This window comes from Delphinapterus leucas, chromosome 1 (genome assembly GCF_059928025.1).
Source record: "Delphinapterus leucas isolate spDelLeu-1000000601 "Yukka" chromosome 1, BTC_Dleu_Yukka2, whole genome shotgun sequence".
In the NCBI taxonomy this organism is placed as follows: Eukaryota; Metazoa; Chordata; class Mammalia; order Artiodactyla; family Monodontidae; genus Delphinapterus; species Delphinapterus leucas.
In genome coordinates, this window is record NC_143129.1 from 116,547,943 (window position 1) to 116,663,525 (window position 115,583).

Genomic DNA, 115,583 nt, shown 5'->3' on the forward strand with positions numbered 1-115,583 from the left:
CATTAGCCCCATCAAAGAACCCAGGTAGGCTCCAGTGTTGGGTCGCCTCAGGCCAAACAACCAACAGGGAGGGAACGCAGCCCCACCCATCAGCAGTCAAGTGGATTAAAGTTTTACTGAGCTCTGCCCACCAGAGCAACAGCCAGCTCTACCCAGCACCAGTCCCTCCCATCAGGAAACTTGCACAAGCCTCTTAGATAGCCTCATCCACCAGAGGGCAGACAGCAGAAGCAAGAAGAATTACAGTCCGGCAGCCTGTGGAACAAAAACCACATTCACAGAAAGATAGACAGGGTGAAAAGGCAGAGGGCTATGTAACAGATGAAGGAACAAGGTAAAACTCCAGAGAAACAACTAAATAAAGTGGAGATAGGCAACCTTCCAGAAAAATAATTCAGAATAATGATAGTGAAGATGACCAGGACCTCGGAAAAAGAATGGAGGCAAGAAATGAAGATGCAAGAAATGTTCAACAAAGACCTAGAAGAATTAAAGAACAAACAAACAGAGATGAACAATACAATAACTGAAATGAAAAATACACTAGAAGGAATCAACAGCAGAATAACTGAGGCAGAAGAACGGATAAGTGACTGGGAGACAGAATGGTGGAATTCACTGCTGTGGAACAGAATAAAGAAAAAAGAATGAAAAGAAATGAAGACAGCCTAAGGGATCTCTGGGACAACATTAACTGCAAAAATATTCGCATTATAGGGGTCCCAGAAGGAGAAGAGAGAGAGAAAGGACCCGAGAAAATATTTGAAGAGATTATAGTCAAAAACTTCCCTAATATGGGAAAGGAAATAGCCACCCAAGTCCAGGAATCACAGAGAGTCCCATACAGGATAAACCCAAGGAGAAACACGCCAAGACACATAGTAATGAAAATAGACAAAATTAAAGACAAAGAAAAAATATTGAAAGCAGCAAGGGAAAATTGGCAAATAACATACAAGGGAACTCCCATAAAGTTAACAGCTGATCTCTCAGCAGAATCTCTACAAGCCAAAAGGGAGTGGCATGATATACTTAAACTGATGAAAGGGAAGAACCTACAACCAAGATTACTCTACCCAGCAAGGATCTCATTCAGATTCGTGGAGAAACCAAAAGCTTTCCAGACAAGCAAAAGCTAAGAGAATTCAGCACCAACAAACCAGCTCTACAACAAATGGTAAAGGAACTTCTCTAAGTGGGAAACACAAGAGAAGAAAAGGACCTACAAAAACAAACACAAAACAGTTAAGAAAATGGTAATAGGAAGATACATATTGATAATTACCTGAAATGTAAATGGATTAAATGCTCCAACCAAAAGACACAGACTTGCTGAATGGATACAAAAACAAGACCCATATATATGCTGTCTACAAGAAACCCACTTCAGACCTATGGACACATTCCGACTGAAAGTGAGGGGATGGAAAAATATATTCCATGCAAATGGAAATCAAAAGAAAGCTGGAGTAGCAATACTCATATCACACAAAATAGACTTTAAAATAGAGAATGTTACAAGAGACAAGGAAGGACACTACATAATGATCAAGGGATCAATCCAAGAAGAAGATATAACAATTATAAATATATATGCACCCAACATAGGACACCTCAATACATAAGGCAACTGCTAACACCTATAAAAGAGGAAATCGACAGTAACACAATAATAGTGGGGGACATTAACACCTCACTTGCACCAATCGACAGATCATCCAAACAGAAAATTAATTAGGAAACACAAGCTTTAAATGACACAATAGACCAGATAGGTTTAATTGATATTTATAGGACATTCCATCCGAAAACAGTAGATAATACTTTCTTCTCAAGTGAGCACAGAACATTCTCCAGGATAGATCACATCTTGGGTCACAAATCAAGCCTCAGTAAATTTGAGAATATTGAAATCATATCAAGCATCTTTTCTGACCACAACGCTATGAGGTTAGAAATGAATTACAGGGAAAAAAACGTAAAAAACACAAACACATGGAGGCTGAACAATGCTTTACTAAATAACCAAGAGATCACTGAAGAAATCAAAAAGGAAATCAAGAAATACCTAGAGACAAATGACAATGAAAACATGACGATCCAAAACCTATGGGATGCAGCAAAAGCAATTCTAAGAGGTAAGTTTATAGCTATACAAGGCTACTTCAAGAAACAAGGAAAATTTCAAATAAACAATCTAACCTTACACCTAAAGGGACTGGAGAAAAAAGAATAAACAAAACCCAAAGTTAGTACAAGGAAAGAAATCATAAAGATCAGAGCAGTAATAAATAAAATAGAAACAAAGAAGACAATAGCACAGACAAATAAAACTAAAAGCTGGTTGTTTGAGAGGACAAACAAAATTGATAAACCATTAGCCAGACTCATCAAGAAAAAGAGGGAGAGGACTCAATTCAATAAAATTAGAAATGAAAAAGGAGAAGTTAAAACAGACACTGCAGAAATACAAAGCATCCTAAGAGACTACTACAAGCAAATCTATGCCAATAAAATGGAAAACCTGGAAGAAATGGACAAGTTCTTAGAAAGGTATAACCTTCCAAGACTGAACCAGGAAGATAGAAAATATGAACAGACCAATCACAAGTAATGAAATTGAAACTGTGATTAAAAATCTTCCAACAAACAAAAGTCCAGGACCAGATGGCTTCACAGGTGAATTCTATCAAACATTTAGAGAAGAGCTGACACCCATCCTTCTCAAACTCTTCCAAAAATTGCAGAGGAAGGAACACTCCCAAACACATTCTATGAGGCCACCATCACCCTGATACCAAAATGAGACAAAGATACTACAAAAAAAGAAAATTAGAGACCAATATCACTGATGAATATAGATGCAAAAATCCTCAACAAAATACTAGCAAACAGCATCCAACTACATATTAAAAGGATCGTACACCATGATCAAGTGGGATTTATCCTAGGGAATGCAAGAATTCTTCAATATACGCAAATCAATCAATGTGATACACCATATTAACTAATTGAAGGATAAAAACGATATGATCATCTCAATAGATGCAGAAAAAGCTTTTGACAAAATGCAACACCCATTTATGATAAAAAGCTCTCCAGAAAGTGGGCATAGAGGGAACCTCCCTCAACATAATAAAGGCCATATACAACAAACCCACAGCGAACAGCATTCTCAAGTGAAAAACTGAAAGCATTTCCTCTAAGATCAGGAAGAAGACAAGGATGTCCTCTCTCACCACTATTATTCAACATAGTTTTGGAAGTCCCAGCCCTGGCCATCAGAGAAGAAAAAGAAATAAAAGGAATACAGATTGGAAAAGAAGAAGTAAAACTGTCACTGTTTGCAGATGACATGATACTATACATAGAGAATCCTAAAGATGCCACCAGAAAACTACTATAGCTAATCAATGAATTTGGTAAAGTTGCAGGATACAAAATTAAGGCACAGAAATCTCTTGCATTCCTATACACTAATGATGAAACATCTGAAAGAGAAATTAAGGAACACTCCCATTTAGCATTGCAACAAAACAAATAAAATACCTAGGAATACACCTACCTAGGGAGACAAAAGACCTGTAGCAGAAAACTATAAGACACTGATGAAAGAAATTAAAGATGATACCAACAGATGGAGAGATATACCATGTTCTTGGATTGGAAGAATCAATATTGTGAAAATGACTATACTACCCAAAGCAATCTACAGATTCAGTGCAATCCCTGTCAAGTTACTAATGGCATTTTTTACACAACTAGAACTAAAAATTTGTATGGAGACACAAAAGACCCCGAATAGCCAAAGCAGTCTTTAGGGAAAAAAGCAGAGTTGGAGGAATCAGACTCCCTGACTTCAGACTATACTACAAAGCTACAGTCATCAAGACAATATGGTCCTGGCACAAAAACAGAAATATAGATCAATGGAACAAGATAGAAAGCCCAGAGATAAACCCACACACCTATGGTTAACTAGTCTATGACAAAGGAGGCAAGGATTTACAATGGAGAAAAGACAGTCTCTTCAGTAAATGCTGTTGGGCAAACTGGACACCTACATGTAAAAGAATGAAATTAGAACACTCCCTAACACCATACACAAAAATAAACTCAAAATGGATTAGAGATCTAAATGTAAGACTGGACACTATAAAAATCTTAGAGGAAAACATAGGAAGAACACTCTTTGACATAAATCACAGCAAGATCTTTTTTGATCCACCTCCTAGAGTAATGTAAATAAAAACAAAATAAACAAATGGTACCTAAAGAAACTTAAAAGCTTTTGCACAGCAAAGGAAACCATAAACAAAACGAAAAAACAAACCTCAGAATGGGAAAAAAATTTTGCAGACGAATCAATGGACAAAGGATTGATCTCCAAAATAAATAAACAGCTCATGCAGTGCAATATTAAAAAAACAACTTAATCCAAAAATGGCAGAAGACCTAAATAGACATTTCTCCAAAGAAGACATACAGATGACCAAGAAGTACATGAAAAGCTTCTCAACATTACTAATTATTAGAGAAATGCAAATCAAAACTACAATGAGGTATCACCTCACACTGTTAGAATGGGCATCATCAGAAAATCTACAAACAGCAAATGCTGCAGAGGGTGTGGAGAAAAGGGAACCCTCTTGCACTGTTGGTGGGAATGTAAACTGACACAGCCACTATAGAGGTTCCTTAAAAACTAAAAATAGAACTGCCATACAACCCAGCAATCCCACTACTGGGTATATACCCATAGAAAACCGTAATTCAAAAAGACACATGCACCCCAATGTTCATTGCAGCGCTATTTACAATAGCCAGGTCATGGAAGCAACCTAAATGCCCATCGACAGATGAATGGATAAAGAAGATGTGGTACATATATACAATGGAGTATTACTCAGCCATAAGAAGGAGCGATATTGGGTCACTTGTAGAGACGTGGATGGATCTAGAGACTGTCATACAGAGTGAAGTAAGTCAGAAAGAAAAAAACAAATATCGTATATTAACGCATATATGTGGAACCTAGAAAAATGGTACAGATGAACCGGTTTGCAGGGTAGAAGTAAAGACACAGATGTAGAGAACAAACATATGGGCACAAAGTGGGGAAAGTGGCAATGGGGGTGGTGGTGGTGTGATGAATTGGGCGATTGGGATTGACATGTATACACTGATGTGTATAAAATGGATGACTAATAAGAACCTGCTGTATAAAAAAATAAATAAAATTTAAAATTCCAAAAAAAACCAAACAAACAAGGATCATGTGGTGGAATAGAATCCAAGAGAAGAGAATGTTTCATAGAGGAGAGAGTCATCAACGTGTTGAATGCTCCTGAGAGATCAGGTACACTGAGGACTAAAATGTCCATTGGATTTAACAACCTAGAGAACATTGGTGACCTTAGTGACTGTCATTTCAGGGGAGTGAAAATGGAAGTTAGGTCATAGAAGTTTAAAAAAGAGTGTGTAGTGACAAAAGGAAGACAGAGAGTAGACAAATCTTTTATCAGTCTGTGGGGGGCAGGACAGTGATAGGGTGGTATAGAGTAGAGGAGGTGGGATTGAGGGAGGATTTTTTAGAGGTAAAGAGACTGAGTGTATTTGAAAGCTGATGGAAAAGATCAAGTACACAGGGGCATTAGGAAATGAACATACAAGAGAAAAGGCATTTCAGGTGGGATCCAGAGCGCAGGAAGAGCAATGGCCTTAGGAAAAAAGAAAGTAAGAAAGGATTGGTATAATTTTATGTAGATGTGTAGGCTTCAGTTTGGGAAAATTGAGGGAGTTTTTGACCCTTTTGAGTAGTAGAAGTAAGGTCATAGGGGGAGATTTTAGCTAAACTGAAAACAAGAGTATTCATTATTATTGCTTTACCATCATCTGTAGAAGCCGTTAGGTTCCAAATTCCATTTGACTTAAGACATTTTTCGAGGTAACATATCTCTCTCACCTGCCAAGGCATCCTCACATATTGTTCCAAACATGCTGAAACAGCACAGTTATTTTTCCCTAGCCAGTAATCTGATTTTACTCATTAATACACATCCCATCAAAAGCTAAACCATAAGAGATTAGGGAGGAGGAAAGGTAATATTTTAGGATTTCAGTAGTCTTAAGGCTTGATTATCATTAAAATCAATAGGCTTTGACCCTGGACTTTAGGGCCAATGCTTATTTTCATAACTACCAAAATATACAATGTCCTTAGTCAACTTGTAATAAGCACAAACTACAGAAATAAGTTTGGATTTCCAAGCATCTTCCCATATAAACAGTGACAATTTGGAAACTCCTGAACGAACTTACAGCGTATTTTATTATATAACTTTTACTGAGTGACCAAAATGCTTAGAAAACCAGGAAAGCCAGTTTTATATGGCACCAACTTCATTTCAACTGTTCTTACAGTGAGTGGATAAGTTATTTAAATTTCCTTTAACAAAAGTCAGCTTCAGAGTAAATGAGTTGGGCTTCTCTGATACATGACTACAGGTTAGTAAACTTTGTAGCTCTGATCTAGGAAACAAGACTGACTGAAAATATAAATACTGACTCATGAAGTAAGTAGATTCATTAATTAGTTCTAGTTCCCTATGCTAAATTGGGCAAAATTGTTTTTCACAAAGTTCAAGATTTTTTAAACTCCTGCCTTTTTCCCAAACTAAAAGGCAATGCCCTTCCTCTCTCAGCCACTTCAAATTAAATAACCTCATTGGACTCATTTGGTTATTTCCCAGTCACTAAGCTCTTGCGTGAGAAAGTATGTTCAAGTGTCCCTGGGTGGATTTGGATTTGTGTTTACCCTATTTCCCCCATTCATTTATCAGTTCCTTAAGGGTCATTCTGTGTTGCAGTGGTTTTCAATTGTTTCTTATGTCCTGATGATTACTTCACCAAAGAATCTGAATCCTACTATCATAGAAACAAACTCATGTTTTCATGCACTTTTTATTATACTTCTCATTTACTGTATTATTTTAATGGCCCAAAAAATTGTGGTTATATGTTAGGGTGTACATTTTATTGCAATAAGAATGGTGGCTAATTGCGTAGCACAGGGAGATCAGCTCGCTGGTTTGTGACCACCTAGAGGATTGGGATAGGGAGGGTGGGAGGGAGATGCAAGAGGGAGGAGATATGGGGACATATGTATATGTATAACTGATTCACTTTGTTATAAAGCAGAAACTAACACACCATTGTAAAGCAATTATACTCCAATAAAGATGTTAAAAAAAAAAGAATGGTAGCTAACATTTATTTAGCACTTTTTACGTGCTAAGCAGTGATCTAAGTACTTTACATCTGTGACCCATTTGTCCTCTCAACTATTCAATGTGTCGGGTACTATTATGGACCTCACTTGTATAGATTAGGTGTCTGAGGCACAGAGAAGTTAAAATATTCTTGCCCAGAGTCACCTGACCAGGACCAGGATCCACACCCAGGCAATCTGGCTCCTGTACCCACATTCTTAGGGACAATGCTATAAAATGATCCACCATATAAAACCAATGTTTCACTAGTAATTAAAAATATATAAATAATTTGAACTCTGAACTTTACCACTACAGAAATGAAATGAAGACAAATAAAATTTGCAGAAGTAATATCAGCAAGTAAAGTAGGCAGAAAATGGTGCATTGTGCTTGCAAGTGGATATGGGGATTAAGGAAGAGTGAATATTCAGAGATTCTAGTGAAAACCTGTGTCCTACCTAGAACATTTTTCCTTCCCCACTGGTAGTCTGCATACCCCTAATGGAGAATTAATGTGGTAGTAAACATTCTGTGTGACTCCCTACTACACCTCCCGTATATGACTACAAACAGAGTGGGCCCTGGGTGAATTTTGGTGTCTGATTGGGAAGTTCATTAGTTCATTCAATGACCATTTATTCAGAATCTACCCCCGCCAAAAGCTCGTGTATCTGTAGGGGAGTCAAACATATAAACAAATAATTACAACAGTAAAATAAAGTTATCTGGGGATACCAAGATGAAGAAGAGAAGTGGTGGGGAAAGGATGATAGGGAGAAGAAGGTATCCCTGAAGAGGAAGTTTTCAAATTGGGTGAATGGGCTCTGCAGACAGACAAGGGATAGGGAAGGCCTTTCCAAACACAGGGAGTGGCACGTTTAAAGACTCGTGGATATGAATAAGATAACGTATTCAAGGAACTGCAAGTTCCTTGCAGTGTTATGGGAATGTATGGTGCCCTGAAGGAAAGGAATTGAAGTTGGAGGGATAAGCAAGGACTAGAGAAATATAAAGGAATTTAGAGCTTTATTGGAGAGAATGAAGAGTCAATGAATAGTTGTAAGCAGGGGAGTGACACGATGAAGTTAGTACTCAGACAAATTGAACTTCAACTTCTTCCAGCTGATTGTCACACGTGAACAATGTCTTAAAAAGTAATCATGTATATGAGATTTATATATATATATATATAAAGTGGTCATCCGTAGTTGGCAAATATTGTTTATACCTGCCCAGCATCCATTCTTTCTTTCTGTCATTTTCTGTAATAGCATTTGATTCTCCTTTCAGCGGTTAACCCTTCCAGTGCCTACCACTGCCTGCAATTATCAGACAAGTTATTCTACCTTCCTTAGCTGAAAGTTGAGCAAGGGATCTGAGTAAGTTTCCTCCAACTCCTGCAGGAATTTAAATTTTGTGAGGAGTGACTCAAGGATGGGAAAAGATTGTAGCTGTTGTACTTGGTGTCAGCACCCTGAAGGAAGCCCGTACTTCCTGTTAGGTGATCAAAATCACTGCAATCTTCCCCTTTCTGAAGCTAGATCTTCCCAGATTGCTTTTGGTTCCTTAAACTTCCCTATAACCTTCCAGTAAATTCCACTTTTGAGATAATACATTCTTTTCTTGCTCAAACCAGGTGCAGTTGGCTTCCAAGCTAAAAACCTTAGTTTATACATCACCTGCAGGGATGATCTGCTTTACCTTTACCTGCTGACGTTAGCTGGAAATTTTGTACTTAGGTTGTTGTGCTCTTCCCAGCCTAGACACAGCAGGCAGCCCTTTTCTCCCTGGGTCTCGCTGCTGCATTAGTGTGCTGGCAGGACGTGGGCTCAGGTTTGCTTTGCTCTCAGTACCTGCAGACCTCCCTCTCTCTCTCTTCTCCTCTCAGCCACCAACCTAGAACAGAGGGAATCTCTGTCTATGACAGTCTTCTTCCCTTTTTATTTCTGGCCAAGACACTTTTTCTATGTTTAGCACAGAAACATTCATCCCCTTCACAAAGCCATTGTGCTCTCTTAAGATCCTGAAAGAATAATGAAAAAGATTTGCAGACCTCTTCTGCTTTCCATCTTGTCCCAAAGCTACTAGGAGGCAATAAATGCATCATTTTCTACGTGCCTGAATTGGGAAGCAGGTTGAAGGTAAAAGAAAAATGAAAAGACACAAAGGAGGAAAAGAAAAGAAAGGAGGAAAAGAAAAGAAATTAACACTTTGAAATATCCCAGTAGTTTCACAATAAAAATAATGGTACCTTTCAAGATAGCTTCATTATTCTTTATTGTTTTTTCTGTTTGTGTATTTCGCTTCATTTTATATTTTATTCATGGATGGAGATTGTAGATTTATTACTAGGTGTATCGGGTTGTTTTCCTGGGTACATAGTGACTGTTTTTAGTCACTGTACTGCCAGCAATGATTATGTCTGTGTCACAAGATGAACAATATTCATGCATTTTGCAAGTCATCAGAAAGAGCTCTGGGAAGCCACACTTCCTGTCAGAATGTATGGGGCCCAGCCTGTCCATCTTAAATATTGGCTTTTGGCAAGGTGTTGTTCTTAGTCATATCCTTCATGCACACCTTCTGACATTCAAAGCTTCCTGTATGCTTTTCTGTAATATCAAATCCAGATGGTGGAACATACGGAGGTGCAACAAATGACTGTGAGTGTTGTAACATTTTTCATGACTGGTCTTTATAATGGTGGACTTTCTTTCCTAAGTCTCTATCTCTGCCACATTCTGTGATCTTTTTTACCAGGTTTTATAGACATTCTTATAGAAGCAAGGCTCCAGGGCGCTAAATGGTTCAGCCTCTAATCCTGGTGACACTCTCAGTCTCTCTTCTCATATCATTCCTCTCTTAGCCACAGAAACTTGCAGCTTTGCAATATGTAGAAGATGGAGACAAAGTAGAAGGAAAAGGCACCAAAAGGAAAAGAAAAACAATAAAGAAAGCTGGAGAGAAGAATGAAAACTTGAAAGAGAAGAAGAAGAGAACCAATACTCAAAATATTTTGAAAGTTTTAAAAAGCAAAAGATTAGAGTTCGTCAACAAAAAATTTTACCAGTGTCACTTATGCCTCCTCTCCTCCTTTTACATCTGCCCTCCTTCCCCATCTTTCTCCCCCTCCCCAAGCCTTTCTGATACAGTACATTTTAGTGGACACAGAACCTTTCACAAAAGTAATGATGGTTTTGTACATGTTCTTTAAATATATATATTAGATCTATTGCTCATCAGTACTTGGGATCCTCTAATTAAACAAGAACTGCTTCTAGCTGCTATATCATTACTGGTAGTGAAGTTATACTTCTTGCGAGGGACTGCCTGAGAGGATGACCCAAGGAGGGAGTCAGGATTTGAACCCACCTCTTACTACTCTCCTCAGGATGGAGGTAGCTTGTACTCTGGACCTCATAAAGTCATTTTCTAGTCTTGTTCATGTTTATATTTTGTTTTATTAGGATTTTTTTTACCTGCATCTCCTTGGTATTATTTGAAAACTTTTGTTTGGCTTTAGCTCTTTTCTTGGATATGAATGTAGCCAATAGTAATATAAATGGTATTTTGTTCAAGAGTGATGGCAAAGAAAGCCTAGTTCATTCCTTTTACTATAGGTTTGCCTTCTAAGGAGAGGCTACCATGAGATGAAGGTAGCATTATTTATGCTAGCAAATGTTATGTGCTTTGGTGTTCCTTAGTTCTTTTTTTATATATATATTTTATCTTAGGTTTATATAGCTCACAGCCCATCTTTATACTGTAATTCATCTAATTCTCACAGGTTATCCCCAATACTATTTATCATTCATTTATTCAACAAACATCTATCAAATTGGGCACTTTGAAAATAAAGTGGGAGAGATTTCAACCAGAATATAAGCTCCATGACTGCAGGATTTTAGTCTATTTCGTTCACTGCTATATCCCTAGCACCCAAAACAGTGCCTGGCACATTGGAGGCACTCATAAATATTTGTTGGTGAATGAATAAATGAATATTAGTGTGATTTTTTTGAAAAATTCATTTTAGGGTAAGAGATATACTAAGTATATTGGATCTGGGATTGTGAACAGCATAAAGACCATCATTAAGAAAAGGACCCATTGGAGGACTTGAAGCACCCAAGTGCCAGAGGAGGAATATTCCTTTATGTTCAGAGTGGATAGCTATTTGATGTTCCAGATTGTTTTTACCTCAAAGGAGATATGTAGTTAATTTCATCTTCACCCTTGTTTAGAAAATAAAAAGACTCTCATCTATAAAAACAATGAATTAGTTTTATTAGTCTTTTCTGTGTTCATTTAGTGCCTGTCTCTAAGGAATTCCAAGGTGTCCATCAGATGGTTGTATTAAGCCTCACAGCTCAGCACAGAGGTTGTGAGCAGAGCTAGCCCTTGGGGCAGGCAGCATGTACTTCTGCAGACAGCTCCTTAGCCAGTGCCAGCTGACTCTCACTAGAGTTTCCATTTTTGAATTTTCTATTTACTGTTCCTCTATTTCTGTATGCTTCTTAGGGTCAGCAGTAAAGAAAGAGGGAATTGAAGATGGGGCCCTGGTGGAGGACTTGGCTGGCACCCTCTGTCACCCACTTTCTTTCCTGTCTGCCTAGCTCAGAACATCTTTTTTTTCTCCGTTTGCTTTTCCAGCAGCAAAGTCAAAGTGGGAACCAACTGCAGATTTGGCTGTGGGCACTCCCAGGTAGAGAGGTACCATCTCTTTCCTTTTGTAGTCACAGGAGCTGAGACTTCAGTGCAACTTTTCCGAGGTTATGCAATGCCTGCAGCGGTGAGACCAGGAGTTCTGTCTGAGGCCTTTGCCATTTTACTCCACCAAAAAACCTTGCATAACACAGTCTAATACTTTTATGTCTCAGTCAAAGTGTTGAGAGATTTCATTTTATAAGAACTTTAAGTCCTACACATAAATCTCTCTCTGGTCAGTGAGGCTTTGTGTTTTTTTGTTTGTTGTTTGTTTTTTTCCCAGTAACTTACTCTGTGTTCATCCTAGGCAAATATTCCTAAACCAGCTGGTTAGAAAGGACACGGTGATGTAGTGGGAAAAGCACAAGATTGCGAATCAGGATCTCATTTCTAGAGTGGACTTTGTTGCTGACCAGCTGAATCAAGACCCTGTGTCTCATTTTTTTGGTTTATAAACTGAGGGAATTGCATGAAATGAACAGTAGCAGTACTTTGAGCTTTAATGTTCTATTTAGGCTCAAGACCTCTGGTCCCTCCTTTCTACCTTTTTTGAATAACGGAATATAAAGCATTGGAAAGAACTGTAGCATCAGTTCAGTAAAAGTTAAGTCTGAGCTAAATAGAATCTAGACAGCCTACCTAGTCTATAGAGGAGGGAACTAGGTGAGCACAGAAAAGTCAAGTTACTTGCCTAGATCAACAACTAATTAAGAGCAGAAACCTGACAATTTTATCAATCATGAATTTTTTTCTCAGAAAAATTCCCCTCATTATCTCGTGGTGGTGGTGCTGGTGATGGTGGTCGTGGTGTTGGTGGGTATAGAAGAAACAGAAGTTTTCACAAAAAAGTGGAACTTCTATTTCTGCTGAAGTGGCACTGCCCATTTTGATATTCCCTGCATATCTCTTGACAAACTATTGGTAGCTGTTGTGCAGAAGCATGTGTTAGTTGCTTTAGGATTGAACACAGACCGGAGACTCCTCGAGAAAAAGGCTACCCTGTTCCTTAAGAAACTAACACCTTTCTTTAATTTCTTTTCCTTCTGACCACTTTTAAAATCATGCTTATTGTTCAAATGGTAAAGGAGGTTAGAAAAATCTGTTCAGTCAAGAAGCAGGAGTTCCAGTCCTGCCTCTGCATGGGTTTTTGGAAAATCTCATGGATGAGTAACATAAACTAATGTGAAAATAATAACACTGCTCTACACACTGTTTTCCTGCTCTGGAAGCAGCGTTGTCTAAGTATGAACTCATCATGCTGTCAGAGGCCGGCTCTTCCTGACTTTTCGCCCTCTTTGAACACTGTCCCTATTCTCTATGTTACGCACACTTCAAACTTGAGTCATCTTTCACTTCCCTCCCCACACTTCTCTGATACATTGGAGCAGTTGCTAAACTCCATGGATTCCTTCTTTGCAATATATCTTACATCAGTGTTCCTTCTTCACTCCTGTTTTTCATATATGTCACATAAAGTCATATTTTGTGAGCAGTTAAGAACACAGGTTTGAAGTCAGACAAAATTGGTTTGAGTCCTAACTCTGCCACTTAGTACCTATGTGTCATTGCTTAATCTCCCTGACTCTCAGTTACCTTATCTGTAAAATGGGAATCATAATTTTATTGGCCCCAAAGATTTGTTGTGAAAATTAAATGACAGAATGTATATAAAATACTCAGTAGAGTGCCTAGCATATAGGTATTCAGCACATAATAGTAATTATTACTGTTTACCCCTCCCTGTCCATCCTACTTCCTGCTAGCAGATTAATCCTCTCAAAGCCCGGCTCTGACGTTCTCTCTTCCTTACTCTCGAAGAGAGGCCTCATCTGCAGCTCGACTGCCTGAGTAACCATTTACTAGCTCTGTGCTCTTGAGCATGTTTACTAACTTCTCTCTGCCTCAGTTTCCTTACCTGTGAAATAGGGATAATAGAATCTACCTCAAAGGGTTATTATGAAGTTTATATTATTTAATATTAATAGTTAATATTTTCAAGTACTGGTGCACAAGTTAATATTAATTTTTTTTTTTTTTTTTTTTTTTTTTTGCGGTATGTGGGCCTCTCACTGTTGTGGCCTCTCCTGTTGCGGAGCACAGGCTCTGGACGCGCAGGCTCAGCGGCCATGGCTCATGGGCCCAGCTGCTCCGCGGCATGTGGGATCTTCCCAGACCAGGGCACGAACCCGTGTCCCCTGCATCGGCAGGTGGACTCTCAACCACTGCGCCACCAGGGAAGCCCTAATATTAATTTTTGATAAATAAAAACCTATGCTGTCTTTTATTTACTATTTTATAAACATGCTCTGTATTCCTTCCTTTTTTTTTTTTTGCCTTTGATAAGTTTACTTATTTATTTATTTTTTAAACGTCTTTATTGGAGTATAATTGCTTTCCAATGGTGTGTTAGTTTCTGCTTTATAACAAAGTGAATCAGTTATACATATACATATAACCCCATATCTCTTCCCTCTTGCATCTCCCTCCTTCTTACCCTCCCTATCCCACCCCTCCAGGTGGTCACAAAGCACCCAGCTGATCTCCCTGTGCTATGCGGCTGCTTCCCACTAGCTATCTATTTTACGTTTGGTAGTGTATATATGTCCATGCCACTCCCTCACTTTGTCACAGCTTACTCTTCCCCCTCCCCATATCCTCAAGTCCATTCTCTAGTAGGTCTGTGTCTTTATTCCCGTCTTGCCCCTAGGTTCTTCGTGATTTTTTTTCCCTTAGATTCCATATATATGTGTTAGCATATGGTATTTGTTTTTCTCTTTCTGACTTACTTAACTCTGTATGACAGACTCTAGGTCCATCCACCTTATGACAAATAACTCAATTTCATTTCTTTTTATGGCTGAGTAATATTCCATTGTATATATGTGCCACATCTTCTTTTTCCATTCATCTGATGATGGACACTTAGGTTGCTTCCATGTCCTGGCTATTGTAAATACAGCTGCAATGAACATTGTGGTACATGACTCTTTTTGAATTATGGTTTTCTCAGGGTATATGCCCAGTAGTGGGATTGCTGGGTTGTATGGTAGTTCTATTTTTAGTTTTCTAAGGAACCTCCATACTGTTCTCCATAGTGGCTGTATCAATTTACATTTCCACCAACAGTGCAAGAGGGTTCCCTTTTCTCCACACCCTCTCCAGCATTTATTGTTTGTAGATTTTTTGATGATGGCCATTCTGACTGGTGTGAGATGATATCTCATTGTAGTTTTGATTTGCATTTCTCTAATGATTAATGATGTGGAGCATGCTTTCATGTGTTTGTTGGCAATCTGTATATCTTCTTTGGAGAAATGTCTATTTAGGTCTTCTGCCCATTTTTGGACTGGGTTGTTTGTTTTTTGGATATTGAGCTGCATGAGCTGCTTGTAAATTTTGGAGATTAATCCTTTGTCAGTTGCTTCATTTGCAAATATTTTCTCCCATTCTGAGGGTCGTCTTTTTGTCTTGTTTATGGTTTCCTTTGCTGTGCAAAAGCTTTGAAGTTTCATTAGGTCCCATTTGTTTATTTTTGTTTTTATTGTTGATTCTTCCAATCCAAAACCATGGTATATCTCTCTGCCTATTTGTATCATCTTTGATTTCTTTCATCAGTGTCTTATAATTTTCTGCATACAGGTCTTTTGTCTCCTTAGGTAGGTTTATTCCTAGATATTTTATTCTTTTTGTTGCAGTGGTAAATGGGAGTGTTTTCTTAATTTCACTTTCAGATTTTTCATCATTAGTGTATAGGAATGCAAGGATTTCTGTGCATTAATTTTGTATCCTGAAACTTTACCAGATTCATTGATTAGCTCTAGTAGTTTTATGGTAGCGTCTTTAGGATTCTCTATGTATAGTATCATGTCATCTGCAAACAGTGACAGCTTTACTTCTTCTTTTCCAATTTGGATTCCTTTTTTTTCTTTTTCTTCTCTGATTGGTGTGGCTAACAATTCCAAGACTATGTTGAATAATAGTGGTGAGAGTGGACAACCTTGTCTTCTTCCTGATCTTAGTGGAAATGGTTTCAGTTTTTCACCATTTGTTTTTATTTCTTTGCTCTTGCTGTTCCTTCCACCTAGAATGCAGGGTAGTTTAATGGAAAGAGCACTTGTAACCCAGGGAGAGTAGTAGGTTTTACTTACATGCCAGCTTCGACTTAGTAGTGGTTACATGGATTACTTGTAAAATACTCTGAGGCTTAATATGGTTTCAGTGAGAAGTCATCTAGTTTTGTCTCCCATGGGCCCTGAAGGGAGAAGTAGAGACATCCTTGTATTTTGCCACAATAAAGAAGAAGTCATAGTCATTTATAAGAATCACAATGTTTTCATAATATAAATATACAGCTTACAGTGAAAGATAAATTTTCTTAATACTGAGGGCTAAAGAAAAGAATTTTCCATGGCTGTTCACTTTATTTCATTTTATAGCATTCTTCTGATTTCTTTACATACTTGAATTCATTTATTCCTCATTTATATACAGCATTGTTATAATACAGCATTTTCTGAGGTGGATACTATTATTGTCCTCATCTCCTTTTTACAGATGAGGAAGCAAAGGCAACGGGAAGTCAAGTAACTTGCATGAGATCATGCAATTAGTAAATGTGAGTGCCTGGATTTGAAAACTGGTCAGTCTAGTTCCAAAGTCTACACTTTTGGCCACTATACTAAATATGACTCTTGGTCCTTGGGTTACTTTTTAAGTAAATCTAATTTAACTAAACAATAAGGTAACTGCAATTTGAATAAATTTAATTCCGTACTTTCAGACAATTCTACAAAGGCCCAAATCACTTTTCGAATATGTATCTCTCTGAACATTGGTTTAATCCAGTAATAAAATTAAGAGTATCTTGAGCAATGGATTCAAACCACTGCTTGCAGAAGCCTAGGGTTGCACAGACGTTTTTCTGGGGTCTGAGGGCTGGAAAGTGGTGGGTGTAAAAGTGGCTCTGAGCCTCCACTCTCACTTCAACCAGGGTAGCCTTATTTTATCTATTTAAAAATTGGGATTCTAAATAAGATTTGTTTTGAAGAAAGATCTTTGCCTTTCAAAAGTGAAAAATCACTAATCAAGGGAAATAAATGGGCAGCATATTTTGGGGGGCAACTCTTATTCAATATTATTTCTGGTCAGTGAGCTGCCAATGTGAATTTGGCAGCAGCATTTGCAAAATTATACTTCTGGGAAGAACCTGGAGTGCAAATAATGTTGCAGCTATGGTCAGATACACACTCATTAATGGTCAATGGCACAAAGGGCAACAGTAATATTCTCTAACAAAAGCATTCAACCTAAACTCACATAATAGTCACTAGGATATTCCTGTACTCAATGGCTCATTTCTTGAATTTTAGTGATTTATATGTTGAAGCAAAGCATTAGGTCTCCTTGTAAACTTCCCCCTCATTTCGCCTCCCCACTGCCCCAGTTTCCTTGTCTTTGTTGTTAGTCAAGAATGCATGTTTAAGCTCTCTTAACTCATGCATAATAGAAAAAATTACATATCTGGCCTCAATGGATTTTGTAGTATTTTGAGTGTTCAATTTTTATTTATTTATTTTTTAATATTTTTTTTTGATGTGGCCCATTTTTAAAGTCTTTATTGAATTTGTTACAATACTGCTTCTGTTTTATGTTTTGGTTTTTTGGCCGCGAGGCATGTGGGATCTTAGCTCCCTGACCAGGGATCAAACCTGCACCCCCTGCATTGGAAGGCAAAGTCCTAACCACTGGACCACCAGGGAAGTCCCTTAACTGTTCAAATTTCTTTAAAAATCCTGCTTTTTAATAGTAAGCCATGCCCAGATTATCCTGAGATTGGAAAAATTTACTACTTTCCATTAAGTTAAGACACGTGTCAAATGTCCAACAGCAATCAGCGTCAAGACTGCAAAGAACAAAGAGCTTTATTTGGGGTCTCAAGGATTGCAGTTCAGGAGGCACAGATTTGACAGAACCAAAAGAGTGTTCCAGGAAAGAGAAAGAGTCAGGGGCTTACAAAGGCAAAAGCCACAAGGTTGTTAAAACTGTCTGGCAGGAATTATGATCGACTATGACACAAGAAAGGAAATATTATCTTTAAGGGATAAGCTGTCATGAGTTATTTTAGGGTAAGGGTCCAATAAGTATTTTGAGTTTCTGGAACATAGGGAAGATGTTCTGGATGCCTGTGTTGACAGTAAGTGGTCAAAGTTCAGATTTCATCTGGGCTGAGACATACTTTAAGTCACACTTCCTCAATGGCCTCCCAGCTCTATTTTAGAGAGCTCTATTAGCAATACCAACACCATCTTGATTTTCCTTTTACACAACTTTGGTTTGGAATAGAGGGAAAACTGAAAAGGAGAAGATAAGCAACACTTGGAAGAATGCTCCTTGGATTTACTTCTCAGAATACAGTGAGGGCCCTAAACATGCCCTGTTCTTCTCCAGAATCCACTTGTGAAAATGCAAGTATTGGGTCACCCAGGGTCCTAGATTAGACTTTTAGAAGTATGCTTCCAAAATATCATCTGTCTTCAAGAAAGGCACAGTTCTACTAGCAACCAGTTTTTCTGTATTATAGGAAGCAGGACTGTGGTGCTAATTATTCAAAACTTTGAGTGAGTAGCTTATTTGGCCTTGGGATGCATTGCATTCCTGACCTGTAGAGGATTTCCTTTCCCATTTATGATTTGCTTTATTTTTTAAAAATTTATTTATTTATTTTTGGCTGCATTGGGTCTTCGTTGCTGCACGTGGGCTTTCTCTAGTTGCGGCGAGTAGGGGCTACTCTTCCTTGTGACGTGTGGGCTTCTCATTGCAGTGGCTCCTCTTGTTGTGGAGCATGGACTCTAGGTGTGCGGGTTTCAGTAGTTGTGGCACGCGAGCTATGATTTACTTTAGGTGAGTGGTATTTAAAATGACTTTACACTCACCAGCTGGGGATAGGCAGAGTGGGTTTGAGAGAATGCTAATAGCAGGAGAAAGTCCTCTTGATATTAACATTCCATGTAGAAAATCTACCAAATAGTAATCCACATAGGGGATAATTGAGAGTTAGTTTTACAAGCAAAACTCATTACTCTAGTTGATTTGTGAGTTAGTTCTGCTGTGACTCTGATCTCCATAGCCTACCGAGTCAATACCTTTATCTCTAAGAGTGAATTAATAAGATACTGATAGAGCAGGAGAAGGGAAATCCTCAATCCTCAACACTGGCACTGCCAACAAAGCCGTGGATACCTGCAGACTTAATTTAAATGAAGTAAGATTTCAATTCCAGCTGAAACAAGTTGTAGAATTCAAAAGCTGTAGAATTTAAATGGCTACCTTTTTCATTTAAAGTTACCTTTTTAAAAGCACTCTTGAAAGCAAATCTTCCTATGGAAGGCAAAATCCTGATCTGAAACAAGGTTGTATTGAGTGAATATTCAAACAGAGCACCTTCCAGTGGAGTTTTATAAATGCATTTGTGTTGGGTTTCTTGCAACTTCGGTTTGAAGGTAATGAATTTTAGAGAAGTTGGACCCGTAGTCAAATGGAAAATTATTCTGGCTCTTTCCATAGTGGTTTTGGGTGTATGATGATGATTCATGGCCATGACTTAGCTAATGAAGTGGAATCTTTAGTTTTTCAGAGCAACACTGCCTCCTTGTGTAATGAGAATTACCTTCTAGTCCATTAATCTATATAATTAAAAAAATGTATTTCCATTTGAATTTAGATGTTTAAACAACCCAAACCAGATAGGGTGCCTCACTGAAGAAAATCTCTTTGTACCCACATTTGATAATTTCCATTGATAAGACCAACTGTCTTGTTTCCAGGGACTGTTTGCCCAATTTGATATTATCTATATTTTTTGCTCTTACTCCTAATCCCTCTCATTATGACTTTAAACTGGTAGAAAGCAATAGAGAGAGTAGATGAAATACAAAGCAATATTTTTGCTACTCATTACATTATCTTTGGAAGTTTTTATTGGAAAGAAGATAGAAACCTTTGGATAAGTGAAACAATCCACTAATTAGAAGATTCAAATTATACAGGTATTCTAACTTTATCAAAAGCAGTTGATCCAAAGTAGTAAAGCCTGATGCATTTAAGTTATATATTTTCTCACCTTTTCCTGCTTATTCTTGGTTCAGGGGATTGGTGCTATTTGGCTCCATGCAATTCATTCAACAAATATCTATGTGCATCTGTTAGGTACCAGACTCTCTTTTAAATGCTGGAGATTCTGTGGAGAATAAAACAGAAAAATCCTGCCCTCATAGAACTTATCTTCCAGTGCGGGAACAGATAAGAAAGATACTAAAGTAAAATATATAGTTGACCCTTGAACCACATGGGTTTGAGCTGCATGGATCCACTTTTATTCGGATTTTTTTCAGTAGTAAGTACTATCATACTACAGGATCCGTGGTTGGTTGAGTCTGTGGATACAGAGGAATTATGTGTTACACACTGATTTTTGACTGCACAGAGGGTTGGCGTCCCTAACCCACTCATTTTTCAAGGGCCAACAATCTTTTATTTTAGATGGTGATAAGTGCTAAGGAGAAAAAATAAAACAGAGAAAGGGGGTAGTGAAGGTCCAGAGTGAGAAGTGACCTTCAGTGTTAGCTAGGGCGACAGGGAAGGCCTTACTGAGGAAGTGATATTAGAGTGAAGTGAGGAGAAGAGCAGAAAGAGCAAACCACACCATGAGGATGTTTGGGAGAAGACTGTTCTATGCACAGGTAACAGCAAGTGCAAAGGTCCTGAGAAGGGAATGTGTGCCTGGCTTATCTGAGTGACAACAAGAAGGCCAGCATGGCTGGAGCTGAGTGAATAAGCAGTAGAGTCATAGAAGATGAGACCAGACAGAATCTTATAGCCTTTGTAAGGGTTTGGGGTTTTAGGCCATTGTGGGGTTTTGAGCAGAGGAGTGAGATATTTTGACTTATTTTTTAATAGAATAGAATGAAAACAGGTAAGAGTGAAAGTAGAGTGGAAGGTTAGAAGACTGGATTTTGATTTTGTAACCATTCCATCATCTATTCTGGAACGTGCATACCTTCATGAACCAAGAATTCGTTAGTAATATACAGGATACTTCTCATGATCAAGGGTTTGTTATTAATAACAAGTTACCATATAATAAAGTTGAATACTGAGTAGGGAATAATTTTTAGAATTCTCAACAGTAATCAACAAGGAGATTTTTGTTTGAACAAGCAAATGATTAGATTTGGGAATAGACATGCAGATATGATTCTAATTAATATTCTCTGTGTTTGTAGAAACCTACCCCATTTAATAAAATTGTGCCTTATGTAGAAAGAAACTTAGGGCACTTAGGAATAGTTCATCTTCTAAAAGAGCAACCCTTTCCTGAACGTGTTAATCTAGTCTAAAAATTTCAGCTACGAAGATCTTTTGACGAGAAACGGAATAAAAACTTGCTCTCTTTTCTTTTGTATACAGGCACTCAGCCGTCACACCAATTCTACTTCCCAGCAGTCTTTGTTTACATTGCAACTGTTTCTTTTTTCCCAGAATTACTTTAAATGCACTGCATCACCATTGTACTCAATTCACTTTTTAAAAAATTAATGTTTGGAAAACTTTAACATTATTACCCGAAAGCTAGTCCCTGAAAGCAAACCGTGGTTTCTGTATACACTCTTAGTAAGGGCTTAACACATTTTTAGATTTGCAGAGATCCCTTATATAAACAACGCTTCCACTCAGGAATCATTAATTTGAGCAATAAAGTCTTTAATAGTGTTGATGATGTTCAGCTAACACTGATGTGGCAACTCTCAAGGACACACCTCATGCCCCCTAAAAGACTCTATCAGTGGTCTGAGGTAAGAAAAGCCTTCAATGATCCCATGACTTAATACAAAAATCTTTCATTATTTGTTCATTTGACATATATTTACTGGACACCTACTATGTGCAAGTTGATGTGGGAGGATACAGATATTCAAGAATCAAAAGAAATAGCCTTGTAAATGTATGCATTATCTTCAACTTATAGTTTCCTACTAAAAACAACTTCACCCTGTCCTTAGGCATTACTATTCATAAACTGAAAATGAATCTTAATCACATAAAACATAAATATACGGCACGTTACATATTCTGTATTGACCCTGGATTTGAGAATCACTGTCTTTTCTCCTCAGGCTTAGAATAGAGAAGGATCTATTGTCCCTTTTCCTTCCACTTCCCACCCACGCCCAAAGTTCTTAAACATTTATTTCATCTTGTCTGATCACAGTTGCCGATTCCCTCTGATTAGCCAAGCTTATTTGACACGAACCCAGTATTCAAGCCTTTGAGGAATTTCCCTGTCAATTCTAGGATGGATTACCACCTCTGTTCCCTCAATTATGTTTCCCTGGATACCAGAAAAAAATTCAAGCTCTTTGCCTAAGCTGTGTTTAGGGCCAGTCTTGCTAAAGCATGGAATTTACTAGGTGCTCATAGCCTTGTTCAAGACCCTTCTCTACTGCAGGCCTTCAGGGGCCCTGTGATGTCCCGAAGGCTCTTGGTGGCCCCTCAGGATCATTTGATAGGTCTCCTTCCTACCCAGAGCAATCTGAACCTCTCCTAGCTGCCTTTCCTTCTTCAATCTTTTGTCTAGAATTTTATAAGATAAACTTTTAAGCAAACAAATCCTCGTGGATCTCCTCAAACCACAGTAAATCACAGCATTCCACCTTTGGGGTAGCTGCTCTGTAGATTTATAACCGTAGTATATTTTCAGAACTAGAAAGAACCTTAGCACTTTTCTGGTTTTGTTTGTTTGTTTGTTTTTTAATAATCATGATCTTTGCTTAAAAGAAACCTTATTTGGAAATCCAGCATATAAAACAAGTAAGAGTAGAGCTGCGCTAGATGGAGGAGTAATGGGTTCCCACATCCACCAGCTTCTCACTCTCCACATCCCCAGAGCACCCCAGAGACACCGTAGAAACACTCTCCCACAGAGACCTCTGAAAACCGCCTGATTTGCTAGATGAGGATTGCCCAAGAGCTTCATTTTGTATACTCCCTCCTGCCTCTTGGAGGTCTGATCTCTATTCTTATAAACTTGAGGCTGTTATTTACCTGCCCCCAACCTGCTTGGAGGGTGAGGTGCCAGCCCCCTGGCAGTCACAGTCTTAACAACACTTCACCGTGGTGGGGAGTGTCATGAGGCTGTACTTGATGTATAAGGGTCCTGGAAGCTATTCCAAGAGCCTGCATACAAGTGCTAAGTTTTCTCTTATTACAACATTACACTCTTAAAAATATTTAACAAGAATAGAGACGTGAAAATGTTCTCCTTTCCAGTGACTGTGATGAGAAAGTACTTCCCTGTGAGTTTGCAAAGACACAAAACATTTCTCATTCTCACTTCAGCTTTTGACCAGAAAAATCCAGCTGATTTTCCATTCATATCAATAGTCTCTGTCCCTGGAGGAATCTAAGCCCATTTTCATTACTTTAATGGAAGTGGATGGAGGACTAACACGAGGCTGATAGTGGTGATCATATTTTGGAAAAGTCCATGTTTGAGAACACATTGTTTTATTTACTTGACCTACAGGACAATTTGGGACAGATAGAAGATAATCAGGAAGCTTGACGTAGGCAACTTAATTTCGTTTAGGCTTCTGATTTAGAAATAAAGCCCCATGTTTAATGCTGAGGGAAGAGGAGGGGAGCAAATAGAAGGCCCCTTTCTTTTTTATTGCTGGTAATTAGATTTTGCCATCATATCAGACCACACCCTTCTGGGGAGGCAATGGGGGTATAGAGGAAAGTTCAGGAGCTTTCAAATCCTTCATTTTTTTTTTTTTTTTGTCATTGATCTATGCTTCCCCCCCCTTCTTTATTTCTTCTCTCTCTTTCTAATTTATTTATTTTATTTATTTCTGGCTGTGTTGGGTCTTTGTTGCTGCACGTGGCCAGCGGGGGCTACTCTTCGTTGCGGTGTGTGGTGGCTTCTTTTGTTGTGGAACACGGGCTCTAGAGCACGGGCTTAGTTGCTCTGCGGCATGTGGGATCTTTCCGGACCAGGGATCGAACCTGTGTCCCCTGCATTGGCAGGTGTATTCTTAACCACTGCACCACCAGGGAAGTCCCTCTTTCTTCTCTTGACAGTACCTTTAGGCTCCTAAAATGTGCTTGGTGTTGTCAGCTCCTGGGGTCACAACACTAAATTACACAGTACGGTGCGTACGGCCTGGGGAGGATTCCCATTCCATCTTTGCCATTTACTAACTGAGCGACCTTTGTCAAAGCACTTAAAGTCTCTGAGCTTCAGTTTCATCTTTTGTGAAATGGGAGTAATAGTAGCTCTTCACAGAGTAGCAACAACCAAATAATTATATGAGATAACATGTGCAAATTACCTCCCCAGAGTGCCTGGCACAGACTAGGGGCTTCAAAAAATGGGACCCCATTATAGATTCCCATCTTTATAGTCATTATAACCTGATATTTAGGTTCATTTTCCCACATTCTATGAGGAATTCTCTGAGGGTTTTGACGTCTGGCTCTAAATTTCATTCTGCCTCAGTCAGCAATTCATAGGCCAACAATGGCATCCCAGAGATGCTGAATTCTCAAAGCCCCATCCATACTCCAGCTTCTGTCCTTCAACCTCTCTCTCCAAGTTCACTGTCCCACTAAATGGGATTTTCAGTTCCTTTGACATCTCTGGTCTCTGGATGTCATCTCAGCTTCCCAAACTGTCAGCCTTCCGCACTCCACCCCATCCCTTCTCTCCGCCAGCTTCATTTCCTTTCATGTTCCTCCTGCACACCACAGCCAAACATTCGCTGCCACAGTCTCACCAGGACATTACTCATTGCATTGGCCGTGGCAATCTATCACTCTTAATCAGCCCAATTACTTGTTTTTTTTCTTCTCATACCTTTGGTTTACCCGTTGCTGCTGGAGAAAAGCACTCAACCATGCCGCCACTCATCTCCTTCAGTTTATATTTCCAGTCTTACTGTCCTCTCAATACTGCCCAGGGATTCTTTTACAAACCTTTGGTCGGTTTGACTTTCCTTTCCTCCTACAGAACTACACCAGCATAAAACCTTTACTGTTCTCCTTAAACCCTCATTTCAATGCTGTCCTCCTGAAAACACCACCCCCATCACCATCCGAAAGTCATTTGTACTTCCTCCCTTAACTGTCCAGCTGTCCAAGAAGAACATATACTCTTACTCTTTTCTAAGACTCAGCCTTGATTCTTTCCCCTCCCAACTTCTCTTGAGCCTGTCAACCAATCACTTCTTCTCTCATCTGTCTCTCCCTCTTCATTGGTTCTTCCTCATTAACCTTCAAACATGTTCAAGTCAGCCAGTCTTAGGAAAGTTTCTCCTGCCTCACTCTCTCCTCTGGGCACCACCCTGTTTCTCTCTTCTACTTCAATGCCAGATTTCTCAATAGTGTTGTTTATCCTCATCACTTTTACTTTTTTATCTATCATTTAAACTGTCACTAGAATTGAGTTTGGCCTTCACCACTATACTCCCTTGGGGTCACCAGGGATCTTCTAAATAGCAAAGCCAATGGTTTCTTTAAGTTATCATCCTTCTTGGCTTCTCTTTGGTTTTTGACACTGTTGACTTCTTCTTGAAATTTTCTCCTACTTTGATCAATCTGATAATAATTTCTTTTAGTTTTCCTCCAAAATATCAGAGGATTCTGTCTCAGTTTCCACTAATGGTTCCTTTTCTGACCATTCTTTAAATTTTGGTGATGTTCCCCAAGTTTCCATTTCCAGCCCTCTTCTCTTCATTTTCTTTATTTTCTCTTTGGATGATCTCACCCATACCTATGATTTTAACTCTGATATGTAGGCTGGTGATTTTTAAATCTGTGACTCCATTTCTAAATCCCTCTCCTAAACTCTACTCTTTGTGGTAATAGCTAAGTGGATAAGTTGTAGACCCTTCAAATTCAGTGGAGCTTACCTGCCCCTCCTTAATCTGATCACCCCATCCCTACCACTTCTCAGTTTTAATGTTAGATGCTTTCAGTAATTTCCATGGTGAAATAAACTAAGGTCTTTGTAGAATTCTCTTTCTTTCTCCCTCTCCACCATTACAAGTAACTAGTGATTAGCAAAAGTTACTAGTTAATATTATAAGCAATTTCCTACCCCTGGACTTTTCAAAAATTCAAATTGCACCCAGAATTTAAATTATCAAGGCGGGAAAAGTCAATCACCAGGTTCACCTGAGTTGAAGAGACAAAACAAAGAAATGGCCCTAAGAAGTGAGAAACCTGGCACTTAGTCAGGATTTGCCTTATGTCTCGTCATGTGCAGCAGGAAAGGAAATTTCCAGTGTCGTTTAAATAAGTTTCTAATATCCTTGGAATACAATTTTGCAGGTAAGGTCTAAAGCTATTAACTAGCTACGTCCAATTGCCTTATTTTTTGTTTTGTTTTAAAATGAAAAAACAAAAACTAACCTGGGCATCTCGGTCAGCAGGGGGAGCACTACTGCTTTGCTCTGGGAAGCTTTTCACCAAGGCAACGACTATCTTTAATATAGATCACATCCTAGCAACGAGGAGGAAAAAAACAATGATATGATAGATAAATTTGCTCCCTTGTGGTTGCAATTTTTAAAAATAGCTTTTTCTGCCTTTGTAATTCAATAGTGTTTGCTTAGTAAGGTGTCATCTGCTGTCTTTTCATCTTCTCTGTCCTGCCTTTCAGTCACATTCTAATTAGAGAGATGTGTTTATTTAATCCAGGAGACAGGGTTTAAAATGGGTCGTGGAGGCTAGTGTAACAGCACCTAGTGAGTATTTAGGCTGTGTCTATGTGACACAGAAACGAAGACACTGACGCTCATTTTATTTAAACTGGTCAATACAGTGAAAGAAATCGGTCAAACCAGATTACTGTCTAAAAATGACCTTTTGTTTAAGCAAATTGATTCAAGGATATTGAAATGGGGACATAGTGTCCTTCTCAGACTGAGCTGGAGTGAAGCCTATCAAGCAAGCGTGGCAGCGTTGTGAAAAAAGAGTCAGGAGACCAGGCTGTCATCTGGATTCTGCTCTGTGATCGTGGACAAAACATTTAACTTAACTCTTTGTACCATGATTTCTTCTTTTATTAACTTCATACACTTTTATGAAGAGGAAATGACATAATATATTTGAAAATACCTTGAAAGATCAGGGAATATCTACGTAGTAATTTACACAGAGATCTAGTTTGACACATATATACCTGTATGCACATAGGCTATAGGTGCATACATAGTGCATATATACCCTATGTGCATATATGTATGTATGTGTGTATATATATACATATATATAGCTAAATAGATATATCTGTATAAGATATGTATGTATATATATGAAATGTATATATACACAAGTAAATATATGTGTATAGATTTGTGTATATATGTGTATACATAAATATGAAATCTATACACATAGGAGGTAAAGAGGTAAGAACAATTCTTTCTGAAAGTATTGTACTGTTTATAATAATCATTCCACTCACTCAGAATAATAATAGCTTACAGGTAGAAATAATAAAGAATCCAGGACTCTGTAGATAATCATTTGCTTCCTAAAATTCTTATTTGGTGAGGAGAAGTTTGTATGTCTTATTTCCCATGCACATTTTATAAGGAAAAAATTAGAGATGATGCTTTAACTAAAGCTTATAATATACACCCACCCTTATCTGATAATATACCTGATTAGACACTTTGCCAGTTAACTTTTCCCTTGTCTCATTTGTACCCTGAATAGAAGCACGGCATCAAAATATTTTTGTAAGCATTTTGCGAGAAATAAATGATTAAAAAATATACATGATTCCTAATAAAGAGAAATCTAGTTCAGTATGATGAAAAGTGTGCACCTTATTCACTTAGTTTCTTTTTTTTAATATAAATGTATTTATTTATTTACATTTTTGGCTGCATTGGGTGTTCGTTGCTGTGGCGGCTTTCTCTAGTTGTGGCGAAAGGGGCTACTCTTTGTTGTGGTGCGTGGGCTTCTCATTGCGGTGGCTTCTCTTGTTGCAGAACATGGGCTCTAGGCACGCAGGCTTCAGCAGTTGTGGTGCACGGGCTCAGTAGTTGTGGCTCGTGGGCTCTAGAGCGCAGGCTCAGTAGTTGTGGCGCACGGGCTTAGTTGCCCTGCGGCATGTGGGATTTTCCCGGATCAGGGCTCGAACCTGTGTCCCTGCATTGGCAGGCAGATTCTTAACCACTGCGCCACCAGGGAAGTCCTTTACTTAGTTTCTAAAATGGCTGATTTTTTTTCAATAAATCTTTCTCTTTTTCCAAATGACAAAAAATAATTTAATATGTGACATTAAAATTGTTGCTTTTTAAAGTAGTGTATTTTAGAGAAACAAATGGAATAGCTTTCATTTTTACCAATATATTCCTCCATTTTAAATGCAGTTGGATCTAATTTGATCTGTGACTAGTTAACTCAGTGGTTCAAAGTGAGGTGCTAATGAAGTCAAAGTAATAAATTTAATTCCTATGTGATTTAGGTTTATGCATTACTGTGGTCACAGACACACACATCCCTAATCCTAACTAGTCATTCATGCTACAAATAATTATTGCCCTCCAGAACTGAGACCAGACAATGAGATGTCATCTATATAAGCAAAAACTATCTTCATCAATAAGAGGTAACCAACTAAAGTCCTTTACCCTACTTCTAAGTGTTTTCAGTGTCATTTTGGAACAGTTCATTCACAATTATATTTCATATTTATGTAGTGCTTAGGAAAGGTTATAGGTTGAAGAATTCCAGGTATTTTACTTGAACCCTTTAGGAAAACTGATATCATCTCAGACAAAAAGCTGAAATGCAGTGAAAAATATCCTGGACTGGGAACCGGACATACTGTATTTGAATCCCAACTCTTCCATTTACCACTTTTGAGCACTTAGACAAGTCACTTAGCATTTTCCAGCCTCAGTTTTCTGATGGAAGAAGGGAGAGAAATACCTATCTCCCAGCTTATTGGAGGGATTAAATAAGATCATATATGTAAAGTACTAAGCATAAGACTTGGCACAGAGTAAGTACTCGGTAAATAGTAGCCATCTTTATCCACCTCATCATTATTATAGCTCCTATCAAAGAGATATTGTAAGAATTAAATGAATTCTTTCTTGAACTGAAAATATTTTATATACCATTAAGCATTAAATTCATGTAAAATCTATCTCACTAGAAGGAAATGATGCTAAGAAAAGTTAAATGATTTCTTTGTTCATGAATTAAAAGTTCATTTGGCAAGTTATTGTGTATTATGCACAAAATACTTGGATAGGGCTCAAAAAGTCTCATATGAGACTTTCTCTTCTGGGTAAGATATAGTACGCCATGGCAGGCCAACACTCCTCCCAGTACAACAACTAGGGTAATCTGGATAAATGACAAAAATTATATTTTAAAGGCATCAAGTTGCTATGGAAGCAATAAGGATTAGATGAACTAAAATTTCAGAGAGAGTAGAGTCCTTTCTAAAGTGAGTTGACTCTGTGTGATATTTGTTCCCAAAGGTGTTTGCTGATTCTGAGTGTGGGATGATAGGTTTGTTTAGGCAGAGAACCTCTGCTGGGGCAGAGAAAAAGCAGTAAAGTTCTTAGCAAGTATAATAGGATGATGGGACAAATAGGAAGGAGAAGACTCAAACACATGGCATATTTCCCCCATAACATATTTGCTGAATTCTGGTACTGCACAGGAGGCTACAGAGCTAGGGCAAAAGCTTCAAAAGGCAGAGTGAAATCTACCTCCCTTAGTCTTGAAATGCTTAGGAAACAAAGGCCCTCTGAGGAAGACTTTGCCTCCAGTATCTCCTCAAGACATTTACCAGATATTTAAGCTGTGCAGGACAGAAGTCTGATGAGCTGGGCTGGAATTTCTGAAGGGCAGAGCTGGATCTCTTGTAGTCTTTCGGGGCTGAGGAGTTGAAGATCCTTAGGTTTACAATCACAAGCCCAGGAGAGCCATATGCTAGGATGGCAGATCAGAGGTAGAGCAAGTCTTAGTAAAACTACAATTCAGGCTCAATGCACCTCAATTTCTCAATATAATGAAAGTGACCAACTCCTTACTCTCTCTGCCTAACAGAGGAAAGGTGAGGCCCTCTTTGGTAGAAGGTAACATTTGGAATCTTCATGATATTTTTATGCCTAATGTCTGGTATATAATATAAAATTAGTGGACATTTGATAAGGCAATAAAATGTGACTAATAATCAAGAGAAAATGCAGATAATAGAAGTAGGCCCATTGATGATCTAGATATCAAAATCAGCAGTCAAGAACTATAAAATAATTCAGAGCATAAAGAGGAAGCCAACAAAGGCACCAACAATTTCAATACAGAGTAACAATCACTTATGATTGATCTATGGTTTGTGGGGGAATGTCCTCACTCAAGAGAAATTATCCTGTTTCTCTCCATTTCATGGAGGGTGCTGGTAAGATAAAGGGAAGAATGATCTTTGGACTGTACAACAGGACCAGGGCCTCATGACCTGAATTGTGAGTGAGAATAAATCCAGATCACCAAATACAAAATTCCAAAGAAGATCCAAGGAGTACAAGCAAAAAGTTCAGGAATCAGTAACTGACGTGTGAAGGTGAGGACTGAAGACTTACCCTGTCCAACAAAGCAGCACACAGGAGGCAGGCTGGAGGGCATATATTTGAGAGATATTAAGGAAGCAGAATCAAGAAGAGATGGTGGTTGTTTGGATGAGTGAGTGAAGGAAAGGGAAGAATCTATGGTGTTATTGATGAGTGGTTCCTAGACAGGGAAAAACCAAGGAGGAGGAGGTCTGAAGAACAAGACTTGAATATGGGACATTTTAAGTACCATCCAGGTGGAGACGTTCATTCACATTGGTTTACAGACTCACATGCACATAAATAAACACAAGTAAGAACTTTGTCAGAAATATAGATATAGGTGTCACCAAAGAAATAGCGGAGAATGTTTCAAATGAGACAATAGCCAGAGATAGAACCCTAAGAAATATTGACATTTGAGGGTTCAGATGGGAAAGGTAAACTTGAAAAGGGACCCGGGTAGGACAGAGGTAGCAAGAAAATAAAGCAAAAAGCATCACAGGAGCCTGGAGGAAAGCATGGCTTAAGAAATGGGGCACAGTCAACTGTGCAAATGCAAATATGAAAAAAATAAGATTAAAACTTAAAAAAAAAGAAAGCATTGGAAAGTAGCAAGGAATTTCTTGGAGAAGTGGCCACAAGATTCAGGGCTGTTCCTAAAAGTTTGATTATGAAGGAAAGGAAAGGCATACATAGGTCAGTGCTGGGAGAGGGTGGGGTACTGTAGGACCTAGGCAGGTTTTTTGGTTTGTTTTGTTTTCAAGCTGGGAGAGACTTGAACATGCTTATATGCTGAAGACAAAGATCTAGTAGAGAGCAAGGGGCTGAAAATGAGGGAGAAGGTAAATAATGGCGTCGGTTCCCGGAAGAAATAGGAAGATATGGGATTTGGTTTAAAAATAGGTATATAATGTCTATATGTATATACTTATATATCAATAAGACTATATAGGTAAAAATCAATTCTCTGGATGGGATTTTTAATATAATGGTATGGAATATATTTTATATATGGAATATATAAAATGTATATAATATTTTAAGTGGAGGTGCTATTAGCAGCCAACATGATATAACCCAAACTTAAATGCCACCTTTAAAACTTTATTTTGGAGAGTGATTTTCCAAAATGCTTTACTTTGCCTTCTTAAACAAAACGTTCTGAACATAATTTGACCTTTGCTTGATGACTCGCTCTGAACATCAATCATTGTCCAATGCTATAATACTGCTGTGCCCTCAGGAACATTTGAGGTCCTCAGGGCTCTTAGCCCAATGCTAAATGGCTCCAGACAGCTGTGCATTTACAGTTCTTCTGTCTTCTCACCCTGTCATTTGTCACTTCTCTGCTGTTTTCAGTGTGTCCTGACTCACTGAGGGCTTCTCATATGTTGCCCTCACTATGTATGCACCTGCCGAGTGAGGGCCCGAGAGTGGCTCCGGCCATCCCCAGAGAGCAGACACAGACGTGGGGACAGCTTGTTCAGCCACTCGGGTGCCTTTATGCGGAGTCCTGGCCCAAAGGGACTCGGGCCTTCCTGCCTCCAGGTCTCCAGAGGAAGCTTCAGTTGGGAGCTGAGGGCACTGCAAGTCTGACTTCTTGGATAGAGACACAACTGGCAAGCCCTCCAGCTGGGCCCAGACTGTCCTTGGTCACCAGGCACTCTTCCTTCTCCTGGAGGTGTGTACACCTGAGTCATCAGGAGGCTCTGATTAAACCCTCATTTGCATATGGCACTGCTGTAAATGAGTCACAAAACCTGACCAGTGTTTTGTTTTTGTTCTTCTGTCAGTGAGGCCAAATTATTTTGGCCCTGGTAAAAGTGGCTGGATTTTAATAGCTTCCTTTCCTATTCTTTAGGAAACATCTACTCCAGAGACAGATTACCCGATAGTTAGAATCTTTGTCTAATATCCCTGGTAGGAGATGTACCTCTCTCTCTCTTTGACTGAGTAGGCCCTCTACACACACAGGTATCCACAAAAGCAGAGGCAGAAACCAGGTGGTAACTGCTGCTCCTTCCCTGCAATTGGGCCTGTACACCGACATCCATATTAACTGCCTGGATGGTTTTGACTAATTCTTCCGGTTCCTTCCCCATTCCTAAGGTCTTGCATAGATAAGAGGGAGTTGGCCCCTGGGGGTTCAGAGTTATGAAGGAAACCAGAACGTTACTCCAAAATATACCACTTTGGCAGAAGGATTATTTTAAGCCAAAGGCACTTGAAAAAACAGCAAGTAGCACTTGAAAAAACAGCAAGCACAAGAAGGGTGCTCTGACCTCCGCTTTTCTTCCTAAAAGCAGGAGATAAAGCTTCCATGTGAAAGATGTCCTCCCTCTACCAGGAGGAAAGAAACATTCTTATCACCCGAAGTGGGGAGTTGAGGCTGAGAGAATTCTGTACAAACAGACCTTGAAGTGGGGAGTTGAGGCTGAGAGAATTCTGTACAAACAGACCACGTTAAAATGACTCTTCTTTTTTAACCTCCCCATATTTTTGAGTTACTTTTCTACAGTTGCTTTTGGCTGTTCAACCTCGTGTAAAAGCATTTAGGTTTCACCACTTCTTTGGGTCTTCATTTCCTTATGAAGACCCCCATGTCACATAAAACTTATATTAAATAAAACTTGTATGATTTTCTCCTGTTAAATCCGTCTTATGTCAGTTTAATTCTTAGACCTGGCTGGAAACTCTAACAGGGTAAAGTTTTGCTTCCCTTACAGTTACTTCTGGAAAATTATAGCTTTGCCTCTGGAAGAAGTGGTCAGAATTTTCTGTTGTCCTCTCCTTTAGAATGTCTAGTAAATCTCTAGAAGCAGAGGGTTGTGTAGCTGTACATCAGGCATCAACATACAGGTGGACTCACATTTTCAGAGGCAGATGTGATGTAGTCAGTGGTATTCGCAGGGGCTGTCAATGGGTTTCTCAGCAGTCACTTGCCATGACATTACCAATGGCAAATGTCGCTATCCAGCACTTATATAGCACCTATTAGGTGCGCAATGATTATTGAATCGTCAATAATGAGATCCTGGAGGCTGTAAAAGTCAAAATAGCTTCCTGCTTCTCTTGCTCCAAAGCATTTTTTTCCCCTTTGGTGTTATGTAATAAGCTTTGTGGGAGCAGTTGGTTACGGTGGTAAAATCTACTTCCAAGTAAGAGAATAAAAAATTGAAATTGATAAAAAACAGTTACATTTGATCAAAAAGACACCTTTTTGTGTAAACCCATAGACGTGTGTATTCATAGATACATAGAAAAATCATTTGAAAAAACGTACATAAGAATATTAACAGTAGTTTTGTATGGGTAATGGTGGAAGTGCTTTGAAAAGTATTAATTGGCTTTATAGAGGTATAATTTGCATATGAAAAAATATACCCATGTTGAGTATACAGTTCGATGAATTCTGACAATGTATACGCATGTGTAATCACTATCACCGCAAAAAGTTTATCCACGTCCCTTTTAATCATTTCTACCTTCCCCACCCTCCAGGCCCAGGCCACCACTGATCTGCTTTCTTTGCAGAAGGACTTTGAATTTTCTTCCTTTTGCTTATCTGTATAATATCCTTCAGTGAACATCTATCTTTTTTTAATAAAGAAAAAAATAAGCTATTTTAAAATTTAAAAACAATTTAGAAACTATGTTAAAAAACAGGAAAGAAATGCAAAAAATTAATCTATGAGATAAAGTTATTTCCAAATTGATTTATATATTTCTCCCGCATAACATATGCACCAAAGGGTAGGATTTTCGTTGTCCTTCTTTGCCCCCTGACTCTAAAGGACTTCCCGCATCCACAAACCCACCCACAGTCCAGTCATTTAGCTGACCCAGAGTCACTCAGCCCAACCCTGCCCACCCCTTTCATGATTCAGTAACCTCTAGGGGTTATAACAATCTTCTCACCCAAAACGGTAAAAAGGGAGATAGCTCCTTTTTCAGAAGGTTGTAGATATATGACATTGATATAATTTATTGCATGGGACAATCATTTAAATTACTTCTTTTCCTTCAATTCTCTTTGAAATACCTCCCAACCATAGAATGATAATTAAACATAGCGGAAGCTTAACACACTCTAGGTGTGTCAAAAAGAGTGCCTTCCATGGATAGCTCTACTGCCAAACCACTGGAAACATTCTGAGACTACAGGAAATGAAGAAACAGTGGTGAATGAAATAGACAGGATCTTGGGATTAGGTAAGGATGCTCCAGACCTAGGAAGCTGGCAGCTTCTCTACCTACAAAGGTTATGAAGAAGATCCAAGATTAGGTATCAGGTACACAGAGTACTTCCATTAAAACCAAAAAAAAAGATCAAATATTTATTGACTACCTGCCTGCCTAGTATCCAGATACAAAATCCTCCTTTGTACCATGTATACTTCAAGTGATACAGTCTAGTAACCTTGATCAGAACAAACGATTTTATTTAGCTAACATTGCCCTAAGCGGGTAGGGATACAATAAACATTGATGCTTATCTTGTATAAGAACTTTTCATATATTATTTTTCTTAATTTTCTCCATTTCACAGATGAGGAAATCAAGGCTTTGAAGGCTTAAATGAATTGTTTGAGGCTGCATGGAAAGCAGCAGAACTGAAATTTAAACCTCCAAAGCCCTGCTCTCATGAAGGGACTCATGCCTGTTTGCTCTGCAAATAATGACAGCAGCGCCCTTTAGTCTACTTATTAATCTTGTATTGAAAGCATTTGCAAAGAATTCTCATGGATGTTTGTAAGGCTTATGCCTGCACCTTCCTCTTCTCTGAGAATATTTCTTATATTCATTTCATTGTGATTCCTCAAGTGTGAGATAAAGTAAAAAATGACTGGCTTTTATTTATTTGTCTATTTGTTATTGAGAAAACACTATCACCATGGAGAAAGGGAACAATTCAAATAAATGGCATTCTCAGTTCCTTTACTTTATTTACACCAATCTGTTAGACTGATTTCTTCACAGGACTGAGTAGTTATTAGAATGTGGTATAGACAGAACAATTGTTTTTCCTTCAACCTCTGAATTAATAAGATTAATTAATACAGTAAATCTTTATTTTTGTCCTGATAGTTTTAAATGGAAGGTGGGGACATTTTTTATGCGCTAAGCACTAAGTGTTTTACAGAGATTATCTTATTTCTATTATTAACATTCTTGTTTTTCAGTTTAGAAAGTGGCTTAGAAAGGTTAAATAATTTGTTGAAGGTCATACAGCTGGTGATTGCTCAAGATCAACAGAGCCAGGTTTCAAATGCAGGCTGTGTGATTCCAGAGCTGTTACACTGTACTGTACCTCTTCCCAGATTCCGCTGGGCTCTCATAGGACGGCATACTGAATTCATTCACGTAACACGAATACATTTGACATTTCCTTCAAAGAGCATCGCAAAAAAAATGTGGGGGGGGGAAAAACAACAAAAATTCAAGCAATATTAGAAATAAATGAGTCAAATGGAAACAGAAGAAAAGAGGGGCCTGTTAACAAGGGAGAGGGAGCAAAATGGGGTTAGGGACAACGGGGATCTTGATCTCTAACCAGCACTGACTAAGGCAAGGAGTTGTGTCGATGCTTTAAAGGATATTAGGCAGAAAGTTACATGGCATGAGCCGATGCCTATAGAGGAATGAGTTATTTTAATTGGCTGGTGTGTGGCTTCTTCTTTTGTAAAGAGAAGTGTCAGAAAGGGTGGGAAGAATGAGACTAAAGGGATGGTCTTTTAAAGTGATTAATTGGAAAGGACTATATTCATTTGAATGTGTAAGTACTGGCAAGATGGATGAGAAATCATTTTAATCCCTTTATGGTGCTGCCTCACAGAGGCCTGTTAACATAAAGTTATAACAACTGGTCTGAATAGAGCATGGTTCTAATAAGGTCACAGTCATATAATAATGTGTCATATAATAACAGTCATATAATAAGTCATAGGGACTGTCTACAGTAGAGGACATCTTTTTCACCTGACCATGCTCACCCATCCACGTGCAGGATGCTGGTGACAACGGATTCTGAGCTAGAGAGTATGTGCAAATTCATTGCCATTGTTACACAGAGACTTCTAGATATCTTGCAAATGTTCAGTAATAGAATCATTTTATGGTACAAAAGCAAATATTTATTGAGCATCTACTATATTTTGTGTTCCCATTACGGAAATAACTATAGTTATTATTAATTTAGGCATGAAATCCTAATAGCTTTTTTAAAATTTAATTTTATTTATTTTTTTATACAGCAGGTTCTTATTAGTCATCCATTTTATTTTATACCCATCAGTATATACATGTCAAGCCCAATCGCCCAATTCATCACACCCCCACCCCCACCCCCCACCGCTTTCCCCCCTTGGTGTCCATATTTTTTCTTCTACTTCTGTGTCTCAATTTCTGCTCTGCAAACCAGTTCATCTGTACCATTTTCTAGGTTCCACATATGTGCGTTAATATATGATATTTGTTTTTCTCTTTCTGACTTACTTCACTCTGTATGACAATCTCTAGATGCAACCACATCTCTACAAATGACCCAATTTCGTTTCTTTTTATGGCTGAGTAACATTCCATTGTATATATGTACCACATCTTCTTTATCCATTCATCTGTCGATGGGCATTTAGGTTGCTTCCATGACCTGGCTATTGTAAATACTGCTGCAATGAACATTAGGATGCATGTGTCTTTTTGAATTATGGTTTTCTATGGGTATATGCCCAGCAGTGGGATTGCTGGGTCATATGGTAATTCTATTTTTAGTTTTTTAAGGAACTTCCATACTGTTCTCCATAGTGGTTGTATCAATTTACATTCCCACCAACAGTGCAAGAGGGTTCCCTTTTCGCCACACCCTCTCCAGCATTTGTTGCTTGTAAATTTTCTGATGATACCCATTCCAACTGGTGTGAGGTGATAACACATTGTCATTTTGATTTCCATTTCTCTAATAATTAGTGATGTTGAACAGCTTTTCATGTGCCTCTTGGCCATCTGTATGTCTTCTTTGGAGAAATGTCTATTTAGGTCTTTGGCCCATTTTTGGATTGGGTTTTTTTTTTTTTTTAATATTGAGCTGCATGAGCTGTTTATATATTTTGGAAATTAATCTTTTGTCTGTTGATTTGTTTGCAAATATTTTCTCCCATTCTGAGGGTTATCTTTTCATCTTGCTTATGGTTTGCTTTGCTGTGCAAAAGCTTTAAGTTTCATTAGGTTCCATTTGTTTATTTTTGTTTTTATTTCCATTACTCTAGGAGATGGATCAAAAATATTTTGCTGTGATTTATGTCAAAGAGTGTTCTTCCTGTGTTTTCCTCTAAGAGTTTTATAGTGCCCAGTCTTACATTTAGGTGTCTAATCCATTTTGAGTTTATTTTTGTGGATGGTGTCAGGGAGTGTTCTAATTTCATTCTTTTACATGTAGCTGTCCAGTTTTCCCAGCACCACTTATTGAAGAGACTGTCTTTTCTCCATTATATATCCTTGCCTCCTTTGGCATAGACTAGTTGACCATAGGTGTGTGGGTTTTTCTCTGGGCTTTCTATCTCGTTCCGTTGATCTATATTTCAGTTTTTATGCCAGTACCATATTGTCTTGATTACTGTAGCTTTGTAGTATAGTCTGAAGTCAGGGAGTCTGATGCCTGCAGCACCGTTTTTTTCCCCTCAAGACTGCTTTGGCTATATGGGGTCTTTTGTGTTTACATACAAATTTTAAGATTTTTTGTTCTAGTTCTGTAAAAAATGCCATTGGTAATTTGATAGGGGTTGCATTGACTCTGTAGATTGCTTTGGGTAGTATAGTCATTTTCACAATATTGATTCTTCCAATCCAAGAACATGGTATATCTCTCCATCAGTTGGTATAATCTTTAATTTCTTTCATCAGTGTCTTATAGTTTTCTGCATACAGGACTTTTGTCTCCTTAAGTATGTTTATTACTAGGTATTTTATTCTTTTTTTGCAATGGTAAATTGGAGTGTTTCCTTAAGTTCACTTTCAGATTTTTCATCATTAGTGTAGAGGAATGCAAGAGATTTCTGTGCATTAATTTTGTATCCTGCTACATTACTAAATTTGTTGATTAGCTCTAGAAGTCTTCTGATTGCATCTTTAGGATTCTCTATGTATAGTATCATGTCATCTGCAAACAGTGACACTTTTACTTCTTCTCTTCCAATTTGTATTCCTTTTATTTCTTTTTCTTCTCTGATTGCCGTGGCTAGGACTTCCAAAACTTTGTTGAATAATAGTGGTGAGAGTAGACATCCTTGTCTTGTTCCTGATCTTAGAGGAAATGCTTTCAGTTTTTCACTATTGAGAATGATGTTTGCTGTGCGTTTCTCGTATATGGCCTTTATTATGTTGAGGGAGGTTCCCTCTATGGCCACTTTCTGGAGAGTTTTTATCATAAATGGGTGTTGAATTTTGTCAAAAGCTTTTTCTGCATCTATTGAGATGATCATATGGTTTTTCTTCTTCAATTTGTTAATATGGTGTATCACATTGATTGATTTTCGTATATTGAAGAATCCTTGCATCCCTGGGGTAAATCCCACTTGATCGTGGTGTATGATTCTTTTAATGTGTTGTTGGATTCTGTTTGCTACTATTTTGTTGAGGATTTTTGCATCTATATTCATCAGTGATACTGGTCTGTAATTTTCTTTTTTTGTAGTATCTTTGTCTGGTTTTGGTATCAGGGTGATGGTGGCCTCATAGAATGAGTTCAGGAGTGTTCCTTCCTCTGCAGTGTTTTGGAAGAGTTTGGGAAGGATGGGTGTTAGCTCTTCTCTAAATGTTTGATAGAATTCACGTGTGAAGCCATCTGGTCCTAGACTTTTGTTTGTTGGAAGATTTTTAATTACAGTTTCAAGTTCATTACTTGTGATTGGTCTGTTCATATTTTCTATTTCTTCCTGGCTCAGTCTTGGAATGTTATACCTTTCTAAGAATTTGTCCATTTCTTCCAGGTTGTCCATTTTGTTGGCATAGAGTTGCTTGTAGTAGTCTCTTAGGATGCTTTGTATTTCTGTGGTGTCTGTTGTAACTTCTCCTTTTTCATTTCTAGATTTATTGAATTGAGTCCTCTCCCTCTTTTTCTTGATGAGTCTGGCTAATGGTTTATTGATTTTGTTTGTCCTCTCAAACAACCAGCTTTTAGTTTTATTGGTCTTGCCATTGTTTTCTTTGTTTCTATTTCATTTATTTCTGCTCTGATCTTTATGATTTCTTTCCTTCTGCTAACTTTGGGTTTTGTTTGTTCTTCTTTCTCTAGTTCCCTTAGGTGTAAGGTTAGATTGATTATTTGAGATTTTTCTTGTTTCCTGAGGTAGGCTTGAATAGCTATAAACTTCCCTCTTAGAACTGCTTTTGCTTCATCCCATAGGTTTTGGATCATCGTGTTTTCATTGTCATTTGTCTCTAGATATTTTTTGATTTCCTCTTTGTTTTCTTCAATGATGTCTTGGTTATTTAGTAATGTATTGTTTAGCCTCCATGTGTTTGTGTTTTTTACGATTTTTTCCCTGTAATTGATTTCTAATCTCATAGCGTTGTGGTCAGAAAAAAATGCTTGATATGATTTCAATTTTCTCAAATTTACTGAGGCTTGATTTGTGACCCAAGATGTGATCTATTCTGGAGAATGTTCCGTGTGCACTTGAGAATAAAGTATAATCTGCTGTGTTTGGTTGGAATGTCCTATAAATATCAATTAAACCTATCTGGTCTATTGTGTCATTTAAAGCTTGTGTTTCCTTATTAATTTTCTGTTTGGATGATCTCTCTGTTGGTGTAAGTCAGGTGTTAAAATTCCCCACTATTATTGTGTTACTGTCTATTTCCTCTTTTATAGGTGTTAGCAGTTGCCTTATGTATTGACGTGCTTCTATGTTGGGTGCATACATATTTATAATTGTTATATCTTCTTGGATTGATCCCTTGATCATTATATAGTGTCCTTCTTTGTGTCTTGTAATAGTCTTTATTTTAAAGTCTATTTTGTGTGATATGAGTATTGCTACTCCAGCTTTCTTTTGATTTCCAGTGGCATGGAGTATCTTTATCCATCCCCTCACTTTCAGTCTGTATGTGTCCCTAGGTCTGAAGTGGGTCTCTTGTAGACAGCATATATATGGGTCTTGTTTTTGTATCCATTCAGCAAGCCTGTGTCTTTTGGTTGGAGCATTTATTTAATTCATGTTTAAGGTATTTATCGATATGTATGCTCCTATTACCATTTTCTTAATTGTTTTGTGTTTGTTTTTGTAGGTCCTTTTCTTCTCTTGTGTTTCCCACTTAGAGAAGTTCCTTTAGCATTTGTTGTAGAGCTGATTTGGTGGTGCTGAATTCTTTTAGCTTTTGCTTGTCTGTAAAGCTTTTGATTTCTCCATTGAATCTGAATGAAATCCTTGCCAGGTAGAGTAATGTTGGTTGTAGGTTCTTCCCTTTCATCCCTTTAAATATGTCATACCAACTCCCTTCTGGCTTGTAGAGTTTCTGCTGAGAAGTCAACTTTTAACCTTATGGGAGTTTCCCTGTATGTTATCAGTCATTCTTCCCTTGCTGCTTTCAATAATTTTTCTTTGTCTTTAATTTTGACTAATTTCATTACGATGTGTCTTGGCGTGTTTCTCCTTGGGTTTTTCCTGTATGGGACTCTCTGCACTTCCTGTACTTGGGTGGTTATTTCCTTTCCCATGCTAGCGAAGTTTTTGACTATAATCTCTTCAAATATTTTCTTGGGTCCTTTCACTCTCTCTTTCTCCTTCTGGGACCCCTACAATGCAAATGTTGTTGCGTTTAATGTTGTCCCAGAGGTCTCTTAGGCTGTCTTCATTTCTTTTCATTCTTTTTTCTTTATTCTGTTTTATGACAGTGAATTCCACCATTGTGTCTTCCAGGTCACTTATCCGTTCTTCTGCCTCAGTTATTCTGCTATTGATTCCTTCTAGTGTATTTTTCATTTCAGTTATTGTATTGTTCATCTCTGTTTGTTTGTTCTTTAATTCTTCTAGGTCTTTGTTGAACATTTCTTGCATCTTCTCGATCTTTGCCTCCATTCTTTTTCTGAGGTCCTGGATCATCTTCACTATCATTATTCTGAATTCTTTTTCTGGAAGGTTGCCTATCTCCACTTTATTTAGTTGTTTTTCTGGGGCTTTATCTTGTTCCTTCATTTGGTACATAGCCCTCTGCCTTTTCATTTTTCTATTTTTTTTAAGTCTCTCATATTGATCTTTTTCTGTTTCACTTGTTACTATCTTAGTTCAGGACTTCATATCTCACATCAGAATTATTGTCAGAGCCTCCTAAAATGGCATAGAATAGAAAAGAATAGGTTGTTTTATAGTTGAAGGGATATAATTTAGTTTAAATCAGTTACAAGGCTTAGCTTCTACCAGAGATTACCTTCTCTTAAATCATTGCCTTTATCATAGTGTTCATCTATCTTCTCAGGATGCTCAGGGATTTCCTATTGAGTTCAATTCATAGTTTGGCTTTAAAGTTCAACCATGCATTGTGGCCCTATTCTACCTGTTGTCTCATTTTTCTCAAGTTCCCAAAGCACATCCTCTCCTTTGGATGAGCCTAACTTCTTAACAGTTGTCTCCTCCTCATGTGGTATTAGGTCTGCCTCTGAGACTTTGCTCATGCTATTTCTTTCTCCTCAAACATCTTTTCTCCCATTCCAACTGTCTAAATTCCACCTATCTCTACATCTTCAATTAAGCCTTCTTGGCTGTTCCAGTCTTCATTTGTCATCTCTCTCTGAACCAATAGTGAAATTATAATGCCTCCCATAAATTAGTGTTTAACTATAGAACTTCAGGATTGAAAATGACTTTAAGGTCATCCAGTTATACTTCTCAGTCTATGTGCGAATCTCCCCTACCACAGCTTTCCCAATGAGTTTTGCTCTTCACTCAAACACATATCTTGGCAGATCTTGCCAACTTTACATTCATTCATTCATACATTCAACTAATATTCACTGAGCATTCAATGTTCCAGGAATTGCACAGGGACTGGGGATTTGACAGTGAACAGGATGGAAAAATCCATGTACCATCATGAAGATAATATCATATAATGATAAATGCTAAAATAAAATAGAGTGTTGCACTGGAAAGTGCTGGAGATGCTAACTTAGATTGTGTGACCAGAAAAGGCCTCTCATAAGAAATTACCTTAATGCTGAGGCCCTTAATGGTAAGAGGCCAACCATGTACACATCTGGGAGAAAAATTTTTCAGTCAGCAGGACTAGCAGTTGCATGACTTTGAGGTGGGGTTGGTGAGTTTGAGGAATAAGAAGAATAGCAGTAGGTGAAGTGTAATGAGTGGGTGGAAGAGCTGTGGGACAGTGGCAGGAAAGGAAGTCTGTGGTAGATCCTGTAGAGCTCATTAGCCATGGCAAAATATTTAGACAACATGGTTTGTACTTAATTTGAGCTGAATGTGGTTCAGTCTATTTTCTATTCCTTTATCCTACCTCAGCCTCTAGATGTCATATAGAGCAAGTGTAGAACTTCCTCCACAGAATAGTCTTTTATATATTTGAAGATATGTGTCCTGTCCCCAGTGAACCTTTCTGGGGATAGACATTTCCATTTCTTTCTACTGTTCCCTCTTCTATCACAGAAGCCATATTTATTCTGGCCAATTTCTTCTATACATCCTTCACTCTTTCTATATTCCTCATAAAAATGATACCTGGGCCACTAACATAGGATAGAGTATGCCTATTTCCTTACTCTTTAAAATGTTCTATCCATGCATCTCAATATTATAGTATCTTCTTTTTCTTTCTTTTTTTAGCCAATCACACTGTTTAGTCATATTGAGTTTTCTGCCAAAACCTCTGAATCATTTTCTACATCATCTGCTGTTAAATTATATTTTTCTTCAACCTGTACCTCTGTCATGGTCATTGTGGGTTTGTTTGTTTGTTTTTTTTTTGCATTACGCGGGCCTCTCACTGTTGTGGCCTCTCCCGTTGTGGAACACAGGCTCCGGACGCGCAGGCTCAGCGGCCATGGCTCACGGGCCCAGCCGCTCCGCAGCATGTGGGATCTTCCCGGACCGGGACACGAACCCGTGTCCCCTGCATCGGCAGGTGGACTCCCAACCACTGTGCCACCAGGGAAGCCCTCATTGTGGGTTTTTGTAGTCGATTTTGGATTCAAGGGAAGAGACTTACATTTATCTTTATCATATTTAGTATTATTTAATCTATCACACCAGCCTTTCAAGATTCCTTGTGAATAAATTTCATCATTTGCTGGATCTACTATTTTTTTACCTGTTTGTCATATACAAATTTAATAAACATATTTTGTGGTTACTCATCAAAGTCATCTAAAAATGTTTATGGAATAGGGCTAAGGACAGAACTCAAGTATAAGATCTTTAAGGGCAGAGACTGTCTGTCTTGTTCATTGTTGTTCCTTTTGCTCATCACAGTGTCTAGTACAGACTATGTTTGATGGATTAAATTGGAAAAAGTGCTCATGCTCTTTGGTATGAAATCAAGAACCTCCTTTCAAATTGACACAAATCCACCTTGACTACTCTTTGAATAAAGTATGAATTCATTGGACTATATTCACATTCACCCAATGTTATCATCTTGACCACAGAATATCAAGAGAGACCTTTGTTTTGTTGCTGCTCAAGGATTCCCTACCTACTACAATTTCTTGATCCACCAGTCTTGTAACTCTTGTCTAAATGGAAATGAGGTAGTCAGAGATGCCTGTCTTGTAGAGAGCCTGGTTCAGGCTGACACCTGCAGATTGTCTAGTTGATCATTTTCTAAGTGCTTACAATATGGCCCTTTAAAGGTCCACTACAGGATCATTCTGGGGATTACACTTCAGACCACACCTTCTGTTCAGTTTTGGAAAGTAAGATAATATTTGTCTGTCTTCCACGTTTCCTCAAAGATCTCTGATCTTTCAGTAGTTTTCGCTATCATTCTTTGGGCCTGGAAACATGAACTCATTGTAGGGAGCTGTGTGCGCTCTTAAAATTGCTTTGCCGAAGTCTTGATTTAGTTATCCCTGACCATTTTTTCCCTACCTTCTCAGTTTGAATACCACTCATCTTTACTGAAAAGACAGAAATAAAAGAGACAAAGTTTTTTTTGGCATTCACAAACTACTATTTTTTCCAATGTAATCCTGATCAAATATAACTATAAAACATTTTTTTTAACCTTAACATTTTTTGAAACAAGTAGCCTTTGCTGTTTCATGTAATTCTGTATACAGATTGGTGCCATTCTTTTATTCTTCTTTGTTCATTGGCCTTTTTCTTTTCTTTTCTTTTATAAATTTATTTATTTATTTATTTTTGGCTGTGTTGGGTTTTCGTTGCTGCGCGGGCTTTCTCTAGTTGCGGCAAGCGGGGGTTACTCTTCATTGCAGCACGCGGGCTTCTCACTGCGGTGGCTTCTCTTGTTGTGGAGCACAGGCTCTAGGCACGCGGGCTTCAGTAGTTGTGGCACGTGGGCTTCAGTAGTTGTGGCTCATGAGCTCTAGAGCACAGGCTCAGTAGTTGTGGCGCACAGGCTTCGTTGCTCTGCGGCATGTGGGATCTTCCCGGTCCAGGGATTGAACTCGTGTCCCCTGCATTGGCAGGTGGACTCTCAACCACTGCACCACCAGGGAAGTCCCTGGCCTTTTTCTTTTATGCTTTGTATGCAACTGTTATATATAAGCTCATGAGAAAACTGTGTAATTACATTGCTTTTTCCCTTTCTTCTTCATAGAGAAATCACATAGTCAGAATTTCACTTTTGATAACTTCTTAACCTCTTGAGCTATATTCCCTATAAGAATCTTCTGCCATGGAATCATATTTTCTTCTGTACCTCAATCTCAGACTTTCTAATCTTGGAGTATATTCAACCTTTCTTTCCCTGATGAAAAGAAAATGAAAACTTTCCCAGGGATATTTTTCTCCTGGGACACCATTACTTTCATTTCACCAGCAAACTCCTCCTTTCTGGCAAGTCTTAGGTTCAGAGTTGAAATTCCTCTAGACATTTCGTCTACTTTTTGGGAGATGTAATTGTCTGTGTATTAAGCCGAAAGTTAATCAAGAATTATTTTAGCTGGATGAGACCCTTAGTAAATGTCTGAATATTTGAAGCTACACCATAACTCTTATTCCATCCCATCAAGTGCTTTCTATTGCTTCCTGTGAAAGCCTATTTACCATACCATGCTACAATATCAAATTTCTCTCCTTTATAACCCATATTCTGTGTTAGTATATAAAACACCTGAGATTATGAGACTGTGAGACTTGTTTAGGACACATTTCTCTATTATTTTTGTTGAAATGATTTGGCACCACACTCACACTGTCATGCTTTTTTCTACATAATTTAGATAAGAATTGTTTGCTTGCAAGAATTAGGTACCTATTCAAACTAACCTAAACTAATAATAGGGGAGTTAATAACAGAATGTAAGGGTATGTCATAGGATATGTGACTATGGAGAATAGCTGGCTCCACAAGGAACTCAGCTGACATCTGGACACTTAGGAATTGATACCGCTCTGTGCTTCTTTGATTTTGAGGTTCATTTGCACCATTCTCCAGCTTCTGCAGCCCAGCATTCTCTGCTTCAGTGTGTACAAGGCAGAAAATGGTGAAGCTATCTCCAGTGGACATGACCCTCCAGATCAAGTGTCCAACCCCCCAAACTCTGTCTTGGTACCCCTACTGTAAACTGTCTATATCTAATTGCCTTGGAATGGCCTTTGACTTATGTTCTTTGGTATCACAAACTCACTCAGTCCTGCCATTTGAGCTAGAGAAGAAAGGGTCACTTGATACCACAAACTGGGGGAAAATAGGTTTTCTAGGAGGGAGTGTGAAGGCACAGCAGAAAAATGGCTTGGAGTTTCCATGTTAGAACTGCCATCCCCCACTCTAATTATTATTGCCATAGGTTTATTTCTGTTTCTAATTTCTTTTCTTCACAATTACATTAAGTAGTTTATAGACAAACACAGTCTTACACTTCTTTGAAAGATACATTCCCATCTTAGACATGGTTCTTTAATTTCAGTGTTTTAAATCATGGTTTAGGACTTAAATTTCATCTATTGATATCACCCATGTTTTCCTCTTTCTCCCAAAGAGAATCAATTAAAATGTCCCCTATATTCTCAAATATTTCAGTTTCCTTCCAATGATGTTATTACCCTAAAGATATGTCCCCATTGTCTTTACGGGAGTCAGAATGACTGGGTAGCAATGCTGGGCATATGCTTGAGAAAGATAGCAAAACTAGCTGTCCTTTGGTTTATTGTAGCTGCCTCTAAGCTTCACCACAGGGAACTACCAACACCAAGATACATTCCTTCATCCCAGGGTCAGTATTTGATATTCTCGAACTACCAGGACTGTTCAATTATGGCATTTTTTTTCCATCCTCAAGGGAGGTCTAGCCACTTCCTCTCTCTCCTTCAATGGGAAACATATCTTTACGTGCATTTCCAGCAAACCAGTATCTTCTTTTTCTTTCTCTGTCACATTCCTATACTCTTTATTCTATGGATTCTGATTTTAATTCTCTTCTCCTTCAGATTGTTCTGTTGAGCTTCGGATGAAACAACTTTTCTAGAAGGTCTTGGTTTATCAATACTTTTGGGAGTAAGCTCATACCTATTGGGTATGTTTAGTTCAATAGAATTTCTTCACGTTGTCTTTCTCTTTTTCCTTCCCATTCATTCCTCGTTACACTATTGGATCAAGTTTTTGTTACTGAGCCCAAGCTCACTCTTCTGGCTGCACAACAGGCCAATAAATCAGGAGACAAGTTGTTGGGGCAAGGAAGAACAATTTTAATCGGAAAGCTAGCAGACCGAGAAGATGGCAGACTAGCGTCTCAAAAAAAAAAACCCCCATCTTGTCCCAGTCTAAATTCTGGCTCCTTTTATGCAGAGGAGGGGGAGGGGCCCACTGTGTTACCAATGGCTTAGCAGGACCACTAACGGTTACTCATTGACAGTTGCTCGCTTTGGGGAGGGGCCCACTTTGGCGCCGACCAATGGCTGAATGGGGCTGCTATAGCTCATGCCTGCCCCATCCCTATTATAATTCCCCACTGTCAATGTCCATTCCACAGTCTTGTGGGAAAAGGGATGATGATCTTTCTGGCTACTTCCCACTGAACAGGGGCAATGAGGGTGTGATTGTGAAATGGAATTGATCAGTTTTGAGTCGGGAATGTTGCTTAAAATTTTTAGTAAGCAATACAATTCTCTTTCTTTATCTACAACTATTTGAACCTAATGAAATTCCTTCTACAATGAAATATTAATTTCAATACTTATTATTTTTGAAGAGCAACCTTAACCCTTCTAAAAGTTCACAAACCCGTTGCTCTCTAGGCCTCTCAGGCCTCTAGTCATTTTTTGATGACAGTGGGGCTACGTTAACCCAAGTGTGATGAATCCATGGCTTTACTCCAGCTAACTTGACAGATGAATGCGTGGTGAGTAATACCACATGTGGTCCTGTCCACCTTGCACTCAACTGGTGCTCAGGCCCTTGTTCTCTTCAGATTTTAAGGAGGACTCAGTCTCCAGGCCAGAAAGGATGTAAGGCTACCTCAGTTGGATAGGCAGACCTGCTGGAAGCAAACTCATGAACAGAGGTTAGTATTGTGCCCAGAGTTTTAACATAATTGGCAACTGCTGGATCTTTCAGAGCATTTATAGATTCTCCCGCTGGGGCAGACACCTGGAGTGGCCTACCATACAATATTTCAAAGGGGCTTAATTTAAGCCTGCTTCTGGGAGCCACTCTGATCCATAGCAGGGCAACTGGCAAGGCCTTATCCCAAGTAAAATTAGTCTCTTGACATATTTTAGCAATGCTCCTTTGAAATGTATAATTCATGTTCTCAGTTTTTCCTATTGATTGTGGTCTCCACGATGAATGTAGCTTCCAATTAATTTGCAGTGCTTTAGACACTTGTTGGGTTATGCTAGAGATAAAAGCAGGCCCATTATCACTTTGAAGGGAGTTAGGCATTACAAATTGGGGGATAATTTTCTTAAGGAGGACTTTTACCACTTTGGAGGCTTTTTCTGTTCTGGTAGGATATGCCTCCACCCATCCTGAAAAAGTGTCCACAAATACTAGCAGATATCTGAAATTTCCTGTGGCTCGAAGCATTTGAATAAAGTCTGTTTGCCAGTCCTCGGCGGGGCAGGTTCCTCTGTGTTGGGTCCCCGTCTGGGGAGTTCTGAGAACAGTCTTTGGGTTATTTTCAGCACAAATCATACAATTTTGCGTGACTTGCTGGATGGTCCTTTGCAGGTTAGGCCCCATTATGTATCTCTGAATCCATTGTAGGGTGGCATTGCTCCCATAATGGGTACTATTATGAGTGTGCTGCAGCACAGTGTCCAAGAGGGCCTCAGGAATCAAAACAATTCTTTGTGCACTACATTTCCAGCCAGGTGAGGTGTGATCAAGAGTGAATCCCCACTCTTTGGCCCTCTCCTTGTCCTTCTCTGAATACACTATCTGGGATTTTGAGAAGCTGACCTGTGATAGAAGTGACCCTTTCATGGCTTGACAATCCCCTTCCTTTGCTGCTTTCTTTGCAGCTTGGTCAGCTAACTGGTTGCCTTTCATTATATGAGTTTCACCCTTTTGGTGGCCTGGGCGGTGCATTATGGCCACTTGTGAGGGCTTATGGACTGTTTCTAAGAGTGACAGGATTTCAGAAGCATGTTTTATGTCTTTATTGTTCAAAGTGTGGCACCCCCTTTCTTTCCAGATTGCCCCGTGAGCATGCACCACGGAGAGTGCATAGCGAGAGTCTGTGAATATATTTACTTGCCTGCCTTCAGTGAGAAGTAGGGCTCTTGTCAGAGCAGTGATTTCTGCCTTCTGAGCTGAGCTCCCTGGGGGCAGAGCTTTTGCTTCAACAATCTTTTTAAGGGTTACCACCGCATACCCATCGTACCACTTACCTTGGTCCATGAAGCTTCCATCGGTGAACAGTTCCATGTTCTGGCTCGGCCAAGGTTGTTGAGTCTGGTCTGCTAGAGTGCACGAGCTCAATGACCCATAGGCAGTCCTGCTCTGGGGATTGTGCAGCATCAATCGGAGCAATGCCGCAGGATTTAGGGCTGAAGTGACCTGAGGTCCTACATTGAGATTGTCTAAGAGAATGGCTTGGTACTTTCTCATTCTCCCAGAAGTCAGCCAATTGCCCCCTTTTTGTTCCAGTAAAGAAAGGACATAGTGAGGGACACACACAGTGGTGGGTTGCCCCAGGGTAAACTGCTCAGCTTCCTGAAGTATGTCACAAGTAGCTGCTATAGCTCGAAGGCAAGGAGGCCATCCCTTAACAGTCTGTTCTAGTTGTTTTGAGAATTCCCCAGAGTTTGAATTAACACCCAGAGATTTATGCCTTGTCTCTCATGGACATAAAATTTGAAAGGTTTCTTTAAGTCTGGTAGTCCCAAAGCCGGGGCTGGGACTAACTTTGTTTTTATTATTTCAAAGGCTGTTTGACACTTTGTAGTCCAAGTAAGGGGCTCAAAATCATGCCTCTTATTTTTTTTAATTAATTAATTAATTTTTATATTTATTTTTGGCTGTGTTGGGTCTTCGTTTCTGTGCGAGGGCTTTCTCTAGTTGCAGCAAGTGGGGGCCACTCTTCATTGCGGTGCACGGGCCTCTCACTATCGCGGCCTCTCTTGTTGAGGAGCACAGGCTCCAGACGCGCAGGCTCAGTAGTTGTGGCTCACAGGCCTAGTTGCTCCGCGGCATGTGGGATCTTCCCAGACCAGGGCTCGAACCCGTGTCCCCTGCATTGGCAGGCGGACTCTCAACCACTGTGCCACCAGGGAAGCCCTCATGCCTCTTTAAAGCTTCATAGGGGGCCTTTACTATGAGCCCATAGTTCGGGATCCAAATCCGACAGAATCCTGCCATTCCCAGAAATCCCCTCAGTAGTCTGCGAGTCTTGGGTGTTCTCAAGCCTGCCATTGCCCGTTTTCTATCAGGCAAAAGACCCCGCTGTCCTTGGGAAAGGACAAAACCCAAATATGTGACTTGTTGCTTACATACTTGGGCCTTTTACTGGGAGAACTTATATCCACAAATGGGCAAATAATTCAGGGTTCTTATGGTATTTTGTAGACACTTATCATATGTAGGACTTGTTATGAACAAATCGTCCACATATTGGAGTAAGAGTCCTTCATCCAATATTAAGTTTCTAAGGTCCCTAGCCAACATTTCCCCAGACAAAGTAGGGGAATTCTTAAATCCTTGAGGCAGGACTGTCCAACAATACTGTTGGACTACCTGTGCTTCTGGGTCCTGCCATTCAAAAGCAAACAGCTGCTGTGATTCTTCTGCAGTAGGAATGCAGAAAAAAGCATCCTTCAAGTCCAAAACTGAGAATCAGCTGTATTCTCCCAGAACAGTTGTAAGCAGAGTATATGGATTAGGTGCCACAGGGTACAAATCTTGGACTATTTCATTAACAGCCCTCAAGTCTTGGACAAAGCAATACTCTGCTGAATTTGGCTTTTTGACCGGGAGGATAGGGGTGTTATATGGGAACCTGCAAGGTATAATCATTCCTGTTTTAAACAACTTTTCGAGAATTGGCTGTATTCCCTTTTGGGCCTCTTGCCTTAGAGGGTATTGTTTTAGATGAGGTGTCCCAACATCCCTTTTTTAAAAATTAATTAATTAATTAATTTGGCTGCATTGGGTCTTAGTTGCGTCATGCAGGATCTTCATTGCGGCACGTGGGCTCTCTAGTTGTGGCTTGTGGGCTCAGTAGCTGCGGCACGCGGGCTTAGTTGCCCCGCGGCATGTGGGATCTTAGTTCCCTGACCAGGAATTGAACCCGTGTCCCCTTCTTAACCACTGGACCACCAGGGAAGTCCCCCAACATCCTTTTTTAATGGGATTTGTATTGGTCATGTGTTTTTGGCCTTCTCTGGGGTGCCATCAACCCACACTTCTGGCCTTACCTTTTCATAGACCTTGGAGGTTGGGGGAGAGCTCTGTCTCCTTTTCTGGGGCGTCCATGAGTGCCATATGTAGGCTTATAGCATGCTCTGGTGTCAAGCTGTCCTGGCAAAAAAGTTACTTGAACATTTAATTTACAAAGGAGGTCTCGGCCCAAAAGAGGGATTGGACACGCTGGCATAGATAAGAAACTGTGTTTCAGGGTGAGGTCCCCTAATTGGCATTCCAGAAGTAGTAAGAAATAACAATTTTCTATTTCTCCAGAAACTCCCATGACCAGGATGGACTGAGATGTTTTCTTTGCCACCTTGGTGTTTACCATGGAGCATGTTATACCCATATCTATCAGAAAGTCAATCAACTTGTCCCCCACTATCAAAAGTTACCCAGGGCTCCTGTGGGGAAATTGGAATTGGACACCTCAAGTCCAAAGGAGCCCCCAGGCCTCTTCATTCATCATGAGAGTGTTCCTCTTTTTCTAACATATGAGAAGTTCCCATCTTTCTTTTATTGTTTTCTTTCTTATTCTTTAGGCTGGGTCAATCATTTTTTCCAATGCCTGTCCTCCTTAGAGGAAGCACATTGGTCCCTCCATGATGGTGGCTTACCTCTCTTTGTGTTACTTGCTTTCCCGGAATCCAGTGCTGATGCCAGAAAAGTGGCATTCCATCTTGCATCCTCTTGCTTCTGTCGTTGTTCCCTGTTAAGGTTGCTCCAACTGTTGTTGATCACTGTAAAAGCAACATCTACCAATTGAGAAGGGTTCATTCAAAATGCACCATCTAACTTTTGCAATTTTCTTCTTATATCTGGGGTGCTTTGCCCAGTGAAGGTCATATTTACCATTCTCATATTTTCTGGGGACTCAGAGTCTGTGTCAATGTAGCACCTGTAAGCTTGATAAATTCTTTCTAGAGACTCTGATGGATCCTCATTGGGTTTTTGGTGTGTCTCCTGAATTTTGTTTAAGCACTTTTGCCTAGGTACTCCTTTTCAAAGACCCGCTAAGATACACTTCCTATAATGTTTTAGGAGTGGCATATCTCCATTATTAGGATCCCAGTCAGGCTCAGCAATAAGAACTGCCAAATTTGCTTCTGGAGCTCCATCTGGATCTGCTAGATGAAGCTGATATGCTTCCTCTCTAGCCATGTCAATGACGATCCTTCTTTCATCCCCAGTAAGCGTCATATTCATAAGAGTGTGAATGTCTGCCTAAGAGGGATGGTGAGTGGCAAAGATAGAAGTGAAAAGTTCAGTCATATGGAGGGGGGCTTCTCAGTACGTAAGGTTATGGTTTTTCCAGTTAAACAGATCTGAAGTTGACAATGGCTTGTGCATCCGTAGAAACCCAGCTGGTTGGCCATCTGCATTAAGGCCTCCCACAGGATATCAGCACAAGGGAAATTGCCCTGCTCCAGAAGTGACTCCCAGTCCAAATTGGATGCCCTGTTGGGTCTTATATGGTAAAACCAAACCAGGCCCCTGTGCCCCTGGGGTTAACATAGAAACTTCTAATTGATGCCCATAAGTAGGGGAAACAGGAGGCAGTGAATATGTTGGTGGCATGGGGGTGGTCAAACAACTGCCGGTGCAGCCTGCTTGGCCAGTGGGGGAGTCTGGTTGGCTGGAGGGGGCATTTTAAGTTTTGGAATAACATGTCCTCACTCTCACTTTCACCTTCTCCCTCTTGAAGAGCAGGTTTTTTCCCTTGGTTTTCCTTTTAGACTGCTGTACCGTAAGGTGGGAGCCTTCTGACTTCTTTTCCTCCTGATGCAATAGCATAAATGCTTCTATGTAAGGAATCCCATCATTTTTACCCGCTCTTTCACAAAACAATTCTAATTGCAAGATTGTATAATAATTAAGTGAGCCATTCAAGGGCCTTCACTCTCCTCATCCTAACATATGTTGGGCCCACACACAATTACAATAGAGTATCCTCTCTTCCTTAGTCATAGGCCCGCAGCTATATTTTGCCCATTTATTTAAGATACACCCCAAAGGGCTTTCCTTAGGGACAGATGGAATATTTCCCATATTTATAAGTTCAAGAACAACAAAACACAAAAAGCACAAGCAAATTCCAATACCAAAAACACAAACAAGATTCCATCATGAATGAACGTAAAACAAAAGCCAACAAACCGGTTTACAAATCAGGTAGAGTCCAACAATAATTTCCCCCTCCAACAGGGTACCTCAATCGAATGAACAAATTGGCTTTTCCCTTAAAGGAAAAGCCCTAACTGAGAGGAGAAAATGTTCTCAGTTGGCAGTTCCCAGTACATACCGGAGTGACTTACCCTACTATATGGGGCCCATTGGCTCCCAAATGTTGATTCCTTGCTCCAACTGCCAAGCGCTGGGGCAGCTGGTGCCACTTCAGGGAATTTCAAAGGGAAAACCCTCAGGACAAGTGGTCCTGGCAGCTGCTAGGGCCTTACATGAAAATTCCCCAACCAGGGCTGGCAGGCCACAAGCAGCAGCGCTCCTGGCTGGCTTCGCCAAAATTTGTTACCAAGCTTGGGCTCAGTAACATTTTTATCCTCTTCATTTTTAAAGTCAGGATTTTGTATTCTTCTAATCTGATTTTATTGGAATTATTTATGCTCAGATGCTCTCTGCAAAGCTAAAACATATTTTTCAAACCTCCTTATGTTTTCAAGCATGTAAGTTAGTTAGCTAGTATTCAACATTCCCATCACTTATGCTTGCTACTGACAGGAAGACAAACTTTGTTTTTTTTCTCTGCTTTCCATTGAACCAGTGCCATTATGTCCTATGAATTTTGGTTGATTAAGACCTCAAGATATGTATTATCCTATATCACATCACTTTTTAAAACTTGTCTCTTGAAATAGAAGTTAAGAGCATAGGCTTAGAGGTCAGATAGACCTCTGTGATAGTGGACAAGTTACTGAAACTCTGTAGGCCTCAGTTACCTTGTCAGTAAAATAAGGATTATAACAGTTCCTACTGCATAGCACTGTTATGAAGATCAAATAAGAAAATGTGGGTTGACTGTTTACTAGATAGTAAACACTCAATAAGCGCTAGCTTTAGTTATTCTTATGATTACTTTTGTTAGATTGTAAGCTTCTTGGAATTAGGAACCATGTTTCAAATTTTAGTAAACAATGAGTGCTTAATACAAATTTATTATTATTTGCTTATATAATAGTTATATTTAGTGATAAGAATTCCAGAAAATGAAACACACTGGAATTAAGATTGCTAGATTTGATTCTGATTTCCTTATGTTACACTTCTTTATTTCTCCCCAAGTTGGTGGGTTGTTTATTTCTTTCTTCTAATCTGACTTCTTTTTTTTGGCTGTCACTTATTTTATTTTTTTATAAAGTATTTTATTTTATTTATTTATTTTTAAAATTTTGTTTATTTGGTTGCCTTAACTGCAGCAAGTGAGCTCCTTAGTTGTCACATGCGAACTCTTAGTTGCAGCACGCAGGTGGGATCTACTTCCCTGACCAGGGATCGAACCTGGACCCCCTGCGTTGAGAGGATGGAGTCTTAACTACTGCACCACCAGAGAAGTCCCTGACTTATTTTTTCCTTTTGGAAAAATATTACTCATTTCTAAATTTTCTTTTGTCTTTTCTCACTGTAGGGGGATTCACATTTAAATTCCATCAGTCTTTTAAGTGTCAACTGGGCCAGGCTCTGTGCTATTTGCTTGAAGATACCTAGATATTATCTCCATTTCATAGAGAAGAAAACCAAGGCTCAGAGAGTTCAGGTGAATGGTCCAAGATCGTACAGTTAGTAAGTAGTAGCTCAAGAATGACCAATTAGACTTGACCATAAACCATTGAAAAGAACTCTAGGAGGAATATGACTAAGTAGTTTGATGTACAGAGAGATAGAAATGTTTTTTTCTTCAAAAAGGGGTGAGGAGGAGAGTCAGGGAATTCTTTGTGAAGATGAAATTACTCTAAGAGATGGCCAGTCAATCCATGGACAATTGAGAGCTGACTAATCTGGAACAAAATTTTTTCTTTCACTCCTTCTATTCTCACTTTAGATATACATAACAGAGTGTGTTTATGGCATATAAATGCTAAGTAGAGGGGTGGGATAGGGAGGGTGAGAGGGAGACACAAGACGAAGGAGATATGGGGATAAAGGTATATGTATAGCTGATTCACTTTTTTATAAAGCAGAAACTAACACACCATTGTAAAGCAATTATACTCCAATAAGAATGTAAAATAAATAAATAAATACATGCTAAGTAGATAAATTGCCACTATTTGGAAGATAAAATGGTAAGCATGGGAGAAAAACATTTTATTTGATGGTATGTGAACCATAAGTAAATTCACAGGCTTTTAATATATAAAGAATAGATCTAGTAGAAGAAGATACCATATCAGTGTTGAAAATGATAGCACATATGTCCTTTCACCAAGTTTAGTTACAGTTCTCATAATATAAAACTAATCCTTGGAATGCTTGGTAAATATGCTGATTCTGGGTACAAATGAATCCTCCACTTCTGAAGGCTTGGTGTGGGCTCCGATTTAGGTCTCCAATACATGTCCAGCGATTTTTGGTGCCCTTTTGGGAAATACACCATTTGGCATGATCCTGATAAGAGCTGAAATAAGATTGTCTAGATAACTTAATTGCTTTGACATTGTAGACATGGTAAGGAAGGGAGCAGTTTGAAGGAAGCTCTTGTCTCTTTCGCTGCCAGGTTTCTGTTAGCAAGTGAGTCTTCAACCGTTGAGCCATCCAGGCTGCAAAGATGTCTAGAGTTTATAAAGAGAAAAATAGTGAGGTTTATTTAAACTTAGATAAATCCCTGAAAATATCTCAGGAATAGAACCATCATGCACCCCTGATATGTGGATGTCACAAGCACAATAATAACAACATGACTGAGAGAGTGGATAGGAGAACATTTTATAAACGCTAAAGTGATATGCAAATAAAAGTCATTATCATTATTACTAGGATGATATTGGTCTCTGAAAACGTCTTCTATTCCACACATACAAGAGCAATATAGGCTTTTGTCCTGAAAAGACCTTTGGAAAGAATAAGGATAGAGCAGTAACCAGAGGCCAGCATCTAGAGATCTTTATAAACCATGCCAAAGTGTTTGAATTTTCCTGAAATCAATGGGAAATTTTTTAAGGAGTGTTATTGGGGGATTAATAGAAACTGCTTTATGACCATAAATATCAATTGAGAAGCAATGTGCAGGATGAATTGGGAAGGCTACATTAGATTGGAGAGAGGAAAACCACCAGCTTGTCACAATAAGTGTGGTAACAAACACAGGTGTGAACCATGGCCATGGCAGAAAGTTTAGAGGGGGTAAGATAAATGTGAGTTATTAAGGACTGGGAACTGATTTAACTTGATGATTTGATAAGGGGGAAGAGAAAAAAACAGGGATCAAGAGTTCTAGGGGACCATGCAGAATATGAGAAAAAGAGTGAGATATGTTAGGAATAATGATGAGATGAGTTTGGCGTGTTGAATTTTGTGTGGCTGTGCCACCCTGCGAGCAGAAATGTCCCACCCACTGATGAATACTTCTGTCAGAACAGAGGTCTAGGGTGGAGATCTAGACTTGGGAATCACCTAGCAGGAATATGTATATGCGATAAGGGTAAGTAGAGGACCACAGGGCAACCTAGTCACATAAGGAGTATGCAGAGGAGGAGGACCTGGCAGAAGAGACTTATAAGAAGTGGGAGGAAGACCAAAAGACTGTGTACTTCCAAAACTCAGGGAGGAGAACGTTTCAAAAAAGAAAGGGTTCCAACTGTGCCAAATTCTGCGGAAGCTATTTCTGTCCTGTTAATTTTGGGATCTCTAATGCCTAACACAGGCAAGTAGTAGGCATTCAGTAAATTTTATTCAATATTAAAGGAAGGAAGAAAGTTAGGAAGGAAGAAAGGAAGGGAGTTAGGAAGGAAGGAACGAATGAAGGAATGAAAGAAGTAAGTTAGGAAGGAAGGAAGGAAGGTAAGAAGTTAGGAAGGAAGGAAGGAAGGACGGAAGGAAGGAAGGAAGACAGTGAGGTCAATTAAGATGGCCATTGGTGACTGGAGAGAGACTGTAAGGTCTATAGACAGAGAAGCAAGACTGTAGTCAAGGAGCAGTGAGCAAGTAAAGACCCTGAAGAGTTTTCTAAAAGTAAATTTAGAAGAAAAAAAACAGAGGTATAGGGAATCTAGAATTGAGGGAGGGTTTTTAGGAATGTTTATATTCTAAGGGGCTTGTAGAGCAGGAGAGCTGAAGTAGAAGAGGGAGAACAGGTTGAGTTTATGAAAGTATTCTGAGGCTGGGATAGGTTCCAGGGCACGGAGTGCACTGCTTCTGTTTGGATGAGAGAAAACTGGTAAAAAAAGAATGAAAATAGCTTAGATTGTGGAGGGTGGGGTGTGCTCTTGAAGTGGTTTCTTTCTGGTGATTTCTATTCTCTCTATGAAGGAAAAGGTGAAGAGGCAGGACCTGAGGGTAAGGAAGGCTTAAAATAACTACTTAGGGAGTGAAAGAAAAAGGAGACAGCTTGGTTCTGTGCCCAGCTGAGGCTGGAGACTGAGTTTTTACTGGCCTCTGGCTAGATGGTTGTGAGATACTTTTGTGGTTGGATCAGCAACCCTTCTATTCAAGTGGCTAATATTTTAATTGACCCTTGGTGTCCCTTCTCCCTTTCCTTTCTTTGTCCTCCCTCCTCTTCTACTTCTACTCCCCTGAATAATCAGAATATTTCCTCTTTGCAATCCAAAGTGAGTCCAGCAGCAGTGTAATAGCATATTGTTTGATGATGGGCTTTCATACCGTCAAGAAAATAATCAGACTTTGCAAAATGGAGGAATTTTTGTCCCTGGGCTGACTGAAGTGTGGTGAGATGCCGGCCAGGGATCTCTGATGAGCTGGATCTGGCACACAGCTGGGGCATGTGAACGAGCTCCTGGTGAAAGGTTACTGGGATGGAACAGCTATAAACGTTTGGGTTGCAGACCAAGAGCTGAGAATCTGAATCAAGAAACAATAAAGAAAAGTTGAGAATTAAGACACAAATGGAAATGCTTGTTGGTATTTTAGGTCTTGTTGTGAATTAAAAAACTAAATAGAATGAAAAACAAAAGCAAAAGTATTCCCTTCTTTAAGCCAATAGCCTTCAAACTTTTGGTTAAAATAGTTGACACTCCCTGCTTTCCAGGCATTATTATGTGGGTTTACTAATTTAATCAGAACAACCTTATTATTAGGTAAGTTCTTTTATCATTATCCTCATTTTATAGATAAATTAATGGAGAATTTATGTCACATGCCCAAGGTTATAAGCTTGTAACTGAAGGAGTTGGTATTAAAGCCCAGGCAGTCTGGTCTTGGAGGCCATGTGTTTTTTCTCCCATGTGTACACATACAAAAGTAGAGAACACCCATGTACTGATCATCCAGCTCCAAGAATGACCAACTCATCAGCATGCACACCTAATCTCTATGCTATTAAGCTCTCTAGTCATTATAGGAACTCAGCTAGTTAGACTAGGGCTTAATTTGGGTGAGAGGCTCAATAATCCTTTCCATAAGATGGAAATTTGATAAAAAACAAAAATATTCTAAACCTCCTATATCCAGAGGCAAATAATCACTCTTTACTATTTAGCAGCTTCCTCAGTAAAAAGTGATTGGTAAAATACCATTCCTACTTCTCTTCCCTATTCCTACTTTGGATTTTCCAAATCCAAGTATTTTTGGCCCTTTGAACTTGAGATCTTAAGGGAGGATCATCTGGTTTATGCTCCGAAGTGTCATGTTGGTGGCCTATAGGCAACATGAGGTCTACACAATTTAAAAAATAAATAAGATTGAGACCATATTGGAAAATCAGAGGATCTATCTCCCTCTTTCCTTCTCTCTCTTGTATTCTTACATCCTCCCCTAGGTTTCTGCTTCCTCTAAAAAATATGGAGATGTAGGTCTGTATTCCCACAGAACCACAGTATAATGGAGCTGAAGCTTTTGAGGGAAGCTAGGGGAGAGTCAACAACCCAGTTTGTCACTGTCCCCACTGCCCATGCAATGTCCACCTGTGTCACCCATTTTTCTTACCTGCCTGGCCCCTGTAGACATTTGAAACTACTGCCTCTGATCAAGTTCAAAGACTTCATTGGTGGACCAGGAAAGCAAGGTCCAATAAGTGAGCCTGCCCGAGATCTCACCAAAGCCAATATTAGAATCTAGGTATCAGAGGGTTTATGAATAGAGAAGCAAATGAAGTGATAAATTTATTAATATATTTCCAAATCCCTTCTTCAATATTGTTATCTCTCTTTCTCTCTCTCTCTCTCTTTTTTTACACACTCTAGTGTTACCTATTGCTTCATACTGGTTGTACTGGAAAGTTATGCAGATGCCAGTTTGTCCATTTCGTCTCCCTGTGGGTGGATACTCATAGCCTTCTTCAGGAATTGGAGGAAAATGGGGAATGGAATGAATCAACCAGAACCCCTGGATTCTGTTCCACAGAAGTAAACCTACCAAAGATACAGTAAATACAGATAAATTAGAAAAACAAAGCTCCTTTAAAAAAAACAGAGTTCAAAGCTACAACATTTAAGCCCTTTATACTTCAGGCTAATTTTTTATTAGGCTAATAATTACAAGGATCACGCTCTTTTTCAATAATTTCAAAACCAATTCAGGTACACATCATATTGCCCCATTACTGTTAATAACCCACCACAAAAGGGAGCTAGGGCAGCCACCCTGTGAAGAGTTGAGAGGCATTTCATGTTGAAACTACAAGGAAAATTTGTTTTGGCAGAATGCAAATTTGCTAAATTGGTATTTGACCTTGTTAGACTATGTAGTCACCTGGCAAGCTTCAGATAATGTCTTTACTGCTAAGCAGCTAAGCTATTTTCAAAAGCCAGCTAAAAAGCAGAGTTGAAAGAGAAAATATCAAATGAGAACATGTACTTGCAGTAATTTATTGTGAGAAACTGATGCTCATTTATGTGCAGAATTCACCCAGTTCCGCAAGATTGAAAAAAGAGGCAGAGAGAAAAAAAACAGGGAAGCCATGTTCTAAAACACCCCAGTTAATTGTATTTAGTAAAAATCTCTAGAGCAGACTAACATGAAAGCCAGAAAAGAAGGAAACAGAAAGATTTTCATCATCTTGTGACATGGCACAAAGAACCCTGTCCACCAGGCATCTATGACTATTTCTGTGTTTATAAATATATCAAGACAGTTTTGGTATGCTAACTAGACTTTCCAGTTTGCATATGACCATGGAGACATAAAAGTCATGTTTGCCTTAGTGTTAGAACAGAAACCAAATGCCTGCCAGTTATTTCTTTTTCAAAGAATACACTTTAAGGAAGCAGAGTATTTGTCAGTGACTTTGTCAGTGGCTATGGAATCAATACCTGTGTCGAGATGGAAAATGTTCAAAGTTCAGTTGCCTCACAGAGCTGGATGACCTTCAGGGACTCTCTTCGGCCCAGATGAGTATTGCTGTTTGTCTGAAATCCTAACTTCCTGGTACAAATGCCACAGGATGTCGGGACACCTGTTGGCAGGGAACTCCCCAATGTGACATCAGGTCCCACTCCTTTTCCAGCCTTTTTTCTAAACGCTTGTATCAACTAACAGGGTGGAGCGAAAATGGTGGTGGGAGGTTGGTAAAGGAGAGGTTGCAGAATGCGGCATGTTATAAAAATTGTTGGGTTCCATGCAAATAGGACCATCAGGAAGGCAACTTAGCTAAATCAAAGGCTTTCAATGCTCATGACATTTGACAGCCATTACAAATGATATTCTGAATCAGAGGTTGCAAACAGGCAGCCCACAGGCCAAATCTAGCCTGCAGATACATATTATTATGCTTGCAGAGTATTTTTTAAAACTTTGAATTTATTACCAACATTTAAAAACTGGGGAGATTTCCCACAAACTCTAATTTTCTCTGGAAAAATTGCATTCCCATAAGGCAAGCTGAGTAGTAACTGCTTCCTTAGAGCAAGTATATACTCTCCAGTTCTCTAGTTACCTGCCAGTTCAGCCCCCTTGGCTTGCTGACATCACTTGCCTGCCCCTGAAGACATTTGAGTTTGGAACCTTCTGAAGAATACTTGTTGCCATGGAAAGTTATTCATGGTATATTAAGTTGAAAAAAGTTTGAAGTAGTCATTACAATAGTTTTATAAAAATGTTTCAAAATATGTATCATAGAAAAAGTAGAAAGTATTAAGTGTAATTATCTGATGAGTATTAGGATTACAGATTTTTTGTTTACTATCATTTTGAATTTTTCAATAACATATATATACATAGTTTATAAATTGAAAAATACCAAAAATCACTATAATAAAAATTATTATAATTATAGAACAAAATATATAACAACAAAAATTACTATAATATAAAAAATATGTTAAAATACTTTTTCAAAAATGTTTACTGTATTTCAAATGGAACTTGACACTAAGAAGGGTGAATTTTACTCTATGCAAATTATACCTCTATAAACCTGACTAAAATGTGTGTACAGTATACACACACACACGCATATATAGTCTGGCTGGTATTCCCAGTAGTCAATATTGGATTTCTTCTTTAAAGTATATATTAAAAGATACATTAAGAAATAAAATGGGATTTGTGAGAAGGATATTGCAAAGTCAAAGTATATCATTATAACCTGTGATACAGAAATCACTCATTTTGATGACTCAGACCATTAAAAAGAAAAGCTATCTTTTTAGTATGGAGTATAAGACTACTGAAGATGGAATGTTTACAAAAATACTGATTTCCAGTAGGAAAGAGAAAATAAGAGCCTTTGTCATACCTTTGGTGTGTCCATACTTTCTGCTGTAATTCATGGATTTAGGGACTCCATCATTGTATATTAGATAGGCTGTGTTGTTATCCTGCAGGGACATTTTAGGGTTATAATGGCATAAATCTTTCACTCATAAATGCTCACAACATTTCCACCAGCTACCCGGCCTGCAATACAGAACTTTCATTAATACACATGAGAAGTCATCCGTTCTAATAGGCAGCTTTCCCATCGATATGAATTCTGTGACGTGCAAGACAAGGGACAAGAAGTCCATTCTCAACCACACATGGTTTTGTCTTGTGTGACAGGAGCCCTGTGCATTGTGATGTGTGTGTGAGGGCAATATTCCTATTTCAGTTATTTTGGACCCATGTTTCTGATCTGGCAACTAGTGTATGATAAAGGGGTACTTAAATATTCATTCAGGAAATGCAGTAGGAACAACCAGCCAAGGATTACAGCTAAGTTTTCTCCACTGATATTATAGGCACAATGCAGAATTGGCTGTCAGGGTCTGATTTCCTCTGCTTACTTTGTGCTTCACTGCTTGGTCATAGCTTCCTGTTTAATCAGGGTTCCTCATTCTCTGCTTCTACTAGCTCCCTGATAGGGGAGGATTTTTCTTCAATCCATTTCTCCTGTCACTTCACCATTTCAACTTGACCTTTTCCTGCTTAAAATAAGTGGTATGATTGAATGTGATAATGGATTTCCTCTGGTAAGGCAACATGCGAGTACATTCCCCAAACAGTTGGTCAAATCTCTGAGTCAAAGTGAAGCTACTATTTTGATAGTATCTCTTTGTCATGTTTTGGAAACTTGCTTATATTTTTTCTGTGTCGTTCCATTTCAGTTGTGTCATGATGCAGTGACTTTTAATGAAGCCAATGATGTCAATATTAAAAAGTCTCAGTGACATAATTAAAAGCAGGAAAGGACAACCCATCCCCTTAAAAAAAGACCCTTGCTTGTCCCTCAGAAAAAAAATCAATAACTGAGTTTCTTACAGGTGCTTCATTATTTGATATAATCTAAAACCATTTTTTTAAAAAAGGCACAACATAGTCTCTACAGCATTCTTGGCTACTATGTTTAGGAATATTTAGGAAAGTAAGCTGTTTTCTTACCTGCATTTTCTGTAATTGACCATCACTACCGTTGGCATTCAGATTCTCCACTGGAGAACTCTGACAGTTAGTTATCCTGTGAGCCTGTATGGAATGCGGTGACAAGGCCATTGTGTGCCTTTGGGGTACAATGTGGAAGGCCTCTGGGAAAATTCAGTAAGGAACTTAATTCTTTTAATAGATGAAGTTTAACATTCTAACCAGAGGTATAACGGCCAGCTAAGGTAAATGGGATGTAGCTCTAGTGAAAAGAGGCTCCTTCATAAAGTGAAAAAATCATGACCTAAGAATAGGACCTGGAGATTATCATACTAAGTGAAGTAAGTCAGACAGAGAAAGACAATATCATACGATATCGCTTATATGCAGAATCTAAAAAAATTGATGCTAATGAACTTATTTACAAAACAGAAACAGACCTACAGACTTAGAGAACAAACTTATGGTTACCGGGGGGGGAAGGATAGCGGGGAGGGATAGATTGGGAGTTGGGGATTGACATGTACACACTGCTATATTTAAGATAGATAACCAACAAGGACCTACTGTGTAGCACAGGGAACTCTGCTCAATATTCTGTAATAACCTAAATGGGAAAAGAATTTGAAAAAGGATGCATGTGTATGTATAACTGAATCACTTTGCAGTATACCTGAAACTAACACAATATTGTTAATCGACTATGGTCCAATATAAAAAAAAATTTAAAAAAAAGAAAAGGCAGACCTAGGCTTGTGCCTCTAGACCTTTTTTTTTTTTTTTTTTTTTGGCCTCGTGGCTTGCAGGATCTTAGTTCCCCACCAGGGTTTGGGATCCAACCCAGGCCCTCAGCAGTGGAAGCATAGAGTCCTAACCACTGGACCACCGGCGAATTCCCAGGACATCTTTATTCCTTTAACACTTATGTTGGGTATTATTTTGACTACTGGATGTTGAATAAGAAGGGTATGGTCTCTGACCCCAGTCTAGCAGGGAATAGTCAGGTAAATATAGGCAACTGTGATATAGTTTGATAAGTGTTATTATCAAGGTATACGGAAGGTTCTCATTTACAAAGGCAAAAGAAGGGATATTTTCCAACATAACCCCGATATTGGCATAACTTGACATTTGAGATTTAAAACCAGTTGGTCTGATCTTGCATTCTACTCTCTGTCAGAAGTTCAATTCCAGATCAGAAGGTGGGGAAGTTGTGTTCTCATGGTCACTTCTGGCACATAGTTCCAACTTCCAGAGAACACTCAGTCTTTTTGGTTGTTCTTCTTTGGGCTCCATGCCAATCAGACATGGAAATCAGCCCCTTTACTGTCATTTTCTTCCCAGAATCCACCACTCAAGACATTGCGTGTGAGCAGGTTTTACAGAAGGTATGAAACATTGAATGGTTTTACATCACCAAGCTGACCTGCCTCCAATCTCCCTCCATGTTCTGTATACTTTTTAATTCCTAGCTCCCATCTACCCCTTCTTTATTTTGCAGAGCAGTTTAGCTCTCATGCCCTCCTAGGCTCTGGGGCTACTTTTGCACTTCCAAAGATCATTATTATAGTTTGCCAAACGAAGACCCATCTTCCCCAAAAAAGATAAATGACAGAGGCTGCAATGTTGCTCTTGCCTTTCTCTTCTTGGACAGTCTGCAATTGGGAGGGGAAGAATGTGTTTATTTTCTCACTGATGGGTTATACTCCAGGTTTTCCATCCCCAACCTTGGAAAGCAGAAGCAGCTACAGGTAGTTTTGCTTTTACACAATAATCGACTAATTCAAAACAGGGATGTTGCTGAGAATGAACAATTTCTAAAAGCCCCTAGGACAGTGTTTGGAACATCACATGTACTCAAACAGCTTACAAATAAGTTTTGACTTTGTAACTTGGCTCCGATGGCTGGTCTTAATGACAGGTGAATAAAGTGGGTATTTGTGCACAAGGTGACAGCTCTCTGCATATTTTCAGTAAATGTTCAAATAGTGGTGCTAGAGTCTAATTCAGTATTGTTGTGGGGATTAAATTAGTTGACATATGTAAAGACCCAGCACGTTGTAAGTGCTGAGTTATTTTACATATTTACTTCTCTATAAATTATTGTTAGGAAATGCGTAGATGAGTATAATTGGATGTTAATTATTGTTCGATTTTACTTGTCACCCCTCGTTGAAAAGCAGTATCTTGTCACACTGAACAGCAGATGGTGCCTGGAATGTTGGGAGACTGCCCACATTGAGGTAGTTAACTCATTGCCTGATGGAGTCCAGATAGCAGGTTTAAGCTCCATATTCAGGCAAGTTAGTTCCAGGGCCTTGAACTAGAGCCCTAGCTCTCAACCTACTGTTTTGAAAATGATTAATTAAAAGGAAGACCAAGTGGAACCCTTTACTTTTCCCACCAAACTCATCCCACCATGGCTTAAACAACCCATAGCTCATGGCATATTGATCACAGATCTATATTGCATTGTAATAGGAGAGGGCTCTTCTATTTCCATTAAAGGAGTAAGATAGCGAGTACTGAGCACATTGGCAGAGTTTGGCAGCCAAAAGATTTCAATATGTAATTAGTTCACACTTTGCCCAGTGATGCCATTGGACATAGTGCCGAACATATCAACAATTTGGCATTGCTTTGGAGTATGTTGATGTATTCCCTAAGGTCTTAGTTAGATTGATTCAGATTCTGAGCTAGCTTACTTCTAGTTGCTAGGATTGGGCACTGGGTAGACAAGGAGTTAAAATCTTTTGGAAGCCTTGGAGTCTGTATTATGCATTTTATATGATTCAAATAAATGATAACTATAACATACCTCGGAAGCATATGCTTCATATAGCTGTTGTAATGTCCTTCCCAAAACACTCTTGGTGGTATTCATTAGTTGCTTACTCCTTCTCCAGCTTCTGGTTGCAGAGTCTAGGTATAGGTACTCTACCCCAGTCTCTCGACTTTCCTTGTCTTGCCTTTTAGGCAACTTATAAAATGTAAACCTAACAAAAGAAATAATTATGAATTACTAACATTTCCTAACTCTTTCCCTGATGGCAGCCACTGTGTCAAGCACTTAAATGTATCATTTCACTTATGTTTCACAGAAGGCCTCTAAGTCTAAGGAAGGGGATTTGCGCAAGCTCTCTGCCTCTTTTTCCACCCTTACTGTTGCTCCTTCCCAATGAAGGAAATGCAAATCTGACTGTACGTGTTCTAAAAACATTTGCTGGCCTGGGGGGTGGGATCCCCGTGGTAGAAGTTCGCATACTTTGAGAATGACTTCTCTGTTCTTTCCACAGAAAGAACAGAACTCTGTTCTTTCCTTTCCTTTCTCTTCTCTGTTTTTCTCTGCTGCCTTAGGTGCTTGGCATGCTCATCTCTTTGTAGTGGGCTGGCTGGGTCTGAGATTTGGGTTTAGTCATCAGAGTCAATGGAGGCTTTCTTGAGCCTCTGGCCTAAGCCACATTCTTCAGCTCAGTTTATCAGAATGCTCTGCATTGAGGATTCAGGTCCAAGACCAGCCAATTAAGTAAATGCCTTGCTTTCTTTACTATTGTCTCCTATCTGTATATCTCCTTTGGTTATCTCACAGGGAGGAGAGGTTGTTAGACCCGCATGGCATTCAGCCATTCTTGGATCATCTAACCCAGGGTTTCTCAGTGTGCTGTATTCACATTTTGGGCCCCATTATTCTCTGGGAGCCTGTTCTGTGCATTGTAGTATCCCTGGCCTCTTCCTATTAGATGTCAACAGTACTCCCCAAGTCGTGCCAATCAAAAATGTCTCCAGACATTGTCAAAAGTACCTGGAAGGCAAGATTGACCAGTTCTAGCCAAACACTCTTTAATAGCACAAACCCCACGATTAACCCTCAAATACTCACACTGGACCAAACATTGGAATGCATTCACTATTACCCCACAACAGTGTCTCACACTGCTGAGAAAAGCTTCAACGTTCACTTGGTTCTCATCAGTCTTATGCTTCCATTTATGCTCTTTCCTGCCCTGTCCAGGCTTTCTTACTCTCAGGGCCAGGTCCTCACACATGGCAGGAAACATGAAATTATTCTTTGATGCTGACCTCAAGTTCCTCTGCCCTTTAACTCTCGCAGGTAGTGTAGCAGCTCGAGACTGTGCCTCCCTGTCTGCTTAGCACAGCATTCTCTCTGACAGATATTGCTAAGTAATATGTCCATTCGGTTGTGGCAAAAATAAATTTTATATATTGATCACAATTTGGTGGCCCACCATGGAAATGTTTGTCAACTATCATGGCACACCAATTAAGGACTAGTGCTTTTAAACATCTTCCTTGGGTGACCATCTCCAATTATAATCTGAAGATTTCTGAATCTATTTCTAGCCCAGATCTCTATGCTGAGGTCTAGATAAACCCAAATACAAAGATGTCTCAGAGACCTCCAACTCCATATCTTCGAAACCAAGTTCACAATATTTTGCGACAACTCTACTCATCCCCTGCTCTTAGGGAACACATCCACACAGTCACAGAAGCCAGCAACCTGCAAGTCTTTCTTAACTTCTTCCTCTCTCCTACTCCCCTGCGCCTATCCATTACCAAGTCCTCTCAGCGTGTTCCTCCTCTCTATTTCCTCTTCTTTAACTTGGGTCCATACTTCTTCTCACCTGTAACACTGCCGAAGTCCTATTGGTTTCCATGACTCTAGACTAGTCCCCAGCCAGCTGGCCTTCAGAGTACTGCCAGTGGGCTTTCTAAAATGCAAATCTGACTTTATCAAGTCCCCACTTGAAGTCTGTCAGTAGCTCCCTTTCATGGTCAAGTTCAGACTCAGCAGTTCAGCACATGAAACCCCTCATGACCTGGGTCTCACCTATCTCTCTAAGCTCCCCTCTCCCCTCCTGCCATTTCCCCACATTCTCCCGAAGCTCCAACTTTACTTAACTGCTTCCAAACTCTCCCCATTGCTTATTGCCTCTGGACCTCCTCATTGCTTCTTCATTGACCTGAGATGCCCTTGCATCTCCCTTGTTTTTATAACTAACTCATAATTGTGCTCAAAACTTAGCTCAAAACTATTGGGTTGGCCAAAAAATTTGTTCGGGGTTTTCCGTGCGATGGTATGGAAAAACCCGAACAAACTTTTTGGCCAGCCCAATACTTCCCCAGAGAAGTCTTCTGGGCTCTATCCTCCCCAGTGCCCCATCTAATGCCCCATATATGCCTTTACCACATAACGATGAGCTCCTCGAGGGTAAGAACTATGTTTTGTTCATATTTGTATTTTCAAAACTCAGCACAGGGCTGGTGTGAGCTCAGTAACTGTTTGGTGAGAGACTGATTGAGTGGATCTATGTTCTCTAGCCTGAAGTTTACACAAAGCTTGATGCCAACCATAAAGGCTAACCTAAACACCCTAATTAAAGAGTGAAAAAGTGATCAAAGCTTTTGGAGAATCCATGACTGTAACACAAAGCTGTGTTTCGTCTCTTTGACACTGCAGGAGACTGGTGACTTACCACCCACTCCAACAGCTGTCTGTGCTGTCCAATAAATAAGGTTAACCAAACAGTGCTCTGTACCATCAAGCCCTCTTTCTCCTTCACATAAGGAGACGCTCCAGTGTCAGGGAAAAATTAACCTCTCTCCTTCATCAACTCTAAAAGGATGTTGGAAGGGTTCTGTTAGGAAAGCCACAATGCAATTAAAGGAAATTGCCAACTGAGAGAAGCTGTCAGCTCTAACGCACCTCTGTGGCCACCAGCCTTGCCCTGCTGAGAGCATGAATCAGGCCCACGAGGGGCTGCTAAGCTCTTTCTCAAAGGGAAGCTCTCTCATTCAGAAGCCTACCCTATCTGGATACGTGGCTCATTTACACGCTTCAACTTGCTTTCTTTTTAAGGGGAGAGGTGGAGTGGAAGTCTCCTGAACTTCACAGCGCACCAGTTAGCCACCAGTACTCTGGCTTTCTATCTGCACGCACCAAGCCTTACATTTCATTTACCTACCAATCCACAGCTTCACCTTCCTCGTTTCTGCACGATATTGTTGTCGCTTTCAGGATCCCAAAGAGGCCAAGGAAGAGCAAAGCCAGGGGTGTTCTTAGAAGTCTTGCTGTCATTTTCTATCTGGCACCTTTATTCCATGGCGCAGCAGGAAACTTTCCCCGTGGATCGTGGAGTCTGAGTTTCAAGTCTCTCAGACTGTGCTGGCTCTGACATTTGATTCCATTTGCTTCTGCCATTTGCTGTTTAGGCATTTTCAGAATGGGACGAATCCCATGTAATTGTGTGATTCTGTCACAACATGCCGGCGTGACTCTGAATGCCTTTGTGCTGAATTGTTGACTGCTGAATAGTTTGCAACGTCATCAAAAAGTCCTGGCAAGAAAAAAAGGATGTATCGTTAACTCTTGGGAGTAAACATCATGTAGTATGAAATTCAGTGGACAGGAGAACTCTGTATTGATAAATAGATGTTGAATAAAATCTTTTTCATGTTTTTTCCTTTATGATTGTCTCTCTATGAGTGAGAGCAAATGTTTGTGGTTCAGACATTACACAGAAATGACAAAACTTTATATCTTAGTAATAATTAGGATCTATCACTTGTAATATTCTCTATCTTAAGGAAACATTTCCTAAAGGGTACTTCAAAGGCTTGCTTCAAAGAAAGAGCAAATTCAGTTGTATTTTACTGAAGATGTTTACATAGCCTCTCCACCTCCTGGTTTTAGCCACTCAGCATGGTGCTTTACTCCAAAGAGGCCTTGGTGTCCAATTGGTTGCAATGCAATCAGGTAAACATATTGACCGCTCATGCTTCAGATCAAATAAAAATGTTACAAGCATCTGTTTTGCCCAAATTATTCTTTCCCATTCTTGAAACTGAATCTGAAGTTGAAGGCAAAGGGAAAATGGCTCATTTCCATGACTATACAAAGGTGAGACCATTCTATTTTTGGAGGAGGGAAGAAGTAGATAGGCATATGAAAACATTTCTTTAAGTGCATGATGCCTTTGAATCAATTATTAAAGATGCTATAATAATAAATAGCAGTTTACTTTATGCCTGAAAGTCATTATGGCTCTGATCTGTCCCTTTGCTTATGGATCCAGATCAGAGTCACTTAGGGATTCAGACTAAATTAGACCCTTGCAAACTGGATCACTTCTATGGTTGAGCTGGTGTTGTTCAGGATCCTTGGGGTTCATAAAAAACGAAGGGCTTAGAGCTCTTTCTCCTAAAACAGAATTTTGTGAGGAATGTTATGGGCCACCTGCCCACATTTTCCTGTGGTGCTGGCAAAAAGGGACCTCAACCCAAACCTGCTAAATAAGAACTGGGTTCAAGAATCTACATTATTTACAAGTTTTTTGGTGATGCTGCGGCACCCTAAACTTTGAGACTTAATGCCCTGAGGCCAACGTTGTGCTGTATCTGGTTTCAGAACCTACCAAACTGGTAAACCGAGAAGCATTTTTCTGACCATTCCTCCATGGGTATCATTTTATTTAATGTATGTGTTTACTGCACTCAGAAAAAAAGGATTTCAGCAACCCCAAAATTTCATCAGTTTTTTAAAAAAGTCCATAGCATGAAGTTTACTTTTCTAAGTTAAAGTGAAATAAGTTTAATTTTATCTTGTGATAACTTTTGGCATTATAATGATAACAGGTGAGTACACTAGGCTTAGGATTCATTAATTCATATACAGAATGCAAGCAACTTGTTTTCATTTATGTAGGCTAAAGAACATTTGTTGAATAGGATATAAAATAATTTTCATTTTCTCCTCATTACACGCTTAGCACAGTGCCTGGCAAGTAGTAAATGATCCATAAGTGTTAGCTAAGATTATTTTTACTACAACCTGAGCCCTTCCTGTGATTGAGCTGCAGGATATGTGTATTAGGATGGTTTTGCTAAAGCCAATTTTATTTCAAGATCTGGAAAAATGCAATTAGGTTCTTTCCTTTCAGGTGTCACTTTCAATAAGCTTTCTTATCTCTCGTTGTTGCTGAACTGGTCATGCTGATGGTCAGTCAACAACCTTCCTTATGCAATCACTAGGTGTCAAACACTGTACCTGTGGTTGAGGGGTTCCAGGGATTTCAACATTACCCTAAAGCCTAGATTCCAGTCCTGGGTTTTTACTAAAATCAGCAAAGCAGTGTCGTGGAAGGAAGCACAGTGAATTCGGTGGATGGAGAAAACACAAACTGAGCAGAATGTTTTTCACATTACCCGCTTCTGAAGCCCAATTAGTACAATATTATGAAAATATCACGTCTCCTTCACAATATGGTTACCTCTATATAGTAGAACTAGTAGAAAATCCCTTCATTGTAATTTGGCCAAGTATAGTGAACAAAGACGAGTACTTTACTTGGTAATGGGCTTCTTTTTTAATGGTTGAAAGTTTGCATTCATTCATCCAATAATCCTAGAAAATCTCAGTCTTTTTTTTTAATTTAATTAGAGCTTACAGTGTTGTGTTAATTACTGCTGTACAGCAAAATAATTCAGTTATACATACATATTCTTTTCTTTTATAGGCTTGTCCATTATGGTTTATCACAGGATATTGAATATAGTTCCCTGTGCTATACAGTAGGACCTTGTTGTTTATCCATTCTCTATATAAAAGCTTACATCTGCTAACCCAAACCTCCCACTCTATCCCTCCCTCAACCCTCTCCCCCTTGGCAACCACCAGTCTGTTCTCTATGTCCATGCTTCTGTTTCCATTTCATAGATAGGTTCATTTGTATCACATTTTAGATTCCACACATATAAGTGATATCATACGGCATTTGCCTTTCTCTTTCTGACTTACTTCGCTTAGTATGATAATCTCTAGTTGTGAAAATCTCAGTCCTGATCTCTTCAAATTTTGCCTCTTCCACATTCTCTCTATTGTATGTTTCTAGTACATTTTTAATACTATTTAAAAAAATTTTTTTAATTGTAGTTGATTTACAATGTTGTGTTAGTGTCAGGTGCACAGAAAAGAATATATATATATCCTTTTCTTAACATCTTTATTGGAGTGTAATTGCTTTACAATGTTGTGTTAGTTTCAGCTCTATGTATACATATAACCCCATATTCCCTCCCTCTTGCGTTTCCCTCCCGCCCTCCCTATCCCACCCCTCTATGTGACCACAAAGCATCAAGCTGAACTCCCTGTGCTATGCGGCTGCTTCCCACTAGCTATCTATTTTACGTTTGGTAGTGTATATATGTCCATGCCACTCTCTCACTTCGTCCCAGCTTACCCTTCCCCCTCCCCGTGTCCTCAAGTCCATTCTCTACATCTGCATCTTTATTCCTGTCCTGCCCCTAGGTTCATCAGAACCATTTTTTTTCTTTTTAGATTCCATATATATGTGTTAGCATATGGTATTTGTTTTTCTCTTTCTGACTTACTTCATTCTGTATGACAGACTCTAGATCCATCCACCTCACTACAAATAACTCAATTTTGTTTCATTTTATGGCTGAGTAATATGCCATTGTATATATGTGCCACATCTTCTTTATCCATTCATCTGTCGATGGACACTTAGGTTGCTTCCATGTCCTGGCTACTGTAAGTAGTGCTGCAGTGAACATTGTGGTACGTGTCTCTTTTTGAATTATGGTTTTCTCAGCGTACAACATGGACCTACTGTATAGCACAGGGAACCCTACTCAATATTTTGTACTAACCTACATCGGAAAAGAATCTGAAAAAGAATATATATATTCTGATCCAGATAAAAGTCAATGTTCAACTCAAAAGTAGCTGAATATATATATTCTTTTTCAGATTATTTTCCCATGTAGGTTATATTACAAAATATTGAGTAGAGTTCCTGTGCTATACAACAGGTCCTTGTTGTTTATCTATTTTATATACAGTAGTGTATATATGTTACTCCCAAATTCCTAATTTATCCCTCTCCCCAACCTTTCTGCTTTGGTAACCATAAGTTTGTTTTCTATGTCTTTGAGTCTGTTTCTGTTTTGTAAATAAGTTCATTTCTAGTACATTTTATGTCTCTTTCATATATTCTGTCTCATGTGTGTCTGCATTAATCCCTGATTCTTTATTTGGATCAATCTCCCAGTTCTCTAATTCTCTCTTTGGCAAGATTAATTTGTTACTTTACCTCTTACAAATAACTAGTTCTTTCTTCAGTTGTGTTCAATCTGTTTCTTAATCCACTTATTAGTGCATTTCTAGAAGTTCTGTTGGGTTATTTTTCAAATTTTCTTTGTCTTTTTCATAGTGCCTTATTTCTTGCTCCAGAGAAGCTATTCAACCTTCTCTTTCATTTCTGCAAAAATATTAAATATATGACTTTTATTTTGTGTCTGATAATTCCAATCTTTGCTGGTCAGACTTTGCTACCTGTTATTTCTATGACTCTCTCTCATGATACTTTGCTACCATGTGTACCTTTGATTTTTGATTATGAGTTCATGTTCCTTAAAGCTTTATGTGTGAGAATTTGAGGTTGAGATAAAGTTGGGTTTCTCCAGACCCTGATCTGTGCTGGCTTCATCAAAGTGCAGTCATCCTGTGAGGACTCCTGGGAGTTAGACTGTTGGTTTTATTTATTTATCCTCAATAACTTTTTGAGGTATGGTTTACATACCATAAAATTTTCATATTTAAGTTCAACTTTATTTTTGTTCAAACTGTTAAAAGACTGTTAATATACAGAGGAAAATCTAGAATGTGACAGAAAGTTGAATGCTTGTTGCATCATTATTTTGATGAAATGGGATGAGACAAACAAAATGACTCAGGCATTTGTAAAATAAAGAATTGTTCATGAAAAATGTGGTTAAAGGGAAATATAAGTAGAATAAGTGGAAGAGGACCAGACAGTTTTATTTGGTTAATTCCTACTCATCACTTAGGGGGCTTTGTGGATACCAGTTCCTCCTGGAAGCCATCCCCCATCTCTCTCAATCCAGCTTAGGTGTCCCTTACAATATAGTCCCAAAACCCACTGTATTTTTTCAATTAGAGTAATTATCACAATGTGTTCTAAATACTTGGTTTCTTTTCTGAAGTTCCTCTAGAAAGCAGAGGTCAGCAAACTCCTGTGGGTCAAATCTGGCCCACTGTCTGTTCCTGTAAATAAAGTTTTATTGGAATACAGTCACACTCATTCATTTATGTACTATGTATAGCTACTTTATGCCATAATGGCAGAGCTAAGTAGTTGCAACAGAGATCATACAGCCTGTAAAACCTAAAATACTCTTTGATTCTTTACCAGAAAAGTTTATTCTACTCTAAAGCTTGTTCTAATCTCTATCAGGGCAGAATAGTGACTGCCTTGTTTGCTGTTTATCTCCAGCACTTACCACAGTGCTTGTCACTAGAAGGAATTAAATAAATAGAGATGAATGTATGGATTGAATGAAAAAGGTTTCAGAGACTTCAGTTTTGGGGTTATGCAGATTTTAGAATGAAGTAAACCTAATCAGAGAAACAAATAAATGTGGGTATGTAGGTAAAATCCCATTATAAAGAACTTCACTATAATGTTATATCAGGGAGATAGCTGAGTATCATAAAAATAATCAGGCAAACCTGGGTTCCATGCCTGGTCCTACCTCTCATTAGCCATGCGGTTTTGACCAAACTGTTTAACCTCATGAGTGTCAGCTTCCTTTTCTAAAGGTGGGACTCATGAGCTGCACCTTTACAAAATGCTATCAGGGTTCGGTGAGATGCTGTGTACATAGCCTCCAGCACGTAACTGGTGCTCATTAAATGTTGGTTCCTTCTTACCTTGTTTCTTTTCTATCATGATGCAGTTACTTCTTTGTCTTGCAGATGGACTGAAAACAGTCCTTTAGTGATACGGTTCTACTGACTACAAAGAAACCTCCATTACTCGTGTTTTCAATGGTCCTGATCCAGAAAAAAGTCAATGTTCAACTCAAAAGTGGTGCCACGTTGTTGAAGGCACGAAGCTGAATTTTAATCCTGCCCCAGAGGGGAAGCACCCTTCTTTCCTTCCCCTATTTCACAGTTTAAACAAACCTGCGATAAACACAGAATTCATCTGAGCTTAGAATTTATCCGTAATTTAGAAAAATGACTGAAGTGCTTGAAAAACCAATGGTTTGAGCAGGGGGCATCTCCCAGTTTTGGGTAAGTTCTGCCTAGTATAGTGTAGGTAGAATAACACTGTTCGGTCTCAGTAGGGCCCTTTACACTATACCAGTCTGCCTGTCAGCTATGTGACTTTGGGAAGCTCACTTAACATCACTGATCTAGTTTATATTAAAATAAGCGTCCTTCCCACCATATCACAGGGTTTTGTGAGGAATAGATAAGATAATATAGGTCTTTACTGGATAGAAAATTTTTAAATGGTATAGAAATGCAAGTTTCTGCAATAGCCTGCCCACTTCCCTCCTTCTGGGAGGGATCAGAATGCTTCCTTTCTCTCCCTAATGAGTGTAGGGACTCTGACGTAGTGAGAAAGAGCGTCACTTTGGGGCAAATGGTCGAGGTACTCCTTCTCCCTCTGTCACCCAGGAACTGTGTGACCTTGGCAAGTCACCTAACCCTAGTGTCTTCCTTTGTAAAACTTGGTTAAGGATATCTGCTTCACAGGGTTCTTGTAAAGGGTTAGAGGAGCTCATATATAGAAATTTCCCATCAAACCCTCACTAAATTGTTGCTACTATTATTTTTATTTTCAAGCCTCATACATTAGGAAAGAGAAATCTTTCAGTGTATGCATTTCAGTAGAATTTCCTTCCAACTGCATGTTTGGAGGTCTCCATCAATTCTTCATTGTGAGGTTTTCTGCTCCTATTCCTAGAGGCTCCTGAGGCCTTGTTCCAGTTCCCTGCCCTAAGGCTCTTCATACTATGGAGAGGCTGGCAAGAAGAAAATTAGCATTTCCCTTGACATTTAGTGATGAGTCTCTCATCCTTTGTAATAGGCAGAAGTATGAAAATAACGGAGCACCTGTAGATGGAGTCTCCATTAGGTGACAGATCGCCCTTTCTGCAATAATTATGCATATGAGTCGTTATATTGTGCTTGAAACATCTGCTTGACAAATCCCTTTGGAGCCACACTTTGAACAAAACTCAAGGCATATCCCCCCTTGATAGTAAAAATAAGCCACTCTACAGCCTAAAGCAACATGACATTTGCTAGCAGATATCAATATTTTTCCATCTGAGATTTAGTTGATCCTAAGCAGCCAAAAAATACCAGATGCCTCTAAGATTATTATTCATCATTATTGTTCTTATCTTTATGTATTATTAAGATCCAACAAAGTGATATTAAGATGGTTCATATGAGTGCCCCTTTTTCTCATATTAGTTCAGCGTTTTTCTCAGAAGTCTTCTTGTTCACAAATGTCCAAGAAAATAGCCGGGCAAAGGAAAAATCTAGGTGGAAAATTGAAAGGACTTCTCTAGCACATTCCAAAGATAGAGAGGGAGGCATGTTTCCATGCATAGTTCTTCCATCTATCACTGCACACTGCAACTGAATTGATGTTTAAGTACGTGTGATGGGTCCAAAATAGCTAGCACTTCTGTATTTCCCTCTGTTATGGAGGGTAGAGATATGCTTACAAAAGCTCTTCTAATACTTGAGAGAAAATTCTAGTCATTTTAAAATTAAAATTTATAAAAGTTTTCCCTTATCTTTCCTAATATTTTTTCCACCTCAAATCCATCCACTGGGCCTTATAGAGCTTAACAGACTCCAGGCTAAGAACTCCTAGACCTGTAGTGACAACCTACATCACTTTCAATATGACGTGGAAATAAGAGAACACTCAGTATCTAAACGAAAATGCGTAAGATTCATTTAAAATCTCTGAGAGTTCTCTCCTACATTACTTGCAGGCAATCGATGATTCTCTATCCCTTTATATTTCAAGACATGTCTAAGAAAAGGGAATTTTTCTTGTGTAGAGCCAAGTATAGATTTACTCCTACTGACATTTACAAGTCCAGAGTATTACTCTAGGAAATTGTTTCCTTTTATGACTTTGTTCCCTCAAGCCACACAAGCCTGAGGAAAGACAACCAAAGTATGAAGGCAGAAGTAGGCCATATTATAGCAGCAGTCTTTGATTTTAGCCACCCTAGCTCTGGATTGGTGTACAGTCTGACTATTGCTCTCTAACAGTAACTGGAAGGACCCTTTGATGGAAAATATGACATATAATTATTATTTATCAATGATAATCATAGCTTCATTTATTGAACATTTCTTATTTGTCAGGCACTTTTCTAAGTACTTTATGTTTTTATGTCCTGTAATCCTCACAGCAATCCTGCTAGATGGGCACTACTATTATAAATTTTATAAATGAAGAAATTTGCCGCCATTCACAGAGCTAATAGGTGGTGGAACAGAGACTCACACTTGGCTTGTCTGACTCCATCCTCTCAGCTACCCGCCCAACCTCCAGATGAGAGCAACCTTGGGATTTTACTGTACGGTCATCTTGGACATAGATCCCTGCCCTACACTGTGTGTTATACACAATAGGATTCTGGCACCTACTTCCGGTTTCTCAGACTGCAGAACTGGGGAGGTCTTATTGATGAGAACAGCCTCAGTCTGGCCTGGGCCATTATCTGTTCTGTCAGGTCCTGCTGAGGGACTCTTGGGTGTCCCACACCGTTCTTGTTCCATCCTGCTCCAGTCTCAGATGGTCATGTCCTCTTTATTCTTTTTTTTTTTTTTTTTTGCGGTACGCGGGCCTCTCACTGCTGTGGCCTCTCCCATTGCATAGCACAGGCTCCGGACGCGCAGGCTCAGCGGCCATGGCTCACGGGCCCAACCGCTCTGCAGCATGTGGGATCTTCCCGGACCGGGGCACGAACCCGTGTCCCCTGCATAGGCAGGCGGACCCTCAACCACTGCGCCACCAGGGAAGCCCTGTCCTCTTTATTCTGACTCTTTTCTCAGTACACATGATTACTCAGCCTTTGCCAGAGCGTCACAGTCCAGGCGGGAGCTTGCTAAAGAGTGCTGAGCTCTCCCACGTGTGTCATGCATGAACCCCAGGATAGCTGCACGGTGCTAGAATGCTCTGTCTTATTAGCAATGTGAACACTTTGTGCTGTGTCACTAACTTTGTCTACCTGCAATTCTGCCCTTCCTGGCCCTTTTTCTCCAGCCAGCTGTGCCTGTGATCTCCAGGCTGTGGTGACCAGAGGGCAGAAGTTGCTTTCCTCACTTTCCCAGGAAGAGGAACTTCCTGATTGGGGTCTGAGCCGAAGCAGCTTTTCCTGTATTGCAATCTTTGGGGGATTTTCATGAACTATTCCATGTCACTACACAAGAGGTGCAGGTGTTGGGGCAGCATTTGGTCATTCATGATACATTTATTAAGCACCAATTGTGTTCCAAGCATTCTGCTGAGCACTGGGGTTGCCATGGCGACCAAGATAGAAATTGTTTCTGCTTTCATAGTTTACTATTTTTGAACAAATCAGACCCATGAAGAGGCTATTGTAATGTGATTTGATAAAGACTCTGATAAGGCAATAACAGAACATTCTGAGAGCACATAGAAGGGGCACCTACTCCAGACTTGAAGGGCTGGGGCAAATTACCTAGTGGAAGTGACATCTGAGACTTAAAAAAGTTGAGCCAGAAGAAGTTAGGCAGGTAAAGAGATTGGTATAGTTGGGTAGCAAGGAGGAGAAAGAATGTTCAAGAAAGAGGTAATAGCAAATTCAAAGGCCTAGAGGCAAAGAACACATGCAGGGCCTGGGTGACAACAATTAGCTCAGGATAGCTGAAGTGGAGTTTGAAATAGGGTGTGGCAAGATATGAAGCTGAACTGATGAGCAGGGGTTGGGAAATGAAGGGTAGCTATCATTTAATCTTACTCTGTATCTCATGGGTACCACTTGCTTTCAACAGACTAAATACTTGGGTATTTAGTAGCAGGGGATGGGACTGAGGAGTAACATTTGTTAAGTCCTGCTGTGTGCCGAGGATGATGGAAGGTCTCAGAGACCTTTGGTCTGGGACCTCAGCCCATACCATCCAGGGACCCCAAGCCAGCCAAGTGCCTCCCTGGCCCGGGTAGAATCCCTTGCGGTTCAAGACATGTCAGAGTCTTCCTTCTGCTGTTTCCAGCAGTGCTCCCCACTCTAAAAACTAGTGCCCTTAATCAAGTTCCCCTCTGTTATCTCTTCTGCTGCTACATCCACAGCCAGGCCTGACATGGCCACTCTTACTGGGGTTGACCTCACTGTACCACCAGGTACCAGGGACTGAGCCAGCCCTTTCACATTCACCAGCAACTCTAACTTGTAGGGGCAGTTATCTCCATTTGTACAAAGCGGGAAACTGAGGCTCAGGGACATCAAATTATTTGTCACAAGCCACAAAGCTGTAAGTGGTAAGGCAGAATTTGGAGCTGGTCTGATTTCAAAGCCGCTACAATCACACAGCTGTGCCTCTTTCCCTGTCAGCATTGTAGTTCTTATTAGGATCCTTTAAGTCTGCTCTTTAGGTTTTCTTATTGATACTTTTCTGGAAGATGAGTCCCCCAAAAATTGGGTCAGATGCATCCAAGGGGCCTCTCCAAGAGTTGTCCCTTACATGTGTCCCTCGTACAGAGGAAGCACTGAATTCAGACACCACAGACCTTCAGGGTATGTTCAATAACCAACAGCAGCATGCCCTACCAGGCTCTATCCCCAAGATTTAAGACAACCTTCACTACCCCACTTTGATTAAGAATATGACAATAATTTCTGATGTTGGCTAGCATTTTTAAATTCCTCTCAAGGGATTTGGTGATTTTTTTTTTTTATGCGGGTAGATATTTAGGCAGCCCTTGGCCTATCTGAGCATATCGCCTACGTGGGATTCGCAGACGAGGTTTCTTCTTTGCGACCCTCCCCAGATTCTCACTGCATGTTGTTTTTGGTTTACTTTTATTTTGGTCACCTTTTCTCATTACCATTTTAATGTTAATTTTCATGCTAAATAAAATAGGTTTTCCTGTCCCTCGGCTCCCTCCTGCCTCTTCTCTCAAACACCAATAAAGCCCAGGGACAAGTCTTAATAGAGTCTAACAGTGGAGATGGACGTATTCACTAGGGAGGGCTCCAGCTTCAGACAGGGATACTAATGAATCAGTCACAGGCTTTTATTAAGTGTTTCTTCGCTAAAAGCGTAGCTTTCCTTGCAGCCATTTGGCTCTGGCTCTGTACTGCTGAAGGTAGTCTAGACCCTGTCACTAATTACTCTTCTTCCTGGCAGCAAGTAGAAGAAGCAATTTTCAAATTGTTTTTATTGCTCACAGGGCAGTTTCTCCAGAATACTACTCTCTATAAAAAAGGGGATATAATTATTTCCAGTTAACATAGTCAAAAGATTTTATAGAGGAAGGCAGTTTATGTAGTAGTTAGAAGTACACAATTTGAAGTCAACAGACCTGAGGGTGAATTCTTGGCTCTATCCTTTACTAACTGGTGTAAGTCACTTAAATTCTTTGAACCCCAGTTTCTCCCTCTGCAAAATGGGAATAATATTAGTTCATAGGGCTGATATAAGGATTAAGTTAGTAGAGATTAAATAAGAGTAAATAGTTTGGCTCAGGAGGTATGGTTATTATTGTTGTTGCTTATTATTATCAAGAAAGCCATCTACCTGTGTCTCTTCAGGCCAATCTGATATATTTTCGTCTTTTCCTTGTGATTCTCTTTTCTCCATACAAATTCTCATTCTCCTTCAAAGGTAGGGCATGATCTTTCTTTCAGGAATACTCTGACTCTTACCTTTCATGATTACATGATAAAATTAAGGTTCAAAGAAATTGCAGTTGACTTCTTGTTTTCATTTAGCCTTCTTCATTAAGATGACTGTTTTCATTGCAGAATGATGAGATGGAGCTTGTCCGAACTGGCTATGGGAAGGATATGGTAAAAGTTCTCCACATTCAGCGAGATGGAAAATATCACAGCATTAAAGAAGTGTCAGCTTCAGTGCAACTTACTCTGAGCTCCAAAAAAGATTACCTGCATGGAGACAATTCAGACCTCATCCCTACAGACACCATCAAGAACACAGTTCACGTCCTGGCAAAGTTCAAAGGTGTATGTGTCATTCTACTTCTTAGCTGCTGCCCATCTGGATGCAGAAATCACCGTACTATGTTATGAGGATACTACTTGCTTATTTCAAGTTCCCTGTACTTTTTAACCCTATTTTTACATTTAAACCATTGAAAAAAATTCCTTTTCTAATTCTAAAAGTCTCAGCTTTACAGGAAATCTTGCTTTTTTTTTTTAAACTTACCTCTTTATTCTCTTTTCTTTTCTTCTTTTTTCCCCATTTGTTCTCTTTTCTTGTTTCTCAACTCACTACAACATCTTTTAGGCAGAGAATCCTACTTGACAAATTTACATGTTATCTGTTAATTAGGATCATTGGCAAATCAAGGCCCTGAGAAAATTTCCTAATAGAATTTTACACATTTTTGTCATGCAATTATTTGAGTCCTATTATTTTTTTCTTTTAGAATGGTGTGCATTTATAGAAGAAAGTACCATTTCTCTTCTTGGTATTACTCTAGAAGAAAATCAAATATAAGATACATTTCGAGATCTGTCCAACTTTTAATACCTTCCTGATTTTCCCAACTCCGTGACCACTTAGCATCCACATTTGATGGTAGTTGTACTTTTCAGAAGGGTCTTGGAACGGATAGACTCTAATCTCTTAGCACTTTTACCTCAGGTTTCTCTAAGTGTGAGTGAAACTGTGCTGGACGACCAGCAGATTTCTGGGCAATTCAAGATAATTTTTTTATTTGCTAAGAAGTCTAGAAAGGCAAGAAATGTAGACTGGAAAGCTTCTTTTCTCATGCTTTTGCATGAAATTCACACCCATAATACACAAAATGAGCAAGCTAATTTTTTTTTTTAGAAATTTATTTATTTATAGCTGCATTGCGTCTTCGTTGCTGCATGCGGCTTTCTCTAGTTGCGGTGAGTGGGGTCTACTCTTCGTTGCGGTGCGCAGGCTTCTCATTGTGGTGGCTTCTCTTGTTGCGGAGCATGAGCCCTAGGCACGCGGGCTTCAGTAGTTGTGGCTCACGGGCTCTAGAGCGCAGGCTCAGTAGTTGTGGCACACAGGCTTAGTTGCTCCGCAGCATGTGGGATCTTCCCAGGCCAGGGCTCGAACCCGTTTCCCCTAAATTGGCAGGCGGATTCTTAACAACTGTGCCACCAGGGAAGCCCAAACAAACTAATTGAAATATTATTTCTGCAAGGTCTGTCTACACCCTGAACCTTTCTCTTGCTAATCAGAATGGCCCAGCAAGTATAGGCAAGGCTATGGAAAAAGGCATTGCTTTCTTTAAAAATGAATTGAAAATAAGCTCTGTACTGTGTTAGAGAAGAGGGTCTCTATATAACACAAATTCTTATATTTCCTGTACTATGTGAGAAGTTCAGAAAAGTGAAAGAATGGACCTGGATGTTAAAAACAATTTAAATGTATTCATTGTAGATAGAGTGACTGCATAATTTCTTATCCAAACCAGGATACTTTTCAGAGTGAAATAGGATGCTTATTAATAATTATTCTGAGACAACAGGTATAAAACAAAACTATCCTTGGGAAACCTATACAGTCTACCTTAATTATAGGCAAAGCCATAAATAATCTGTAGACTGTACTAGGACCATAAAACATTGCCTAGAGATTAACCTGAAGAATTTGGATGGAAGTAGGGAGCTGCTTTATGGGGGTGGAGAGCTGGGGATGGTCAATAGAAGGCCTGTTTGCAAGGCAAGGAAGTTGAAGTGACCCTTCATTAATATTTTTCTTTGGGAAACTGGGAGGTCTGTTTCCCAGCCTCATGAAGAGAGCAGAGTGTTTTGAAGTATCCTGCAGTACTTTGGCTGGCATGGGTGATGATTGAGCTCACCGTGAGGAGAATCTGGACGTTAAGTTCCTTTCTGCTCGTCCACTGATGGATAGACACATCCTCTCCTGCACACAGTTTTCTTTTAAAAACAGGATAGTCTCACCTGGTGATGGTGATCCATTAACTACACTTAGGAGCCCTTGTGAAAAATTGGGATTAGGACCAATTCATCTCTAATTCTTTCTAATTCTTTGTTTCTCTGACTCTAAAAAACACTTTATCAGGAAAAAGAGTCCCATGGATATTTAAAAATGATTTTTAAGTAGGACAAGTATTTCTGATCATTCACATTTATTTCTTTTTACAGATCAAAAGCATAGAAACTTTTGCTGTGAATATCTGTGAGCATTTCCTTTCTTCTTTTAACCATGTTATTCGAGTTCAAGTCTATGTGGAAGAAGTCCCTTGGAAGCGTTTTGAAAAGGTTACCTCACTTATTCGTGCTCTCAGTTTAATTAAAGAAATTGGCTTTATGACATATGTTGAAATTTTACTGGAAATATTTTTTTTTCTAATTTTCAGAATGGAGTTAAGCATGTCCATGCATTTATTCATACTCCCACTGGAACGCACTTCTGTGAGGTTGAACAGTTGAGGAGTGGTGAGAAAATGTTTTTCATGTTTTGATTCTGCAATAGCAATTTCAGGGTTTTTTTTTTTTTTTTCTTCTAAACAACTCTGTTTATTAACACCCAGGAAAACTGTAGAGAATTTTGAAGTCTTTTAAAGCTGAGATGGGAATGAACAGTGTGACCTTGGATTACATTAAAGAACTATCTGCTTTTTATCTTAAAAATATAAAAATGAAATAATACCCTTTGCAACAAATCTGTGGGTTGAGTGGGGTAGATCATTTTTATTGCATGATTTTGAAGTGAGGGAAAAAAGGGCACAGGCTGACAAAAGCTCAAATCTCTGAATTTTCTGACCAGTAATTTTTGTACCATACCATGCTTTGATTATAATAACCTTTATAGGAAATACCTAGAAAATAACAATCACATTTCCTTGAAATTTTGTCATAATAATAAAACCACTGATATTATTATAGTTACCATAAAATAAACCTCATTTAAAAATAGCAGTGACAATTATATAATTCTTTCTATTTACCAAGAAATCTAAAAATTAACTGTGGAACATAATTACAATATAGACCTCATTAGTACTGATTATTGAACTTAGCAAAGTGTGTCTTCCACTGATTTGTTGAGGTTGTCAGAGCAGAGTTCAATAATTGACTAAGACTTAGACTAGAAGACCTCTAAGAAGCATAGAACCACCATGGTAGAAATGTCTCTATCCTAATAAAAAATAAACTTTAATGATCATTATAAATTGAGAGTGTGGACTCTGAAATTTTTCTTTTCTATTTTCCTTTTCTCTTTTTTCTTCTCCTTTCCTTCCCTTTCCTGCTTATTTCTTTCATTTTATTTTTTTTCCTTTCTGTATCTCTTTTTCTTTCTTCTCTAGCTCTCTTTAGTAAGAATTTGAGGTGACATCTCATAAATGTCAGAAATTTTAAAAGGTTAATAAAATATAAGTTCTTCTCATTCTAAGTTCTATTGGATAATGCCTTCCCTTAGGAAGTCCTGGTGTTTTAGCTATCATTTAATATTTTTCCCTATCTGTATTAAATTCTAGACACAGCCAGGGCCTTTTCAGTGTTTGATTAACAGTTATGAAATTATTATTATATAAAGAAGACTGAATAACTAGTTGTTAAGTTGAAAAGATAATGATTTTTTAAATCCTCCAAATATGTAGTCATGTGATATATTAACTTGTTTACTGAGCTGTTTGTTAGTTAAAATGTAACTTCCTTTCTTTCCTTCCTTCTTTCTTGCTTTATGTATGTGACTTTGGAGGAGAGAGTTTCCTGATTCCCCAGGCCAGTGTTTTCCTACCCAAATCACAGTGAATACCCCTGTAAAATTATAAACTTTAAACTGGCACTTCCCGGCAGAAATATAATGCAAGCCACATATCTAATTTTAAAATTTCCTAGTAGTCACATTAGAAAAGTAGAAACAAATTAATGTTAACAATACTTTTTATTTAACCTAATATATCCCAAATGCCACTTACATATGTAATAAATATAAAAATTATTAATGAAATATTTAATATTTGAATTTCTGTGTTTATTTTATATTTACAGGACGTCTCATTTCCCATTTACCATATTCCAAGGGCTTCATAGCCACATGTGGCTAGTGGCTGCCATATTGGTTAGCTTTAAACCATTTTGAGTGATTTTTGCAATACTTAACATGTTTCTCATTCCACTTTTAATTATGTAAAATAATAGCAGGGGCTAGAATTAGATTTCAGGAGAACTAACTAAAAAGATAAGAGCCTGTATAAAATATATTTATGTCATTGATTGAAATACTATTCATTCAATAATGATTTTGAGGACTTGTTAGGTATACTAGTGGTGGTAGATTCAGACGTGAATAAGACATTCTCTGACCCTCGTGAGTTCACAGTAGATGAATAGTAGGAGATAGACTTATAAATAGATTTATTGCAATATGAGGGGCTAAAGACCACTATGAAGGAATTAAAGGTATGCTATGGGAGTAAAGAGGTGCAGAAAACTAACTCTTCCTAGGGCAGTCTGGAAGGCTTGATGGGGGAGGAGAAAATATTCCAACTGACTTTTGAAAAATGATTCAGAATGTGCTGGACATAGAAAGGGGAAAGGAAATTACAGGCAGAAGAAACAGAATGTACATGGGTAGGAGTCATAAAGAGTGGAAGAGGGAAACAAATATTTTGAGCATCTGCCTTATGTAGATCACCATACTAGGCAAATGATTTTAGTGTTGAAAGGGCAAAGAATTTGAGCAACGGTAGTAGGGTTGAAGGGTTCAGTTTTTAGAATGTAAGGAGCAGAGATGAGGATGAAGAGCTTGGTTTGGGCCTAATGTACCATACTAGCAAGATTGGCCTAACTAGGGAATTCCTGGCGGTCCAGTGGTTAGGACTCTGCACTTTCACTGTTGAGGGCCCGGGTTTGATCTCTGGTCAGGGGACTAAGATCTTGCAAGCCGTGCAGCATGGCCAAAAAAAAAAAAAAAAAAATTGGTGTAACTAGGAGGCAGTTTTTGCATGGTAGTTAAGTCCATAGGTCTTGTCAGACTAGACTGTTTTCATTTTGTTTTTGTTTTATTTTCCTGCTTTGCTATTTTTATTAACAGATTTTTTTAAACCTTTTCTTAAATTGAAGTATAGTTAATTTACAATGTTGTGTTAGTTTCAGGTGTACAGTAAAGTGATTCAGTTATACACACACACACATACATACATGTATATGTATATATATATATTCTTTTTCAGATTCTTTTCCACTAGAGATTATTATAAGATACTGAATATAGTTCCATGTACTATACAGTAGGTCCTTGTTGTTTATTTATTTTATATATAGTGGTGTGTATATGTTAATCCCAAATTCCCAATTTATCTCCCCCACAACTCCTTCTGTCCCCTTTGGTAACCATAAGTTTGTTTTCTATTTCTGTGGGTCTATTTATTTCTATTTTGTAAATAAGTCCGTTTGTATCTTATTTTTAGATTCCACATGTAAGTGATATCATATGATATTTGTCTTTCTCTATCTGATTTACTTCACTTCATATGATAATCTCTAGGTCCATCCATATTGCTGCAGATGTCATTATTTCACACTTTTTTATGGCTGAGTAATATTCTTTATCCATTCATCTGTTGATGGACATTTAGGTTGCTTCCATGTCTTGGCTACTGTAAACAGTGTGGCTGTGAGCATTGGGATGCATGTATCTTTTCAAATCAGAATTTTCTCTGGATACATGCCCAGGAGTGGGATTGCAGGATCATATGATTAACTCTATTTTTAGTATTTTTAGTTTTTTAAGGAACCTCCATATTGTTCTCCATAGTGGCTGCACTAAATTACCTTCCCACCAACAGTGCAGGAAGGTTCCTTTTTCTCCACACCCTCTCCAGCTTTTAGTATTAATAGACATTTAATAATGGCCATTCTGACCTGTGAGAGTGATACCTCATTGTAGTTTTGATTTGCATTTCTCTAATAATTAGCAATATTGAGCATCTGTTCAAGTGCCTGTTGGCCATTTGTATGTCTTCTCTGGAGAAATGTCTATTTAGGTCTTCTGCCCATTTTTTTTATTGGGTTCTTTGTTTTTTTGATATTAAGCTGTATGAGCTGTTTGTACATTTTGGAAATTAATCCCTCGTCAGTAACATTGTTTGCAAATATTTTCTCCCAATCCATAGGTTGTCTATTCATTTTGTTTATGGTTTCTTTTGCTATGCAAAACTTTTAAGTTTAGTTAGGTCCAATTTGTTTATTTCTGGTTTTATTTCTATTACTCTAGGAGGTGAATCCATAAAAGTATTTCTGCGATTTATGTCAAACAGTGTTCTGCCAATGTTTTCCTCTAGGAGTTTTATACTATCCAGTCTTACATTTATGTCTTTAATCCATTTTGAGTTTATTTTTGTATATGGTATTAGAGAATGTTCTATGTTCATTCTTTTACATGTAGCTGTCCTCTTTTCCCAGCACCACTTATTGAAGAGACTGTCTTTTCTCCATTGTAAATTCTTGCCTCTTTGTCATAGATTAATTGACCATAAGTGCATGGGTTTATTTCTGGGCTTTCTATCCTGTAACATTGATCTATATGTCTGTTCTTGTGCTAGTACCATACTGTTTTGATTACTGTAGCTTTGTACTATAGTCTGAAGTCAGGGAGCATGATGTCTCCAGCTCTGTTCTTCTTTCTCAAGATTGCTTTTGCTATTCAGGTCTTTTGTGTTTCCATACGAATTAAAAATTTTTTTGCTCGATTTCTGTGAAAAATGTCATTGGTAATTTGATAGGGATTGTATTGAATCTGTAGATTGCCTTGGGTACTATGGTCATCTTAACAATATTGATTCTTCCAATCCAAGAACATGGTATATGTTTCCATCTGTTTGTGTCATCTTGAAGTTCTTTCATCAGTGTCTTACAGTTTTTGGAGTACAGGTCTTCTGCCTCCTTAGGTAGGTTTATTTCTAGGTATTTTATTCCTTTTGATGCGATGGTAAATGGGATTGTTCCTTAATTTCTCTTTCCGATCTTTCATTGTTAGTGTATAGAAATGCAACAGATTTCTGTGTATTAATTTTGTATCCAGCAACTTTACCAAACTCATTGATGAGCTTAGTAGTTTTCTGGCAGCATCTTTAGGATGTTCTATGTATAGCATCATGTCATCAGCAAACAGTGACAGTTTTACTTCTTTTCCAATTTGGATTCCTTTTATTTATTTTGCTTCTCTGATTTCTGTGGCTAGGACTTCCAGAACTACGTTGAATAAAAGTGGCTAGAGTGAACATCCTTGTCTTGTTCCAGATCTTAGAGGAAATGCTTTCAGCTTCTCACCATTGAGTATGATGTTAGCTGTGGGTTTGTCATATATGGCCTTTATTATGTTGAGGTATGTTCTCTCTATGCTCACTTTCTGGAGAGTTTTTATCATAAATGGATGTTGAATTTTATCAAAAGCTTTTTCTGCATCAATTGAGATGACCATATGGTTTTTATTCTTCAATTTGTTAATGTGGTGTATCACACTGATGGATTTGTGGATTTTGAAAAGTCCTTGCACCCCTGGGACAAATCCCACTTGATTATGTTGTATGAGCCTTTTAATGTACTGTTGGATTCAGTTTGCTAGTATTTTGTTGAAGATTTTTGCATTTATGTTCATCAGTGTTATTTACCTACAATTTTCTTTTTTTATGATATCTTTGTCTGGTTTTGGTATCAGGGTGATGGTGGCCTTATAGAACGAATTTGGAAGTGTTCCTTCCTCTGCAATTTTTTGGAATAGTTTCAGAAGGGTAGGTGTTAACTCTTCTCTAAATGTTTCATAGAATTCACCTGTGATGCCATCTGGTCCAGCAATTTTATTCATTGGGAGTTTTTAAATTACTGATTCCATTTCACTACTGTTAATTGTCCTGTGCATATTTTCTATTTCTCCCTGGTTCAGTCTTGGGAGATTGTACCTTTCTAAGAATTTGTCCATTTCTTCTAGGTTGTCCAATTTATTGGCATATTGTATTTCTGTGGTGTCAGTTGTAACTTCTCCTTCTTCATTTCTGATTTTGATTTGGGCCCTCTGTCTTTTTTTCTTCATGAGTCTGGCTAAAGGTTTATCAATTTTGTTTATCTTTTCAAGGAACCAGTTTTAGTTTCATTGATCTTTTCTATTTTTTCTTTTGTCTCTATTTCATTTATTTCTGCTCTGATCTTTATGACTTCTTTCCTTATACTAACTTTGGGTTTTGTTTATTCTTCTTTCTCTAGTTGCTTTATGCATAGGATTAGGTTGTTTATTTGAGATTTTTCTTGTTTCCTGAGGTAAGCTTGTATTGCTATAAACGTCCCTCTTAGAACTGCTTTTTCTGTGTCCCATAGGTTTTGGATCATTGTGTTTTCATTTTCACTTGTCTCTAGGTATGTTTTGATTTCCTCTTTGACTTCATCAGTGATCCATTGGCTGTTTAGCAACATATTGTTTAGCCTCCACGTGTTTGTGGTTTTTTGCAATTTTTTTCTTGTAGTTGATTTCTAGCCTCATAGTGCTGCGGTTGGAAAAGATCTTGATATGATTTCAATTTTCTTAAATTTACCAAGGCTTGCTTTGTTGCTCAGTGTGTGATCTATCCTGGAGAATGTTCCATGTGCACTTGAAAAGAATGTGTATTCTGCTGCTTTCAGATGGAATGTTCTATAAATATCAAGTAAGGCCAGCTGATCTAATGTATCATTTAAGGTCTGTGTTTCCTTATTGATTTTCTATCTGGATGATCTGTCCATTGATGTAATGGAGAGCTAATGTCCCCCACTATTATTATGTTACTGTCAATTTCTCCTTTTATGTCTGTTAACATTTGCCATATATATTAAGGTGCTCCCATGTTGGGTGCATATATATTTACAATTGTTATATCTTCTTTTTGGATTGATCCTTTGATTATTATGGAGTGTCCTTTGTCTCTTGTGACAGTCTTTATTTTAAAGTCTATTTTGTCTGATATAAGTATTGTCACTTCAGCTTTCTTTTGATTTCCATTTGCATGGAATACCTTTTTCTATCCCCTCATTTTCAGTCTGGTGTGTCTCTAGGTCTTAAGTGAGTCTCTTGTAGGCAGCACATATATGGATGCTGCTTTTTTATCCATTAACCAGTCTATGTCTTTTGGTTGAACCATTTAGTCCATTTATGTTTAGGATAATTATCAATATGTATGTTCCTATTGTCATTTTGTTAATGTTTTGGATTTGTTTTGGTAGTTCTTCTTTTTTCCCCTTTCTTCTTTTGTTCCCTTCTCTTGTAGTTTGATGACTATCTTTAGTATTATGTTTGGATTTCTTTTTCTTTTTTGTGGGTATTTTTGTTTTGTGTTTACCATGAGGTTTTTGTATAGCAATCTCTCTATATATAGATACCTTGCATTTGTACTCTGCTCCCTTCATGATTACTGTTTTTGATATTATATTTTACGTCTAATTGTTCTGTGTATCCCTTAACTGCTTATCATGGATACAAATGAATTGACTACTTTTGTCTTTTAACCTCCCTACTAGCATTGCATGTGGATGATTTCCTAACTTTATTGTATGAATACTGAACTGTTTTTGAATTTGAGCTTCTGTACTTAATAACTTTGTGACTGTGAGCACATTAAATATACTACTTCAGTGTTTTTTTTTTATTTCTAACATGAGAATAACAGTGCCTACCTCAGCAATTACCCAGAGAATGAAAGGAGATAAATGTTAATTTAACATTTAGCACAGTACCTGGCACATAAGAAGCACTCCTTGAAAGAAAACTGTTATTATTATTATTTTGAATGATAATAGAGATCCAGGAAAGGTCTTTATGTGTATGTGTGTACTGTTTAGTAATTCTGACCAAGGTTATGGTAAACTGGCTGGAGAAACAGGCAGTAGTGAGACATTTGGAGACTTGTTGCAGAGATGAAGAAGTGATGGAGTCTGAACTAAGGCAGAAGAGGTAGAGATGAAAAGACTACAGAGGTTGGGGAGAGACATTATGTGAGGCATTTCTGAAGTGTGCTTATAAGTCTGAGTATTTGCGTAAGGATGGAAGGTTAGAGAGAAGGAGGGGTTAAAGTTATCCTAAAGTCGGGGGCTTGTGGGTGTTGACTAAGAATAATACATATAATGAGGAAGTTTCCAGAGGAAGCTGGTAAGTTTGGGAATAAGGGATGGATTTGGAGACTATCTATTTCCAAATTGGTTGGTGAAGCCATGGGGAAGAAGGAACAATCCAGAAAAACATATAAAGTGAGAAGAGGAAAGATGAGAGGGCCTGGGGAAAAATTCCCCAGTTTAAGTGTTGGACAGTTTAAAGAGTGAGAGAGAAGAATGGTCAGAGGGACAGGTGGAGACTTGGAGACAGTGGTGCCATGGAAGCCAAGGGAAAATACATTTCAAGAAATGAGGGATAGTTATTGAGATAATAGAATGCATAATAAGTAGGCTTATATGTAGTGGCTTCACACATGAAGTTTACAGCTTTTTGTAAAAGTCAAGTTCAGTGTGTGTGTGTGTGTGTGTGTGTGTGTGTGTGTGTGTGTGGTGTGTGTTGGGAGGATGCTCCTCTCCAGGAAGTTATTCAGGAATCCAGGTTGATGCAACCAGACAGTTTTGATCCTCACTTTCTGGGATCACCTTCAGAGTAGATTCCGCATACCAGACAACGAGGAGAAGAAAAGACCTTCAAGAAAAAAAGGAGGAGGCTAAACTGCTCAAGGCCTGAAGTAGCACAGAGCACATCAGATGAAGAGGACCCAACCACACAGCCACACCTAACTGCAAGGAAGGCCAGGAGATGTAGTCTAGCCGGGGACCCAGGAGGAAGAGGACCTGCTAGTGGTCTCCGCCACAGGAAGGTTAAGAAGTTTGGTTTAAAAGAAGACTGAAGAGGGTGTGCAGTTTGGCAAGTAGGCATCGTTGGTGACCTCCCTCTGCAAGAATATTTAGCAGACCCCTGGAGGTGGAAGTGCAGTGGCCACATATAGGGCTCAGCTGATCTTAGGAAGAATACAGGCTGCTCTTCACACCCTTGTTCTTTCCAGGAATTACCAGGAGCTATCATCAGCCTGAATTCTAGTCACCTGGCTGCTACCGGGAGGAAACTAATCAACAGAATCAGGCCAAAGCTTTTTCTTTCTGCAGAAAACTTCAGGGTGTTGTGATCACTGTGGCAGTGTTCACAGAGCTCCAGCTTGACTTGTCTGGAGTCCAGCACCTCCCCCCTCCCATAGCATGCGGGGGCTGGCAGGGGTCAGCAGGGAAAGAGGCATCTGCTGCCTTGGGTGTGTGCGGTATGTGTGCACACGTTCCTGAGTGTGTGTATCTTCCTGTGTTGTCTATTTGAAGATGACATTTGTACTCTGTCCCTCTTTGGAGAGTAGGGGTCTATGCCGTTTTTTTTTGGTAACAAAGTTTAATTCTTAATTTGCTTATTTTCCAGGAGATAAAACTGCAGATATCATGAGGTGATTCAGTGTACAATCACTGTCATAAGAAATGCCCTTGCATAGGCTTAACTAAAGAAAATAATCATCTTACACCAACACACACACCCCAATTCACATGCTGAAGGCTGTTGTTACAAGCCTCTAAGTAGGGCTTTTTGTGGGGGGCTGGCTAGGATAGTGAGAATTCTGCCCCCTCAAACACATGTACTTAATCACCCATTCAGCCTGCAAATTTTCCCAGCAGGATATGTAACTGGGTTTCTCCTGGTGGACTGGATTCATTCTTATTAATTGAACAAACATTTATAGAAAGCCTACTGAATCTGAAGCACCCACTTTAGGCCCTGAGAATTGCTATAAAACTCCCATTACACTATTTTTTCCTAGGGTATCTTTTTAAGCTACATCATTAAGTGTTCTTTTAGCTGTTTCAAAGTCTGCTAGTTCCATGGGAGAATCTGGAAGAGAGAGAGAAATTTTTTCACCAAAGGGATGAGGGCTGGTGTTATTTTTGTGACTTCCCCAGCTCCGAGAGGAGAGCTAGGCTCTGCATGTGCGGTACAGGCTGTTGATGTAGGTGTTATATGGAACCTCGATCTTCCAAACTGTTTCTCTGTGAGTCCCTGTGAACTACAAGCTTAGCCAAGCCTTGAAGTCACTGGGATGGTTGAGTCACTAATTTAAACTAGTTGAACTAAGCAGAGAATCTCCCCAACACCCGCCCCCCCAACACACACACAATTAGAATTATAATTCATAATTCTTTAAGCATCAAATTTCTCCCAATCTGACACTAATTATAAAAATTCAACTCAAGCATAACCAAATAGAGGAATGGAAAATAGAGGAGAGGTTTCAAATAAGAGATACAGTCTTGTAGTGGTGAAAAAAGAAATCTATTGACATGGAGACTAGTAGGGGTAGGAGGAAGATTTTAGGAAGGGGATTGATAAAACTAAAGTCCTGGAGGAAAAGAGATTTAAGAGGTGTCAAGCAGGGCAGATGGAAGAAATGAGATGGGGAAAGTGGGAGACTCAGGACAGAGATGGCCACTGCCAAGAAGGCTGCTTGTGTCATTTTGATATCAAGACTAAGACACTCTTCAGTTATTCCAAAATAAAAATTCTTGGCAAGCACAAGATTTTTAAAAATCATCTTGATCATCACCTCATTGTACAAAAACCCAGTTAACTTCCTTCCATCTGGGTGGCATCATCTCTCCCCATCCAGAATTGCACACAGGGAGCTTTCAACCTGCCTCCATGAGCTAAATGGACTCTCAAAGGCAAATGATATTTAATTGATCTTCACTTTTTCTAGCACTTTACAAATTTGAGGTTTTCTACTAGAATGATTTAATATAGTTTTAAAATATCCTCCTTTTAGCTATTTGTGTCCTTTTTGGAGGTGTTAAGTGTGGAAGCAATTACCCCCTTCATGACAGGATTTTTTTTTCTTGGCTCGGTAAAGCTTTGTGCTTTGTGACACCTGATGCGTAGGTAAGGAATCAGGCTTAGTTTCTATTAATTTGCAGTTTCTTAGAGACCTGAAGGGGTAGGATGTATGCTTCTCTGAGAGATAAACCACAATCTGTTAAGCGTGTAGGAGGACACTGAAAGTTAGAAAAGATTATGTTCTAGCAAAGTAAAATGTGAAAATCTTCCTTTTGCGTTACTCCATAACCATGGCAGAAAGGCAAAAAAGAGCTGATTAAGTGGTTTCATAGGAAGTAACCTAGAAAAGGACAGTCTTTTGGGTTGAATTACTTCTTGTTAGTCTAAACTGGAATCTTTTTAAGAGTGTGTGAAGCATCGTATTTTTAGTTGATGGGCCCATGAATTTGAAAGGCGCAGGTTCCTACCAGTGTTCAGAAAGCTGGGGCACCGCCAACAGGGAAGATAAAATAAGCTCCCAGATTTCATCCAGGGCGTCTGATGCGTGCCAAGAAAATGTAGTTTTCACATTCAGGGAGAACAGGTTTTTGTCGTTGTTCATAGAATGGTGAGCACACCAGAGTAGATGCTTTGCGTTCTGCCTAAACTGTGGCAGTGGTGAACTGTCTTTGAGAACGTGAGATGTTTTATTCCACGTGAAACTGAGGTCAAAACACATTAGAAAATGCAACTGCTTTCTCCATTTTCAGATTCTAGCAAGAAAGTAGATCATTTCAAAGTTGCCTAGCAGACTGACACTCCCCAAAGATCAATACATCTCAGCACAGGGCTGGAGGTGGATAGGGATGGCATGTCAGAAGGAGTTTTCAGAACCCAATGAACCTTTGTGAAACATGGGAAGTATTTACAGGGAGTTGATGTCAATAGGAAAAGGTCAATTAGGGCAAAATCATCATAATAATTTTATAGAGCATTTCCTCCTGGACAGCCATTTTACTAAGTTACTAAGTCCTTTATGTGTATCATCTTAGACATCTATCATCTCTAGGAAATAGTCATGATTGTCATCTCCTGCAGATGAGAAAATTAAGGTAGAGAGAGGTTAAGTCATTCTATCAAGGAAATACTGCCCATAAATAGGGGAGGAGAGGCATGGAGAGTACTGAGGCTGAATTCAAGGAACCTGAGTCCCAAGACTGTGGACTCAAACATATGTAACCCTGCATCTGGAAATCCTTTTATGATTGAGACAACTGAGGATTCAAAGTCTGGTTGGCTCACATGGATGCTGGTGATGAAGGCCAGCTGTATAGGAAAAGCAGAAATAGATAAAGTTTGCCTTTGGTTTCCCTTGACTTCTCTTTATCCCCCTTCGAGGATTCCCACTACTTGTTCTAACCCCACTTCGGATTACAAATTCAAGTTTCATTTCTATAGGATTTTTTTTTTCTAGAAGGGATTACTGTTGGAAGTAAATTATGATATTAGTTTATAAAGGCTTAAGGAGTCACTCCTCTAAGGGGTCTTGGTATTTCAATAGGAAATTTTAAAATGATAAAATTTTTCAAGACACATGGGGTCATTTCTAAAAGTGATGCTTCAGTCTTCATGTCAAACCAACGGGGATGATATTTTTCAACTGGGGGCTCTGTCTGAGCCCTGAATGCACATTGCGGAATGGCGGTGGCAACTTTCTTGTCTCTTGGAAAGTCCTCTTTTATTACAGAAATGGGAAGAGAGAGTTAAAGGAAGGAGGAAACATTTTGAGGATGGGGAGTGATCCAAAAAGGGGGAAGAAAAGCATGAAATCTCGTAATGGGGTGCTGAGTTCAAACTCCACCTCTGCCAGTGTCTAGCCATACGACTAGAACGCATGCTGGCAGTCAGGACCTTCTCATTCAGTGTTGATGCCCTCCCCTTCTCCCACTGTCACACTGTCTGTGTGTGAGGGTTGAGGGGAGGGGGCAGATCAGGAAGGGAAATGGTAAAGATTGATGGAGGAGAACTGTCTTGAAGAAAAAGACAGTAAGTTGTAAGGCTAAGTTGTTAAGGTGAGTCAATTTTACTGCACTCATTCATTCATTTAACGGATACTTATTGATTGCTTCTGCAATTCTCTTGGGTCTGAGACTTAAGACTCACTTGGGTCAGCTGTACACTGTTAGAAATGCTGATTTTGCAGAATCGTGTCTTGATAACACTTAGAATCTGATAAACCCAGCCAACCTAAGGCATGAAATCATTGCTGGTATCTTTCTCTTGATCCTGATTCAGATATAGCTTCCAATGAGAACTTCAGTATTTTCCAATTGAGAAAATACCATTTTCTCTCTTACCACATTATCCTAGAACACTGTGACCAGAACACCTTATTTTATCAGCACATATTTAATCAGCAAATCTACCACTAACTATGGCCACTGCTGTCTCTGGCAGGTACACACATGTGGTTGGGAAAATATCAAAATATAGTCATTATTTACCTACTTCTGAAAGTCCACAACTCCTGAGTTAACCACAGCAATAGAAATCACACAGGATGATGTAAACCATTGGATTATTAAGAGCTGCCCTGGATTTTAATTGAGGATTGTGGGTTACATTCTTATTCTTCAACTAAGACCATGTGTAACGTGGTGATGCCTGATACCTCCAGCTCTTGGCTTAAGATTCAACAGGTCAAAAAGCACAGATATTAGTCTGGACTAATTTCAAGACTGAAAAGAGGTGATCTAAGTCATTCTGCCTTGACTATGCTTTTGGGAGTTTGTACCCAAGTGCCCCCTGAGTGTCCTGGCCTCACCAGCCCGCACATACAAATAAGGCCATGGTGAAGTTAATTCCCGAGTTTCCCTGACCTTGTTGCTCTCTCATTACAAAGCTGCTGTGCCTCTCCAGCCAAACTTTCCTACCTCCTCCCAGCCTGGAGGGCTGTCTCACGCGAGCTCAGGGAGACGTTTGCATCCAGTGAATACAACAGCTGCCTCACCGGCTCTGCCCAGCACTTGCTGTGCCAGTTGCCACTCCTCCTTGGGAAGAAGGCTGCTTTCCACAGACACTGCACCCTGGGGCTTCCCAGCGTGTCACCTGGTGCCATGTGTTCTTCAGGCTTCACCAAACTGCTGGAACTACAGTGTGTTCCACATAGAAAAAGAAAGAGAGAATCTTCCCCTCACTAACTCGGTACCCTACCTGTCATCCGGGCCCTGACCTAGAACTGCCAGGCATAAGTAAACAGCTTTTTCAGATTGATTATGCCTCTCTCCGCTCCACCTCCCTGATGCACCTCATGAGGTAATGTAGGGACGGCCGGAGAGCCATGTCATCTCCTCCATTGTTTGCAACTCTGCCCACCCTGCCCAGGTCCCCACAAGGCAACTTTGCGCCTTCTCAGTTCAGCCAAAAAACAAAGGCCTTTATGAGTATCCACATAGGCAATCTATACCTCATGGGTCACTGACCTCATCTTCCCAGTCTCTATTTAGGCTCATCCAGGCCCACGATGCTACCTATTCATGAAGTTGCTGAGTTCATAAACGCAAGGGAACTGCTGAGGGGTCTGGTGGTGATTGGAGCCATCAGCAGTGTAGACAATCCACATGAGGACCACCCCCAGTAAAGGGCGTCACAAGAGCAGACAGAGGAGCTGCTTTTGAGTTTATTAACTCATTCCAGCATGACTGCCTGCTGAATGAGATGGAGCTCAAAATGTGGAAGGTAATTGGCCTAGAAGATACCTCTGCACATAGCTGAGAAAAAGATATTTGTTCCTGTGGGCTTCAACACAGCATGGACGTTTAGTCTCTGACCATAAGTTTTCCTAGGGCATGAGAAGGCAGGGAGTTGTGGAATTCAGAGAGAGGGAAAGGCACACCGTCTTCATCATGTGGACTTCAGAGGATACAGGGAGAGAGAAAACACAGGCAGGGATGTAGCTCTTTGTACAAATGTAGTGTGCCACGTTTTAATGACCAGGATCCTCAGGGCTAGGCAGTAAGAAGGCACTGTTTTCTTTATGACCTCATCCCCTCTTACCTTTTGACGTAAAACAGGACCTCCAGTCATTAATTCTGGAATCAAAGACCTCAAAGTCTTGAAAACAACCCAGTCCGGATTTGAAGGATTCATCAGGGACCAGTTCACCACCCTCCCTGAGGTGAAGGACCGGTGCTTTGCCACCCAAGTGTACTGCAAGTGGCGCTACCACCAGGGCAGAGACGTGGACTTTGAGGCCACCTGGTATGAACGAGTGCTAGGGCCTGGCGCTGGTGGAGGTAGTGTCCGCCCTCTTTTCCAGGGGCCCAGAGTTCATGGAGTCTTCCATCTGAAAGGGAAACTTGGAAGCCATTCAATTCCGCCTCCCCATTGTAAGACATCCCTTCTGATGGATAACAGGAAGAATACTGGTCTTACTTTGAGTTAGTAAATCTGCACTATTAGCTAAGATGCTATTAGCTATAATGACCTTGAGCAGACCACCTGATTTCCCTGATCCTCTGTTTTTTTAATTGACTAAATCAGTAGTACTCAAACATGATTGTGTATCAGAATCACCTGGAGGGCTTATTAAACTGCAGATCACTGAGCCCAACCCCAAAGGTTCTAATCCTATGGCCCGGAATGGGGCCTGAGAACGTGCATTTCTAACAAACTCCCAGGTGATGCTCATGCTGCTGGACCAAAGGCCACACTTTAAGAAACACGGGATCAAATGAGGATAATGGCCTTGTTACTTCATGGCAGATGCAGAGAGGGCTAAACCAGGCTGACCAACTTGTCCCAGTTTGTCAAGGACTTTCCTGATTTTAACACTGAAAGTCCTATGTCCTAGGAAACCCCTTGGTCCCAGGCAAACTGGGACAAGCGGCCACCCTAGGCTAAACTCAAAATGAGATGAAGTTACAGAAGCATTTTATAAATGATAAATGCTTTAGCATTGTAACGTATGACTCTTATTTTAACATCCTCAACAAGCAGTGATTAGGCCTCTGAATCCCAGTTTGCTTTTTGAGCAGGTATCTCATTCCTTTGCTGAAGCTCTAATTGTTAGAAACTTCTACCCTGTGATAAGCTGGAATCTGCCCCCTGGTAGCTTCCTCCCACGGGCAGAGTGTTACTCTGCTCCTTTTATTATGTGATAGGTTGGAAATGCTTGAAGAGAACCTCACCTCAATCTTTTTTTCTCCTTTTTTCAAGTGTTCCCCATGGGCAGCAGTCTGATGTATTTATGTTGAAAAGAGCACGAAATTGAGCCAGTCGGGGTACAAGCTGGGCCTCCCACTAAGGAGGGGGACTGAGTAGATCATTTAGCTCAGATTCCTCATCTCTAAACTGGAGATAATAATAGTACCTGCCTCAGGTATATTGAGAGAATTTAATGAAGTAATTACATAAAATACTTAGCACACAGCCTGACACGGTAATACCCCCTGAAAATGCAGCAATTCAAGCAACGGGCCAAGCCAAGCAGATTAGAATACTAGGAAGTCCTCTTCAAAAATTCTTCCAGCATGGAGGGAAACTTACCCTGGAAGGCCCACTGGGCCCTGGTGCCAGATTATGAATATAACCTAGTTAGGCTCAATAGGTTTATTGACTTGTGTGTGTGTGTGTAGGGAAATGGGAAGTTAGGGTGTTTTTTTTTTTTTTCTTTTTGGCATTATAGGATATTAATCCTCTCTAAAACCAGCAATAAAATTGTTTTTGGGGAGACAGAGAGGGTACCGCTTCTTAGCTTCATAATACGTTCCCCAAAGACCACCCTGTGAGGGCCCTCAGTTCTCTTTTCTGTGTTTTAGGGACACTGTTAGGGACGTTGTCCTGAAGAAATTTGCTGGACCCTATGACAAAGGCGAGTACTCGCCCTCTATCCAGAAGACCCTCTATGACATCCAGGTGCTCTCCCTGAACCAGGTTCCTGAGGTAGGTTTTGTCACTTGCCATTCCGAGGACTGAGAGAACTTGTGTCTCCTGTCAGCTCTGAGAAAGAGAGTTAAAATAAGAAAGTGGAAGACACATGAAAAATGACATCTGTTGTTGCTCAAAAGCTTGTTATAGAAAGTGAGAAGAGAATAAAAAAATGTAAAAATCTGTCTGACCTGAAAACACAGGCCACTGCTGTAGTTCTTTAGTTTTGTTGAAAATTCTGAGTCTCTTCAACCTGCTACAATTTAGGACACTCGAATGCCCTGAAGGAGGGGTAATTATCCCAAGGGTCTATGTTTCAGGAGAGCCAGAGAATGAAGGATAAATGCAGAGAGACTTCATCCATCCATCCATTCGATATTATGGAATGGTTATTATGTCTCTGTCAGCACATGAGGAAATCAGAGATAAATTAGACATCCTCCCTACCCTCAAAGAGTTCATCATTAAGTGAAAGAAGAAAATAATTAAACTTACAGTTCAATAGAGAATAGAATATTATGGAAAATCAGAGGAAGTCACCTAACTCCAGTGTAGGGGATAGTGCAAGCCAGGCTTTCTGGAGGAAGAGGTATTTGAGCTGAGTCTTAAGGGGCAGGTAGGGGTTATCTGAGTTCATACTCAAAGGTGAGGGAGGGGGTAGGGATGGAGACAGGAGGCAGCATGGAACAGTCATTTACTGCTGAGTTTCGCCACAAGTGAAGCTCCAGGAGCGAAAGTCTTTCCACGTGCCTAGAGACGAGTTGGGAAGCAGATTGGGAAGCCCTTTGTGGGCTTCTCTGTAGAGTCTGTATTTTACCCTGAAAACTCTTAGGAGCCACTGAGGGATCTAAGCAAGGTGTGGCGCTACCAGATTTGCACTCTAGAAAGACCACTCTGAAAGACATGTGATAGATTAAAGGGATGATGGGCCATAGACAAGGAGACCTGTTGGGAGGCTGTTGCAGAAAACTGGCAATGAGGATGTGAACTAAGGCCATGATGGGATGGAGAGGAACAGTGCCATCCTTAGACCTGGGCACAAGGGACTTCTGCCACGGCCCACACACCCCCTCCAAGCCCTCCTCTAGCTATGCCTCTCTCCACTGGATGAGGAGTTGGTGGGACCAAGGCAACAATCACTTCAGGAGCCCGTGCTTCCCTTTCTAGACCATTCTCTGGATGTTTACATCCCAGAATGTCCTGCCCAAATAACCCTGAGACTACTCCCAGAACCTGTGCAAGCCTGTTCCCCAGATCTATCCCCTAGAGTGCAGGTCATGCCATCAGTGTACCCTTAAGCCCGAGAGTGAGAAAAGGGGCAGATGTTTGCTAGAGGTATGAATGGGCCTTGACATGCAAGCTGGGGTAACCACCCACATGAGTCCAAGAGAGAAGATGGGATGGCCAGGGCTGAGGGCTGGCTCTTCCCATGATGCCAGGTCCTGGCATGATGCTGCAAGGAATCAGAGAATTTTAAATTCGATCCTGACCTTCCAGATTGTGATGAAGGAATATTTGTCAAGCTAGAGGGACAGAACATATTTCACTTGAAAATATTTTAGCTTGATTCATAACTTTTAAATCTTTAAACATCTGTATGGGGACGTCCAATTATACTCTTACTCCAGGGCCTGCAAATGTTAGGGATAAGCCTGGAGAGGAGGGAATGGATGGAGAGGGAATTTAAGAGGTTGACGAGCCAGCACCAGGAGGCCAGTTGGATGCTGCACATGTCCCAGGTTTCTGACCCAAGGAGATTTTACTTTTCTGAGAAACAGATTTCATACATAGAGAGAAGAGTGGGTCCATCATTTAATAATAGTACTAGCGGGAGAGAACCGTGTCAAGCAGTAGGGGAACATCAGAGGAACATCTCAGAGACAGGTAGAATCTGAGTAATGAGCTAGTGGGTAGTTGTGGGGAAGGAGTAACAGAGACAGATTCACAGTTTCCCCATGTAATGCATATCGTTGTGGATTTCAGATAGAAGCTATGGAAATCAGCCTGCCAAATATTCACTACTTTACCATAGACATGTCCCAAATGGGACTGATCAACAGGGAAGAGGTAAGAGAACTTCAAACATATTTAAAGCACGTTTCCCCCCACCCAGTCTTTACCCCTCTTTACCCCTCTTTATAAACTTGGGATGATACTATCCCCTGTCACAACTCCTAACAGCTCTTGCTTTTGGAATATTTATAGTTGCCACTGTTTAGAGCCCTCTTAGACTCTGGCCTTTCACTATCTGAGGCTGGAGCATGCTAGAAGTGGATGAATACTTATTTATAAAGGAAGGTTGGAAGTTGCAGAGAGTAAAAGACAAAGAAAGAACAGTGTGTCCAAGGAAATAGCTTTGAGATCTACTTCTCTGAAAATTGCCACAGAAGGTCACAGCTCCATTATTCTTCTATCATGAAGCAATGAGGAGGAAAAGAAAGATTCTATTTTCATTTTCTTCTATCATCTTTAACTTTTAAGTAGTCAATTTAAGTGGAATACAATATACACACAAAAAAATGAAGCTATTTGTGTTTCTAGTTGCAATTACAGCAGGCAAGATGAGGAAGTTCATTTTTTGAAAGGAAACCTTGCCTTGAAAAAAGCACTTACCCTGACTTGTTTTCAGCCATGCAAAAACAAGTCAGTGTGTCTGACTAGCCAGCCTGAAGTCCCAACAGGTAGCCTGCTGTGGTCAGTCCTGGGAGATCAGAACTGTCCCTTCCCCAGCTGGACCACTCTCAGAATGGCAGGTTTTCTCTATTTGATCCATCTTCCCATGGGCTTCTAGAATGCTAAAAAAACACCATTCTATTGGCTGCTTTTAGTGTGTAGGGGGAGTGAGATAGGAAGGGACTGTCTATTACCATGGCCCTGCTGCTCATATCCTTTGGTGGATAAAGGCCAATGAAGGGAGTCCAAAAGGTCCTACATTCTGGGCCTGCTGATCCAGGAGCCTTATTAGTCACAGCCCCCCTGGCCAGGTACCTTGTTTCTGTTCTGCAAATTATGTTGATGGCTCCATCGGGCTCTGTACCATTACAGCTGGAGCTGGAGGCTGGGGAGCAGTGCTGGGTACCTAAGGTCATGCTCGGGTGCCAGGTGTAGCTGGTATAAGGCCCTGAGTTAAAGAGGAGTGCAATCTTGATCCCACTTGCTGTCCACTCAGCTGAAGGAGAGGCAGCACTATTTACTTCAGAGGAAGGAGAGGATGTAGATTCCCAGAATGCCATTAATTAGAATGTAAAGATTTTTTGACTGATTACTTTTTTTTTTTACTACTATACATTTCCAGAACTTTTTTTTTTCTTGTGTTGGGTCTTCATTGCTGCACATGGGCTTTCTCTAGTTGCGGTGAGCAGGCTTATTGCAGTGGCTTCTCTTGTTGTTGAGCACGGGCTCTACGCACGCTGGCTTCAGTAGTTGCAGCACGGGGCCCCAGAGCACGTGGGCTTCAGTAGTTGTGGTGCGCGGGCCCAGTAGTTGTGACTCGCGGGCTCTAGAGAGCAGGCTCAGTAGTTGTGGCGCACGGGTTTTGTCGCTCCGTAGCATGTGGGATCTTCCCAGACCAGGGCTCGAACCCGTGTCCCCTGCTTTGGCAGGTGGATTCCCAGGGAAGTCCCGACTGATTACTTTCTAAAGGGCAGGAAAGGGACCTGGCCATGTTCAACAAAGGTGAAACCAATGGGCCCCAAACAGAGAAAGGGTCAGGCATCATGACTAGAGCAGTGCTTAACTCAGGAGCCCCTATGGAGAGAGGAGGGCCTCCCAGAGCCCCCTGATGCCTCGGGCCTGCAGTGATCCTAGCTCGAAGGTGTGCCAGCAGACTGAGGCCACGGTGTCTTTTGCTCAAGAAGTAAGACACGAAGCTTCCTCTGGAGACCTGGAGGCAGGAAGGCCCGAGTCCCTTTGGGCCAGGGCTCCGCATAAAGGCACCCGAGTGGCTGAACAAGCTGTCCCCACGTCTGTGTCTGCTCTCTGGGGATGGCCAGAGCCACTCTCGGGCCCTCACTCGGCAGGTGTGTACATAGTGAGGGCAACATATGAGAAGCCCTCAGTGAGTCAGGACACACTGAGAACAGCAGAGAAGTGACAAATGACAGGGTGGGAAGACAGAAGAACTGTAAATGCATAGCTGTCTGGAGCCATTTAGCATTGGGCTAAGAGCCCTGAGGACCTCAAATGTTCCTGAGGGCATGGCAGTATTTAGCATTGACAATGATTGATGTTCAGAGCGAGTCATCAAGCAAAGGCCATATTATGTTCACCACACTCTGTTTAAAAAGCAGGGAAATGTAACGAATTTGAGAAACATTTACATCCTGATGATTAAAATTTTTCAAACAACTCTTTAATTTTCTGGAAAATCGCCTCATATCTCAACTATTGCCAGAAAAGTAAGGTATTACCTTGCTTGAAGTAACTACTGTAGGGCCTATACAGTTTCCTGCTTAGCAAGTTGTTTTTTGTTGTTGATTTCATATTGATTTGTAGAAAAAAGGGTAGGTCTGTTTTAATGCCTCTGAATTTACCATGTGGTTTTTCTACAGGTCTTGCTACCGTTAGACAATCCATATGGCAGAATTACTGGTACAGTCAAGAGGAAGCTGACTTCAAAGCTGTAACATTGTGGCCACCAGTGGGAGTCCATTCTCAGTTGAGGCATTCCTTAAGCCACTTGTGATGCTGGAAATCATAGTGTGTAGCCCTGCAAAATTTCAACCTAGTATGTTGATTTATAGCGTTCATTTCGTGCCTACATGAAAGAATTCTTCTATACCTAGCTCAGCAAGGTGTTTCAGAATTAGTAATTATAACATGCTTTGTGGACACAGTTTACTTCACAAATGCTGAGCAGTATTAGAATAATCATAAATCAGTATTTCAGTGGTCTTGTTCCTTCCTATCTTAGAGAAGCTTTAAAATCCATTCATTAAGAAGATAATCATGAATCAATGGAGGTGTGATACCAGTTAATTTTGTGCACAAATTTAAGAAGTCAGCATTGTTTTCATCCTACTGATGCTAAAACTTGCTCTTTGGTAATGCCGAAAATGTAATGATAATATCATATTTTGAAAAATATCACCATTGTGACTTCAATTAGACTAAATACTTAAGTTCTTAAGAATGCTTTAGCATATGTATCATTGGGACTATATTTCCACTCTAAAAGTACTTTTGTAATCTTAATGTATTGGTTTTATGACTTTTACAACCCTTAAAGAATATTTAGTATACACTGAGGCACTGAAAAAAGTGTAAATGGTTTGTCTTTGAATAATGCATCACTTTGGCACAAAGAGCCACATTTAATAAGTGGTAAGTCAATACCCAGGTGGTTGAATATACATATAGAAAGACTAGAGACTATATTTATGAAAACATCAGCAATGATGATTTCTGGATGGTGGGATTATGAGTGATTTTTATTTTTTTTGTCATGTGATTTTCTGAATCTTCCAGATATGAACATTTATTAATTTTATAATCAGGGAAATAAATTTAACTGATGATTTAAAGATGTATGCAGATCTGAGTGGTGGTTATCTTTGTATCAGTTATCTAACACTACTGTTGTATATATACCATAAAGCTTCATAAACTATAATTTTAGCAATCCATGACAAAAACTTGTGCACATGAACATTCTAGATAACCTACCTCCATTTAAAAATCTCTATTTATTTAAACTTTTTGTCTCCATTTTTTTTTTTTTTTTTTTGCGGTACGCGGACCTCTCACTGTTGTGGCCTCTCCCATTGCGGAGCACAGACACCGGATGCGCAGGCTCAGCGGCCATGGCTCATGGGTCCAGCCGCTCCACAGCACATGAGATCCTCCCGGACCGGGGCACAAACCCGTGTCCCCTGCATCGGCAGGTGGACTCTCAACCACTGCACCACCAGGGAAGCCCTTTGTCTTCATTTTTAATAAATACTTACCTAAGAGTATTTAGTATTATTTGATAATTCTGCATTCACCTTTATGATACTGCTACTTAAGGCGGTATGGTGCCGTGTTTGATTGCACAAACTCATTTAAATCCTGGCTCCATCTCTTACTAGTTCTGTGACAAGATTCCTCATCTGTAAAATGGATATGAAAATAGAACCTACCTCATAGGTTTTTTTGAGGATTAAATGAATTAATGTTTGTAAAGAGCAATGGTAGTATTTATGCCTGACACATAGAAATTTCTGTGTTTGTTAAATGAAAAATCCTGCCTTCTTTTCATTTGTTGTTAGACCTACATGGAAAGTCATCACTGGACTTTATGGATGAGGTGAGAGATGGGAGGTCTGAGAGCAGCAAACCGTAGAAGGTGCCACAGGCCATTCTCGAGCTGCTGCCTACTTGCAAAGAACATGAGATAAGAAGGATGAAGTAATGTGATAAGGAATGTTTTGTGCTATATTGACTACTCATGTTACAAAATGTGCTTCTACATCATGTAACTTGCATGGCCAAATGGCTAGTACATTTTATTCCTCTGCTGATTTGATAATTCTCTGCAAAGAGGAATTTATACTCTAACATGATTTTTCCTAAAAGAAAAACAAAAAAAGAAAAAACTTAATTAGGCCCTTTTTACTCGATATGTTTTGGTCATATAAATTTTAGAAACACTGTATTTGTTTCAGAGAAGAAGAGCAGAATTCTTAGAAATTGTGGCTTATTTTATACATATATGCATTTTGCTTCTCCTGAGTTCTTAAAACATTTATTGTAATGAGTTGCAAATGAGCTATTGGAAATTATATCCTAGGTGTGTGGCAGGAAAGCCTGTAGTCTGTGAAAATTTCAAGGACCAGGTTATTGTTTTGTGAAGGATGTTGTATGGTCAGGCCACTCAAGACGGCTGTTCTCTTGCTCTCTGTGCGTCCACTGCTCTACCAGTCCCTGCTTCACTCACATGACTATCCAATCCTCTGAATCATAAGGCTTAATCAGTAACTGCCTATGTGCTTGCGCCCTGCCCCAGCTGCTGGTTTCCCTGGTAACTGATGAGCCAACCTGATGTCAATTCCGCCTATAAATGGTAGCCTTCTCCTCCCCCAAGTAGTGAGGGTTGTTGCCATGTCCTGTCTGCCATCTGCCAGACACGGTAGGGTGTTGCTCCAGGACCCTTTGCTTTGGATGTGTAAGAGCTCCTAACCAATAAGCCACTGATGTCTCTGTCTCTGTTGCTGGGCTCTTTCTTTGGTCTCAAGCCTGGGCAGCTACAAGGCTTGCAGTCCTGCTGGTGCAGCCCAACAATTGGCGAGTCAGCCAAGAGGCCAGGGAGATTCCTGTGAGCACCAAGATGTCAGGAACTAAGGACAGGAAACGGAAAGTTGAGGGGGTACCCCGGAAGTGGCCGACCACCATGAGAGATGTCTTTCTCTTCCATTACATTGACGATATTTCCAGCCCCATGCTCATGGCTCATCTGACTGCATGGGGGTGGCTGGTGAACACAGACAAAATGCAACGACCTGGATTATCTACAAAACACAAGCAAACGCCCGACCTACCACTCCTAAACAGTTACAGACAGAGGCTTTACTCGGGGACAGGCTTGTGAAATGGACGTGGCCAGTTACCTGGAAGGGTTTGGTTGGGGCTTGTGGCAACGGAAAACAATAGGTGCCCTTGGACTTCCGGCCCCAGCTCTGGAAGGGGCAGAGCCAGGATACAGTGTGACGGAACAGCAGCCATATGTGGCCTACAGTGCCTTACAACAGGTGGGAGACGTTACAAAAGGCCTACCCAAGTCATCAACGAGAAAAACCACTTTTTGTGGTCTAAAACAGCTATGCACGCTATACAGGATGCCCATGGACATTGAGAGTGACCAAGGAACCCACTTTACTGGCCATGAAGTTTAGAAATGGGCTGATAAAAACACCATACACTGGCGTTTCCACCTGCCTTAAGACCCCACCGCTGCCGGGCTAATCAAAAGGAGGAATGGGCGACTTCAACAACAACTGAGGCTCCCAACACAGGGACACACCCCAGGAGCAATTGTCCCAGTGCCTCCGCCATGTTAACCCAGAGGCAATTAGTCCACATCATCCAAGTTCAACTGTTGACCATGGAAGGACCACCGCCAGCTATTGGTCAGGACAACAACTCACTTCTGCCCTGGCCACAGGATCTACGCCCAGGGGAACCCACCACGGAAAGGCCCTGGGACTGGCAGGTAAGCCCCCGGTGGTTTGAGTTTGCGACCCTGTGGGCAACAGGATTAGGAAGGACTTGCCGGTTTCCCCTGTCTTCTGCCTGGCCCCAGCCGAGACTACTGAGGTAAGTAACCCGGGCCCTACTGAGAAAGGCACTGCTGTGTTAACCCTGTGGTCTGCTGTTACACCGCCCCTCCCGGCCTCGGCACCGGCTGTGGGCACTGAGGGCGGACAGACGGGATGGCGCTGCCGGCCAGGACAAGAGCACAGGCAGGGGTGGTGTCATCTAGAACGCTGTTACTGCTTGTAGGTCGCTTAACGGTCATGATCTTCCCGGTATCGTGCCTGTTAAACATCTCACATTTCGTCCCTAGTCTGAGCAGAGGGAATCTGTTCCTACTGGGCAGCAGTGGTGGCCTCACTGAAAACGAGTCTGATTTCTGGGTCGACAGTGAGACGCTGTTGTCGTCCTCCTCGGGACTTCGTGGACACCTGACATAAGCGCCGGGCTTCCTGTGGATACTCCTCAGCTGCTGGCGTGTGTGCTGCATTTGCGGCATCTGGTTGCAGTGCACCTCTACACACCTGACCCCAGGGGTACTGCGGAAGAGGGGCAGACCCAGATGGTTAGGGCCGTGCAGGGTGCGTGGGGATGGAGCGCGTGGTCAGCCCCTCCAGATGGCTGTTCTCTTGCTCTCTGTGCGGCCCCTCCTCAGCCAGTCCATGCTTCACTCCTGTGACCATCCAATCCTATGAATCATAGGGCTTAATCAGTAACTGCCTACATGCTTGCCCCCTGCCCCAGCTGCTGGTTTCCCAGGTAAGTGATGAGCCAACCTGACGTCAATTCCCCCTATAAATGGTGGCCTCCTTCTCCCCCAAGAAGCGAAGATCGCCGCCATGTCCTGCCTGCCGTCTGCCGGACGCGGTGGACCCTTTGTTTTGGACGTGTAAGACCCCCTATCCCCTACCCAATAAGCCACTGATGCCTCTGTCACTGTCTCTGGGCTCTTTCCTCATTCTCAAGGCCGGGCAATTACAAGGCTTGCAGGCCTGCAGGGTGCAGCCCAATAGATGTCTTTTTGTGGTTAGAATTGTAAATTATATGCAGAAAACCAGGCTTCCTGTTTCACCTGCTCCTCTCGGCACTGGCAGAGGAGCAGGCTGTCCTGAGCTGCAAACACCTGTGAGGTAATTTGTATCAAAACACTTTGTAATTTTGTTATGGAGGGTCACATGGACTCTATTCCAATTTTCTGGGAAGCAGAGCTGCTCTCACAGCACTTTTCCCTCTCATCGCTGCATGTTTAGCCCAACCCCTCAAGTACTTTCATAGAGGAATAAAGCAGGCGATTCTAGCCCATTCACTACCTGGGAGGCAGTCTGCATGGTCTCGGTGGAGCAGCTGTCACATGGGGCTTGGGGTTTTGGCAGCCAAGATTCTGACTAAGACTTATTCCAAATCCTCTAAATCTCATCTCATAGGTTTTCATAGAGACGGGCTCAGAAAATGTCCCTTCCTTTCCTTTTTACAGTTAGACTTAAGTTCATACCATTCTTTACTCTTAGTAACCTGCTTTTTCTCCCTTTTCCCCCCCAATATAATAGAAATAACTCTTGAGACAACATTTTACTTTGTCATTGAAACAGAATATACCCTTTTCAATCACCTGCGAGATTCAACTGCAGAAGTCTGAATTTCTCTAACCTCCTAACCCTCTATTCAGAGAAAGCACTCTCTTTCCTTTGGACGTGGGGCTGTCTGGACTTCTCGTTTTGTAGTCTCCTTTATGAAACCTTTGTAACTCCTGCTTCCTCACCTGCATGTATGAGGAAACCAAAGCTTATTTCTAAAGACATGGATTTCCAGTCTTCTAACCAGACGCACTGGGTTATTCCTGCTTCCAAATACTGGAATCTTCATCTTTTATTTTTTATAGTCTTTGTTCTTGCTTCTCCCAGAGCTCAGGTGCCTCTCATTCTTCCATTTGCCCAACTCTGTCTCAGAAATTCTTAATGTTCTTTGGAGCCTATGGAGACCCTATTGTACATATAATGGCTATGGACCTTCTTCTCAGCAAAACATTCATTCACATCTCTACAGATGCTCAACATCTGCTAAGGAAAAAGTTTACACTCTGTCTTTAAAGTATAAAGGATTCCATTAGAAATTTACCACGTAAGGAATATATTCAATCAAATGTAGAAGAAAGGCATACTGATTACCTTTATATGAGAAAGGATACATGTGTGTTTAGAATAAAAGAATGGTCGCAGATGTATTAATTTACTGAGGCTACTGTAACAAAGTAACACAAAGTTGGTGGTGTGCATAACAATAGAAATTTATTCCCTTATTGTTCCGGAGGCCTGAAGTCCAAAATCAAGGTGTTGGCAGGGTTGTGCTCTCTAAAGGTGCTAAGAGGAGATGGTCTTTACTCTTTTAGCTTTGGGTACCTTTAGGGATTCCTTGGTTGAGGCTGCGTCACTCCAAGCTCTGCCTTCATAATCACATCACCTCTTCTGTCAGTCTCCACTGTTTGACCTTTATAAGAACACTTGTCATTGGATTTAGGGCCCACACAGACAACCCAACATGTTCTCAACATCTCAAGATCCTTAACTTAATGACCTCTACAAAGACCTTTTTTCCACATAAGGTCACACTTATAGGTTCTGGCAATTAGGATGTAGACACAGGATTTTGGAGCCACCACTCAGGGAACAGTAAGCTTCCTGAGGGCAGCTCTTCTGGTAAATATTGAATCTTTAGCTACACACAGGCTACTGCTCCTTTCAGATCTGGGGATGTCACATCCCCTTCCCAGTTTGATCACATAGATGTTTTTAAAATGGAAAAGAGCATGGACTTTGGATTTAGATAGTGTGACATTTTAGACTAGGCTCCAGCAATTTCTAAGCTGTATGACCTTGGAGAAGTTACCCTAAACTTTAATTCTCTAATTTTGAAATGGGAGTAATAATACCTACTTCAGAGTAACTGAGGATTAACTGAGATAATGCATGCATGGGTTAGAATGCTTTTGGTTGCCAGCAACTGAATACCTTACAGTGTCTTAAACGGAAAGGCCTTCTTATTAAGTTTAGAGAGAAGCTATCCAGGATTGATTTGGCAACTCGGGCTCATGCCATCTTTTGCTCTGCTGTCTCCAGTGTGTGGTAATGGTTCCCCCATGGACACAACATGGGTGATAAAGCTCCTATTAAAGATGCTGTAGTATATTACCCACCCAGGTCTCCCTTGGGACCAAAGCACTCAGATGGCAGAAGTGTTGGTCTCTGATGGCCTACAGTTGGCTCCCTCTGCAGGAATTGCCCTTGGCTGAAGGAGGTTGTCTCACCCAAGTTTAGAGCCACTCCCCAGGAGCAGCTCATATCCAGTGCTGGTCAATGTGGGAGATACAAAATCTTCATTCTCTTGCCTCAATTGAGACAACCCATCAGGGGCATTCCAGCTCCATAGCTCCTGATTGGCTGAGGCTTCAGCAACTGCATCATAGCTCAAATTCTCCCTCTGCCCAATCCTGCTTCCCTGTCTGCTCACAGGCATTGTTCTGGAGAGCACTCCTCACTAAACGTCCTGCATGAAAATATCAGGGTCTCACTATGTGTTTCATGGGCAAGACTATCTGTGATAGCAGGGTATAGGAAGGGGTCTGTAAAATGGGATTTTAGGAGCTGGGACACCCATTGGCCAGCTGGCAATGAGCCCCTGGAATGTTGTAGTCATGCCATTGTTACAACTTTTACCAGAGTTGAATTGGGATGTGATACTAGAGGCCAGGAATATACTGGCAGGGGCAATATCAGATGTTGCTGATACAGCCAGATGGCAGAAAGAGTTAGGACTGGGCCCAGGACTTAACTAAGAAAAGCAGAGCTCCAAGAAAGATTGAGTTTTCAACCCTGACAGGTCTGCCACCCCAAGGTTAGGGTCCTGACTGATGCATCTGACATCTTGAATCCTCAGATCTCCCTCAGCTCTCTGGACCTGCAGAAGTGACCTAATCCTCCCTGTTAAAAGCTAGCACTGCACTCCTTGCCTGAAGACAAGGCAGAGGCTTCTGCCTGGCAAGGAAACATATGCCCCCTTGAGATGTATCCCCACCTCCCGTCCTAGCTACCAGACCTATAAATAGGATCAATTCACATCGTACACTACCCAGAGACATGCTGGGCCTGCTGCAGGAGGAAAGGGACTATAGGCCAAAAGAGTAGCAAAGACTCGATCAATATATACAGGATCTGGAGGATTATACATGGGACTTGATACTGAGGGTGCTGATGGGATAAAACCTATCAGACTTTCAATCAAGGAAGAAAAGAAGTGGTTTCCATTTGCATGGGATGGATCATTGTACACATTTATGGTTTTGCCCTAGGGCTACATTAACTCTCTTGCTATTTGTATATGTGACCTGGACCATCTGGACATTCCTCAGAACATCACATTGGTCCATTGTATCCATAATATCATGTTAATTGGACTGGAAGAGCAAAAGTGACATTTGTTCTCTGGAGAATGGTAGAGAAACCCATCACAGGCCTACCATATTAGTGAAGTTTTTAGAAGTCCAGTGGTCTAGGGCAAATCTGTCCCACAACCTATTTTTGTAAGTTTTAATTGGAACACAGTCATGCCCATTTCCTTATATATTGTCGTGGTGGGTTTTGTGCTACAATGGCAGAGTTGGGTAGTTATAACAGGCTGTTTGGCCCACAAAGCCTGAAATATTTACTCTGGCCCTATATAGAAAATGTTTTTGATCCCTAGTCTTGGGCATTCCAGGACATCCCTTCCAAAATAAAGGACACATTACTGCATTTCAAATTTTCTACCACGAAGAAGAAAACACTGTGCCTAGTAGTCTCTCCGGGTTTCAGAGGCGTCATGTTCCACTGGGATATCCCAGTGGGAATATTCACCCAACCCATTTACTGAGTGACAAAGAGGGCTTCCAGTTTTGTGTGGGCCCAGAGCAATAAAAGGCTCTGCGACAGGTCCAGGCTGGGTACGAATATTCCTGCTACTTGGGCCATAGGAATCAGCAGAGCCTATGCTATTAGAGGTGTTTCTGATTGTGGAAGATATGGGATTTATGGTAAGTCCCAGTAGGAAAATTATAAGACAGACTCCTAGGATTCTAGAGAAAGTCTATACTATCTGTAGCAGAGAATTACTGACCGTTTGAAAAATAGCTCCCAGTGTGTTATTGGATTTTGGTAAAGACAAATGTCTGACTAAGGGGAAGCAAGGGATTCTGTGGTGGAGCTGGTTTCTATCAAACCTATCAAGTATTACCGTCTGGCGGCCTAGCAGCAATCCATTGTAAGATGGAGGTGATAGATCCAGGATTAGGCACAAGTAGGGCTACAGGACACAAGAAAGGCATATGGCCCCAATCTCCATGTCATATACCACTGCTTCAGCACCTCTCGTGGCTGTAAGAGCCACACTCTTCTTGTGACAGTGGTGATGGGAAATCCTTCTAACGAATAAAGCTTCAGGAAATGCCCCAAAGGGTCATCTACTTTGGGGGAAAAAAGTGGTTTTAGATAATATATATAAACTCATGGGCAGTGGCAAATGCCCTGATTGGTTGGTAAGGATTCTGAAAAGAGAAAGATTGGAAGGCTGGGGAGAAAAAAAGAGGCTTGTGAAGGGATCTCTGTATATTAATCATGTTTTTAATTTTCTGTATTTTATGTTTTGACATCTTGGGGGCCTTAAAGACCCAGGGAGAGATTGCTCCTCCCACAGGTAGCTAGTACCTAAAGAGAGAAAACAACTTACTTGACAGCATGCCTCTCATATGCAAGTCAACCACCTCCTTATTGAACAATCAAACACCAAGCCAATACTTCCCCTGCCCTATGTCAACCCAAGGCCAGGAACCAGAGAGCTAGAGATAGCCCCTATGCCCCAAAAGCCTGCTGGAATTATTCAAACCAGACAACCTTAAACTATTTACTCTGCCCTGCCTGGTCTTTACAGCGGTTACCCCAACAAAACCTAGGCTTTCCCCTAGCTTCTGCTTCTGCCTCCTAACCAAAACCTTATGTTTCCATTGTGGCCCTGCATGGCATGGCTTGCCCCCTTTTCTCAGGAAATGTAGGTAATACATTTTTTTAAGTTAAAACCTGGGCACAAGTCTCTGTGGGAGTGGTCATTAAATGTGAATATTTTTGTATTGCATAACCTCTACCAAAGGGCATCAACCATGGAAGAGGCACTGGCCAATCAAGTAGACAGAATGACTTGGCCAGTTGATGTCAGTCGGCCTCTGTCATTGGCAATCCCAGTGCTGGCACAATGAGCTCATGAATAGAGTAGTCATGGTGGCAGGGACAGAGGCTATGCATGGACCCAAAAGCATGGAATCCTGCTTTCCATTACTGATCATAACTGTTGCTAACAAATATCCAACTTTCTAGTGGTAGAGACCCATATCAAGTGAGATCTCTATGGCACCAATCCTTGAGAAGACTGATCAGCTACTTGGCAGCAAATTGAATACATAGATTCTTTTCACTCTGAAAGGAACAGTGACTCATCTTAACTAGAACTGATATATATTTTGGATATAAGTTTCCCTTTCCTGCCAGTGGGGACTCAGCCGGCAGCACTGTCCAAGGGCTTACACATTAATCTTGCATAGCATTACTCAGACTAAGGGACGAAAATGCCTATTTTAAAGGAGATGTGGCAGTTCGTAAATGACCATATGATCCACTTGTCCTAGCACATACTGCACCATCCAGAAGCTGCTGGCCTGATAGTGATGGAGTGGTTTTTTAAAGGCATAACTGGGGCTCCAGGTTGGGGATGATACTATGTGATGATGGGGTATCATCCCCCAGGATGTAGTACATTCCCTAAACACTTGATTCTTAGATGGTGCTGTGTCTCCCAAAAGTAGAACACGTGGATCTGGTAAACAAAGTGTAAAAATAG

The 115,583-nt window shown here is 40.0% G+C and overlaps 2 protein-coding genes across 2 annotated transcripts; one reads left to right on the forward strand and one right to left on the reverse strand.

Annotated features, from left to right (window-relative positions):
* The first annotated feature begins 9,149 nt into the window (after positions 1-9,149).
* Positions 9,150-106,486, forward strand: LOC111178377 (uricase). Its single transcript, XM_022580969.2, has 8 exons — positions 9,150-70,544; positions 81,500-81,718; positions 83,864-83,980; positions 84,079-84,157; positions 98,585-98,771; positions 100,331-100,454; positions 102,423-102,506; positions 104,990-106,486. Exons 1-8 carry the CDS (start codon positions 70,347-70,349, stop codon positions 105,062-105,064), a joined length of 1,083 nt encoding a protein of 360 aa, XP_022436677.2. The 5' UTR covers positions 9,150-70,346; the 3' UTR covers positions 105,065-106,486.
* On the reverse strand, positions 55,725-71,224 carry DNASE2B (deoxyribonuclease 2 beta). Its single transcript, XM_022580966.2, has 6 exons — positions 69,610-71,224; positions 66,441-66,618; positions 62,520-62,601; positions 60,034-60,195; positions 58,490-58,687; positions 55,725-56,442 (listed from the first exon to the last, which is right to left on the reverse strand). Exons 1-6 carry the CDS (start codon positions 69,720-69,722, stop codon positions 56,102-56,104), a joined length of 1,074 nt encoding a protein of 357 aa, XP_022436674.1. The 5' UTR covers positions 69,723-71,224; the 3' UTR covers positions 55,725-56,101.
* Positions 106,487-115,583: the final 9,097 nt, after the last annotated feature.

Coding starts and splice junctions, on each gene's coding strand:
- LOC111178377 (XM_022580969.2), top strand. CDS start 70,347: ATGGTGCTTTACTCCAAAGAGGCCTTGGTGTCCAATTGGTTGCAATGC. Junction 81,719..83,863: donor TCCTGGCAAAGTTCAAAGGT/GTATGTGTCATT, acceptor TTCTTTTTACAG/ATCAAAAGCATAGAAACTTT. Junction 100,455..102,422: donor CCCTGAACCAGGTTCCTGAG/GTAGGTTTTGTC, acceptor TGTGGATTTCAG/ATAGAAGCTATGGAAATCAG.
- DNASE2B (XM_022580966.2), bottom strand. CDS start 69,722: ATGACAGCAAGACTTCTAAGAACACCCCTGGCTTTGCTCTTCCTTGGC. Junction 58,688..60,033: donor CAACCAGTATGAAGCAATAG/GTAACACTAGAG, acceptor TTCTTGATTCAG/ATTCTCAGCTCTTGGTCTGC. Junction 56,443..58,489: donor GTCTGATTATTTTCTTGACG/GTATGAAAGCCC, acceptor TATAAACTCTAG/ACATCTTTGCAGCCTGGATG.